At 35.2% G+C, this 118,707-nt stretch overlaps 4 protein-coding genes across 8 annotated transcripts; 2 read left to right on the top strand and 2 right to left on the bottom strand.

Annotated features, from left to right (window-relative positions):
• Positions 1-10,591: 10,591 nt before the first annotated feature.
• LOC128672342 (uncharacterized) lies at positions 10,592-63,606 on the top strand. Its single transcript, XM_053749439.1, has 6 exons — positions 10,592-10,862; positions 48,764-48,972; positions 51,837-51,969; positions 58,743-58,876; positions 60,179-60,380; positions 60,996-63,606. The coding sequence occupies exons 1-6, from the start codon at positions 10,808-10,810 to the stop codon at positions 61,169-61,171; spliced, it is 909 nt and encodes a 302-aa protein (XP_053605414.1). The 5' UTR covers positions 10,592-10,807; the 3' UTR covers positions 61,172-63,606.
• Positions 63,607-64,537: 931 nt separating this feature from the next.
• On the bottom strand, positions 64,538-66,071 carry LOC128672341 (actin-5C). Its single transcript, XM_053749437.2, has one exon. It carries the CDS (start codon positions 65,946-65,948, stop codon positions 64,818-64,820), a length of 1,131 nt encoding a protein of 376 aa, XP_053605412.1. The 5' UTR covers positions 65,949-66,071; the 3' UTR covers positions 64,538-64,817.
• Positions 66,072-72,463: 6,392 nt separating this feature from the next.
• Positions 72,464-76,522, top strand: LOC128672388 (carboxypeptidase inhibitor SmCI-like). Its single transcript, XM_053749513.2, has 4 exons — positions 72,464-72,676; positions 74,044-74,232; positions 74,886-75,040; positions 76,271-76,522. Exons 1-4 carry the CDS (start codon positions 72,529-72,531, stop codon positions 76,478-76,480), a joined length of 702 nt encoding a protein of 233 aa, XP_053605488.1. The 5' UTR covers positions 72,464-72,528; the 3' UTR covers positions 76,481-76,522.
• Positions 76,523-77,378: 856 nt separating this feature from the next.
• LOC128672387 (uncharacterized protein K02A2.6-like) lies at positions 77,379-99,368 on the bottom strand. Of its 5 annotated transcripts, none has more exons than XM_053749512.1 (10): positions 99,261-99,368; positions 85,862-86,030; positions 84,831-84,964; positions 84,338-84,464; positions 82,151-82,302; positions 81,488-81,578; positions 81,038-81,190; positions 80,388-80,528; positions 79,678-79,844; positions 77,379-78,795 (listed from the first exon to the last, which is right to left on the bottom strand). In XM_053749512.1, exons 2-10 carry the CDS (start codon positions 86,018-86,020, stop codon positions 78,738-78,740), a joined length of 1,182 nt encoding a protein of 393 aa, XP_053605487.1. In that variant the 5' UTR covers positions 86,021-86,030; positions 99,261-99,368; the 3' UTR covers positions 77,379-78,737. The 5 variants fall into 5 exon arrangements, with proteins under 5 accessions (XP_053605487.1, XP_053605485.1, XP_053605484.1 ...); XM_053749510.1 differs by lacking the exon at positions 99,261-99,368 and adding an exon at positions 97,529-97,916; XM_053749509.1 differs by lacking the exon at positions 99,261-99,368 and adding an exon at positions 95,522-95,645.
• Between the last annotated feature and the right edge of the window lie 19,339 nt (positions 99,369-118,707).

The following is a 118,707-nucleotide window of genomic DNA, read 5'->3' as shown; positions in this document are numbered from 1 at the left end:
GTATTCTTCTTTACATTTCTTCCATTTATATGGGATCCGACACAGAATGTTAACTCCTTCTGTTTAGTTCTGTCTATTGTTATTTCACTTTATACTACCATTATATTTGTATTAATTATGTATGTGTGTTTATGCAATCCATTCAGATTCTTTTCTGATACCTCTAACTATAATGTAATGGCTTTTTTAAATTTTCAAATTTGATGTCAAAGCCTTAAAAAAAAAAAAGTTGATGTGAGGTAAGCGGTTGTACTTGAAATTGATTACGGTATGTCAAGCAGAAACAAAATATAAATACGTTTTGAATTGAAATATATTTTAGCAGTGTGTTTTTTTCCTATATATTTTCTCGGCCATTGTAAACAGCTTTTGTATCAAACAAGACTTAGAAGTTCATGAGAAAGCTCACCTGTTCAAAGAACCAGTCCATGTAGAAACAAAAGTTGGGAGGTAAAAAGCTTTAACGAGAGAAAAGCTCTATCTCCACACTGCACAAGCTCGGTGCATTGTTTTGTGAATTCTTTTATCCACATAAGAGGCCCCGCAGCTTTTTACGGCTGGAACTTTTCACATTTTTTATGTTAGCAATTCATATTTTAACAAAATTATACTTTTCGCACATAGTGGGCTCAAAACGTCAAAGCAATATGTATAAATTAGACTACATAAATTTATATACTCATTTTCGAAACCGGTGTTCGTTGGATTGGGGCGAAGATCAGTAAATCATCATGGCGTGTTCAGTTTTTCACTGTCAGCTGTTACGTCTCGAAGCTAGCGTAAAAAAACATACCTTATTTTTTTCGGCTGTAATTTTACAACCGGCCTCCTGTCTCATCCACAAGGCTGTGTCCCTCAGTCGCCTCATTAGGTTCATTCACGGTAGGATATGGATTGGTCTTATTCTAGGGCGCAACCACACGCTACTACTTACTTCAATCATGCCTTCAATACATCTAGCGGTGGACATCTTCGAATCTGATGATTCCATTCAGCAGATTGATCCTATTTTAAATTTTGAGGTTAATGGCCACTTTATTATTTTTAGAAAAAAAAAAAGAAATTGCAATTTTCTCGTTATTCGAATAGAGAAGGAAGATATCGTAATTTAACATTCCTTTCTCGCTCGCTGCTCCAATACCACTTTTATTGTAAGAATTCTATCATTTTATTCTAAATACTTTAACTTGTTTTTCACAAAAATGATTTGAACTAAAACTCTCTTGTTCTTTGTACTAAATAAATTATTAATTTTGTGTAAACAACAAGATTAAATTTTAGTAACGTGTTCGTTTGAAAGGTCTTCCATGCAGAAATAACTGTATTCGAATGTTAATGCTGAACTTATATTTTCAGAATTAGATTTTTGGTACAAGCTTTTACTGGAGCGGGTAGTATTTCGCCAAGTACACGATTGTTAAGACAAATTGCGTGTAGATATATTTATAGATATAAATGTGGTTTGAACCTATACATATATATAGGTATATATATATTCCTTTCATCAGCACTTGATCACAATCATAATATGTTTCAGTATACCTTTTGACCATGTACTTTATTTTGTACTTACATTGTTATATTACTGATAAAAAATTGTACATAAATTCATATTTAAAAATTTATGTATAATTTTTTTTCAGTAATTCTGGCATAATAGGGACCAACACTGTTTGAATGAGTTTCTTTCGGCATTTCTTCTCAGCAGTGGTCGTTCCGAAATGCTAGTAGTTTGGAGCTTTGGTAAACATAATTTAATTTAGAATATGACGTGAAAAAGTGCCTGTGAAGGCCTAATTTCTGATTAAATGATTTGATTTTGATTTTGGCGGAGATGATTTTTTTCGCACGTATTTTTATGTATTTTTGCACAAAACACACGCATTTTAGTAACAATATATTCCTTTATGGTGTAATATATTGTTACTAAAAGTTAATTAGTTAAATTTTATAATGTCATTGGGTCATCCATTTGACATTCTCCTGTGGGATTGGGAATTAATTAATTATCGCACCCCGCTGTAATTCTATTGTGACATTATTTCTGCAACTTTCATCGACAACGGTTCAGTTATGAGTAAGTTTTTCTAATAATATTTTTTATTTTTATTCATTTACTAGCTTTTGCCCGCGGCTTCGCCCGCATGAATTTCATAGGCAAAATTTCAGTAATTTTTTTATCGCGTACTCTGTAAGACTGGTAAACATATATGATTCAAATTCGCATTTTTTCTCATCTTTAGTTCAATTTTCTGTTTCCCGCTGCGTGTCTAGTCCCGCAAACTTGTCCAATCCCGCTTCCTGCAATGTAATGTAAAGTAGGTATCCCGTACCGTTACCTACATATTGTGCCATCATGTTTTTTGCAATGTGTCCCGTCCTGTTTCCCACTACGTGTCTCCTTCCCATTTACCGCTCCTACTCCCACTCCCGCTTTCTGCAACTCATTCTGTAGTTGAGAAAATCTTTTGAACTAGTTAATTCAGAATATACTTATCTAGGTAATAATTTGCTCCATATCCATAGATTGATTGTGCATTAGTATTTTTCCCTTTTATTCCCAAAAAGTCAGGTGAAAACCGAACATAAAGGTAAACCTTGGCGACGTTTACAATAGTTGTCATTTTGTGTGTGCACGTTTTTGGGTTTCCATATTGGAATTATTTCGTATAGTGCCGATTACTGTGTATACATTTAGCATTCAATTCGAAACAAATAGTTTCATTGTGTGCATCTGTTCTAAGTCAATTTATCATGAAATAAGTCTATGCGAAAAATGAGATCTCGCTGTGCTGATCATTCAAAATTTGACAAATTGCTTTCCCTCTGCGTCCCCGTGATGGGATGAATTACGTCATAATAAATCAAACACATCACGGATATGAGACAAAGTAAACATGTAATAAATCGTGTATTTTAAGTATGCAAACATTTGTCTCTTTCAATTCCTTATGTACGTTTGAAGCTCTAGACGCTAGAGCTACAGATTCCTTAAAGTGATTGCCACAGGAAGGGAAATTGGTAAGTACCTACCTTTATTGTGGTCCAGGACAAACTTACGAAAAATTCCGTCCTTAGGAGCAGATATTAGCAGGTACTGACACATGCATACGATATGCACGATGAGATAATCGTGTGTTTATATAAAATTTCCAATCAGCTTCAAAATTGCATCGCAGATTCCAACCGAACGTATCTGTATAGTAGTATATATTGCATGTTATGAAACGCTTGTAAAAATCATATTTTTAAGCACGTATGAAGTCGAGAGTAAAAGCTGGTTCTCGAATGAAATAGACAACATCCTGCATCGATTTTAAGTGTAATAAATAACTTTATCAAGCAGATACGACACGAGCATCCATCTAAATGAATGGCCTCTATCTCAGCAAATACATTTCTATCAGTTTTTCCTTATACCTTATTTTTGTAACGCCCGAATGAGGTAATGTGATCTTTTACACGCGTAGAGTGAAAGTAAATATTAGCTTCAGAGTACCCTTTTTTAATATACGTGACGCCAGTTAACTGCCTTTTCTTGTGAACAGGAGCATCGTTATAAATTAATTTATGACAAAACTAATATTTTTCATACAAAATAATTAGGTATATGATCCAATACCGCGTGGTTGTTTATGACTCACATTCGGTATCCATCTATAAGTAAGGGCAGTGCCCCAGCAGTGGGGATAATGTATAAAATAGAGACTGTGGCATGTGGTTCCGCCCTACAATAGGATCACTTCATGTCATAACTTAAGAGGCCAGGGAAAAAGAGCGTAGACAGCTGATTGGCAACTGATATTCCCGACGAGGGTTCACATCATGTAGCGGCCGGTTGTAAAATTACACGGTTCAGAACACAACCAAGAACATGCGGGAATGAGAGAGAGACTCGTGAGGAGAATATTTTATCACAGGATCACATAGGCCCGTGATACAACTAGCATATATTTATATAAATCCAAGACCCATTGGTCTTACCATTGTAAAGCATTTATTATGAAATTAGGCCTTTACAGCCAGCTTTTTCACGTCGAAATGTATTCTAGAAATTGGTACTTATATTTCTCAGAAACCTACAAAACCACCACTGCTTAATAGAAAAAACATCAAAAGGAACATTTTCTATTTGAAGTATCAATTTTGCAATTCACGTGCACGTATCGTTAACTGTGGAGCTTGCTGCCCCCTCGGCATTCAGTCTGTGCCACGATCTCAGACAATTTCAATTAGCCCTCGAAACTTGAACTGAAGTTCGAATTGAAACCAAACGTAGATGTACAGCTGCTGCACTGACCGATTCTCGGTCAATCTGTTTCATGAACGAATATTTTCATTTTTTTTAAACATTGTCTTCAGATTCCATGGGTACGTTTTTGTTAGATATATATATTTTCCTTTCATCAGCACTTGATCACAATCATAATATGTTTCAGTATGCCTTTTGACCATGTACTTTATTGTGTACTTACATGTTATATTACTGATAAAAAATTATACATAAATTTATATTTAAAAAATGGTAAGCCCTTCTGGCATAATAGGGACCAACACTGTTTGAATGAGTTTCTTTCGGCATTTCTTCTCAGCAGTGGTCGTTCCGAAATGCTAGTAGTTTGTAGCTTTGGTAAACATCATTTAATTTAGAATATGACGTGAAAAAGTGCCTGTGAAAGCCTAATTTCTGAATAAATGATTTGATTTTGATTTTGATTAGATTATATTACCCGATTGTTTAGATTAATATAATTTGTGTCTATACAATGTCATTTTGTTATTCTTTTTTTCCGTTATGTATAACTAGATGTGCCCCGGGTGACGTACTTTTTAAAATTGATGAATAAATGAGTAAAATTATGAATGGACTTCGTATTGATTTATTTTCTTGTTTAACAAAGATATGAGGTGGAAGACATAAGGTGGAATCCGTATTACATGTAAAATGAGTCGAATAGCTAATCGAATCGAATCGAAATGATTAAAATTAATTAATGATTAAAATGACACTATCTATATAATTAGAAAAGAGTGCGACTCGCACAATTTCGTTCTGGAGTTCCCTCATTGAGAGCCGATCTTGAGAGCACTATCAATCAGTTTATGTTTATTCATAATATTGTCAACTAGTGATATGGAAAATTTAAACTCTATAAGACAAGCGGAAGGTTTACAAATTACAGACAGACAGGACAGGTGAAACTAAGTAAAAGTTTGTGAAAAAAATTCTGAACCATAATAATTTAGTAACTCAGACGTGCTTGGTAAGTTTTCATTCGTGTATCCAAAACTATTGAGACTGAGGCAAGGCGCACACTAGCGCGACCACCAAATTTTTATTTGAAAGTAGTTTGTAGCTTGTGAGAAATAACTATTTAATATAAAAATAAACGTGAAAAAATGCCTGTAAAGATCTAATTTCAGAATAAATGACTTTAATTTGAATTTATGTACCAAATAATTATTTTTTCTTTTAAATTGTGAGGATGGCGCTAGTGTATGGGCTGCCCGAGTCTTAATGTACTAATGCTTTTGCATGACTGTCCCTCCCTTTCAACATCATGGTGACTGATTTATATGCTCTTCTACTTTCATATTAAAATTACCTACTACTCTAATAGGCGGACACGATATTTTCAGTGACGAAAAAGCTCACAGGATTATGAACCTTAAGTTTAATGACGTGGGATTCAGTTTTACATGCGTTCTATGTGGTTTTGTAAAAATGAACTGGTTTTAGTTTAGGTGTAATTTGTTTTCTATTTGTTATAATTAGATATAAGTGAAACTTGGTAATGCGGTGGTTATTTATAGAAAAATAAAGGATATTAAAGTAAGTTTTTGTTTATGTAAATTACTAGTTTGTTATGTTTTTGCCCGCGGCGTTGATTTGGAATTCCCCACGGGAACATTATTTTTCCGGCATGAAAGGCCAAAATTTCGAGACGATTTGTACGCGATAAACTCTAAAACGATTACTATTTTTGTACCGTTTTCACCAATAGATAGTGTTATTCATGAGGACCGTGTTATGGTTTTACTTGAGCGAAGTCGGGACGGGCCGCTAGTTAATAATAATACAATATACTTTATTTTAGATACGTATATACAGATATGGCATTAAAGTCAGACTAATTACTTGGTCTAGATAGAGTTTCTTATACTGAAAGTAAAAGTGAGTTTCATTTAAAGACAGTCAATTAGTTCAGTTTATTATTGAATTTAATGTAAAACTATCGACCTTAGTAAGTGCCTTTATAAATGAACATGCACATATGCAAATGTTATTCAACGAATACAATTCACTTAATTCTACCAAAAGTTTATCCTAAAACCCGCACTCAGGATAATTTCATTAGGAAAAACGCGGGAAAACGCTTAAAATCTTGGTTATTAAAAAAACCTCGGTTGCCACTAATGATCGTAGAAAAACTGTTTTAACATCTAGCAGACATGCTTTTGTCACACGAATTCCATTCTTTTATATTATAACTTTGAATGTTTCAAAGAATTTTTTCCCTTAAATCGGGAAGGGTAAAGTTTAAAATGGAATTAAAAGTTTTGATAGGGTTTCCTAAATGCAATGATAAATCAGGCAAATAGAGGACCGTTGTGAATTTGTTTTTCATTTGTGACATTAATTTTTTTTGACACTTTGGGTTGCACCGTCAACTGTAACGTGCGCAGAAAAATGCAAAGTACTCCATTTTCAGCACAACGTCAGCGGTGCCCCAGTTATAGCCAACGTCAAATTTGACAGTGCGACTCAACCGTAGTTTTCTTTGTCAATATAATGTTTAAAGCTGAATCGCTGAATTAATAATGAATTGGACATTTAATTTACTCGTTGTAAGTCGTGTCGAGTCTGAAACAGTTCTCCGACAATTGCTTCGTCGACGAACGTTTCGTCGACAGAATGTTTCGACATCGGCCGTTTGAATGACAGAACCCTTCATCTACGAACGACCTCATCTCTATTCTGTCGGCGAATCGTTCGTAGATGAAGCAATTGTCGGAGAACTGTTTCAGACTCGTTGTAACATTATTGTTGTCATTTATCGATATTGTCCTACCTATTCAATTAGGTTTATTTGGGGATTATGGTTCCTGGAAGTTTGCGCCCATGCGCAAACAAAATATATTCTAGGAAATATGAAATACATCCTGTTATTTTGGTTTGTTTTTACTGTGTGGATGTACAATTTAAATAGTTTTATTCATTGTGTGTTTGTTACAACAAATAAACTTCAAGTGAAATTTTAAATTCATTCTCAAAGCTACACACTACTGAAATATCTAAACAACCACTCTACAAAGATTTTTTTACAGTTCTGTCTATGAAGAATAAAAACGAACAATATTTTTTTGCCATTGCAATACCTAATAAAATGGTCGTTCGGTGTCGGCAGCCAAAAGGACACAGCGTCTTAATTTACTCTTTGTATTCAGATTGTAAATTATAGTGATCTAGCTATGTCCGCGGCTTCACCCGCGTATATTTTCCACAAGCACAGTAATTTTTCCCGAGATATAATGTTACCGTACCCTATGTCCTTCTCAATACTTCAAACTATATGTATGCATTTAAGGATGAGTATACAAAGCGTGAAGAGGTAACAAACACTTTCGCATTTATTAGAATTTCAAAACAATCTATTTCTATGTGTGTCAATGTCAAAATGTTTTTCCTTTCAATGAAAATCCAGCATCTTTGTGAGGAACGGTTCATGGGCTTTGCTGATGTCATTTATTCATTGCTGGGTTTGCAGCGGGGGCGCTCGGATATATTGCAGTTATTATAATGCAATTTTTATCATGAGCGTATGTTTTGTTCGAATATGAACCGTGAACCGCTTCAGCTTGATGTTTTACAAGAATGCTAAAATAATATGAAGTATTTTAGGTCCTCACCTAAACTCGTCGTTAAACTTTTTAAGGCCGTTTTATATCGACCGAGTTACGTGAGTGCGCGCGTGATCTTTTTTATATGGACTAGCTGCGCCCCGGGGCTTCGCTCCCGTAGGAATTTCAAGATAAAAAGTACCTTATGTTTGTTCAAGGTTATAATATTATATTCAAAACAGTCTAGTGTACAAAATTTCATAATAATCGGTATAGTAGATTTTGCATGAAAGAGTAACAAACATACGTACATGAGTAGAAATAACCTGGAATAATACATACAGTAATTTTTATCCCCAAATTCCCACGGGAGCAAAGCCCCGGGGCACGGCTAGTTAACAATAAATTTAAAAAAAATCTCGATGATAAGGATGAGTGATATTACAACAGTACGACTTTACGTGATGCACTCGATAATATTGCAGCGATATACGTTTCAATTTATTTTGGGAGTTCGCGGTTATTGTACACATTTATGCTTTAAACTTTCCGTTCGAGAAATGCCGAATTTAATTTTGAGAGTAACCTTTTCAATTGGAATTTATATTTTCCCGTTGAATGACTACGGATTTTTTGTTAAACTCATAAAGGTAAAAAAATGTTGTCGTTTGTGAATAAATAATTGCCGATTGGTATAAATTTTTGAATGCATATCTGCTACAATTATTTTATGTTCAAGGCGAGTTTTTTATTATAAAAATCTGTTAATGCTTTTGAAACGGTTGCAAACTCTGGTTGCGATATATTCTGACTGTTACCTACTTATTTCATTCACATAAACCCAGGAGAGAAACTTTGATATATAATGTGTTTAGTCTATTTTTTAGATTCTTTTGACAGACTAGTGACAAAATCACACTTACCATGATAAAATTTATAAGATGCTCCTTTTTATGATTGATTCGAAATAAGACTTCTAATAGTGTCCGACTGAAAAACTTTAAAATCGTGATTTTTGGCCGAACTCGAATCTTGCAGATATATATATTTTTTTAAAATAAGAATCATGTTTAATACGCTAGTTTAATCTCTACATTCTTCGATTCTCTAATCTTTTTGTTTTAATCGTATCACAATTGGCTTCAAATTATTTTCAAAGACTGAATAAGTAACTTAATTTATTGAAGTAGCATAGGTATATGTTTTATGATAAATTTAATAAAACTTTCATATTGATGAGTACTGCGATTGCGCCTAGATATTTTATTCCGTCTTTAATTGAAGCTATAAAATGCACTAAATAATGAACCTATTGAATGAACCTGGGTGTGAATTCGATAAAAATGAGTTGCGCCCGTCATCGCACACGCGCGCGAAAAGTATTATTAGCTTTGAACTTCGCGACACTACGCGATAGGACAGTCCATACGTAAATGCAAATATACATCTGGTATTATAAGAGCGTGCCGCGTCGCGGTGTTTTGTCGCATTTGTTGCTGAGCTAGGATGCCGGGTCGCTTTCCTAGGATTAGTCTCAACATAGAAGTACAATACTCCGTATAAATTAACGTTTAACGATAAGAAAGAGTAACTGCAGAGTTCCTTGCCAGATCCTCACTTGAATTAGCATTCAAAAGATCTACGTTACTAATGGTACAGCTAAAGCCTTTTTGTTTTGCAGTCTTTGCGACGACCTCGGTGGCGTAGTGTTAAAGTGCTTGTCTCTGGACCGAGAGGTCTCGGGTTCGATCCCCGGTCGGGTCAAGATGGAAAATGTACTTTTTATGATTGGTCCGGGTCTTGGATATTTACCTATGTATGTTATAAAATATAGTATCGTTGAGTTATTAGTATCGCATAATACAAGTCTAGAATTTACTTTGGGGCTAGCTCAATCTGTGTGATTTGTCCTAATATATTGAAAATACTTTGTATTTTAACCTCCGTTACGAAATAGGGGGTTTTATCTAGAATACGACGCAACGGATGGTTCAATTCTGATTTAGTTTGTATTTTGAAATTCGACCTGACAAGATACCAATGGATTAATAAAACTATTTAACTATGTTTTTTTTTTAAATAGCTAAACATGTCCCACTTCTGGGCAAAACCCACTCTCTTTCCAAGTATCCCAGTCTCTGGTCTTTTCCACCCGAGACCTTTCTAAGAGAGACAATCATATGGAACTTGAAATGTACTTACTCTTTTATAAAACCACCTGCTCACTGAAGGACTCATATGATGGCACAGTAACAGTGGCGTCATTTAGGTCCATACAATTTGATAAATTTTTCAGCGTGTCATATTTTTGCACGAATTCTTAAATAACGCTTATGTTATAACAATCGAAACCACAATTTTCCACATCAAGCAGCCATTATTCAAATTCAAATAATGTTTCAGAACAATAACGGAAAGGGTTCTTTTGATAAATTGAGGAATTACACTCAAACGGGACAATGCCCACACGTGCAAGCGGAAAACGGACGATAAAATATAATGGAATTACGTTTCAAACGACTATATGACAGCCGTTGGGGTACAATCGTCATTTAAAGCCGACAAAATGAATCGTTTGGACACCCTAATGACCAGATGCCACAGTCAAAAAAACTTCCATACTGGAAATTCACTTGACCACCAGTACGCCAATTTTCCTCTTTTAATTTTTCTCACAAAGATTACGCAGCGCTGAAATCTGACGCTACGGTCAGGTACTTTCCTTGCCAGTGCTTTACAAACTCTCGGAGATAACGCACGTACGCGCGCTCTCAAATTTCGGCGAATTCACTCCCGTTATTCGAATTCGGAACGTAATTTGAATCGGAGTTGATAATGTTATCAAGGAGCTTTGTGGCCAGTTATAAAAACTGATAATTAAAAATATCGTTATTATTCGAGTAAAGTTTGAAAGTGTTGTGATTATTATTTTATTATTCAGTGATTTTAGTGTGGATTTTTTAAAATGTCGAGGCGTGAGTTCATAGCGCTTTCATCGTTGTTCCTACTGTTTTTCGGTGGTGAGATTTTATTCGAATATTTTCCATTTGCGTATCCACGATAAGGGTTCGCGCCATTCACGAATGATTTCAATATTTAACATCCTTTTAAAACTTAAAAGACATTGGATTTTACCAGTGTTGCCGTCATTAATAAATTCCAGGTAGAGCTTTTAAAATGAAAAAGCTTTTCAGGCGTGTCATTACGAAAATCTATATTGAATAGTTTATTGAATATGGGAGCTCGTTTAAATAATATTTTATTTCAATTACAACTGTTCATACAATATTTGATTTATTTACGAAATGTAATTGTTTGCGTGTTTGCTCACGTAAATAAACTCTTAGGATAATATTCCGCTTACTAATAAATATCTTGTTCAAAAATTTATAATGGCTTTATTCCAAGAAGGGTTTAGGCTATTATAATCTTTATATTGATGTTTAGTATAATATTATCCTTACATATAATAAAACGATGCCGCATCTGTCTATGACTGTTTGTATAGACTCGCGATAAACTCAAAAACGACGGCACGGATTTTCATACGGTTTTCACAAAAAGACAATGTCATTCCAAAGGATGGTTTAGGTTTATAATTTATTATGTTTTTACCCGAGCGAAGCCGGACTGCTAGTAATGTATAATTTTAACAGGTTTCACTAATCTTCTTGATCATTTTTCATTAATGTAGGTTCGGCACATCGTGTTTATTCCTTAAATTTATAATTTTTTTAAATTGGCACTATCACCATTGTTATCACAATAAAATTAATAAAATCTAAATTATTTTATTGTGTGATTTAATATTGTTTAACTTCTAACACACCGGAGCTGTCTCTCGGGATTTAGTGCAAAGAGCGGCGGTGAAATATTAGAAAGCAAATACGAATTGTCAATTTCAATTTTCGTTGTTGATTTGCTCACATCTCACAGATTGGAACAGATATAAATTTATTAATAGCATACAAATATACATCACTGAAAATTAACAAATGAAATAAATAAATAAATGAATATATCAGGACAAATCACACAGATTGAGCTAGCCCCAAAGTAAGTTCGATTATGTGATTATTGTGTTATGGGATACTAACTCAACGATAATATATTTTATAACAAATACATATATAAATAAACATCCAAGACCCGGGCCAATCAGAAAATGATAATTTTCCATCATGACCCGACCGGGGATCGAACAAGCGACCTCTCGGTACAGAGGCAAGCACTTTACCACTGCGCCATCGAGGTCGTCAAAATCTGCCACAAAAGGGTACCACTGGGATACAGGATGTAGGAGAACCCCATAAGAACACAGAAGCCTGCGTTGTGAATAAACAATTTATGTTTTATTCTCATGATACAAATCAGTTAGTACCGTCACCATCAACCTACAAACAATTCAACTGCAAACTGACTGCTATAACCACGACATAGAGGTTCATGCAGGGTAACTTAACGTGCTGTTGACTGTACATACAAACAGGTAATACAAAATAGTTCCTATTTATTTTGATACATTATTCTAACATTAAGTATATATATATGTTACGGCTAAACCCCGGAGTGCGGCTACATCTAGGTTTAACCGGCTCGACTTAGGTGCAGCCGGTCTCACTTGGCTAACTTGGTTTAACTATGTGCGTAGTGCGACTTTGCCATTTACATCTCACCATAGAGTCGATTCGTAGCTAACCAATCACAGTGTGCCATTGCGAGGCAACGACAACCACACCGCAATATAATTGGTTCGCTGCGTTTCACTTCGAATCGATTCGAATTTGAGAAGTGAAATGAAAACTAGCACTTCGCCTCAGAAATTTGTTTCGAAAATTTCCAGTCATGTTACGAATATCGGTCACCGAAATTCTAACTCGGCAGACGCGTGAAATATCTATAATTTTTAAATATAAAAAAATTACCATTAAAATACATAAAATATAGCGAAAAATGTGTCAGCAGACAAGAGGTAGGTAGATAGATAAAATCTTTATTTGTAGCCATAACACAAAATACACAACACATATTATTCTTCTTATTAATAACACACACTATACAAATAAGAGCATGTTGCAGCAATACAAAAAGGACACAACTCAACGGTACTATATTACCCGGAGGGCAATACACTGATTTTCAGTTGTGACCTTAAAGTACCTAGATGCGAGCGCGAGGTACACAGACGATGATAATGGGAAGGAAATAATATATAAAGTTAAAATTTGAACAGCGAATAGAAAAAATATATAAGAACTACGTTAAAGTAACTCAGCGACAGCCACCTTTATTAACAGGCTTAAGAGGTCTTCGAATCCTATGTTGATCCTACTCGTAGTTTGTTGATGGTTAAATATAAAGTATCTACTATTTCTACTTGGCCTATATTGTTCTTAATTCGCAGCACGAATTCCTAGGACCTAAGGAGCTTAGATACAAAATCTAAGTCTTCCTATATAAACGATACCGAACTAATATTCCAAGCGTGAATATTCCATTTTCTGTCATAACAAGACAGTATTGTTTTAGGTTTCTACTGAAACAAAAAATATTATGCGTTTTTCTATTTTGTATTATGAAATTAAATTGAATATAGTTTTTAAGGCGGTAGAAAATTTGGAAAATATGTTTCAATAAAATAAATAATAATAATAAATAAATATATATATTATGACAAATCACACAGATTGAGCTAGCCCCAAAGTAAGTTCGAGACTTGTGTTATGGGATACTAACTCAACGATACTATATTTTATAACAAATACATATATAGATAAACATCCAAGACCCGGGCCAATCAGAAAAAGATCATTTTTCATCTTGACCCGACCGGGGATCGAACCCGGGACCTCTCGGTTTAGTGGCAAGAACTTCACCACTGCGCAATTGAGGTCGTCAATGTTAATACTATCTTAATAAAAACAATAGGATATAAATGTTGAAAAGGTTTGTACGAAAAATCCATGCATAGCCGCCGGCGCCGGCCCTTAAGAGAAAAATGGAATACCTAAGGCCAGAACTTATGAATATTTAAACAAATTCTCCATATAAATCTCCACACACGAATTTTCACTCGGCAAGCAAAATGGGTGGAAAAATGTATTTATTTAAATGATACGTTCACATAAGCGGATCTTACGTGTCTCTTCACAAGATTTTCCTCAAACGAAGTGTTATATTTCTTCATGAACATTTTTAATCATGTTTTTGTTACAATTATAATATTTATTGAGGTTGCAAAGACCAACGTACGTGTTAAGTTTTTTAGTCAGATTAGAGATTTTTTTAAATATTTCAATATTTTAACTTTACCCTCACAATACATAATCAAAATCAAAATCAAATCATTTATTCAGAAATTAGGCCTTCACAGGCACTTTTTCACGTCATATTCTAAATTAAATGATGTTTACCAAAGCTACAAACTACTAGCATTTCGGAACGACCACTGCTGAGAAGAAATGCCGAAAGAAACTCATTCAAACAGTGTTGGTCCCTATTATGCCAGAAGGGCTTACCATTTTTTAAATATAAATATTTGACAACATTATGCATGTCTGGAAAAATTTTAACTTATTTTAAAAAGTTGGTGGTTACACTGATAGAGCCTTACGTAATAAAGATAAATTGTCTGTCCCCGGGTATCGGTTGGCCAAAGTTAGAACGTCTTTTGTTGGGAACTGTATCCGTTTTTATAATAAATTGCCTAAATGAATTCTTGATTTGCCGGACATAAAAATTAGAAATAATATAAAAGAAGTACTTTGTAAAAAGGCATATTACAAGTCTGTTGATTATGTGAACGACAATAATATTATATATATATATATATATTTTTGTGTGACAATTTTATTTTTATTTATTCATTCAAATTTTGTCATTTTTAATAATGATGTAAATTCGTCCTCCTAATTTTTAATATATGTATAAGACTTATATTTGTTAATTGACGTCCTTGGAGAAAAGGCTGCGGTGAAGTTTGTTGCGCCGCTTCTTCTTCACCTGCGCTTTGGAAGCCGGCAGTAGACTTAGTTTAAGTAATTTTTTTGACGTCAATAAGAGATGTATAATCATCCTAAATTGATTAAAGAATTTTGAATTTGAATTTACAAAAATGACATTTTTGACAAAAGCTTTTATTGTCGTGAGAGAGATCTGTGGTCGAAGTGCGGATTCGCATTTCACTTCTCACCATCGAATCGATTCGAAGTGAAAAACAGCGAACCAATCATATTGTGCCGTTGTGACGCAACGACAACCACACTGCAATGTGATTGGTTCGCTGCGTCTCATTTCGAATCGATTCGATGGTGAGAAGTGACATGCAAACCCGCACTAACCGCTTCCTATTCAACACGTGAGGCTGTTTGAGCCATGCACCACCTCACGCAGCATTTTGTGGCTCCGTTGGTTTGATGACGAGCGTTAAAGTACGTCCAAACTTCATGTAATTACCACATTGTTTGGCGTTGATCCGTCGACGGACTGACCAAAAGGGCATGGCTTAGAACAATCTTTCAGGGAAAAAATTAATAAATTAGAATGGACATGCCATGAAGAATCGCCGAAAGCTGAGAGCAAAATTTGTTCCTTTAAAAACTGGTGTCGGGCCCTTGCAGGTTACCCAAAGTGAATTAATATCGAGATCGAAGCGCAAACAAGCCTCAATTTGTGGAATTAAATTAAATTTGGCGCGACTCCAGGTTACTTTGATGATTTTATGTTCCGAAAGGTGATATTAATATTGAGTTTGGAACAAAAATTACGAGAATTCTCTCTCATTATCTCTCTCATGTTTCCGTTGCTTTCAGGGCTGTGAAGCCGTGAAGCCCAATGTGTGCATCACTAAATAGTATAAAACAGTTGTTTTCCGCTGTCTGTCTGTTCTTATGTATGCTTAGATATTTTTAAAACCACGTAATGGATTTCGTTTTTGTAACAGATATTGTGATTCTCGAGAAACGTTTAGGTACCTCTATAACTTATTACGGTTACCCGAACGATGTCGGGACGACCTGCTAGTAATAAACAAACCTTACTTAATTTTGAAGATTCAGCAGTTATTTTACGATCGGCCGCTTGCTTGGCGTCAATCCTCTATGGGAATTATATAGTTGCCTTTGCCTATCGTTTTCTTAGCTGTTCGTCGACGGGTTTATATAGATGGAATTGTAAATGTTACTAGGGCGGGGACAACACGCCTCAATTAATGTAATAACAGTGGGATCATTATCAAAACAAAGGATAACAAAACCTTTCTTGAAAGACAGTACAAATTAAACAATTGTGGTAACAATGTAATGTAAATAGAATTAAATGTAATGCAGAGTACAAGTCATATTTTTATCAATTTTCTAACCTTATCGTCTACCCTATTAATATTTTTGAATAAATAAATATATAAGGACAAATCACACAGATTGAGCTAGCCCCAAAGTAAGTTCGAGACTTGTGTTGTGGGATACTAACTCAACCGGGCCAATCTAAAAAGATCATCATGACCCGACCGGGGATCAAACCCGGGACCTCACGGTTCATAGGCAAGTACTTTACCACTGCGCCACCGAGGTCGTCGTATGAATAATAATAAAAAGTTGCAACATCTTTACAAAAGTATATTTAATTTACATTATATTTAACACACATTACGTTTATATTGCATTTTCATTTGAAATTGAATTGAAATAATTAATTAAAACGCATTGATAAACATAGGGACCGTTATTATCACTTCAAACAAATTAGTGTGGAAAGTGTATGAAAATACATTTTATTAACAAAATCCGTGAGAACAATGCATAATAAAAATTTGCACTTATTTATAATCCATTTGAATATAATCATTTTTTGTACGGGTAACGTTTAGGTACCTAGGTACTTATAATAATTTTATTCAACAAAATTTTAGCAACGGTGTTAGTGGAGTTCTATCCATCTCTCTCTATCTTCAGCTATCGTTTTGACCTCTCTCCCTCATCACCTTACTTTCTCCTTTATTTAGTCCTATAAGAGTCATATAGTACTATTGAAACAGATATACTATATGGCTGTGCCTCTTAGGAGTTAATTTTCAAAGTACATTATCACATAATTCATTTACTTGAAATTTATTGACATCCCAAAAATTATAATAGCTTCGAAGAGAAGCGACGCCTATTTCAATATAAAAAGCTTTCAATATTATCATTTGCAAAATATGTTTACGCAGCCTTGAATATACTTAATGTAACTGGATATTATGAGGATAAAGGTAGGCTCTCCTGGAGTACATTTTGATTAATGTACTCGCGTAGCTGCCAGAATCCCAATGGGAGCAGTCAATTTAAAAAATTGTCTCCTCTTTAGACCTATTATGGGATAAGTAACTTACCCAACGGGTAAATGTATTCCTGGAATTGTGTATTCTCATGAGAATATAGAAAATATGATTGCCAAATCCCTACATGTGATAAGTTTTATCACTGCTCTGGATTTTACTCGCGGCTTCATCAGCGTGAATTCTAAATAAAAGATCAAAGACCTGTAAGTCACTTTATGGCATAATCTTCTGGACTGGTAAAATTTATTTGAATTGTATTCGTATAGTCTCACTTCAAATATTTTATACTATTCTAGTAACAAAGTAATCGTACCGTATCGTTAAAAGGGTGAATTTTCGAGCGTTTTCACCGCCGTCATTACCCTTCAACAAAGACAAGGAACTTTTTACTATACTAAGATTTTAGAATGGTTCTTTATTTTGAAGGCGTTCAAAATGCTCGAAAATTCACCTAAATGCGCGATCTTCTTATAGAGTATTAACGTCGACGATCTTAATTTTTACTCGTCTGTCTGACGTGGCTGCAGTTTATTAGGGTGACCCTTTTACCCTAACAGGGTGAGTATATTAGCTACTCCACTTGAAACTGGCTCATGTGTCGCCATAAAAACAAGAAAATGAAGTTTTTCTACCCACCTTATTTTGCTCTTAACAATCTTAAACTTTTTTTATTTAAATTTAATTGTACAAAATATAATTTGAAAAGTACAAAACGTGGATTTAATGCTAAAAGCATCTATCAAACAGTCAACCATTGGGTCATACAGAGAATGCATGTGTGGTCACTTATAATTTGATATATATATATTGATTGAAATTATTCGTACTGAAGAACTGGAATCATCTTAATAAAAAAAATCACATACAATTTTAACTTCTTTCTCGAAATTCGTACATATTTTTTTCTTCATTTTTCTCAGTACCAGTGTCACCACAGAAATGTTGCCGGCCGGTTACTTTAATATAAACTTTTTAATAGTTTGAATTTTATAATGGTATCCATTTAATTGTACCTAATTAATAATATATATAAAACTGCATGTTTTCGCGCAAAACGTGAAAACTACTGGTTGGAATTTATTGTGGTTTTCACAGACGAACATAACATCTGGTATTGGTTTAATCGCGATACCTTTCTTAAGACCCGATTTTTGATAATAATAAATTATATAGAGTACTAAAAATAGATTAATAGGTATAATAATTGTAATTCTGTAATAATATTTAATTCAGATTATATTTTTAGATACATTTCATCTAGAATATCAGTCAACTTCTGTAAAATGAGTGACAGTATTAATGATTGCCAACACAACGATGCTATAACACTATGCCGTGACAATACATTCGCCGACACTGATTGTCGCGTCAAAATGAGTGCTTGCTTCAGTGATGATGATAATATATTCGATTATTAAGGGTAACTATGAAAAATATTTACAAATTATAGTATTTTTGGCTCGGGCTAAATAATTCTCTATGCATTTTATGTGCTAAATAATATTTTTAAATTATTAATCGAAATCTATCCGATTTTGCGTGATGAACATCCTCACACACATCCAGACTTGACTACTAGTATTAAATTTTGCATATGAATAAATAATTCGCATAAGGTACATAGAGATTTGTTTTACGACTTTTGTCTAAACGTACAAAATTTTTAATTTTTTTAGTTTTAATGTCGTTTCTATAAAACGTTAACTCTATGTCCGATTACGCTACATAACGCTACTCATTGATTTGATATTGATTTATATCAATAGATTATTATTTTCATTAGCAGATTACAAATAGATATATAATATATATGTAGATATGTATACTCGTAACTGTAGAAATTTAAGAAATAACAAGTAAAATTTAAGTTTAAATTGTTTTATTATACAGTTATACATGTATATTATATATGTAGATATGTATACTCGTAACTGTAGAAATTTAAGAAATAACAAGTAAAATCTGCTTTAAGTTTAAATTGTTTTATTATACAGTTAAACATGTCTTACATCCTATCGTGACAATTTTAATATTTTTTTCAAAACCTCATTATTATTTTCAAAATATGCATTAAGTAGCCAACCGTTATGTACCTACCATGTTCGCAATGATAATGATATTCCCCTTAAGTTAATAAAGGAAAATTCGTCGCCTCATTTTGAATTAAATCCAAAATTCGCTAAATCTGAGACTGTTTTTTTAGGTCCGATATTAATAGAACTAATATTTCCATTCCATTTTAGAATTTTCTCTAAGTTCGTTCGACGGTGCGTGGACGAGTGAACAGGTATATAGAGTGTGATTTTAATATAACTGAATATTCCCATCCAGATGGTAAATATTTAAACGATTTTAGGGTTTCGTAGGTATAAACGGATCCTATAAGGTTTATATGATCTTTTCGTTGTCCGTCTGTCCGCTTAAAGAAAGTTGCACTTAATGAGCAAATTTGAGAAATCTTTTTTCAGCTGTATAAAAATATAGTTTGTTAGTTAGTCAACGCGGTCATAAAAATAATAAATATAACTATTTATGTCCTTTGCGATTTCACTTTTAGTTTTAAAATTCACTTGTGATTTTACAACCGGCCGTTTGTCTGACATCAATACACCATGGGAATATAAGATACACGAATCCTTACCGATGCTTAATTTAAAATCGACTCATCTCATCGACTTTGTACAATATTGTGAAAGGTATCTGAAGTATTTGGTACTCCTGTACGAAGCCAAAAATATTTTGAGGAAATTACCGGGAGATTTCATTTACAAAACACGTTCTGGGATAATTAAAGATTTTTTTAAATTAAAACCAATACAATTTACGTTAAATTAAATTAATTAACGTTAAAATTAACGTTCACTGTTTACTTTTAATTTGATTGTGAATTAAAATTTAATGAAAGAAAATTAAAATATAAAAACCAGTTAGGTTTTTATATCCGTGGACGTGATTAAATTCTCTAGTCTACAAGATAGAATTCGGATAAAATTTAAGAAAGATTATGGATTAGTAAACCCAGGAACGGAAGAGTGTTTTGTGTGACAAGGGTGATCCTAAATTTCATGACGTCACATTTTGAAATAAAGAATTTAAAAAATAAACGTAAATCAGAAAAAATCTGTCAGACACAGAGAAAGTTCAAGACTTATGTTATATGGGGTACTAATTCGACGTTAATAGAGACACAAAAGAAAAATTATTTCAATTTAGTTAAAACAAATACTTATTTCTAATATCAAAAACAAATAATTAGAAAAATATCAGATCTGACTAGATGGAAATTACAATTTTGAAAACTAATTTTATTAGAAAAATTGTATAGTAATTAATAAAGTTATATATCAAGTTCAGTGAAATATGTCAATTAATATATATGTATATACATGGAACTGTTTGAGACGATAATAACGATGTGCCGCCGCTAAAACACTTACCATTTAAGACTCAAATATAAATATAAACAAATTCAAATAAAGTTACATTTTAGCAACAAAATTATAGTATACAATTTCATTTGTAAATTTACAGTTCAAGAATACTCTGACGAAATTAAATTGGTTATTACGTACTAACTTACTTTATTGACCAATCGGCCTCAACAATGAAAGTGTTCTTCAAGCAAAAATAAAGCCACAAAGTCGTTCAGGGTTTATGATACGACAATAAAATATAAATCTATGTTTAAAATATACTAAACCTAAGCATACCTATGACTCTCTACTGCTCTTATGAGCAATAAAGCAAAAATATAGTGGGCAGTTTTCTCTGACCTCATGTGTAATATGACTTCTAAAATACGGGCATAAAATAATTAAAATACAGAATTTATGCTTTCTTCATTATGCTCATATATACCGCCATATTCTCTTTGTATAAAGATAAAACTTTCAGTAAAATTAAAAATAAACTTTTCTATGTTGATTCCATTTAAATAAATGTAAATGAAATTACAGAAGTTAAGATATACAATTATATTTATTTTAACGGCCTAGCGCGAATCTTTATTATTGTAGCTGACGTTTTAACGACCTTGCAATCGCCAGAATGGAGTATTTGTGGTTTGAAGTTGTGAGCGTTTCAAACAACAGACGTGGATTGAAATCACAATCACAAAGCCTTTATTGTACTTTGTGTGGAGTGAAGCATGTCAGTCTCCACTTTTCACTCTCTGATGTTAACCTATCAGTTGCTTCCTTTTTATCCATATCCTGTCTAACGCACTCAGTCCATCTCTTCTTCGGCCTTTCCCTGCTTAATTTTTCATTCAATAAAAAATCAGTAAACTTTTTCCATTCAATGTAAATTCTTAATATAAGTGTATCAATCGAATTTAGCCGTTGGAACTTCAGAAACTATTTAAGCCAAAACAGACATTTCATTGACCGAGCGAGCGGTTCGGTTCAGTCGTTTTTGATATATTCTCAATTTTCTAAAAATTTATTGTGCTCGCTAGGCCTAAGTTCGCGGCGAATAACTAGATGTTTGCCGCGAACTTACTACCTATTGTAAGAATTTACTAACTTCTTCCCGCGCTGTACAGTCAACAGCACATAGTTATCCTGCATGCATCTCTATGACGCAGTAATAGCGGCGAGTTTGCAATGAATTTGGGTAGGTTGATGTGCTGTTGACTGTACTAAACTATGGAATAAACTTAACTCAGGTGTTCCTATAATTTCGACATTGGGTCTTTTGAGAAAAGTCTATCGCTTTATTAGTCGCCAAGGCATCAGTGACCCTTATATCGAGTTGCCGGTGTGTCGATTGATGTTTGCTTACTATCAGGCGACCTGCATGCTCATTTATACTATGTCATTATATATTTATTAATTATTATTACATATTTATTTATTATGACAATTTATCATAAAAAATAGTAATTAATTGTCAACTACACATCTGTAAACGTTATATTTTAGAAGCTTTGTTTGACTTGTACTATAGGATTACCTATTGTTGGGATAGACTCCGGTTCTACATGGCTGTAATTTAATTCCCCGGTTATGTATCCCTAGTGCCGCATACTGTAACGTAGTATTTTTCTGTTTCTTGAATTATTATAGAATGCGTTTTACGCTATAGTCTGACCGACCGGAAGCGTGTGGTTCCGCCCTAGGATATCACCATTATATCCTCCACGTGGATGTCATTCGGGGCGACTAAGGGGCACACAGCCTAGGCAGATGACAGGCAATAACAGCATTGCCAAGGAGGGTTGACGCCAGAGGGTCTTTGTAGAACTTCACTGACTAGATATATGATTTTTTATAAATAAACTTGACAATGACAGACTGGAGAAAAAAAAAAGGATTATCGAATAGGGACGGAATGCTGGACGAGACGCGGACCAAGACTGACGACGACTGAGATAATATAAAAAAAATACAGCATTGTCTCTTATTTGGAGTGACGCCCCTTCAAATATATATCCCGGGGACAAGGTCTAAGAATGTGGCCTTCCGAATCATGGACGAGATAGTATGTGATTTTGGTCACCCATCCCACCACTGTGAATATTGCTTAACTAAGATTATCATAAAACTAACTAATCGGGTCGTCTCCAGAAATAACAATATTTTTCATTAACAAAATCTCAATCGAAAGTCTGACGTTAATTAAGTCTTCTTAGAAATTACTCCAATTAAGAGTTAATTAGATACTATTAAGGATTATATAGAAATATCTAAAATCAAGCGCGTGGCCTAGTTCCTTCAACCTTGCCTTGGACAACGAGATGCCCGATCGAGCTTAAGTATGCGAGTCTGTACTACTTTATAACCAAGACACAGCGAACCTCATATTGCTCCATTGTGACGCAACGACAACCATACTGCAATGTGATTGGTTCGCTCCGTCTCACTTCGGATAGATTCGATGGTGAGAAGTAAAATGCAAACCAGCACTAACCACTCTGATGTTAAGCTCATCTAATATGGAAACATTTGTGCGAAATTCCATCCATGACACTCGAAGCATCCTTCGCCAACACCACATTTCCAGCGCGTCTAGCTTTTTCTTTTCGATATCTCGCAGCGGGGCGTTGCAGCAAGTGTAATGGACACTTTTGCGTTAGGTACGATTCGGGGCGGCTTTTTTGACTTGATTAATAATGATCATATTATATTTATTCATATTGTATTGACTTAAAATTTAGTAATTTTATTTTAATTAAATAACATATTTTGATAAAGTTATTTGTTTTTTGTTTTTCAAACCGTTTCTTATAATCAATTTTTGCCCCTTGACGACAGGAGGGGAAATAAGAAGATATTATAAATTGAACGTAGACACGTGTATCTGTTTGTTTATCGGTGATATAATAATAGTTAAACGGCTGAACCAATTTTGATCTAGTTTTTTTTTTTCTGTTTGAAAGAGAATTTAATAGAGAGTCTCATCTAGTCTTATCATTACAAAAGTCTGCCGTTGTAAATATATTATATATTTATTTTATTGATTTATTTATTTTTCATGTAATAAATATCTTTTTTGCAACACAGCAATGCCCCGTGTTTTTTCCTGTAAAGATATTTGGGGCGTAGATGATAAAATGATTTATTCCCAAAGAGTCTTGCGCAATTGTTTTGGGACGAAATGAGAAAAATACAAGGCGATCTTACACATGTCAAAGCTGTGCAAAATAATTACTGATAATGGACAAAAACATGAAAAAGAAACGTAAAATTATTGCCAATTATTCACAACTAGGTTATAAATAGAAATAATAAAGGTAATAAATAGAAATAATAAACCTGCTGCGTCCTGGGGGTTTCTCTCCTAAAAAGTAGCCATGAATAGCATTATATGCATTATATTCCACTGTACTGAATTTGTTAAAAATGTAGTACATTTAAAATGTGATTTAGTAAGGAAAATCACAACCTCACTACACATATCCAAGCATTCGCATTTATATTAGTGGAACTTTTTAAGCGTACCCTGAGCTTCAGGGCATCACAGCCTAAAATGGAACTGAAAGTACACGATGAAAGAAACAAATCTTACAACTACCTCAATAAGAAGGAACACGCGCGATAAATAATGGTTTTGATACACTCTCACTCACGTTTTTTACATGATTGTGTTTCTAAACATGACATCAATAAATTGTGTAGACAACCCTCATTTTTTCCGTCTGTTATGTAAAAATTAATAGAGGATAGAATTAACACTTTGTAAAAAATAATAAACAATAATAAGAAGTAGTTTGTAATCTAAGGTCCATCATTGTTTGATCAAAATAGAGGTATTTAGATACTGTATTATAATATTATGAAGCGTCGGTGGTCGAAAATTGTGTTTGTTTGTCACCTATTCACGCGTTGTGTGCTCAACCAATCTTCTTGTTTGAAATAGCAAAATGTTCATTTATTACCCAAAATATAAGAAAAGAGTTCTATTTTTAAACATCTAGTTTTCGGATAAAATTATTTGAACGTGTAAATGTTATTTTCAATATTGTACAGTTTTAAATCGGTACCTATTTATCATTTTAGTTAATTTCATACAGGTGATCCTTCTATACCAAAAACATTTTGTACGACCGGGAAATAAGTAAGAATATTCTTTGCATGTCACCAGCAGACGCTTTTGAGTGGCCCTATGGCTATATTAAAATGGTATATTGTTTGTCCCTTACCATTATCTTCGAGTGTGTTTGTTGTCTCTTTCGCACCCTCTCTCTTAAATTGAGGGTATTATAATGTCGTTATTTTCTTGACTTATACGCCTGTTAACAGTGAGTTTAATGTTAGATTAAACTTAATCGCTCGTAAAGCAAGAAGGAATTATTTTTGTTTAACAAATTTAAGTATTATTGAAAACGTAATCTATTGTGATTTTATACGATCTGAGCGTAAGCAGCTATATTATAAATCTTGTGTTGTGTTAAGTCACAGAGAACATTACATGGTAATGTCGACTTTAAACTGCTTACCGTCGCAGATTACGTGTGGGTTGCACCGTTAACTGTAACGAATGTACGCCATTTTGTCTAAACAACAGCGGAGTGACGGTTAAAGTCAACGTTAAATTTTACAGTGTAACTCACTTTAAATGAAATTTTATATCACTTCATAACTCTTAAAAAACACAAGTTTTAACTTATATTTTTTATATAACATTGTAGCCCGGCTTCGCTCGGGTAAAACATAATAAATTATGTACACCTAAACCTTGAGGATCTACACTATCTATCGGTGAAAACCGCATGAAAATTGGTGTAATCGTTTTTCAGTTTATCGCGAACAGTCAGACAGACAGACGCGGCAGAGAGCTTCGTTTTATAGTATGTAAGGATGAAATAATTATACTTATTAAAACACGATGGGTAATTTTAATAAATAACCCCTATGTTGCGATTAGAGTATAACATAAAAGTACATACAATATACTTTTATATTATACTAAGTACAGTTTGACGTAATGCGTGAAGTTATGAACTTTCCAACTTCTTCAGTTTTAATTTTAATGTATCTCGGAAACTTTCCGCCATGAGAATAATTGAAATTAATTCAATTTCTTTATGCATTTTGCAACAATAGATTATTGTGTTCGGTGGGTATATGTCTGTACAACATGTCATGTCATGTCTGAGATATTGTAGAAAAACAATTATGGGGAGTTTTTAAAGACTACTAGAAGCCAAAATATTTTTTTAGAACTGATGTCTGACTGTATGTTTGTTCGCGCATCACGCAAAATCTGCTGGATGGAATTTGATGCGGTTTTTACACTTGAATAGCGGAAGGTCTAAATTAAAATCTGTTATAGGTTTCGTCGCAATACGTTGCTCCGGCTCCACCCATTCTAAATTCTATTAAAATCGGCCCAGCTATTAAAGCGTGACACACAGATACATTTTAGCATTTATAATATTAGTATAGAAGTATATACATATTATCAGGCAATAAAAAAAAAAATGTTTACACGCAAAAGTTTGTGTGAAAATGCATTGGATAAATATGGAATTTTCTCGAATGTGTTAAGTGGCAAACATGGTAAACTTTTGCGGGCAAAGCACACTCTTTTCAAGATGATTTTCTGCGACGTTTGAGTTGAATTTAACTTAAAGGTACAATGTAACAACCTGTTACGTGATAACATGGGTTTATCCCCGACAACGTGGACTTAAGATATGCAACTTTAGAATTACGTGTATTGTGTCAACGTGACAAGTTGCAATTGTACCGCAATTATCATAAATGCGAAAGTTAGTTTGATTATTGGTTACCTCTTCACGCTCTATCTTCTAAACCGATCTTCTTGAAATTTTGCATACATGTAGTTTGAAATATGGAGAAGGACAGTGTATCTTTCATCCCGGAAAAATAACTGTTCCCGTGGAAAATTAACGCGGACGAAGCCGCGAGCAAAAGCTAGTAATAGATAAATTAATAATGCGTAATTTTTTCATAGAATAAAACAGAACAAGGGTTACAACCTATTAACAAAGGGTGCTTAAGTACAAATACTTAAATACTTCTATTTGTAAAATAATTCAAATAATATTAATACCGCCAAAAACTTTTTCATGTAAAATAGTTGTCAAGACGAGTATAGTTTGCTTCATAAACTCAACACTTTATTTAAAATGTATGAAAAAGTGGTCAGACCAAGATTCTTGACATATGCGCCCTAACTTTACCATACCTAACTTCACATACTTTACATTCTAGTTAAAACGTGTAGCTTGGCCGTTTCGTTACTCTAGAAATAACTAATGCCTATGAAATCTTTGTAATGGCAGCAAATAATAAAAACTAGTACGAAAGGCTCGTTTTTAGACCTTCGGTCATAAATGATCCAGAAAACTTTGCCAAATAAGTTCCGAAAAATATTCAGTTTGGATGAAAAGCCCACCAATAAAGTTGCAATCAGAATTCGGTATTCGACGGCCATATCACCAATTTATTTAACTTGTAAGTTAGACAACTCGAGGGACAAAAGTTACAAAGTAACTTGAGTAATGAAAAAACTTGACCCGATGACCACTGTTAGTGATGGGGGTATTCCCACATTACTATATCGGGAATATTTCCCGAAATAGAATTGTTCTCTTGGGAATATTCATGGAAACAAACAGGAAAGGAGAACATACGTTATAATGAGGAATGTCCCTTTAACCATTAATAATATATATTTTTTGACAAATATTAGAAAATAGTGCTTACCATTGGGCAAAGCTTTTTTTGCCAGAAACGTAAAATTACTTAAAATATTTCATACTAATATTTGCCAACTAAGTGTACAATAATGGTCTTAAAATTATTACATATTAAAAGCGTTTCTATCAAAATAAGAAACTTTCGTATATTATAACAAAAATCGCATGTTTCTAGCCTTTATATTTTTTCATTCGACGAAACTTTGGGAAATTTCCCATTTATGAATGGGAAATGTTACAACCTTGGCCAATCGATCTACGACTGTCGTAAAATGTTCGCTTTTTTGTTACAAGTCGACCCTGATTGGTAATAAATTCGATTTATTTACAGTGTGTTACGTGACTCATTGAAGAAATATAAAAATGTTTTTCTCAACTTTTTTATGACAAAAATTTAAAAAGCAGTTTGTTAACATTTGTACGGCATGAAGCTAATATAAAATTTAAACACAACAATAAAATTATTTTGATAGTAAATATGTAGTAGTAGATATTACGAAGGGGCGCAGAAAAAGTAGGAGAGCGGAGCCTGTGTTCCAACGTTTAATGGCCAAGGAAGTAACCGGGATACCTGAAACGAGAAAGAGATTTTCTTAAATGGAATGAAGGCAAGTCAAGCATTTTGGCCTTACAATTCTGGAAGTAATCCAAGTTCAATATTTTGATGAATCCCGTTTTATTGGACCAATTTGTTTGCTCAGTAATATAATATTATTTTGTTTTAAAAATAATTATTATTTAGAGGACAGGTCCATAGTCCGGAGATGCTTGCGAAGATGCAGTCGCTAGTACACAATGAGTATGTGTTCGCGCGGCGCCAGCCCGCTCTGTTTGACGTTCCAGTCGCTAGAACCAATTTACTTAAGTTTGCTCCCTTGTCACGAGCTATAAGGATTGTTGACACTGTAGCTAATGAAGCAGATGTTTTTAATGACAGCCTGTCAAAAATCATGGTTGTCGTTCGGTAATACGTGGAATCATATTATATGTATCTTACTTGTTTATATACCTATATATTTTATGTAATACCCATTATATATACCTATTCATGTACTTATAACATTGCTTTAGTGTCATTACTGTTATGATGTTATAAAGTTTTAATAAATAATAAAAAAAATTCCCGCATTTTCCTGTACTGTTGGTAATAGACAGGAAAAAGTAGAGATTCTCAATGACAGGTGTCTGTTATCCCTTACAAATAAAAGGCACTTGCTGTCAATAAAATGTATGCTAATAAAATTATTGATAGATTGTCAACGTCCATATTATGTTAAATCACAAGAATTCTGAATTCTGAAACTCCCACACGAGCGAACTCGCGGGCTAACACTATAATCAACAAACAAAATGATTGTCGAAAATAAATAAATATATTAGGACAAATCACACAGATTGAGCTAGCCCCAAAGTAAGTTTGAGACTTGTGTTATGGGATACTAACTCAACGATACTATATTTTATAACAAATACATATATAGATAAACATCCAAGACCCGGGCCAATCAGAAAAAGATCATTTTCCATCATGACCCGACCGGGGATAGAACCCGGGACCTTTCGGCTCAATAAAAAATGCTTAACTTCCAGAAAAATGTGTAATTTCGCACGTGATAACGACACACAATGAATTCAAGATCGAACCAAGCGTTAATTCGGTTGATGCGAATTCAAATGAATAAAAACAGGTGTTTCCTTTGTGTCTTTCTAGGTGTAAATTAAAAAAAAATAGTAACACGGCTTTAATCCACTATCACATGAGAAATCTACATGAGAAAATTGACAATTATGATTTTATTAGCTTTTGGGCGCGGGTTCGCCCGCGTGAACTTGAAATATACATGATTTTCATACAAACTTTTACCCTCCCGATTTTTGAAAAAAAAAAAGAAGTAGCCTGTATTTGAACGGGGTCTTTAACTACATGCATACTAAATTTCATCTAAATCGATCAAGCGGTTTAGCCGTGAAAGCGGAACAGACAGACTGTCGCATTTATAATGTTAGTATGGGAGTATGGATAATTATATTATAACTATTATCATAAAAAGCACCTAATTATTTGAAGATTTTAAAGAACCATTATTTAACCGGTCAAAGAACTTTTGAGTAATGTATTTCTAGGAAATAATTTAAAAGAAATGGCGCCGCCTGCAGGGACTACTATCAGTTTAAATGCATTTATTTACAGCCATCATTTGCATATTTAGAATAGCATTTTAAATATTTAATTTCAAGATTCGCGTTTCAACAAAAAATATTGTGATTTCTGTAAATAGGCAGGTTAGTGATTACATATTATGAGGCGGGATTATAACCCGACGCGAAACGGAGAGCGATAATAAAGCTAAATGTGATGCGTGTATCAAGATGTTTTTTGATAAGTCTTAGATGACATGTGTTCCTAGAAAATATTATTTCTTTAATGACGTCGATCCAAAAATCATTTCATTTCTATGTTGGGTTTTTGTCGTGTTTCACGTACAAATTTTCACTGTCATTCGTTGACATATCCCTTCATGGGATAAGTCGGTCATTGTATATTTACCTTCTCGTTGTGTAATATACTTTTTAGTTATGCTCTTTTTTATTACAAACAAATATATTGCTGCAAATACTAGCCGGCCGTCCTGGTTCGCGCGGATTTATACATAATCTATACTTTTATTAGAGAGAGTGTGTTTGGGAGTTTGTGAATTTGTATGTTTGACGCGGGTAATCTCCGAAACTACCGAACCGATTTCAAAAATGTTTTCACCATTCATATTTTAATATGCCCACGGAAGCGAAGCCCCGGGCAACATCAAGTAAATAATATTTTAGTGCAGTGCAGTAGTTTTTGAGTTTATTACGAACAGACAGACAGTCGCGGCAGAGAACTTTGTTTTGTGTAATATTTAGGATTTTATAATATGTAAGTAATCTAATATCTCAATAAATCCTTTTTAATTATTAATTAGTTATAAAAGGGCATTAATTGTAAAGCGGCAAATTTCAATATTCAGTAAATCCGAAATCTCAATTCGTAGCTCCTTTTCTGAATAAATTATATCAAGAAGTTCATCCCCATTGTCCCCGTAATGATTTTATACAATTACCAGCGTTTCTTCTGCCCTTGCAAATTACAGCCAATTTGGTCTTTCGTCTTTGTTCATCATTTACGCGAGATTAATATTAACGAAATTTGCGTCTAATGCTGTCCTATTTGTTTTCTACTAGCTCTATCCTCGGACTTCGTTCTCATGGTAATTTGAAGATAAAATGTGCTATTTCAAATCAATAAAAAAAAAAAAAAATAAAACAAAATCTTTTATTTGACACGATTGTAAGTATCGTATTTTGATGACCATTTTATTAGCTTAGATAACTGATGGGCAATAATGCATTCCCAAGAAGGAAATAGCCAGGCGGCCGGTTATAAAATCACAGCCGATTCTTCAGGACGTTGTAATTATTTGCAGAGATGTGGTTATCATCTGATCAAATCTGATCAACAGTAGATCTTGCGTAATAGGATAGTTGCTTGTGTATAGAATTAAATGTAAATAAATGCATTGACATAATTAAATTAAAAAATGTCACTTTCATTAATTCATCACATTTTATTCAAGTCGCCTAAAGGCATCTGACATGACTTTTACGACTACTTACCGCCATCTAGTGGCAGGTAGTTGCATACACACTGGTGACCTAAACTGTCCACCAGTGTGCAGGTTTCCTCATGATGTTTTCATTCACCGCAAGCAATCTATGCATAATACTATATATGAGTCAGATTGGCATAGAAACTCATATGTAGGATACGAACCATTACACCACCACCGCTTCACCTTCATTAATCAGTTTTAGTATAGCAGAAAAAAATGCGCCCACATACAAGTCCTGTATAAGTATTTTTTGTCTTTGACACATGTTAAAAAATATCTGATTTGACGTGTTGGCAATTACTCTATTGAAAAAGTTTAGTTGTATTTATACCTATACCAAATTCTGAACGAAAAATTAAAATTTTCCAAACCAATACCTACAATATTTTTCTGTCTCAGCCGAGCGTTTTCTTTGTTTCTTCCCAGCCGTAGACCGTCCGTCAGAACCCCTTGGTCGGTTTTTAAAATTTTTCTTTTCCACTTGGCACAATCTTTCACATTTTTTTTTTCAGATCAACTATTGGGTTTGAACAACAAATTGGTGAATGGCATAGTCATAACAACATATTACTGATATGAGTTCAGTTTGAAAACTTCGTGTTCTGAAGTAATAAAGACAGATTCTGCTGATGCAGGATGTAGCTGTCTCATTCAAATATTTGCCTCTTAAGGATATTAATTACAAAACTTTAACACTGCTCAGAGATATAGAAAATAAATTACTTAACTGTCAAAGGCTCTCCTTGAGCGAAGAAAGGAGACCGTTCTTCTTCAGTCATATTTAATTATAATCCTATAACTAGGTGCGTCGTAGACCTTCGCTTCCGCGGGAATTTCGGGATAAAAAGTACTCTGCGTGTTATTCCAAGTTATTTTCTACCCGGGTATCATATTTCATAACAATCGGTCCAGTCGACAATGCATGAAGAGGTAACAAACAAACTTACTTTCGCATTTATAATATAACTTGCGATTAAGAAACATAATCCTGTGCTAAACTGGCTTACTTAACGAAGTAAATGCTTGTAAAAAAAAGAATACGCCACGCCAACTGTGATATATAAATAAAGTTGATTCCCAAAGCTGTGTTTATTAGCTAGACTTATTTATTCTGTGATAAAGGATTCTACAGCCTTCCTAACAGAAAAAAAACCTTTGCAATTTGCATTCCTCTTTTTAATACCGTAATGAGTATTCCGTCAACTGGCCCCGCTAAATGCTGATCCGCGGGATCAGTTGATAAAATGTATACCTACGTGAAAATGAAATGGTTCCACTGCAAAAAATCACAGCTGAAAGGAAATTTGTAGTTGTTTTTTATGTCTATACAATTATTATGAGGTAAACGTTTGCGAGTTTGTATGTTTGAGGCGGGTAATCTTTGAAACTACCGAACCGATTTCAAAAATTCTTTTACCATTAGAAAGGTACATTATCCAAGATTGCTATTTTATCTCAAAAATTCCTACGGGATCGAAGCCCCGGGCAACATCTAGTAATAACATAATCATAATCTTTCTGTTTTATCTTATTTTTTTTTACTATTAAAAATACTTTGAAAATTACTACATGATATTAAACATTTTATCAGTTAGGTTTTCCTCGATTAATTTGAGTAAGTGAGATAAGTAAGGAAGTAATCTCGAAAATTATATTTCAATTAACGAAATATTATCCAATATTACTTGAATTTGTGTTGAATGGGATCAATATGTCTGTACATAAACTGGCCCCGTGGGTCGAGCTGAAACGGGATCAGCCGAAGGAATAGTCCTACAAAAAACTAGTTGTATCATCAGAAAATGCTTAATTAAAAACTGAGAAACAATAGTGCAGAGGAAATATGACTACTGCTTGAAAAAAAAAACAAATTAGAATGGTGTTCAGTTTTGGTTTTAAATTCATTAAATTTTGTATTGAAAAGATTTATTTTAGGTTTATTTTTGGAATTGGACAATAAAAAATAGTTTATTCATGAATTAGTATTGGTCTGTTAGTAATAACCATATTATGATGGATTTAACGGATTCGTATGATCTTCGTGGCCTAATGGCCATCATCTGCCGAAATGCTACACTATGGAGTTCCCGGGATCAATCTCCGGTCATGGAAAATCTTTTTCAGATTGACCTGGGTCTTGAAGGTTTATCTAATACCTTGGGCTAACTCAATCTGTGTGATTTCACCATATATATTTATTGATTATTTACTAGATTTTGCCCACAACTTCGTATGTGAGTAAAAATTCGTCTCCCGTAGGAATTTCAGGAAATCTCTTCTTAGTGCTCACATGCACTCCCCAGGGAATCTACATGCCAAATTTCAGCTTCCTATAATTACGATTGTACGTTGTCTGTCAGTCAGTCAGTCACTCAGTAACGGAAGAGTTTTATATATATTGAATTTATATGTGCAACCAAACATTGGAGATTAAGTTTTTGGATTAATATAAAATTATCAAACCTGATTATTAATTCCTATTTTTGATATTGTAAGTGTTTTTCTTCTAAAATCTTGTAGAAAACAATTTATTTCGTAAATTATCTCCGATCGTTTTGTTGTAACTTTTTAAGAATTATTTACAGATTTTATAAACCTTTTAAGTAATCTTTTCCTGATACAAATTAGTTAACTAATTGCTTTTAAGAGGCCAATTTATTTACCCCTACTTCCTTGTTATTCACAGGCGTATGGCATTTACCATAAATTTTCAAAATGTCTTACGTGAAAATGTAGTTGAAAATGGTATTCCTTAATTTCTACCCTGAATAAAGCAAAACAAGTTGAAAGTCGAAATTGAGAACAGTACTCCTCATTACGGCTGTTGAGCAAATTTTACGTGACCTTTGAAGTCTTGAGTAAGTCTGTATATACTTAGGGTGAATTGCACCAGCCAACTTTGACGTTAACTTAACCCTGCGCAGTAAAACGCGAAGTACACCATTTTGCCTAAACATATGGCGCACAAGTTAAAGACAATGCCAAAATCGACTGTTGCAACTCATCCTGACTGTCTGTATTCAGTATTGCTACTTTCCAGTCTTCGAAAAGTTTAAAACAAACTCATAAAGGTATGTAGGTACAAAATACCATAACATTTTGTTGTTCTAAAAATCATGTGACGAAATGTCCGATGTACCTAATTATCGCAAAAACCTTTGATGTTCAATGCATAAAAATAATAGATTTTTTTCATTTCTACAAAATCCGTCCATACTTCAGGTACGTCCATACATCACAAAGTCTGTCAACCTCAGTACACACAGACGCGCATATTGCAGTACTTTGGCCATGTTTCTGGACGTGGACACGACGCAATAGAGCGCCCCTCATGGAGTGAATCAGATCACGCGGACGCTCACCTATGCGCTGGACCGACGAAGTAAACTCCGCAGCGGGAAACCGAGTGTCAGACTGCGCCAGACAGTGTGCAGAGAGATGTCGGGAGATCGTAAAGAAAGCGGTGCCCGTCTTTAACACCAACATGAACACTTCAACGTTACCACATCGCTCTGCCAAAAGCGAAACGACAGAGAAGAGACAAAATCCCTCCACTATCGCAAGCCGATCTACAAGATCTAGATGTTTTAAGAAATAACATTCCATGGGTATTTGTACGCATTATTTATTATCAGAATTATTGCCATTTTAAGGACTCCACTGCTGGGGCACTGGCCTTCCTTATGGTGGTATAAGTGGGACAAAACATGATCCACTATGCAGGGCTAATATAAAATGTATAGCACAATGTTTCATTTTGTTTTTTTTTTCTCTAAAAGCCTTTCGGGGTGTTTGGGCGAACCTAAAATAACAGTTTCATGAATTTATGCCATAAGAAAACGGCTTTTCATTATTTTGCCGGAATAATGCATAATAAACGCGTATTACGCTTTATTTGTGTTGCCTATGAAAATATGCCGTCCGTCAATGTAGGCTAGGGTCGACTGCGCTACATAGACATGAAAACAAAATAAAATATTTGAGAATTATAACGTTTTTTAATTCAGTAGAAAATATAATTGTTATAGCTGAAAATGTGTCTCAAAATCTATTCAAACGACTGACATTTTAAACGTGGGTGACGTGAGCAATAACAGACAATTATACATGGAATTAGTAGATACTCCGATTATAATATATTTTTCCTTGCCTTTGTCCAGTAGTGGGTTAGGTTATATAAAAATATAAATTTGACAAATAATAACAATAAATGAACTTTAAGACTAATTAAGGAACAGACAATAAACAATGAGCACAAAAAACAATTTTTCCTTTCAGTCAATCGTGTAATAATATTTTTATCAATTTTAGCTGACATTATTGTATTAATTAAAAATGATTTTCGCTTGTTTTTGTTGAGGATTAAATTAACACGCTTTACGGAACACAAAGCGATTTAGCCCGAGTTTCGAAACCCTTGGATCACAGTTCAAGTATTTTTCATGCTATATTTAAATTTATAAAATAAAAATGATAAAAGATGAGTGGAAAAATAAGCGGGAAACCTTTGCCCAGCAGTGGGACACAACACTTACTGGCTAGATAAAAAAAAGTGTATAAAAGAATTCGAACTCAAATTCGAACCACTGGGTTCGAATTTGTCTCTCATAATATGAATAGCCGTTGGCCGAGGCTCCGCGGCAAATGTAGACTTTTAATGTCAACTATATTTCTCCCTCTCTTTCTTATGACGGTGACGGTGCAAGAAACCTCGGTTGCTTGCACCGTCACCGTCATTGAGCGTCAGCCAGAATCCGTTTGCCTACTTTTCTCCTCCACAATATCTCGGCATCCATTACAAGTAATATCATTTGATGATATGTGTGCATATCATCTTTGACGACATCAAACCAGCATTTTTTTAGTTTGCCCCTTCTGCCACCAACATAACTAAATATTTGCAAACTTCGTACAAATTTTGCCTTTCCAACAATCTACACATACAAACACATTAAATAGACAATCCTAGCTAACATTATAAATGTAAGTTTGTTTATTACCTCTTCACGCTCTTTCTACTCAACCAATCTTCTTGAAATTTTGCATACATGTAGTTTTGAAGTATGGAGAAGGACATATAGTAGGATGGTACCTTTCATCCCGGAAAATTAAATTTGGAGCTTATATTTGTAGAGTTTCGAAAATTAATTTACTAAAATTGTGTATTGCTTTGCAAAATGTTGATTTTAATTACTGCGTCGCCGGGGCCGGAGTTATTGTCGAGAGAAATTTGCATTAACCTATTTTATTGTTTTAGCTTCAAACATGATGGATTTGTTGCTCTAGATTATAATATTTTCAAATATATTTTTTAATTTAATGATGGTATAAAACTACAGGCTAGAAGAATGCCAAAAAAGTTCGTGTATCTATTTCATCCCTTATATATACTTAACCTCATTAAATGTAGAACCATCACAAGGACGATCCCAAATAGGGCCAAAAGAAATACCAATTTTGTTTTCAAAATGAATGTAAAGTAAAAAAAAAATACTAGATGTGCCCCGGGGCTTCGCTCTTGTATGTATTTCAGGATAAAAAGTACCCTAAGTGTTCTTACAGGTCATTTTCTACTCGTGTACTTCATAATAGTCCGATTTTGCGTGAAAGAGTAACAAACTTACACACATCTTTTGATTTCAATCACCTCAGATAACAGTGATTAAATCCATATATCTATTATTCGCGAGTTCGTTGCACTACTAAAACGCAATCAGAAAGTCATCCAGCTGTTAAATTACTAGTTAAGTTTAAAATACTAAGTTGCTCCTCACGTATCGAAACATGGAACCGACTTGAGCTAACCAAAATTGCTGAAATTAGCGTTAAAAGCATCAGCCGCCTTATGTTGTGGCGTGATGTATAAACGCAAGCGATTAATACTGTAGCCTCCACACCACCTCCACCATACATTTGCATCACCTTACTTCTTATCTTCACATGTTTCTGGGGCTGTGACGCCACCAAGCCCGATGTCAGCGTAAAAAACATTCACACAATTTTGTTGCCTGACGAGATCCTCTCGTCGACAGAGTCTTACACACTCGTTCAGTTAGTTGTTCGAAAGACTCCCGCGATAATGGATGTGGAATTAGCTGCTGCGGTTTACCATTGTGCTGTGAGCTAATAAACGGACAACTGGATCAAATGAGTGTGTACAATATAGCCTTCGCTTATCTCGCAAGATCCAAAGAGATCCTGACTTGTGCGCAGAAACCGACAGATGACCGAAATCGACCGAGGTGATTAGAGCGAGACGAGCACCAGTACATACTCGCTCTCGCTCCGTGTCGTATGTGTACAGCTGGCATGAAAATTGGGCTGTGATTTTGACACCGGCTGATTGCCTTACGTCGATAATCCTTGCTGCTTAGGCTACGTATCTCTTAGTCGCCTCGTATGTCATCCATGGGGAGATAGGAAGTAATTATGTATTCTCGAGCGGAAACACACGTTTGCTACTAATGGTTTTCTTTGTTTAAGAAACAAAGAAACCCGCGCTATGAAACACCTTTCATGTACCCCGATGCTTTCGTATTTAAAATTTAAAGGTGTAAAAATGCGACTTGCTATAATTATTGCTCGGTGAAGATTTGTTTATGAAAGACAGGACAAATCATTACATTCATTTCATTTGACAAACATACATCTTACTTATTTCGAGTGTCTAATGAACTCGTACCATGGATTTAGTAAGTACGTTATACGGAGTACCTACTAATTCCATGACTCGTACTGTGATCATTTTTCTATTTACAGTCTATGACTTGTATCATACAATTCTGCAAGAAGGAACCCTCTAGGGATGTACAGCTAGCGTTTAACTAACGTTTAAACTAGTGCCAACTTCTCAATAGTTTTGAAAACTTAAATTACCCAGTTACGTAGCAGTCGTTTTAAGTTTTAGTTCATACAAAGACCGATTAGTGGATGTCAATTTTTTAAAATATTATCATTAAGCCTGATGAGAAGCAAAGAGGGTGCAAAAAACGCCTCTTCATTTTTGTCTTGAAAATCCCGAAACGCCTACAAAAATAACAAGGAAACGAAATTTTAATGATGATAATAAAACATCTAATTGTTTATTTTTACTACATCACAATTTTTTTTTATGTAAGCTGACAGTAAAAAGAATTTATTTTTATATTCCGGAAAATGCGTAAAAATAACCGGATTTAAAAACACGGAAAATCTCCAATACCCTATTTACATAACACAAATTTATTCACGAGTTTCAACGGGAAATCGTAAAATTCAAAGAAAAAACATTGATAATTCAGTCGGAAAAATCTTATTTTTTATTTTATTTACTGATAATACTTAGATTTTATACTACAGTCGTAGGTATTCAAGGTTGAGGGTTGTGGCCAAAAACAAATAAATATATACGGACAAATCACACAGATTGAGTTGGCTCCAAAGTAAGTTTGACACTTGTGTTATGGGTTACTAACTCAACAATACATATCATATAGATTACTAACTCATACAATTTATAACATATTCATATATAGATAAACATCCCAGGTCAATTTCAGAAAGTTCATTTTCCATGTAGGCCTGAACGGGGATCGAACCCACGCCGGACACATCACGCCGGACCAACTGGGGGTCCCCCTAGTGGGCGTGATGACCATCAAGCGACGGAGGACGTGGAGTGTAACACACAAAACTGGGCAATGGTTTTTCATTGCTTCATTCACTCACTTTAGAATCTCAATCGATTGACTTTGAGAGAGACTAGTTTTTTAATCCTCAATGCAATGTTTAAACATCCATTTATAATTAATATGCACGTTTAATTGTCATATATTAATTTTCAGAACCTTTTAAGGGAAGTTCCTTATTTCTGGAAATTATACCGCTGTGACATACGTCACAGTTTTTATCGTATAATTAGTCTGTATATAGTGTGTATAATGCGTCTATATAGACATGACAAATCAAAGGATAATGTTTTTGCCATTCGACTTCAGATCTAAACATTGCCACTTTAACAAACAAAACGCCTTTAACAAAACAATCGAGAGATGGCAAAATAAGCAACTTATAAACCGATTTAAGTTCTATTTTTTGCTCTCGCCACAAATTGATTTCAACGTAGGGAGATAAAACAATGTAATTACATTTTTCAAGTTCCCCTGTACCGATCGGCCTGTTTAATGTGCTAGAAAATGGAAGGCCCCGTTCGTAAGACGCTTCATGTGTTTGCAGTAAAAATATGTTCGTACCATTTGGACTTTGACAAATTGCTGGATTATTCTTCCTAGGTATTTTTTGAAAGTAACAGAACTTAGTCTGATCCCAATATAAAGGAGTATTCAGATGTAAAGAGAGTTTTTACTCAGGTAGATGCAGGTAGTGGAGGAGGTAGGTGGCGCACGCGAAGGGAGGCCTATTCGTTGCCCAGCAGTGGGCACAAAGAGGCTGAAAGGATGATGATGCGAATTATCTATCTATCTAATATATCTATCTATCTATCTATCTAAGTATATATATTTTCCTTTCATCAGCACTTGATCACAACCATAATATGTTTCAGTATACCTTTTGACCATGTACTTTTTTGTGTACTTACATGTTATATTACTGATAAAAAAATATACATAAATTTATATTTAAAAAATGGTAAGCCCTTCTGGCATAATAGGGACCAACACTGTTTGAATTAGTTTCTTTCGGCATTTCTTCTAAGCAGTGGTCGTTCCGAAATGCTAGTAGTTTGTAGCTTTGGTAAACATCATTTGTGTCGTGATCATGTCGTGAAAAAGTGCCTGTGAAGGCCTAATTTCTGAATAAATTTTGATTTTGATTTTGATCTAGTTATATTATCATAGATAGATAGATAATTCGTTTATTTAATTTGCCACAGACACCAAAGAAATAACAGACTAGTCTTATAATAAAATAAAAAAAAACATAAAATTAAACGAATGTGTGCTGCAGCAAGGCAAAAAGCCCATAAATCAGCGAAACTTTCTGCACCATAGTACAGAAACACTGATTTTCAGTCTGCAACACGGCGTTGCAACGTGCTGCGTTCTCGCAGAGGATAGCAGCAATGAGGCGTAGCTCATCCCCCTTGGTCTACGCGATGAGCTCATTATTTGGCTTGCTATATTTTAACTGAATTAAAGTCCCGCATATCGTAAAGATATATTAGAAAATCTGCTCCCTATTTTGAAACACAAAGATTGGTGGCGCTATAAATGGATTTACGCCTAGTATTTTTCTAGATTATTCCCAAAAAACTTCTCGTCAGGTCTTTAGTTTTTGTAAGGAAGAAGGAAATATTGGGCGTAAACCAATATTTGATTGACTGTACTTTCACCTCCGTCACCAGCCGAACGTGAACCCTTTTTAGGGATGCTTTTAATACTTTTACGGCTTATCAACTGTTAAGGCTCTATCTATTCGTAATAATATCCACATTTGTAGAAATTAATTATCTTTCGGAAATTTGAAGGGTATCACTATTATATTTTCCAGCACTCGTTTAGCAAAAGGTCCAAACTTATAAAAGGCAAAACTGGATCGCAAATAGAACAAGTAAGAAAATTAGTCTCGTAGCGCGGAAGAAAATTCCATTTTCTACTACATTACACAGGTCGATCGCTCCGTGTGGTACGCGAGGTGGGTTGTAAAAATACTTTACCTTACTACTCATATATTAGTTTTTTTTTATCGTGAAAATCGCCTTTACGGCTTTATTAAAGTACCAGTCAATGATTTAAGGTCAAAACATTGAATTTAATCTGCGCGCCGCCGATGTTTACACAAAATGGCTGTAGCTACTTTCTTTGCTACCGTCAAAGTTGATGGTGTAACGCACCCTAAATTAACGTCAATGTTGACTGGAGCAACCCACCCAGTGTATAAAAAAACTAAAAATAAAATCGACTTATCCTACGGGAGAGTTTGCCCATAGCGCATAACTTTTCGTATATAATCGAAGAATCGGCTGTCGTATCATAACCACTTTTATTTTATCGTATCATAATCACAATTGGAAATGCTATTGTTGCTTATAAGCTGCCAAGTAAAATGCCTATCGTCATTTAACTCTCATTTTAAAAGCCGTTCCCCGTAACAAAACATACTTTAGCTTAAAATAAGCTAAAGTTGTTACTATGACACTTTATAAAATTTGGCGTTGACAGAACGAGACAAAACATACTTTAGCTTAAAGTTTGCTTATCTTTTTTTATGAATAACAACGATAGTGTAACAGCTGTAAACGTAGATTTTAAAATAAAATAGACGCTTATCTACGTTTACCCGTGTATGATATAAAGTAAGCTATCTCCGATCAAAGTTTATAGGGCTTCGTGTCCCGAGGGATGCCAACGTATTCCTGTTTAACCGAGGAGCAACGAAATATAAAACAATATCTTATCTAATCTTTCACAGCAGACTTTGTGCTGCTGTGAAACACATTCTAGCATTATACAGATACAGGCACAGCCTCTCTTTCTGGTTGCATTCGGAGCTGTGATGCGGCGAAGATGTAAGCCTTAAATTTTAAAGATTTGCCTGTGATTTTATAACTGCATGCGTTATGATTTTACAACAGGCTGACGTCAACTCTATTGCAATTGCTTTTAGTAGCTTGTCAGGCTGTCAAGGCTATTGGTCTATACATCTACAGGATGTTAGGGAGTGTTCTATTGGTCGAAGAAAACCCCTTAAGGCCCTTAAGGCTTTTCAGACCTATTGAGAGGAGCGTCCTGGTGCAGCCGAGCTGTATCGCCGAGTATACGCTGAAGATGTCATATTTCTATTCGTTGTAAGTGTAGCACTATTAAACAAATACAGTATACATAACATAATACAGCTTTATATATTACGGGGTAAACGGAGCTAAAACATTTTAGCTAAGTAGCGGGCTTAAGAGTGGATTTGAAATTCTGTAGTTAGCCCATCGGTTGTAAGAAAAAATCTACACTGCCTTTGATGGTTTTTATAATCTGCGCGGGAGAAGCTGGTACAGTCAACAGCACATCAAGCTACCCTGCATGAACCTCTATGGCGCGGTAATACCGGCGAGTTTGCAATGAATTTGGGTAGATTGATGTGCTGTCGACTGTACATTCAATTTATATTATTTATCGCTTCCCGAAGTGCATGGAAACGCTATGTGAGTACCGACTATAGACCTCAATTATAAGATACCAATCGATAAGATACCATTGTTATTATCGTTGTAATTTTTAGCTTTCTTCCTAAAAACATAAGCATTTAGCTTCGAGGAGAAATCAAATAATTCACCTGGTATTTAATATATATTTAAAAGGATTTAAATATTTATTAAATACTAGGTGAATTGTTAGTTAAAGTACCGAACTTGTCTCAGATTCAGTGGTGGATTTACAAGCAAGTTTAATACGCTAGGCGCCAAGGGTGGCAGATTTAAGGGGGCGGCACATGCGACAAGAATAGATATTAATCGTAACAGGATAACAGATAGATATTAATCGTGGACGGATTATTGTAACGCGATTCGAACGTCTGAGATAGAAAATAAAGATGAAAAAGAACAAGTTCAGTTGTGTCCTATTTATATTACAAAATCAAAATCAAATCATTTATTCAGAAATTAGGCCTTCACAGGCACTTTTTCACGTCATATTCTAAATTAAATGATGTTTACCAAAGCTACAAACTACTAGCATTTCGGAACGACCACTGCCGAGAAGAAATGCCGAAAGAAACTCATTCAAACAGTGTTGGTCCCTATTATGCTAGAAGGGCTTACCATTTTTTAAATATAAACTTACTGCAACAACCGCGTTTTTTATTATGTATATTGTTTGCTGTCTCTTTTTCATAGTTATGTTATAAAACTTTTTAGTTTTGTATAGCTTTTGACTAATGAAAAAGAATACTAAGACACTTCAAAAATAAACTCTGTCATACAAACATTTTAATTTCTTTTAATATCTTAATATTTCTATACGTTTTGATTCTTTTTCATTAAAGGGGAAATATGTTATAAAACTTTTTAGTTTTGTATAGCTTTTGACTAATGAAAAAGAATACTAAGACACTTCAAAAATAAACTCTGTCATACAAACATTTTAATTTCTTTTAATATCTTAATAAGTTATTAGCTGTAACGCGCAGCCTGTGTTTGACCTCAGATCGTTAACTAAATATATTCCAAATTTGATTATAATCGGAACCTTTTCCGCGTGGATCAATAACAAAAAGGCCCAGCGGTTAAGCCGTGAAAGCGGTCACGCTTTGTCTGTCAAGAGAAACTTTCGCAATTATGATAAAAGTATGAATATTAAAATATTATATGAATTAATATTTTATTTGTTTTGTGGATATAATTTAAGATTTATTCTATGTATCTAGGGGCGGCAAAATTAGTGCTTCCCGGTGACAAACTTGTAAAATTCACCCCTGCTTGGATCGCAGCCTTACCTCCATTTAAGTTGCATCAAACTATACTTATATAAACCACAATGCCTGGCTCAAACTATAGTAAGATTTGCCCGGATTAAATGTTACGCTGTTCTTAACTAATACTCTTATTTAAACTATAAATGCCACGAATTCTCAACAATGTCTTCGCTAAATTAGACATTTGCATTAGACTGTTTTGTTTCGTAATAGCTATTGTCCGTGACTTTATCCGCGCTAAAATGAGACAGAAGCAGACTCCGGATCTTCGCAGTAAAAGTTGGATAAATCTTTCCCATTATAATATAATTACGAATATGGATTGCATAATAAGATAGCAAATTAACGAGAATCCTTAGTAAATAATATACAATGTACGAATTCGATACACAATGAATACAAAGTTTTTTTTTTGTTCAAGAAAGAGGATAATTCCTCCCTCGCTCGTGTATTTACGGACATAATCAAAGGCAAAATAAATATACATTGCGCTAACGTTAATCTGACTGAGTCGTAATCAGGATTGCCCGGTCAATGTAGCATTCAATTCGCTGAATGATCTCAGAAATACTGGTCATTCTTTGATCAAATCTTGCATATACATATATTTTTATGGATTCGTGAGAAGAGAGAGTGGGAAAAGAAGTAGAGGAAAACCGAGATGGAGTGCGATTGGAAGGATATAATAATAGGGAAGACAAGAATTAGTATCAGAAAAACAAAATCAAATCATTTATTCAGAAATTAGGCCTTTACAGGCACTTTTTCACGTATTATTCTAAATTAAATAATATTTACCAAAGCTACAAACTACTAGCACTTCGGAATAACCACTGCTGAGAAGAAATAGTGAAAGAAATACTAATTTAAACAGTATTGGTCCCTAATCTGTACTATGGTAATGGAAATTTTACGAATGATTGATTTTGGAAATGATTCCTTCAGATAATTGACGGATCCTAATGACAGCGCGGCCGCAGCCGTCGAATTGCTCTGAGAACCATCCAATAGTCAGCCAGTGTGCATTGTGCAAGATTTTTTCATTATTTTACTTCATTGGAAGCAAGTGGTGGTCTACGAGAATCCTATAGGTATACTAATCCACGGCACACGAGAAAAATTCCAACCTTACGATTAACGGCGAGACTCTTAACCACTAAACTACCCTCACATCACGATATGGCATGATAAATCAAAGTAATATGCCCTAAATTCGAAAAAAGCTTTGTAAAGTGATTGTGGTGCCATCTATGGCCCGGTTTATGACCTCACATGGCCCAAATGACCCCGAATCACCCAATTTGTGTTCCCATTTTTCGCTCGAAAATTATCGAGATCACGGAAGGGTTTATACAGCCAATAGCACATAAAGCTGTTCAAATTCATTGAAAACTCGCCGCTAATACCGCGGCATAAAGATCCATTTAGGGTAGCTTGACATGATTTTGACTGTACTTATACTATGACTAACTGTTGCCGCGGCTCCTTATGGAGTAGAAAGTAGCCTATGTCCTCCCCCACTGCTGGGGCACTGGCCCGCCTTTGGATAAGTGCAATGGGCCATGACCCACCCCGCGATTCAATTCGGATTGGTGAATATTTGGTGGAAAATAAATACCTACATATTTTTCCATTAATCTTTAATTTATTTAATGCCTTTATTTTTAATTGACATAAAAAACTATAAACATAAATCCTTAATATAAATATAGAATATTCTGTGTAAAAATAAAAACAAAAGTTGGAGAGCGAACCCTGAGCTTCGATGCTTACAGTCTGATGAAAAAACCAGGAATATTCTCAGATGTCTATGTATATCTTTCTCTTTTATTATTTTCAACACAAAATCACGTGTAGCATTGTAGTTCTCCCACAAATGTAACCTAATCCACGTCCCAAGAGAAATGGCAAAATCTTTACATGAAACATACTGCACGCTTTAAGAAAATGCCTTTCGGCTGAATATAAATTACCCACTCACATTTGGATCGAAGATACAGATTCAATTTGAATTTATTTTATACGTTGACCGAATATATTCCTCATATTTGTCCCTAAGGTGGACATGCGCGCGATAGGACATTATACTGGGCCTGTTTTACCACTATCTGATAAAATCATTCTGTAATCTGACAGATAAACTAAGTGATAATTAATTTGGCATTTTTTTTATTTAATAACAAAATATTGTATACAACACTAATTTATTTTAATTTTTTATTATATTACAAATGTAAGTTAAACATACCTATTTAGTTAACAAAAAAAAACCAAATAAATTAAATAAATGTTTGTACAATAAAGTTTTTACAAACAGAATTAAAAATATCAATGAAATCGCTACACATTAACTAGATAAATAACTCCTATGTGATTGGCGAGTTAGCTCTATCCATCACTCCTAAAACACAATTTTTTATCGTTCGATAGATATCTATCAGATGCTTTATCAGCAAGCGAAGGAACGGGCTCTTAGATATGTTGAAGGAATTTTTTGGGCTCTTGTGAAACTCATTTTTCACAACTGGTTGCGAAAAAATCTATTGTTGCAAATTGGTTTACTCGGGAGCAGAAAATTGTTTTTTTTTTTCAAACATGTTATAATATTTCCACAAGTTCTTCTATCGGGGAGTGAAAAAAATATCAAATTTGATTCTATTGTGGCAAAAATTATTTATATGAGAAAAGACATTCAAGATGGTTTCTATCGAATTTAGGCGTAAAAATAAAATACTGTATTCTGACAATTTGATAAATAGCCAATAATATATTTTATTGTGAGCAATAAACTAATCTTGATTCCATTATAAAAAGAATTATAAGTACCTAAAGTCTCACCCAGAACAAAACCTCATCATTTCTCACTTACAAGTGAAAATAATGATTTTTTTTTTCATTAATATCTTTGTAGCAATGAAAAACTGCTTACCTCGGAAGAATTTGCTCGTTATCAAATTGCTGACTCATAATTTTAAGGAGATATGTTCAGTGAAAAACCGACAGCCACTTCTAACCGATTGCCGATGAAAGTCTTTATCTTTCATTCTAAATTATATTTAAACTTTGCTGTACGGAAAGAAAAACAAAACAGTACAAAGTGTTTAAAAACTAGGTTAATTTGTTATACCAACTGTAGGTATGCAAAAATCATTATATAAGAAGCATGCTATCAACTTAATAAAACTTAGTAAAACGCAACATTGGTGAAATTAAACTCAAGAAGTGGGACCTTAGACCATGTCTGATAATTCGTTGTTAGTCTTATTTTCAACAGCCCGTCCCATCTTCGCTCGGGTAAATCATACCTATAGGTAATCAGATTTAATTCAAAATAATTGAAGTTCAAGATTCGTACCATCAACAATAACAACGTGAATTCAATGGAGTTTACCGCTGAGCTAGCTGTCTACTCATATCTTTAGTTGACGAAATTTTGAATAGGATTGTTCGTTATTTCTTTTCACCCTCATTTAACTACCCGTCGAAAGGTCGAACTTTAAGAAATCCTGAAACACGGGTTTCATAATTTTTGTTTCATAGCATTTATGCCAAATTTCAAGTAAATCAGTAAAGATTTCCGTTATTTTTTATACAAACTTAACCCCCGATTTTACCCCTTTATAGGGTAGAATTTTGATAATTCCTTTCTTATCTGAGCACTACGTAGTAAATTAAAGCTACTGTCCAAATTTAGCGTTTATATAACTTCTATGGTTTAGACTGGGCGTAGATTATTAAAAAACGCTTGTTCTTTTACATATATAGATAAGTTCTAGCACGCAAAACAGATTATATTAGCTAAGAATAAATTAAATTTATTAAAGTGTAACTCTAAATTGTAACTAAGAAGGCTTCAAACTTAACATTTGGACAGTTGACAAAAGACAGACGAATGAAAATGAATTAAAGAGCAACGTAAGAAAAATAAAGATAGGCGTTTAGATTTCTTATTGTGGTTTAAGAAAATCCACTCGTGCTCCTATTCTCTTAACAGAATGTTATAGTCATCAGTTTTTCTTATTATATTAGTTTTCGTATCTAGCAAGTCATTCAGGGGTTTCACCACTTTTTTGTGCCAAAATAGAATGTTCATATTTCTTTAGGGATTTATTGCATTAGGTAAAAAACTCGAACTGCTAAGTCGACTTTCAGGAAGTTTAAATTATATATAGTTAATATTTGAAGTTTTGACTTATGACCCGCGGTCAAATATAGGCCGCCGCGAGCGTGCAAAATATTTTGAAGTTTTTGTAAATATAATAATTTACAATACAATACCAGTAGTGTAACTTAGCGAAAAAATGACTGTGAAGATCATATTTTCTAAACATATATTTTGATTTAGGTAAGAAACGTTTATGTACATACAGTAGTCCAAGTTAAAAATGAGGGCGTGTAACTCGTAAAATTGTGCGTTATCCCCTACCACCTCAGCATCTCTAAATAGGGTTCACTATTTTTCACGAGCCAAAAAAGACGTGATAGTCTTGATAGATACACCGGACATTTTTCTTGCGACCTTACGTATTTGTTTTAGTGGAGTGCTCCAAGGAAATCTGGTTTGAATGATTACAGTTGGCTAGGAGGCGATAGGAGAGAATGAAAACTACTCGAAACAGCACATTTAAACTTGTTTTCTCGTTCATCATATGATTGAATCTTTTCTTTCTTTATTATATACAGTAACTGTATATGTTTAACTCTCTCATTATTCTTCGTCCGCCATGTTCCTAGTTGCGTTCAGGGATGTGACGCCCTGAAACCCTGGGTAAGCGTAAAACATTGAAGTTTTGGCTATTATTTTACAAGTGGTTACCGGGCTGACGTCGACTCTTTTTGGGAATGCTATTATATCGGCTACCGAGACAATGTGTCGTACGACACCCATGTGAGGACATGAAGATTCTAGGGCGGAACCACACACCACTATGAATACCTAAATTACATTATTTATTTATATACATTCAGCCGACCACTTACCTATTCTTGTATTATCGTTTCGTTTAAATGGCTTTTGATGATGATGATGAGATGAACATTGTTGTTTAATCGCCAATATTAAAATTGAATATTTATGTCACTAGATGGCGATATTTAGTTTTAGAACGCGCTATCGTGTGTCGCTCAAGAAATTATATAGTGTTTCGAAATATGTGAACTTTTTGATCATTACACGGTTGTCACAATTCTGAAGTTTATGTTTCTGTTGGACCTCACGTGTATTATTTTTGACAATCAGCCGATTGTTCAATTGTAAACAATAGCCCAAAGACATTGTTGTCTTTTCACTAGCGTTTACAATACAATTTCAATAATACTAATACAAAATTATGTTCTCAAGTATTACAATGATATAAATTAATTATGAATGCATTTCAGGTGTCACCAGCCTTCGCGACGTGAAGCTCCTGGTTAAGCCACCAGTGGTGATAAGAAACGGCACAGCTGCATTAATCTGTTCCCGGGACATGCAAGACGCGCCGCTGTACTCCGTCAAGTGGTACCGGGGCAACCACGAGTTCTACAGATACACCCCGCTGGAGACCCCGCAGACCAGGGTGTTCGGGTTACCTGGGATTTTTGTCGATGTAAGTATACTGTGTAGCGTATTTGTGAAGCGGTGATGGTGTAATGGTTAAGACGCCCGCCTGTGGATCAAAAGGTCCCGGGTTCGAATCCTACTCATGTCACATGAGTTTGTATACCAAACTGACTCATGTATAGTAGTTTTCATAGAACACTTGCTTCCGGTGAAGGAAAACGTCGTGAGGAAACATGAACACTGGTTGAACTTGCGTCTGAAATGGAGAAGGCAAAGGCACTCCATTAATAATGCCAAGAAAGTTGACGTGTGCTTCATTCCACGTAATGACCACGACCCTCAGCCATGAGGAATACGACTATGAAGAAAAAGTATACTTCTCATACTGTAGTGATACGCTTTTTGAAGCTTAAATGGTAATAGGCTATCATGTGGCCAGAAAAGCACTATGGTGAAAAGTCCTAGTGATGTGGAGACCTTGGGGCGAAACGCATTATACAAAATGAGCACATATTTGTAATTTATTTTATCGCTAACACTATTAAATTATTTTTACTAACACAATATATGGATGTAGTAATTTCTTTCCGAAATAAAATTATTCGATTTGATTTGAAACACGCTCATTGGGAAGACCGCAAATGCGCTGGTCTGTTGGTGTTAAGAGAACAACAGTAAATTTGGTGTAACCAAATGGTCTTGGGGTTTCAAAAGGACAAATATGTTTTCCGTCGAAGGCCTACTATGTACTGTCAACAGCACATCAACCATAACCCATATTCATTGCAAACTCGCCGCTATTACCGTGCCATAGAGATTCAAGCAGGGTCTTCGTGATGTGCTGTTGATTGTACCTACTACATATAAATATAAAAATAAAATGGAAAACTCCGATTTCAATCGAAACACTTTCAAAACTTTGTTAAGCTTGAGGTCTATGTTGACAAACTTTAAGAGCTTAGGGAATCTTCGAATTACGGCTCGATGGTGTTGGGAAACTGAAAAATAGTTTTCAATCCGGTCTACGTCTTTATCGTTTCAATCTACCAAATTGGGAGCATGTTCGTGATATCCGGAAATATCCGGATATTTCTCGTACAAGCAGCTGCAACGGCTGTTTCTTTTTGCAACTGAGTGTATTGTCGTAACGGTTTTGTCTAACAGAGCGAAAATTCGAAACGCTTCGATCTACATTTTAGAAGATTTCAAAGCCTTTTTTGCTAATTATTTTGAATCTAACGTAATTAAATTGGTATTAAAATCCACAAATAGCAAATTTTGACTATCTTGCGAAAAGAAATTTTGCTTATTTACATTCAAAGAGTGTTAACATTTGCAAAACTTGCGCTCGGAAATCTATACTGTTATTATAAAGAGGTAAGCGTTTCTGAGTTTGTATGTTTGAGGCGGGTAATCTCCGAAACTACTAAACCGATTTCAAAAATTCTTTTACCATTGGAAAGGTACATTATTCAAGATTGCTATATTTTATCTCAAAATTTCCACGGGAGCGAAGCCCCGGGCAACATCTAGTATGTAATTAAATCTTACTAGTGTAAAAAAAAGCCTGAGCTCAGCTATAAAAATAAGTTAAACTCGACTTTGGCTGTCCCTTACAGCTACTTGTTGATTAAATCTTGTTGTAGATTACTAACTATTAAAAAAATAAAAATATGATGATCGTCAAGGTTGATCGTATGGTAGTTTTTAGCTTTGGGAAATATTATTTAACTAGCTTTTGCCCACAACTTCGTATGTGAGTACTTCGTATTTCTTAAAAATTCGTTTCCCGTGGAAATTTCAGGAAATCCCTACTTAGTACTCCCCTACATTGTCCTAGGAACCTACACACCAAATTTCAGCTTTCTACGCCCAGTAGTTTCGACTGTGCGTTGTCTGTCAGTCAGTTAGTCAGTCACTCAGTAACGCAAGAGTTTTATATATTATATAGAAGATTTAGAATACGACGTGAACAAGTTTATGAAGGCCTAATTTCTAAATTAATTATTCGATTTTCATTTGTTTTCATTTTGTTTTGTTTTCCCTATTTTATCACCATTTTGATTCCCCGAAGCCCGAGGTTTGCTTAAAAATAACTTTTTCGGTTATGATTCGAGATCGACCACCGACATCGTTCTTTGGGAATATTATTGTTGTCACAGCTCTTGTCTTTGTTTGTACGTTATCAATGGGAAGACATGGATTATTAGTGATCTGTAGGAATCCACGCATCATATTAATATAAAAAAAAAAATAAACGATGAACTCACTGACGTCATACGCTTACTGTATTATGATGAATGTGAACAAATCGAGAAAACTCGCATTTCGCCCGAATACTCTTTTTCAATGCTCTGAATAGAAATTTTATGTAAATTCCCGAATAAAATTCAGAACTGGCGCATTCTCGAATATTCTGGTTACTAGGCAATATGTAGGGGTCATGAAAAGCTTTTTATCGATGCTGGAGCCGTGCAAATCCGTGACCCTTCGGAAATTTCCATTTTGTTATATATTAAGCAAAGGAAGATATGTACTTAGGTGTTTTACTTAGTGACGTATTATCTTATATACTACCTCTAGTTCCAAGGTTAGGTTTGGTGTTTAAAACCATGCCAAGCGGAAGACAAAACGTAGAAAAGCCAATTGTAATTGAGTAATTGCAATAATAAATTTAAGAACTAATTTCTATCCCGTCTAATTCCCGAAAGGAAGCCAGGAAAAGATTCAGATGAGAGATAATACTCGAAATATACTTTGTTTTTTAAATTTCTTGCATTGTGTACATAACTTGCCGTATGTCCCGCAACATTAGACCAAACAGAGATAGAATGAGTGTGCCAGAAAGAGTCAAAAGATTTAGTACTCGAAATATATTCAAGAAGTAATTTCTTCCTCATCAAATTCCAGATGAACAATTCCACAGGCAGCCAGGTGGTGTTGAAGCATATGGACATTAGTTTAGCAGGCAACTTCAGTTGTGAGGTCACCGCTGACACGTCGTTCGCGACGCAGATCGCGACAAAGTTCGTTGACGTTGTGTGTGAGTACCTTTATTATCGATTACTAGCTATTTACCGGCGGTTTCGCCCTCGGGAACAGTTTTTTCTTCATATTAAAATGGGATTGGGATAGTTGAAATAAAATATCGGCATAGTGCATTTAAAATACGCACAGCGCCACCTAGTGTTTGTATTGCGATGTTTTTTGTGGCGCATTTAGCGCCACCTATAATAGAATTTAGGTTTTTCACAAATTCCATGGGAACAATAGTTTTTTCTGGGATGAAAGATACCCTATGTCCTTCTCCATACTCTTATTAGCGATATGAACCTTAAAATCCGGTTGTGGTTTTACAGATGGCCGCCTTGCTTGACGTTAACACTCATTGGGAATGCTTTTGTTGACTATCAACTTCCTAGTCCCTTAATCGCCGCGTACGATATCCAAGGGATGGGATTCTAGGGTGACACCACACGCCAGAATATATTTGTTAAGGCAACGTAAACAGGTTTATTTCAGCTTATTCGTTTGCCTGAGCTATAAAAAATATGTAATAGTACAAAATGAAAATAAACACAGCATCAAAATTATTGTTGCAAACGTAACCACTCCATAGTTTGGTTAATTATACCTCTGTCTAGTTTAAACTGGAAAACTTTGATACGAAACGCAATTAAATTTTCACTTTTTATTTTATGATACTATATTCAACTGACTTCTAACTGCAATGGAGTACTCGTAAGTGTAACTTTGTTAGTTGTTTGGATTAAAAACATAAATTACTAGCGGCCCGTCCCGGCTTCGCTCAGGTATAAATAACCTATATATAGGTTACTTTTTTAAGTTTTTACTCCTGAACGTTTCGTCTATCTCTATGCTAAATTTCGTCATCGGTCCTGGGAGGCCACCATGCGACATAACACACATAGCACGTTATTGCGTCCACGCGTTCCTTTTTTTTAACAATGCCTTCACGATATGGTAAACTGAGACAGCGTGTGGAATGTGGACGTTAGTAATATGCAACTGTTTGTATGTTTCGTTTGGGAGGCCTTCAGTAATTAGAGTTAATTCATTACAAACAAATAAACCAAAAATACATGATTTTTCTCATTACAATATTAGTACGTAGTATGGATCCTTACTAATATTATAAATGCGAAAATAATAATTGTTTGTTACCTCTTCTACTCAACCAATCTTCTTGAAATTTTGCATACACGTATTTTGAAGTGTGGAGAAGAACATAGGGTGCCTTTCATTCCGGAAAAATAACTGTTCTAACTGAAAGCTAATATATTATGAATAGTATTTTGTAATACCATGCAGATGCAATGTACGCCGCTATAGACATTGCAAACACGTATTAAACATGAATAATTTGCGCATATTAGCCGCTATGATGCTGATACATATTGCTATCAGGTTTAATTTCAAATCAAGGATCCGATTCAAATTCTCATATTCATTAATTTTTTTTTGCCAACTGTTAGTATAAAAGTCTCAAACTAGTCAATTCAATCGGATATTTTTTTGTAATGTCAAAAACAAAATTTTATACGGAGCTTGTATCATAGTAATTTATTGTGATCATTGAATTGGTAGAGTGCTACGGAGTACCTACTAATTCCAAGATTGTGACTTCACGGATTTTGAAGTCAAACAGCATTTCTTATATACTTTAATGATCATCATATCGAGTGTGTTATTACTAACACTGGTATCAGATCTTATTCAAGTGGCCTAAAGGCATCTGACATGACTTTTACGACTATTTACTGCTATCTAGTGGCAGGTAGTCGCATACACAGTAGTAAACTAATAGTAGAAGTGGTGGTCTATGAAAACTACTATATATGAGTCAGATTGGTATACAAACTCGTGTGGCACGAGTAGGATACGAATCTGAGACCTTTCGATCCACAAGCGGGGGCGTCTTAACCATTACACCACCACCGCTTCAAGTATACTTGTATACTTTAATGAGACCGACAAAATAGTAAATCTCGTAATTTAAAACTGATCAAAAAAGTAACGTTTTTAGTTACTTAAATACCGTCATACATTTATTTTTTACCGAGTCGAATAGGCAAGTTGGTTATTAGATTTTCATGCAAACGAAATTGTTTTTTCTTCTTCAAATATCACCAATCTTTGGTGGATTTAAGAAAAATAACAATCGAAAAGTACAATCGATTGATGCGTTCGAATGAACCTTTTCGATTGTGAACGCAAAAATTGGAAAATTTTCAAAAATTGGAAAACAAAATGATGAAATCAAGACGCAATCTCAAGAAATGTATTGATTCGGATGCAACAATAACATTGACTCACAAGAATTGGTAACTTTATTCTTACAATTTAGAACACCCGTAAAACGCACAAGAAAAACCAACCTTTTCTATGTACCTATCTGCCACTGTAGTTACGATTTAGCACTTTAGATAATTGTAATAACATATCATAATCTGTTGACATTTTCTTTCATTCGCAAAGCGGAATTTAAAAAACTTATTTCTTCCATCCTACGTAACAGATAATTTCATTGGCCTAATTGATTGGTATACCTATTACACACATATAATGTGATAGCCTAAACCCATTACACACATAATGTGATGCGTCCCTGTTTGAAATAAAATGAAATGATATTTATTAAATAAATAAAACTTTGCTACATTACTTATACGAGTACAATTGGTCCCACATTAGGCAACATGCATGTTTGTCTATTGTTTTCTTTTCTTTCTGTTCTAAGCTGTTTGTAACTTTTTAATTTACAAAACAAGAATCTGTATTATTGGCATTAAGTTTAACCCTGTAAGATAAAATGATAATTTTTGTTCAAGTGCTGTAGATTCTATGATAAATAAATAAAAAAAATAATAAATAACTTTTTGTGAGACCTCATTGATTGAAACATTTTTTTATTCTTGTATATTATCATTCTTTTGTTTAACATTCCGCGTGGAAAAAATAGCAACTGTTTTTGTTTTACCTTCGCTCCTACACTTTAGATATCCCAAATGGAGCAGTAATTATTCATCTAAGCAATACTCACACGTAATTTGATCAAATTTAGCACAGGGCTGTGTCAAAGGCAATTTGTGTGATTAAAGCGAGCGCCTAACGCGCCATGACTATAACGTTACTTGGGCACTCTTTGATCACATAACATCCCATAGTTATCTTAAGGTGATTTGCACTAGTAAACTTTGACGTTAAATTTAACCTGCGCAGAACAACGCAAAGTATGCCATTTTATGTGTTCACCTTAGAAAGATATTTTTGAAGTATAGTGGTCAAGTGGTTAACCACTTAACCAATACTTCAAATGTACTTAAATGTACCTACTTCCTTACCACTTAAACACTCTATGTCCGCCTGTGACTGAAAATTCCCAGGTTCGAATCATACAATCGAAAAGAAGAAGACCCTAGAAGGATTTTTTTTCATTTCATATCATGACGTAAAGTGTACTTCGACACTATACATACGTCGAATCGCCATAAACTTTCTTTCCATAACCGTCAACGGATGGCACAACAATAGAATAGTTTGTAGCTTCTGAGAAATTACTAGGTATATAATATAAAAAATGACGTGAAAAAGTGCCTGTGAAGGTCAAATTTCTGAATAAATTATTTGATTTGATTTGAAGACGACGAAGAGTATAAACACGTGTGTAGTCTCATGACGAATGCAAATATACTTCTTTGAACTGTTTGAACACATATATAGTCAAGAAGAGAATAACCCGAACTGCGCAGCAAACATTCCAGTCAAGATCATCCATGCACGCTTCGCTCACGATATTGCGGTAACGGCATCGACAATTACCAGAGCAGAATATCCTACAACTGGCTTTTCGGCAAATCAATGTACGGATACTGTACAGTGCATACTGTTGTTTTGGAGCATATACTGGATACATACTATCACCGAACTCCGACAGATGCGGAGGCGAAATGCACGAACATTATGTCTTTTGTATGAGAGCTTTTATTCACTGCTGAGACAAACCATCAATGTATATCGAAGTAAATAGAGAAGATATTACATTCCCACCAAATCAATCACTTCTAATAGCATCCAAAAATACCATTTAAAACTTAATCTAAACAGGTATCTGAGCGACATCAATACTAATAAATGCGAAAGTATGTCTGTCTGTTCCGCTTTCACGTCCAAACGGCTGGACTGATTTTGATAACCTTGGCATTCATATAGTTAAATTATTTTATTTCATAATTTTCTTATAAATGAACTAATCACAAATATGTACAGCGCCATCTATGATAGAAAAACTAAATATTTATTTCAGAATTCCCAAGCGAACAGAGCATTGGAGCGCATATAGTAATCAAGACTGCAGTCGGTTCATTGAATATTATGTTTCGTCACATCAGTCTCGTACTAATTAGCCAATGCAGCGTAGTCGAGGTAGTTCTCGGGCGTACCATGATATGTTTACCTATATTAGCATGTTATTATTTGTACTATGTTCACTTGAAGCCGTTGTGGTGTAATGGTTAAGACCGCCTGTGGATCGAAAGGTCCCAGGTACGAATCCTACTCGTGCCACACGTGTTTCTATACCATGTATAATTTTCATAGATTCTGGTGAAGGAAAACATCGTGGACCTGCACACTGGTTGATTGTTAACTTGTGTGTGAAATGGAGAAGGTAATGGCAAAACACTCCATTAATAATGACAAGAAAGTTGTTTAGTGCGTTTCGTTCCACGTAACTACCACGACCCTCAGCCATGAGGAATCACGACCATAAAGAGAGATGTTCAGTTATATGTGGGAGGGAGGGAAATATAATGTATTATAGAACGTGCCAGTTGTTTCTATCTCATATCATATATGGATATCGTACGTGGCATTTAAGGCATATAAATCTATACTATTATTACAAAGGTGAGCGTTTGTGAGTTTGTATGTTTGAGGCGCGTAATCTCCGAAACTATCAAACCGATTTCAAAAATTATTTCACCACTACAAAGGTACATTATCCAAGATTGCTACAGGCTATATATTATCTCAAAATTCCCACGGGAGCGAAGCCCCGGGCAACATCTAGTCATTGATAAGACGTATAGTCACAGCCAAATGTTTTAATATTTTAAAATTTTGTTTTTATAAGAACCCCTCGCTGCAAATTGTAACAGCTGAAAATTAAAATCTAAAATTTATCAAGACAAGTCAGAATGTATAATTGCAAAGAACTGTGAATAATTATACGGTAAAATGACAATTCATGTGCGCATTAGTGATTTGTGGTCCTGTCCTAGAATAGGACCACTCCATATCCTTTACACAAAGCATTCGATAAACAACAATAGAATTCCCAAAAAAAAAATTGACGTCGTGGATGGTTTTAAAACGAGAGTCGATTTTTCAAAATTGTAAGGTTACTTTTTACGCTGACACTGATTTCAAAGCGCCACAGCCCCGAACGCGGCCAGGAATATGCGGAAATGAGTAAGAGAACCTTATCGGTATTTCAATTATGTAACTGATAATGCCACAGACCAAATTTATCCCATCATTAGACAATGATTACCTAACAATTTACTAACGAAAAGCTAGATACAAATAGAAATTGAATTACAAATAAGGATGTTAGTTACCGAATTGCTGAACTCAATTGAGTAGAAGGCATTTATATTCCGCTGAGAGAAGCCCTCAATCGGATTGGGACAAAACACAAAATTATAAATATTACCACTATAGAAATGCCATTTTATTGACAAACTACGTTCTAAATTCAAGCTCAATAATTAGCATTATGATTGTGTTAGTTCGATGTATAATACTGCCTGGGAGATACTAAATTCTTGCACTAGTAAAGCACAATCGCAAATAAAAATATCTGCCTTTTATACAACATTCATGTGCGTAAAAGTCCGAAGTCAAATCTCTTCAAGAATGCTGTTGTTTCCTATCTGAAGTCAAATCTTCTAATCTCTAGTCGCCTTATATAACAGAGAAGGAGCTATGGTAGCTCGATTAGTAAGATCATTCGGTAGGACTAATGCGAACATGTCACTTCTAAGTAGTTTTAACATTTAGATTTCTATTTTCGACCAAACATGATATTCTGCGATGCAAATGTTCAGTTTAATCGCATTAGAATAACAGACGGTTGGATTCATTGTTTCGTAGACGAATTCATGAAAATTTCACTCAATTCCTGGCAAAATGGAAAAGTTTAAACGTTTTTGGTCTGGTGTTTATTCAATTTGAGTGTTGCTGTTAAATTTGTTCGGTTTGTTGTAGGTACCTTTTTAATATATGGGTGAAATAAATATAAAATACAGAAGCGAGGAGCTCTGGAGTGGTCAGCGAACTGAACCTGCGATTTCGCATTATTTCGGAATGGTCTGTCAATGGATGGGTGACCAAAAATGTAGTTCCTATCTGCTCTTCCCAAGACTTTGTGGCATTCTGTTGAAACCATTTTTTTTAGGTACCTAGTATATAAAATAACTTGATATCATAAAAAATTATGGATAACAGCGTCTTTGCTTGAGTCTAGGCCCAAAATATGAATTCGACAGGTTGGCGCTATTGATAAGTGTAATTAGTTTAATTTATTTTAAACTAGCTACGTCCCGCGCTGCGCGTTTGAATATAATAATCTGTGCTACATACACACATCCTCACAAACTTTCGCATATTTAATATTGGGAGGATAGTAGGATTATATTTTTTATATGAAGTATTTTTACTCAAACCACAAGCAAAAAAAAACGCGAATCTGAGAGAGCCATGTGTTTCACATCATTCGCATCTGGTTTCCAGGCCTCCCTGACTTCGGCCCTGTCCTGAAGGCTGACAAGGACCGGTACCAGCCTGGTGAGATCCTCCGAGCCAACTGCAGCTCATCTCCAGCCAAACCTGCTGCGAATCTCACTATCTATGTCAATGGAGAACCGGTATGTGTTATTCCTGCAAATTTTGACATTACTTATGATTGGTAAGATGTAAAACTCTTATAGGCACTGGTATTATCACCATTACATTATACAGGGTTACTGGTATCTAACGCATAACCTTCCAAAGGCGCATAAGGTACATAGAGGCTAACATCATTTGTTCTACGCCTTTTGTCTAAACGTAATAAATACAAAAAAATTCCTTTTTTTAGTTTTAATGTCGTTTCTATAGAACGTTAACTCTATGTTCGATTCCGCTACAAAACGCTACTGTACTGTCTCGTGTTGCTTGGCTATTACATAGAGTTAAAATGTGTAGAATCGCAAATTAGATTGTTTTTTTTTTATATGAAAAAAAAAACTACGAATCTTGAAAAGAATAAAAGTTGCTTGTTTTGATGTACCCAAATAGTCTTTAGGAGGTTATTCAGGATAATCCTGTTTATTAAGGAACTGGTATTCACCAGATGAAAAGCGATTAATGAAGCCTATGGATAACACGGGGCGTCATGTGTGGGATGCAGGATTGGTGGATTGAGCTTGCTTCAATTTATATTAATTCAAAGATTTTTATATAGAAAAGGCCGCAATAAAGAACGAGGGTATTTGGATATAATCTGAATATAAATTATAAATACTACACGAATATTAATACCTACTTGGGAAGATCTCGGCACGAGAAGATACTCCAATCCTGACACAATTTTAAATATCGACGAAACAAGTTTTTGGTTAAAAATTCTGAAGGGATTTTTTTTTTGTACTATTAATTAGACAAACAACGCATGCTTGTTTGTCTAATTGATAGTACATCATCGAACCTCATAGTCGTCTATAATATCAGATAAATAAGCACATTGTCGGCTTTCTAGTCTAGGTTCTTTTGCCACAATATCCTGTAATTATGCTGTCTCTCTCTCATCCTTCAAATCGAAACACAAAAGTGCGAGCTAAGTAAGTACTACTGTTTCTATTTTAACAAACAGATCACTGTAAGCATTGTAGATAGAAAGCATAATTGACTGTATGAATTTGACGTACTACGTGGCGTAATGGTTACCGTACTGCTACACTAGAGGTCCCAGGTTCGATCCCCGGTCAGGTCAACATAAAAAATTATCTTTTTCAGATTGACCTGGGTCTTGGATGTTGATCTATATAATAATATGTATATGTTATAGAATATAGTATCGTTGAGTTAATATCCTATAACACAAGTTTCGAACTTATTTTGGGGCTTACTCAATCTGAGTGATTTGTCCTTATATATTTATTTATAATATTTCCTTCTTCAAATTCCAGCTATACTCATCAGAGACGAGCCTCCATCCTTCAGAATCGGGTCTGCTGTGGAGTCGCGTGCACGCTGACATAAAGGTCGTACCAGACCTTTTCATCAGCGGCAGACTGCGCGTAGAGTGTGTTGCTACAGTCTACGATGTGTATAAGAAGTCAGCTAAGCTGGACTTCTTCACACCTGAAGCTGATCCCAGGCCTGAGAGAAGTATGTTGTATTTGATATGGTTAATGAATATTTTGGAACCACTGGCGAGTGACAGCCAGTTTTTGTCATCTCTTTTCGAAGGCCGACAGTTTGTCGGACCTTCTAGTCTTTCTTCGTGATTTCTTGCCATCAAGTTCATAAAAAAAAAGACCAAAGTGCCAGTCTCTACCAAGCATGTTGCTTTAGTCTTTTGGACTTTATAGCAGCTTAAAAATGTTTTTTATTATTATTTTTAGCTGCGGAGTTGATATGAAGATATAAGAAGTACTCATAACCAACAAGAATGTGTGATTAGAGTCATAACTATGGATAGATTAATAAAGTTAGATGTGTCACTATCGTAGCAAATGGAAATCCAATGAGAAACAAGCAATATAAAAATATTTCGTATTCAATAGAAGACTAGCGGCCCTTTCCGGCTTTGCTCGGTAAAACCATAATAAATACACTAAACTATACTCTTGAATCACTCTATCTATTAAGAAACCCGCATCAAAATCTGTTGCGTTGGTTTAAATATACATATAGGACAGATAGCAGGAAGCGACTTTCTTTTGTACTACGTAGAAGTATAGATTTATATAAACTAACAAAGAACAATTTTTCAAATTCCAGTAACTCTAAACGGCAGTGCAGCCCGACGTGGTTCCTTCAATCAGTGGATTCTCCTATTTCTGGTCTTCTTCTTGCCAATGCTCGTGTCTGCTGAAGACTACCTCGACGATGGAGCAGATTATTACGACGACAAAGCTGAAATACGAAGAGCAGCTTTGACTCTTATTCACCTTTGAATAGCTTCTAAAATAGCTTAAATCTAGAATTAAGATTTTGTGATTGAACTTGTAAATGTTACGTTTTGTTTATTTTATTTTTTGTTGAAGATCTTTGTTACATTAGTTCGACAAAATGGTGTGACTGAAAGTCTGTTGTGTAAAGGTAATGGAATGTTGAATCGAGGTTTTTAATTGCTCGTTGTGATAAACAAAATGAATTGCGCCATTATGACGCAACGACAACCACACTACAATGTGATGGGTTCGCGGTGTCTCACTTCGAATCGATTCGATGGTGAGAAGTGAAATGCAAACCCGCACTAACCCCTCTGGCGTAGTAAGCGACAAATCGTGTGACGATTGTGGCGTACTATTATTAATTTCGTTATTAAAATAAAATCGAGCCTCATTTTTATTAACTAATGATTATGTAAATTACTGTGTAAAAATAAGTAATTTACGAACTAATTTAGGTTTAAGTCCAATTACAAATGCTCTTACTTTTTGTTGTTAGGTGTTTTGGTATCATTGTCCTAATCCCGCTTTACAATAAGACCATATGCTTATGTGGATGTCGTGGTAGATGACTAAGGGACAAAGCCTTAGCATTCCCAGAGAAAGTTGATGGTAAACAATACAAGGAACTGGTCAGGTGGTTCTCAGCGCGGCCGTAGAGGTAAAAACACACTCTGGTATGAGGTTTATTTTATACAGAATATATAGTAAAACATGCATGTATGATGTACAATACAATTCAATATGCTATTCTAAATAAGCGTACCCTACATAGATCTTAACACCGCGGTAATAAGAGTGAATTTGCAATGAATTTGGTAGGTTAATGTGGCTGCTGATTGGTACACGCCTTAGTTTTAACGTAAGCTTTGCAACAACAAACCAAAAACTACTTAAGTAACGTACGTAGAAATATTTCACGCCACAAAAGAAGTCTTGCAAATGCGGCGCTACTGTCACTGACGTGGTCCTTTTCGTTATTGACTGTTCTACATTACATGCAGTATTCTGCCGTATCTCTCTGGCTAGAGAAGATTTGCCTATCAGCTGTTAAGGCTTTGTGCCCCTTAATCGACTCGTACGACATCCACGGGAGGACATATAGAGTGGTCTTATTCTAGAGCGCAACCACACATTTAGTTAAAACACTCATCAACAAAATTTTTTTACATGTATGGCCAACTGTATAAAAGAATGAATAAGTACCTCATGGCCAAGTTTCTTACGACAACGTTCACGGAAAAATAGAAAAAGCAAATTTTTTTTTTTTAATTCATGACCGTTTGGTTAGCTATCGTATCGCTCTGTGTTTGGAACGCGATCTTGTAAGTGAGCTAATCGAAGTGATGGTGAAGTGAGTTAAGACGCTGACCGAATAGTGGTCTTGGATAGAGGAAAGAAGTGTTGAAAGGCCAGCCAAAAGGCATCAAAGTCGTACAATATGGACTTGATTAGAACAGGATAGAGAATGTTAGCATAAAATATGAAATACCCATTGATATAAAAGTATATTAAATCTGTGGAAATACCTGTTCAACAATGGACAGAAAAGGATTGCGATATTTTTTGCACGTAGCTCCACTTATATAAAGGGTAACATTTTACACTAAGCTAATATTCATAGACGGCGTTATGTTTGCATAAATGTCACTCTGACAGCATGTCATATAAATGTCAATCTGACAGCTCGCCATATAAATGTCACTCTGACAGCACGCCCGTACTTTTTTTTTGACACGCCATATCTAAATCTAAAGTCTCGTCACGACGTTTTTATTTTTTTTCCCAAATATATACGAAGAAATTAGGAGCCCAGACAATATGTTTTTTTAAATTAAACTATAAGCTTCCTGTTTTTTTATAATATTACAGTATAGTTGATCGGTCTCCGAGGTCTGCATGGTTGAGACATCGGGAATTTGCTCAGATAAGCGACATTACACATACATATAGTACCTACATATGAAACTAAGTTGCTTCCTGCTATCTGTCTGTCCCTATTGTATGCTCAGATTTTTAAAACTACAAGTTTTTTAATAGGTAATGTGATTCGTCAGGTAGGTTTGTGTCTATAAATTATTATGGTTTTACCCGAGCGAAGCCGGGACGGGCCGCTAGTAGTACATATAAAACAAAGTCGCTTCCCGCTGTCTGTATGTATAATTTTTTATGGTAATACACGAGCGAAGTCGGGACGAGCTGTAAATACTTTAACTACATATCTAAGTTTGTTTTAAAAATTACAAAAAAAAAACCTTTTGCTCTACACTTTTATTAATTTGGATGTCACGTTTTAAAATCTCATAAAGATAAAAATAATCGTACCTGCTAAGTATAGTTCATAAACACCTTCATTTTAAATGTAAAACACGAATAGTATTTATCTAGTTAGCAATTACAATTATCCAAAGACTTTTGTTATCATCTTGTAAATAATATAAATAAATGATTCTACACATATATTGAAGCGATTGATTTATTTTCATTTATTTGACTGCAAAAGTAAATAAATTTAATACCTCCACATAGCGTGCTCTCCTTAGTTCCATTCTTAGCGCGGGTAAATATTTGTATTTGACATAACAAATGTTTGTCTACGGTTCTTGGTGTATTATGCCCTTTTCTATGTTTGTGTCCATCGGACCCGCAACCAAGCGTGGGCCGTTGAGTGTAATTAATTTTATTTGATCACGTTCGTATTTTAATTTTATATTTCATATTTTTAACTGTGTAGTCATCATAGTAAAACATAAGAAACATGTAGGTATACATAGAAAATGCATATTAAAAAACACATTTCGAATTGGCATTGTGTTTATAAAATTGCAGAATAATTTTAAATCAGAGCTAGCAAACAAGAAAAGGACAAATATCAATATTTGTCCTTTTCTCGTTTGCTAGCGCTTTAAATTTTCTAATTTAATTTTCATAATTCGCTAGAGACAGGCGTGAAATCTGAGCGCTATCTAAAAACAAGCAGTTGAAAAATATAACACAAGCGAATTGTCACGGCGACCTCACGGCGTAAATGAGCAGAAAATTATAAAAGAGCGCAATTAGAATGCACTAGAAAAATCAAATAAACCCTCTAATGAACAAACATTGCACGCCAGAGTAGTGTTGGTACACAGAGTAAACCACTTTTAGCAAACACTGAAATTAAACTGGAAGTTTTTTAAATTTGGAACGCTAAACAGCTGCTGTATTAGAGATAGTAAAAGACTGTATTCAGTATTTTGCTTTTTTATGGCATTATGTGAGAGTGGATGTTTTTTTCTGAAGGTGTTTTTATTGTTAAATATTATTTTGTACTAGTAACCCCTTTTTCTTTCTATAAATCTATACTTACATATTAATTTTCAATTTCAATTATTTTTTATAATTTATAAATGACCTAGTAAGAAAGTAGTCTTATCCGTTTCAGCACATACAATCATCATTCATGAGATTACAAAAAGATCCTTTGGCGAGTGCAGTACCGAGGCCGGCGGCCGGGGCGCGTCCGCGGCGCCGCGCTCCGCCCTGCCGTCACTATTACGATTTAATTACATATAATATCTTACGTACAATTAAATTAACGGAGATTACAAGCCTGAGTTTAGCAGCCGACCGCCCGGCGGCCGGGCCGCGGCTGCAGGTGGCGAGCGGCTTAGAAGCACTTCCTGTGCACAATTGAGGGGCCGGACTCGTCGTATTCCTGTTTCGAGATCCACATCTGCTGGAAGGTAGAGAGGGACGCGAGGATCGATCCTCCGATCCATACGGAGTACTTCCTCTCTGGGGGCGCGATGATCTTGATCTTCATCGTCGAGGGCGCGAGCGCTGTGATTTCCTTCTGCATACGGTCGGCGATTCCTGGGTACATGGTGGTACCACCGGACAATACTGTGTTGGCGTACAAGTCCTTACGGATGTCGACATCGCACTTCATGATGGAGTTGTATGTCGTTTCATGGATGCCGCAAGCTTCCATACCCAAGAATGAGGGCTGGAAGAGAGCCTCTGGACAACGGAACCTCTCGTTTCCGATGGTGATGACTTGACCGTCGGGAAGTTCATAGGACTTCTCGAGCGAGCTGCTGGAGGCGGCGGTGGCCATCTCTTGCTCGAAGTCGAGCGCGACGTAGCAGAGCTTCTCCTTGATGTCGCGCACGATTTCTCTCTCGGCCGTGGTGGTGAACGAGTAGCCACGCTCTGTGAGGATCTTCATCAGGTAGTCTGTGAGGTCGCGGCCGGCCAAGTCCAGACGCAGGATGGCGTGCGGTAGCGCGTAGCCCTCGTAGATGGGCACCGTGTGGGAGACACCGTCGCCGGAGTCCAGCACGATACCGGTGGTACGACCGGACGCGTACAGCGACAGCACGGCCTGGATGGCCACGTACATGGCGGGGGTGTTGAAGGTCTCGAACATGATCTGGGTCATCTTCTCTCTGTTGGCCTTAGGGTTGAGGGGAGCCTCTGTGAGCAGCACGGGGTGCTCCTCGGGGGCGACACGCAGCTCATTGTAGAAGGTGTGGTGCCAGATCTTCTCCATGTCATCCCAGTTGGTGACGATGCCGTGCTCGATGGGGTATTTCAGGGTGAGGATGCCTCTCTTGCTCTGGGCTTCGTCTCCGACGTAGGAGTCTTTCTGGCCCATACCGACCATCACGCCCTGGTGGCGAGGTCTGCCGACGATCGACGGGAACACGGCGCGGGGCGCGTCGTCCCCGGCGAAGCCGGCCTTGCACATACCGGAGCCATTGTCCACTACCAACGCAGCAACTTCCTCGTCGCACATTGTGAATTAGTTTTTAATTAATTAGTCCTATTATAAATAAATAAATTATATCGCTATTGCACAGCCTCGGTATGCTGCACAACACCTCAACTCGAGCTCTCTTGGCGGAATGTTAATAGTGTGTTATATAATAATAATATTAATAGTGTGTTTGTTTATTTGTTACTACAGCAACGGATTTTTTGTGGGAAATAGTCGGAGAATTGGAGAGTGTGTGTGATAGGCTACTTTTTTCTGCGGACGAAGCCAATGGGTAATAGCTTGTAATATATAAATATACAATACGTAACATTTAAGAGAAAATAGCTAATAAATAGTGCTAATTAGGAAAGCCGTAAATCACAAAAAATATGTCTGGAAACAAAAAAAAAAAGCAAATTCCAATACAGTAGATAATAAGTGCCATTGAAATAATATTGGTAATAATATGCTGCTATTATAACTGCGTGTTGATCAAGATATATGTCAACAGTGGAGCGCTATGTACAGTCAACAGCACATTAACCTACCCAAATTAGTTGCAAACTCGCCGCTATTACCGCGCCATGGCGGTTCATCGAGGTTACCTTGATGTGCTTTTGACTGTACGCCCGTTGCCCAACCTGGAGGCCTAACCCAGTTCTTAACTAATCCATAATATCATTGAAGCACCCAAACACAAAACACACCCAAACTTAAAACACAACTTACCTACTCAAATCACGTTGAAACTCCAACAAACTCGCTATATTACTAATGTTTTAAGGATTCGTTCCTAAAGAATGTGACGAAGATTGCAGCACATTTTCATAAGTATTCGAAAAATCTCTGCAATTGCATACTCTGTGCATCCATCGTGCCATCTCAAAGAGTTAAGAATAAAATAGAAATAACATCATGAAAAATCATTGATTTAAAAAAAAACAATAAATGTGGATGTAATTTTTTTAAAGTATGTTTTAGTTTTGATTTTAATTGATCATATTTTAATTAATTTCAAAATATACCTATGATCTTATATGAAGTTATGCAATAAAGTTTAAAACACTTAACACCTATTTTCTATCGTAGTCTTATCACCAACATAGCTAGTAATACAACAGGACATTATGTGTGTCTGATATTTCGCTGTAAGATCCTCGAAAATAAAATAAACAAATATATTATTTGCTAAAATCTCTGGTTTGAAGTTTGAGAACATATGGAAGACAAAAGGGGGCGCTTTTTCCCAGCATTGGGCATATAAATAGGGTATGAAAATAGAAATCTCCACTTAATTCTAAGCTCATGGTGTCAACCCGTCAACGCATAGTTTGCGCGCTGCTTCCGGCCCGACCTACAAAAGCTTAGCTAAGAATTATTGTACGAGAACTGAATCTTGTCTGAATGCGGTGAAAGATTTCTTTTTATTTAATTTCTCTTTTCTTTAAACGTTCTTATCTTCTGTGTTTTTTAAACTACGGTTTCCAGACATGTCGATTTCGTATAGCTAGTCACGTGGACGTTAGAGATAAACACTTAATTCCTGTTTCACCGCACACTGATAAATCTTATAATGCGGATTTGCATTTCACAACTCACTATCGAGTCGATTCGAATTGAAACGCTGCCAACCAATCATATTTCAGTGTGGTTGACGTTGCGTTACAATGACGCACTGTGATTGGTTAACTGGGCCCCACTACTTGATGGTGAGATTTAAATAGCAAAGTCACAATATAAAAGTATAATTATAAATAGCATGATTATATGTCACATATTATATGTAACATACGATGACCTCGGTGGCGCTGTGGTAAAGTGCTTGCCTCTGAACCGAGAGGTCCCGGGTTCGATCCCCGGTCGGGTCATAATGGAAAATAATCTTTTTCTGATTGGTCCGGGTCTTGAATGTTTATTTATATATGTATTTGTTATTAAATATAGTATCGTTGAGTTAGTATCCCGTAACACGAGTCACGAACTTACTTTGGGGCTCAATCTGTGTGCTTTGTCCGAATATATATATATATATATATATATATATTAGGTATCTGATCTTGTAATCTATCCTATTGTTTTGTTATAAACATATTCAATTCACCTCAGCGGTCAACCAACTGAAAGTAATCTAAGCAAATGCAGTATTGAGGGAGCGAACAGGAATCCCGTCGGGTTGATTCCCGGGGAATCCCGGCTCAATCCCGAAGCCCGTAAAACTGGAATTTGTGTTCCGGAAGCGATTTAGTTGAAATAGTTCAGGATATTGCGGAACGAAAGTAAACGGCTTACCTTTATACACGATCATTTATTGTAGTAGTTGAGCTCCCTGAGTCCGCTCCTATGGGAATTGTGGAAAAATCATCCTATATTCCATTTCGGATATCGTCAAAATATGTTTAACTAACTGCGCCCCAGGGCTTCCATCCCGTAGGAATTATTAGTCGGGTTAAAAAGTACCCAATAGAATAATACATAATTCTAGGTTATATTCTACCCATGTACCAAATTTCATAACAATCGGACGAGTAGATTTTTCGTGAAGGGTAACAAACATACATACATAAACACAATATCGTGAAGAAACCTGGATTTCTACTTTGGTGGCGCAGTGGTAAAGTGCTTGCCTCTGAACCGTGAGGTCCCGGGTTCGGTCCCCGATCGGATCATGATGGAAAATGATCTTTTTCTGATTGGCATGGGTCTTGGATGTTTATCTATATATGTATTTATTATAAAATAGAGTATCGTTGAGTTAGTATTCCATAACACAAGTCTCAAACTTACTTTGGGGCTAGTTCGATCTGTGTGATTTGTCATTATATGTATATTTGTATTTAGTGCGACTTCAGATGCCATTAGACTATTTATATTTATTTGTATTTAGTTAGTATGCGACTTCAGATGCCTTTAGTCGACTGGAATGAAAATTTCCAAGAAATTAATAATACTATCACAAACAAATCAACTATACAGAAGCAGTACAAAATATGAATTTAAATTAAATCTAGACTTCCCGTGTGCTTAATACAAAGTACCGTCGAGAAGGATGAAATTTCTAGGTAAAGTCTAGACATGATGCACAACGTCTATTATAAGAGCTGGGACAAAATACTAATGAACGGAAGCCACGCAGAAGAGTGATTGATAACTTATTGTATTAGATAACAATATTTTTGCGTGCGTTTCGTGCTCCCGCTCATAATTTATTATTGTCGATATCTCGGGTTCTTAGCAACGTATCGCGATGAAACCTACACCAGATTTTAAGATAAACCATCCGCTATATAACTGTGAAAGCCGAAGAGTAGTTTTTGCGTGATCCACGAACCAATCTAAAAATATTGTTTTGGCTTCTATTAGTCCCATAAATACCCACATCGTTATTGTTTTTAATATCTTCTATGTAAGTACCGACATTGAATACTTACAGTTTTGTTCTGCATCATAAGACTATACAGTTTAACGTGGTGTGTGGATCCGCCCTAGAATAGGACCACTCCATATTCCATGGATAGTACGAGGCGACTAAGGGACATAGCATATATAGGTAGGTTGTAATAACATTGATTGATGTCAGGCAGGCGATCGGTTGTAAAATCACAGCGAAATTTCCTACACAAAGAAAATATGTTTACAGAACTTCAAACATGAAACAGAAAGCTAACAAAAAAATCTCAAACACATGCAAAATAAAAATAAGAAATATCCAAATGAATTGATACATAAACTGAAACTTAAATCTCTGTCTTTGTAATCTACAAAAGCTAAGTTACGCGGCCACCACAACACACTAAACTCTCGCCTCAAAGTTAAGCGCGGCAAATCTTAACGAGTAGCTCGGAGCTGCTAAATCCTATCCAATGGGGTTTTTCTTGTGCTAAACTTGATTACCATATGTATCCGCTATGAAATTCAGAGCAGCCAGTTTGGATACATTTGCATTGTTAATTGTGGTTTTCGCGGCTTCCAAACTGAAATCGCACCCACTTGGCATTTGCAGCTCATAACTTCTACATGTGACATCCCACGGGTAAAGGTAAGGTCGATTTTAAATGCATGTTTCTATAATTTGCTACTAGACAACTTTTCAGATCTAAAATAAAAACATATAAACATACACACACCGTCGAACGTCACATATGCATATTATTTTTATTAATGTCTTTATTTCAGGCACTCCTATGAATGAATACATCGTGAATTGTTACTATTTTTTAAGAATTTGAAATAAAAATAATGGATTTATTTATTTAAGTAATGTACAGACTTTGAAAATACCGCAACTAACAAAAAAAAATATACATACAAGTAGCGCGTCTGATCGAGGCAGAGTTTCGAGAATACTGGCAGCATATGCTCACTGTTGTTGTATTAAATTTACACAAATGAGTGAAGTAATCGTTACGTTAAATTTACGCAGCTGTACTATTAAACGAAAGTGTGATCAAATGGTTAATGTAACTTTTTCGAATTTATCAATTTACCACGTATGCGTGTTCAGCTACGTGTATTGGTCTCACTCACGAGTTATTATTAAGTCAATTATAATGTGAAAGTTTTTTTGTCCTGGTTTCGAGAATATCGATGTTGAGTGGGTGCGAGACCCCAAACTTTGCCGTGCAGTTAGTGTTAGCGCGGGTAGTTAACGAAAAAGCTGGAAATGTGCTATGTTTATGTTTGTGTTGTATATTTTAGGTAGAACGGTTAGGGGACTTGTATTATTTATACAGTAACGTCAGCAACAGTTTGTTAGCTTTTTGGTACCTCTGTTAATTATATCATTTGTTTTATGTATCATTTAAGTTTGAATTATTATTACGAAAAGTATATAAACATACTGTTTCTGTTATTCATTACAATAACAAATATTAAAGTACATTCTTCCCTTTTACGTCTAAACGGAAAAAATGGCCTGTGGTGTTTTTCTACGGATGGACAAATCAAATTAGCAATGCTTGTATTGAAGGGTAAAAGATTTTCAATATTAGGGCTATAAACTACCGGCAAACACTGACTATAAATTACTGCTCTGCTACTATAATAACTGATGCAAATAAATGTGAATTGCGTACTTATAACCTGATAGTATTGACGCTCCTTTCACTGATCATACGAGTGAAGCCACGGGTAATAACTAGTATATTAACCGTCATCATTGACTCATGTGACTTAAAAATATTATCATTGCATCAGAAACTAGAGAGCACTATCATCCATTCCACGGATGCGAACCTGGTTATTCAAATAAAATCCGTCTTGATTATCTCAGAGAGACATATGTCTATCTAGATAAAGGTGATTAAGGGATTATCTTGCATACTAAACCTGCCTACAGTAATCACCTGTCATTATTATCAGCATAATCCACCTTAAAGCTTGTCCAAGTAACTATGTGCATTATTATATGTATATACTCGCCTATATTTAGCATACAACCACAATATATAAGTAGGTATAAAAAACTTATAGTTGCATGGCTTATTATTCGAATTTCAAATTCAATTTTTTTGGTTCTTTCAGGACTTCGCATGCGTAAAAATTTCCACTTTTCCATTTTGGGAATTTCGGAAAATACTTTTCATAAATAATTTTCATTGTTCCACGCCTAATTGTGACAAAATAACATTATTATGTTTAGCTGATGGCTTTGTACGGTTATCACCAATAGATAGTGTGGTTTCTGAAGAAGGTTTAAATGTATGATATTGCCGATCAGGTTCAGGTTCAGGACAAATTCATCATGAGACCTGTCTTTCTGTATGGCAGTGAAGCGTGATCGGCGCTCGATCGGCACAATAGAGAGTTGCAAGTCACGGAGACGACAATATTCCGTTGGATGTGTGGTGTCACGCGGCTCGACCGCTTGAGGGACCCGCGCATTCGCGACAGTCTTCATGTTAATGACATAGCAGACAAAGTCTAGGAGTGTTGCCTGCGCTGGTACGGCCACATCTTGCTTAGACCGGAAAATTACGTAGGGAACAAATGTCTGGCTGTGTCACTCCCGCCTGACCCTGGCAGAAGGGGCATACCAAAGAAGTTCTGGCGTCGTCGAGGATGATATGCGTGCCAATAGTCTTAACAACCTGGGATGTCGACGCTGGGATGCGAAGTAGACGAAAAAGTAGGAAAGCAGACCCTGGGCTACGACGCTCAACGACTGAGGAAGAAACCGAGAACACGATAATATGGGAGAGAATTATTATGTTCCGAAACGCGTTCATAATCGTTACATATTATAAAATAAAATCCTCTGCCGTGTCTGTGTCTCTTGTTTGTTCGCGATAAACTTTAAAACGACAGATTTTCATACGATTTTCACCAAAAGAAAGTGTGATTCCTGAGGGTGGTTAAGGTGTATAATTTATTACGTTTTTACCCGAGCGAAGCCGGGACGGGCCGCTAGTATAAATATAAATAGAAATTAATATAAAGTAAAAAGTCGCCCTGAACAGTACGTTTCATTATTATGAAACCGGCGACTCGGAAGTCAAATCCTTATTTCTGTGAATTCTATTTATTACAATTTCATGTAATCTATACGAATTCAATAAAAACACGATTTTATATTTAGTCAATTTTGTTTACGGCCGCGTCGCGGGTTTTATTGTGAGAGGGAATGTTTTGTTCACGAGAAATGAAATTGATTTTTCTGAGATTGTGTTTTGTTTTTGTTATAGCACTAAATGTGGGATTGGCTAGAATATTCTCGAATGTGGATAGATCTTTTACACAAGTAATTCGAAGCACTAGGTTCCAACCGAAAGGTAAATTTATTGAACCTTTATACATTTTTGACGATCTCGGTGGCGCAGTGGATAATAATAATATATAATAATATAATATATTAGGACAAATCACACAGATTGAGCTAGCCCCAAAGTAAGTTCGAGACTTGTGTTATGGGATACTAACTCAACGATACTATATTTTATAACAAATACATATATAGATAAACATCCAAGACCCGGGCCAATCAGAAAAAGATCATTTTCCATCATAAGTTAATAAGTTCTTGCCACTGAACCGAGAGGTCCCGGGTTCGATACCCAGTCGGGTCATGATGGAAAATGATCTTTCTGATTGGTCCGGGTCTTGGATGTTTATCTACAATATATGTATTTGTTATAAAATATTAGTATCGTTGAGTTAGCATCCCATAACACACTTACTTTGGGGCTAGCTCAATCTGTGTAATTTGCCCTAATATATTTATTCATATTATGAAATGCTTGTACAATGAGTCGTGCCTATAAACTGAAAGGTCCCAAGTTGAAAACCACATCAGTTGGTGTGCCAATTTGACTCATGTATACATGATTTGTGGATCAAGTCATGTTTTAAATGACCACCACTTTTTTGGGTGATAGAAAACAACGTTAGGAAACGAGTCGAGAAATTGACATTGCAATCACAAACTACTCCATTAATATTGCCAAGAAAATCGTGTGTGTTTCATTCTACGAAATGACCACGATCCTCAGTTATGAGGGATCGAGGAATACGACTAACAGAAGGATTCTAATATCACATTTATGGATCGACTAGACTTTTTTCTACACGAATTATTGTGTGTATACATGTGGAGAGTTACCCTCACGCTATATTAAATAAATAATAAATAAATAAATATATTAGGACAAATCACACAGATTGAGCTAGCCCCAAAGTAAGTTCGAGACTTGTGTTATGGTATACTAATTCAACGATACTATATTTTATAACAAATACATATATAGATAAACATCTAAGACCCGGGCCAATCAGAAAAAGATCATTTTCCATCATGACCCGACCGGGTATCGAACCCGGGACCTCTCGGTTCAGTGGCAAGAACTTTACCACTGCGACATCGACTTATCAAAATATAGTTTTTAGAATCGCCAGATACATATATAGATTCATATAAGGTAACTTTAAGTACGGTTTATTGTACCTACCAACTGTTTTAGTTTTATTTTATAATTTAATAATTGGCTTTTGTAAAATGATTCGAAGAGTGATTGAGGATTTTTGAAATCAATCGTTTCATTTACAAATGTTTGTGTCTAGACTAGACTTAGGTTCAGACGATCCTGCATCATCACTCTGTTACGTGGTTTTTGATGATATAACATATTTATATTAATTTCAGTTTCAAAGAAACTGTGCCTTCTGAAGCCACAGAAAGGGCCATGTCGCGCCAACCTGAATATGTTCTACTTCGATCCTTTAACTCTGAACTGTTCTATATTTACATGGGGGGGTTGTCAGGGAAACGGCAACCGGTTCGACACGGAGGAAGACTGTCTGGACTACTGCAGAACTAAACGAGACTACAAAGGTGAGTTTTTTTTAATGAAAAATCATCAACAGCCATTTAAACGACTCCACTGCTTGGGCTCTGGTCTTCCTTATGGATGGATAAGCAGTTTGGGCCATGACCCACCTCGCGGGCCCATTGCGGGTTGGCGGGTTTTAACAACTGCAAATACAACTGGGACTAACCGCCTTACGTGCCTTCGGAAGCACGGAGGAGCTCAAGATAATTTTGGTCACCAATCCAATAACCGACCATTGCGACAATGTCTTAACCGCCACTATCACAGGCCGAGAGCGCTAACCACTCCGCCATTGAGCTCCTCCTTAATCTTTAATCAATGTCACGCAACATTTATTTGGAAATTAGACCTGTTTTGTCTACAGTAGCGCCATCTACTTTACAAAGAAAACGTAACACAAGAGAAAATAACACAAATTTATGCAACCTATATGGATAGGGTTCATAAATGGAAATCTATTATCATTTTTATTATTTATTGTCCTGGGTAAAAATATAATAAATTAAACCTCTAGATTTTCATCAGGAATCACACTATCTATTGATGAAGACCGCATGAAAATCGGTGCAGTAGTATTTGAGTTTTTCGCGAACAAACAGACATACACGGTAGGGGCACTTTGTTTTATGATATGTAAGGACTTCTTTGTTTACAGTACCTAGGCCGAATTGGTGTTCGTTGTCTTTCGACTATGGCTATTGTTTTGGTGATGTCACGAGGTACTACTACGACCCCTTGTACCAAGTCTGCAAAGCGACCATATATTCTGGCTGTGGTGGCAACAAGAATAATTTCTATACCAAGAGTCAGGTGAGAGCTCATTTTTCATTCTTCTTTTCGAGTCGAAATAGCGAGCAAGTGTGGGTCACTAACGAATCAATTCGAAGTGAGACGCAGCGAACCAATCAGATTGCGGTGTGGTTGTCGTTGCGTCAGAAAAGCGTGCTGTGATTGGTTAGCTACGTCTCACTGCGAATCGACTCAAAGGTGAGATGTAAATAGCAAAGTCGCAATACGCACACAGATGATATTTAGACCAGTACAGTCAACAGCACATCAAGTCACCCCGCATGAACATCTATAGAGCGGTAATAGTTGCGATATTGCAATGAGTTTGAGTAGGTTGATGTGCATGACTGTGTGTGTGTATACAGAGAAATTACCTTATGAGTATTCTATGGAGCAGGAGGAACCAGTTTGGCCAAACAACAGATGATTTATGAATTGAACCTCTCCACATTTATTTTTATCTTTCACTAGCTGCGCCCTGGGGCTTTGCTTTCGTGAAAATTTCGGGATAAAAACGTATCATACGTGTTATTCTAGGTCATTTTCTACTTGTGTACCAAATTTCATAACAATCGGTCTAGTAGATAATGCGTGAAGAGGTAACAAACAAACTTACTTTCGCATTTATAACATTAGTTAACGTTCACAACCTTAGCTTCGATCGTATGACACTTTGGATCCCAAAAACTTGATATATACCAGAAAAATAATCAAGGCTTATTTCTTTTTTCATTAAAAAAATAATTATATTATTTGTAAAAAAAAGACGTGCGTTTTTTTGAATTTTCGCTTCAATACATTTTACGAAACAAAGTAGCTTCTCGCTGTCTATATGTCTATAGGGGGAGACATATCGACAACGGGAAACGACTTTGATTTATAATAATAATAAATTTATTTATTTCAGATTTTCATCCATTTCGTTAGTTAGTAACAAATGTTCTGCCTAGTTTTAGTAATAAAGCATATAATGAAAATAAAATAGTACAAGTGTAAGTGTCAATCACTATTGCTCAATCCCATGTGAGATTGAGCAGCAGTGACCGAGATATGCACAGTTCAGCCTGCTTGCAATCATGCTCAGGACGCCGTTGGCGCTCGCACGCTCTCGGCGCACCAGGGGTTAAAGACGTCATGTCTTTAACGCATTGTGGCATAAAAACAGTCAACGTGGTTTTCAGCGAATATTCCTGAGCATTATTGCACTAGTGATTTGTATTGATTTATTATGATCTCTGGTTTTTGTTACAGTGTGAGTCGGTATGTATATTCGGATTAGGTTTTACAACCAAGTTGGGGGGCAACTTACAGCCAGAGTACAAGACAATTGTCATTATCGATCCGCCGAACACGACGCCCCCTCGCGGGAGAGACCAGGGCGGCAACAATTATACAAGAGGCACTTTTACACGGAGAATTGTCAACGCATCTGGTGTTTTTACGGTTGTTATACAAGGTTAATTCGTTCGCTATGTTTTTATAATTACATTTTAAATTAACTCACGTGCATTTTTTTTTATTAAGAGTAAGTTGTCACCAGTCAACTTTGACGTTGATTTTAACAAAATGGCGTAAGTGCGTTCTGGTGCAACTCACTCTAATACTCTCCGCTGATACACTATATATCTCTCGTCTGCGCATGTATCCGTTACATTCGGGGCTGTGACTGTACAATGTAATGATTTGGCTGTGATTTTAAATCTGCATGACTACAATCCTCTTTGGGAAAGCAACTGTTGCTTATCAGCTGCCTAGGCGGTGTATCCCTTGATCGCTTTTTACTATGACATCTACTGGTGCATACGGAGTGTTCCGATATGGCGGAACCACACGGCGTGTGTAGTTCTCTGCTGATAAACTATATATATCTATATATTAAGAAGATATACGAGAGGTAGGCAAAGCGACAGAAAGAACAATAGAAGGAGAAACAAAAAATAGTCAATTTCACCTTTTTATCATAATTTTTAATTTCTATTCCAACAAAGAAGAGCATTTTAAACGTACCTACTTTTGTTAGAATATGTCTTCATGTGTCTTTGTTTTTTCAACTTTTCTTCTTCAGCCGTTTTCCTCATGACTGAGGGTCGTGGAGTGGTTTGCCATTGCCTTCTCCGTTTCACACACAAGTTAATAATCAACCAGTGTGTAGGTTTCCTCACGATGTTTTCCTTCACCGGAAGCAAGTGGTCGATGAAAACTACTATACATAGTAGTAGGATTCGAACCTGAGACCTTTCGATCCACAGGCGGGTGTCTTAACCATTACACCACCACCGCTTCTTCATCTTTTACTGATAATTTATATTTTGTGGGGGGACTTACGTGCCGCTCACTATAGACAATAAAATAAAGAAAATTTTCAACAAAACCATGATTTTATTTACAAATATACATTTTATTTATAATACTGCAAATATATAGAATAATGCAGATATACGGTGTGTTTTAACTACTTTTTGCCATCCATCAATATTATGTGTTCGTAAAATGTTTTTGACTTTGGTTTACTAGTTTTGTGGACAAGACACATGGAGTTTTTGCGTTACACATCGTAAAAAAAATACTAGTCACATTAACCCTAGACCTGTGTCTAACTTTCCTATTTACATCTTACAACCGAGTCGATTCGCAGTGAGCCAACCAATCACAGCGCGCTATTCTGACGCAATGACAACCACACCACAATGTGATTATTTCGCTGCATACTACGTTTACACAACTAAAATTTGCAAGTTGTATCTTTGTCCCATATTACAATAGACTTAAAGGTTATAACCAGATGTTAACAGTAACTGCGGACATAATAATTTAAATAACAAAATTCCACGTTTTCGTAACTTAATTAAAATTGATTAATTATTATAAAATAACTAACATCCACTGTTATTACGACCATGTTCTCAGCGATGTTATCAAGTTTTTTGTCAGTTTTATATTTTAAATTTTATTGCACACAACAAAACATATAGAAATACAGAAATTGAAGGGAAAATTGGCAACAACGAATCTAGCTCATGTAACAACTCAACTCTTTCTGTAAGCGAAAAGTAATCAGTTTTCTGTACACTTTAGCGAGACGCAGCCAACCAATCACATTGCGGTGTAGTTGTCGTCACAGCATAATGCCACACTGTGATTGGTTGACTATGTCTCACTTCGAGCGGTCGCTATATTTCAAATTTCTTCGAGGTCCAGGGTTAATTATGGCCGTGTTACACCTACACTAAAGTATCATTCTCACCTTTCACCTGATGTATCATTATCCTTCACCAAAAACTGTTTTTTTTTTCTATGAAATATTGTATACTTTGCATACGTCCCTACAGATTTTAAATTTATTTTTGTTGTTCATTGCGTCTTTTCGAATCGACTCAATAGTGATGTGAAATGTAAACCCGCTTAACCCCCTGAACAGAAAACCAACGTTTTCGTTTTCAAAACTATAAGTTTGTTAAAAAATGGATAACGGTAAAAAAATCCCGGAACTTTTTGTTGAGTGTATGTGAAGCTACCAGATTGTGAATAGCTCTCAGATTGACCTGGGATCACTATAAATGTAGGTACGCAGAATTCGCAATTTAAAATACAACTCAATCATCTATGAATGAATAATTTTAGTTATACTTCAGTTTTCTTCAAGGGCTATTACCTATAAAATTACAAAATATGGAAATATTACTACCTAAATTACGATAATTTTTTCTAACTAAAAGTGTTATACACCGGCTGTTTTCTTTATTGCCTCCATCATGTGTTTGTCTACCACCTCGGAACTGAAAACAATAAAAAACAAAATGTAGGTACAAAAGAAAATATTTTGTATCGAGGTATATAACGATGTAATATTGTGAGTGACCGCTTACGTGTGGTCTCATAGGCGAAAAAAGTCAGAGCGATTCGTTTTGATAACCAACCATTTTTTGATCGGATTTGTTCACCATTCATTCTATTACGTCGTTAGTCGTTGACGCGGGGTACTTGTGTGGATGTGACAAAAGAAAGTAAAAGATTATTGTACCTATATTGAGTATTGTATCCTGCTTATTTTAAAATTATTTTGACAGAATGATTTCACTTCGCTTTCAAATTTATTTGACCTGTAACAAACTATGGTATCAAAGGGATAAGATCTTATATCTCAGAAGAATAACATTAATATCTACAATTCCACATTTTTGACGTCAGTTATGTCAATATGACTACCACTCGAGTAAGGACATTCCTGTAAAGGCTGGATTTTCTATGTAAATATCCGGACGACAATTTAATAACGCTAATAAAATGGGGACAAGTTTGTTGTGTCAAGGTTTATGTTATGAAATGTTTGCTCCTTGTCTATATTTTCTGAAGAAAAGATTTTGACTGCTTTGTCGTTTGCGTGAGTGATTTTAGTGAAAAAAGAGTCAAGATGTATTTCAAAAGTAGATATAAGAAAAGTAGAGAAACCTGAGCTACGGGAATTATCTGGTTCAAAGAATCAGTATTGCCATACAGCACCCTTTTTTATTTATTAAATAAGTTGAAGATTTTTTTTTGTAATGTGATCAAAATCAGGCCTAATGAGAAAAAAATAATTGAAATTTTGTAGAAAATGTCAATCTGAGACCTTCGAGAGGAATAAAATTAAATGTATAGAAAAATACATGATTTCTTACCATCCGTTGCTGACGCTCCTCATTAGGTTGAAGATATATCCGGGGCAGATGTCCGGGTCCATGTACCTGGCGTTGAACAGTGTCCCCTGGCAGAAACAGTACAGCATCTCTGGCAGGGGAATGTTCTCCGGCAAGATCTTCTTCTCATACAGTATAGTCGAGTATAGCTGGAAAAATTATAATAAAATAATCAGATGACGAAATCAGGTCTTCTCTCTAATGATAAATAATACACATTGTACGTAAGAAGATGAAATCATTCGGCTATACTGTTATGATTTCAATAGCTCAGTGGTTAATATAAGATCTTTGTCTCGGATAAAGAAGGGCATGGATTAAAAAAAGAATGTGTGTCATGCCAATATAAAAATATAAAAAATCTTGCAAAACCTGCCGAAAACTTGCGACAACGATTGGATCTTGAAGAAGTTGAACTTGAAGGTTGGGTAAAAATAAACGTGCTTATTTTGCTAGCTCCATTTGCAGCAGCTAAAAACAACCTATAGGTTAAAGAGTATCGATCATGTCCGAACTAGTAGCCAGCAGTAACGAGCAATTGTCGAAGATTGGTAAAACAAAATCGTTTACTTTCATAGCTCCCGTCGCAGCTGCTATGGAAATCACATTATCGATGCTCTTTAATCCAGATTATTTAGTAGATATCGACTAATCCATACTCGTGGGAGATTGGAAAAAATAAAAGTGCTTACTTTCATAGCTCCCGTCGCAGCAGCTATGGACATCCCTAGGGATGGATTGAAGAGGATCGACAGTCCAGATAAGTAGCCAGCAGGTAGCGCGTATTCAGCGGAGTCGTATCCTCGCTTACGGCATAAGTAGCAGATCACAGCCTGGGAAATACGAAATCAAATTGAAAAAAAAAAAGCTTTAATACCTAAATCGATATTGAAATTGATATCGTAATTTCAATTCCTACTTTTATAGTTACAATAACTGAAAATTGAGTGAGTTTTACACAGGTATCATAGAATCTAGCTCTTCTTATCCCAAAATTTTCTCTCTTTCATTTTCGTTTCTGCCAAAAATTCATTCGTTTGCTCCATTAACGGTAAGACATTGGAGACCAGATACTGTTTTCTTATTTTTCTTTTCTATGTTGCATGATCTCCAGTATCCTTACCATGGAGTCTTGACAACATCAAGCGTTCCGGCTTTTCTTAGGTCCCTTCTGCCAGGACCAGGCAAAAGCAGCTGCATATATCTTTCCTAAGTATTTAACAGATCTATGTGAGACGTAACTGTAGCAGCTCAGGCGATACCCATATTACTCAGAGCTTATCTGCATCGTAAGACGTACCCAACCACCATATCCCACAAACTAAATCATACAAATTCGTACTCTGTAAATACCGATATAACTGCCGAAGAATAACGCCATTTTGAAGTTCTTTCTATTGATGGTGGACAGTGCCTTCAGTGGTGTTCTGATTTTCGGCAACAATAGTCGAGCCAGGCTGATGGCAAAACCGATACCGAAGTAAGTACCAATGCCCTGGAAAAAAACAAACTTTATAACAACCTTGGCTATGGGTATTATGGGAATGGACAAGAACAACAAGCGCAGTTGAGCTGCCAAGTAAAAGTACATTGGAAGCTAATCCTTAATCTTTAATAGTTGCAGAGAAATAAATATCAACATCATTTGATTTAGCGTTGGTTTATGTTTCTTCTGTTCTAGCATTTTGTTTTGGTTTTGTTGGGTTTAGCCGTAACCATTATATTTCTATTATGTATGGCCGTAACATATAAAACATCGCGATCACAACTAGCACAAATAAAAATATCTAACCTTCAATATGTGCCTTTCACATGATCCTTCATGAGGGCAGACATTATTTGACCCGTCAGACTTTCTTCTCACTTTTTCCGGTGTAAATAACCTGAAACAAATAATAAAAAAAATAATGAGCTAATAAATTTACGTCACATCATGAATTCACCAACTCGTGGTATGGTGTGCTGTGGTCGTCGTCGTATTTCCTCATGGCGTGGTCTTCTTCATAGTCGTATTTCCTCATGGCTGAGGGTCGTGGTCATTACGTGGAATGAAACACACACAACAACTTTCTTGGTACTATTATTAATGGAGTGAGTTTGCCAGTTCCTCCTCCATTCCACATACAACTTAATAAACACCAGTGTGCAGGTTTCCTCACGATGTTTATAAAGTATCTATGTGTAACTTTTTGAACAGATAACTTAAAAAATGGTGTTACGAGTTGAATAGCTAACTAGTAGATAACCTCCGGAAAATTTACCATGCAGTTAATTTATGTGTTCGAATAAAATATGATCAAAAAATGTCATCATAGAGTTGTGAAACAGAGTGTTAATATTTCTTGTGAACTCAGTCTCTGTACAGTAGAATATTACTTCCTATGTTTTTAGTGACAACATTTGTTTGTTATTTGTGAGCTGTAGAATCTGCGTTCAAAAAATTAAATAAACTTACCAGAAGAGTGGAGTTCTTTTTTCTTTCTCTCCCTCTAACCTCATGAGGTAGAAAAGTAAGGAGCTACCAATCATGAACAACAGAGTTTGTTTCGATTTCGTCAGCTTTAGGTATCCAGCTCTTTGTAACTTGCGAAGATAATATTCTACCAACTGTAAACAAAAGGATTTTTATAATTAGTATCTTAAAAGGGATCGCCAAAGGGAGACAACTTTAGGCAACAATAGCATTGCCAAGGAGGGTTTACCCACCACTACTAGTTTTAAATTAACAGGCGAATCTTCAAAATCACAGCCCGGCACCATAATGAAAGAGAGAAGAGGTTCGCTTAATTCTAGCACGCTAAATGAGTACTACCCTGTTTACTACAGGGCAGTACTAATTGACCTTATGCTTGAAATTTAATACGAGGTTTCGACCGGTGACAGTGAATTGATAAATAAGTTTGACCTAATCATGTTTCCAACGTCCTGGCTCATAACGATGAAACTCTTCAACGATTTATAGCAGACATACATAAACCTAAATTTTAAACGTGAATTAAGTTTTGATGGTCGAGTCATACCAAAATATACACCCAAATCAGTGAAAGTTGACACCATGACATATCCAAGCCGAAAATCTTACTTTAAAAGACTTTGTCACTGGACATAATAGTGGTCGTTGATAAAAATAGAATCAATTTGATCATTTCAATATTGATCTATCACTTTATCGACAATGATAAAAAACATCATACGAGTATTTAATTATTAAGATAAGAGTCTACCGATCCGATTTTTGCGAAATAGGTATTTAGGAAAACACCAAAAACACATGCTTTCGCGACACTAACGGCGAAGAGCGATAAAGAGCGCAGGAGTTTAAGCTTGATTGATAGGTTTTTTTTTTTGGTCAAATTAGCGTTTCAGGCGGAAACGTCTTTCACTTATTAAATCAACACAAATCTCTGTAATGTTGGTGTCAATCGTTCAATATGAAATCGTAAAACTGGAGTTTTTTTTTTTTTTAATATTTATAAAATAAAAGTTTTCTTTTTATGATACAAACGGCGGTTAACTTCGACGAAGTTTTAATCACAAAAAATCAATTTTCTGGTGGAAATAATATAACCAAAAAAAAAATATTAATATTGGATAATATTTTTTTTGTACGGGCCAGTAGACGTTCCTCTTAAATGTTCCAATTTATTATGATCTTTGGCATTAGTGATCAATATCAGTGAAGGTTATCTCGTGTATTTTTATCGTAGGCACTTGTTTATTGTATATCATCATTAATGAGACATTCACAAATCTAGTAACTTCGCATTGTCTCTAACATGTGATAGATATATATTTTTATAGTGAACACTTGTTGATATCTTTGTAGACCTTCGACGACTTCGGTGGCGCAGTGGTTAAAGTTCTTGCCACTGAACCGAGAGGTCCCGGGTTCGATCACCGGTCGGGTCACGATGGAAAATGATATTTTTCTGATTGGCCCGGGTCTTGGATGTTTATTTATATAATTATTATATTCTGATAAGGCATGTCTAGAATATTATATCATGTACACATTTCGACAAAATGTATATTGTTTGGAAATAAAATAAAATGAAAATTAGTCGTTGTTGAGTATATAAAATGCCTCTGAGATATCTCTTGGCAAACATCTACTCTTTCTCTCTCTACAGCTGTCTGTCGTTCGCGATTCTCCATTTAATTATACATAATATACTTATGTACTATTCAATTTACTGCAGTTTTCATATTTAATGTTAATGTATCTTCATCTACAGACAACCAGGAGTATGGCTAGTAAATTATAAATAAGAATTCTATCAGACGTGTGTTTATGGGCGTCATACATACATAATATATTTGCCTCGAGGTATTTCACGATTGCACGCCAAGTGAGAAGATATATGAGGTCATTTGGAAGATGCATTCGACCGTGGTTCCTGTCCTTGAAATATGTCGTACGGGGTGACTAAGGGCTAAAAAGTTTTCACGTCTGAGACGCCACAGTAGCATACCCAAAGAGAGTTGACGTTAAGCAACCGATCGTTCGCTGAATAGCTAACATTTTAAAGTTTATCTTCTAGACGTGTCCCCGACTTTCTAGCCTCACAACCTGTTCAAAGTTAACGTCTAAATTGACTGATGATACTCACTCTTACAATTCGAATTAAAAAAAAAAACTTACCAAATTGAAGAACAAATTTATGACCAGTGTGCGCCGCCCCGGTGGTTCCAGATATATGAATAGTCCGTTCAGTGTGAACGGCAGAAGCATAAAAGTAGAATACCGAATCTTGTCACCCTGTAGCTTCCTGAAATAAATAGGAGACACTATTACTTCATAGAATTACATTGTTGTGTACCTTCATTATTATGTTACTGAAAAAAAAATACATAAATTTATATAATATTTAAAAAATGGTAATAAGGTTCGCATGATAGGGACTAACACTGTTTGAATGAGTTTCTATCGGCATTTCTTCTCAGCAGTGTTCGTTCCGAAATGCTAGTAGTTTGTAGCGATAATAGTAAAGCCTCAACAATACAAGATCTCTGAAGTTATTATACATTTAAGTGCACATATCCAATACATATATATATATATATATACATCTCTCAACTTTAACCAGTTATCCTAGAAGGAAAATATAGCCTATTGAGCGACTCACATACCTTACCTAAGAACACATCCAATAGTGATGAGAGTGCCGGCCACACCAGCACCAAGTAAAGTCGAACGTATATAATACTCTCCCATTTTCATCCACGTATATTTTTTGTGCAACTTCTTCATGTGCATTAATAGTTGCGCCTGTAACAAGTTAGAGATATTCATAACTAGCTTCGCTCCGGGGTTTCGCTCCCGTGGGAATTTCGAGATAAAAAGTACCCTATGTATCATTCCATATTATATTCTACATGTGTACTAAATTTCATAACAATCCGTTCAATAGATATATAAAAATGCACCACAAAATCCTCGCAGGGTTTATCTGGGCATCGGCGAGTCGCTGTTATTATAAGTTTTCAACTCATTCTTAAATAATTAAATAATAAATAAATATATTAGGACAAATGACACAGATTGAGCTAGTCCCAAAGGAAATTCGAGACTCGACTCGAGTTTGTGTTATGGGATACTAACTCAACGATACTATATTTTACAACATATACATATATAGATAAACATCTAAGACCCGGGCCAATCAGAAAAAGATCATTTTCCATCATGACCCGACTGGGGTTCGAACCCGGGACCTCTTGGATCAGAGGCAAGCACTTTACCACTGCGCCACCGAGGTCGTCAAATTACATTCTTAAATATTTTTTCAGTTTATACAGAGTCTGTAGTTCGACAGGTAGTTTATTTAACAACTTTGGTATTAAGTAATTATTAGTACAAGCTAGCTTGTAAGCAATGTTCTAGCTGTATATATTTGACGACCTCGGTGGCGCAGTGGTAAAGTTCTTGCCACTGAAGCGAGAGGTCCCGGGTTCGATCCCCGGTCAGGTCATGATGGAAAATAATCTTTTTCTGATTGGCCCGGGTTTTGGATGTTTATCTATATATGTATTTGTTATAAAATATAGTATCGTTGAGTTAGTATCCCATAACACAAGTCTCGAACTTACTTTGCGGCTACCACAATCTGTGTAATTTGTCCTAATATATTTATTTATTTATTTTATATACAAATAAAATCCTTACCATGTATACTATTGCATAAAATTTGCTACTCCCAACTATAGCGTGCCTGTAAGTTTCAGGGAGGGACCATATGCAACTCTCGTTCCATGGGTGCAGCATGTGTGAACAGGTCTGGTCTGCACATGCCGACTCGAAAACATGTTTGCTTATCGTCGCCATCTTGAAAATTCTGAAATAATATAACATTAATTCGTTAGAACAATGAATGCGATTACATTAAATACTTATCTATGCTATGCTACGCTATGCCAAATACTAGATGTTTTTAAGAAATCTTGTTGATGAGATGTTAGAATTTTAAGATAAAACATACCCTATAGCAATCTTTGATAATGTACCTTTCTAATGGTGAAATAATTTTTGAAATCGGTTCAGTAGTTTCGGAGATTACCCGACTCAAACATACTTAACTTGTAACTCACAACCGCTGAGAAAGTCGTGATTTATTTGATGTTTAAAATACTTTGTCTTATAATATTTATGAGATATAATGTGCAATGGTTGTTGCAAATGATTTATACAACATCTCATTATATTTTATTCAACAGTGAAAGAAAACAATGTATAGTACACCTGTCTATATTAAATGTCTATCTGTCTGTTACTGTTAAACTGTTGGGCTAATTTTAATGAAATTTGGATTTGTTAATTTAATGAATTGAGGTAAAAATAGGCGTTTGCAGGCGGACTTGCTGACAAAAGCTAATTCTTACATATTATTAAAAGTATTATCCCTGACACGTCTGTATGAACGCGATAAACTCAAAAAGTATTAGACAGTTTTGTCTACGGTTTCCACCAATAAATAGTTATGATATTACCCGAGCGAAGCCGGGGCAGACCGCTTGTTATCTATAAATACATAATTGTTTTTATCTATTAATAGAATATTTACTAGGCATAGTAATGAAAATACGAGTCACTCATATGAAATTTATCGACGGTGAAAAATCGAAAAACTATAAGCTTGGATTTCCTTCGAAGATCATTCTCAAGATATGACTTTCCGCACAAATTTGCTCATTAATCTTATAAGCAATTTGTATGCACAAATTTTGTGCAGTGGGATAAAAAATTAATTTGTAAACAACTTTTATGGATAATCTCCTATGGGTTATTAACATTATTAAAAAATAACCATAACAACAATTTTCTAAACTAGTCATTTATTTTATTGTTTTGAGAAATAGAAGCATAATTACACTATTATGGTAAGTATATATAGTTACATTGCGAAGGTCGTCCAAATGCATATAGTATTGTGTAGAAATTTTCACAATGTCATGTCAAGGTCGTATAGTATTGTGTAGAAATTTTCAAAATACATGTATATAAAAAAACATGTTGACACACCGTGTAAGGTTAATTTTTTTAGGTCAATTTCGAGAATGTGAAAAAACTTTTTACAAATGTGAAAAAAATCTGTTCTTGTGTGTACGTCACAGAATTTATTTTCATACCATTGATATAGGGTATTATATCGACGTGTCATACATATAATTGAATGCGAAACCCTTTTTTTTCTATTGTGTTTTCGCAATGGAATTAGGGGGTACTCGAGTATCTACTAATTCATTGGTTTTCACGGACAAACCAGCTGAAACGGTTTTGATGAAATTTGCTATGAATATTGTCGAAAACCCGAATACAAACAAAGGCTGTTTTTTTTTTCATAAATTTACCCCCACGGACCAGAAATGGGGGGTCAATAGGTAAGGCTCTAATGGCTTTCTTCTTCGTGTGAAGGTGAATGACCAAGGGCCTGCTAGTGGGTCACAGAAGTTTTTTGTATACAGACATTTATACAGTGATTTCACTGCACGCACACTCGCTCTTTTCCGAACATTACCTAGAACTAGGTAGCTGTTGTCTGCACTCCATTCGTATACAATCAGCCTAGCAGATTATCCGTGACAGATAGACTTTCGCATTCATAATATTGATATAGATATAATATTTATTCATTTAACTTGCTTACGTTAACATGTAATTAGTTACATAAACGCGAACTAACAGCAAATACATTTGCCAATAATACAATTCGCTGCCATAGAAAATAGAAGAAATAATAGTTTTTTTTTTTGCTAGCCTGTCGATGTGTCCCACTGCTGGGCAAAGGCCTCCCCTTCCTGTATGTAACTGCGCGGTTTATTGTTTCAATGCTTACGTTTTTAATTTTATACACAGTAGCGCCATCTATTTTGTAAAGCGCCATTGACCATCATGCTTTTTAATCAAATTCTACGGGAATCACGTACCTTCGGTATAAAAGTGTCGGTATGTGTTAACTCAAGTTATCAGCTACCTCAAATTCATAAAAATTTGACCAGCCGTTTGAGCGTGAAGAAGTAACAAACATGCTCACAAAGTTTCGCTTTTATAATTTTCTCGAGATGTTTCTTCAACTTCTATTGTCGATATTCTATTGCTATCGATATGCTATTCAATAGTGGATTATCGATTGACAAAACTAATTATAATAAACAAATTGGAACAGAAATAGCTTGACGCGGAAAGGCCCATGGAGTGAATATAATTAAAAGCAATCGCTTCGTTTTATGGTCTGATTGGTGTGATGCAACCGGTGCACGCAAGTGCATAATAACGGGTTGTATAAGTACACATGCACTTAGCGACTAGTTGCGCAGTGCATTGTTGGTTCGACGGTGTAATGGACATCATGACTTCAAAGAAAGTCGGCAGTAGACTTAGTTTTAAATATTTTTTTGACGTCAATAAGCGATGTATATCATCCCAAGCTGCATAAAGATTTGGATTTGATTAAGATTAGGATTTGGATGCCAGTTTGCTATACTAGAGGTCTTGGGTTCGATCCACGGTGAGATCAAGATGGAAAATGATACTTTTCAGATTGGGGGCTTCAGATTGGGGACACGCGTGGATGAGAGAGACAATTTCATTCCTTGTGAGTTTTGTAAACGAAGTGTCTTGTAAAATACTCCTACACTCCACACTCCATACAAATATTATAAATGCAAAAGTCTGTCTCTCTGTTGTCTGTTCCATTTTCATGGCTAAACCGCTGAACCGATCTTGATGAAATTTCGTATGCATGTAGTTAAAGACTCCCTTTCAAATATAGGCTTCTTAATACTGCCTTTGAACCCGTCTCTTTCTTTGTTTCACTGCTTTCTCTGTATGAGTTATCTTCGTGCAATAAAGAGTTTACAAACAAACAGGCAAACTACTTTTATTTTTCAAAAATCAACCATCAATCTACTAACGATATAAGGGGGTGAAAGTTTACATAAAAATAATGTCTGTTGCGCTTTCGTAGAAAAATTCACGCGGACAAACCCGCGGGCTAAATCTAGTTTAAAATAAATCATAAATCTTAATAACATAAATAACGTATATATAGCCGTCACAAAAATAACAGATAACCTTCTAGTTCAACTAATCGTGAAATGACAATGTATTATTTATCTATAATACTTATTATTAATCTATAATATTATTATGAAGAGGTAAGCGTTTGTGAGTTTGTATGTTTGAGGCGGATAATCTCCGAAACTATCGAACCGATTTCAAAAATTATTTCACCATTGGAAAGTTACATTATCCAAGATTGCTATAGGTTATAATTTATCTCAAAATTCCTTCGGGAGCGAAGCCCCGAGCAACATCTAGTATACGTATAAGATAATACATAGTTTTAAAGATCTAAGCATACATAGCGACAGAAAACGGGAAGCGACTTTGTTTTATCTTATGTAGTGATGGGCGTTTAAGTTTTAGACGATTTTTTTTAACATGAAGTACTTAAATGCGTTGCTAATGCTCTTTAAATGTAACACAATGTTTGCGCTATTACAGGACGTTATAAACTAGTAAGACCACAGAATAAACATCGTGCTGTATTTACCAAACAACTAGTGATTATTACTGACTGATAAGTTGCTCTATAAATAGCGATAAGTTGGTTATGACACAAATTAAAGACAAAATGGAAGTGTCACATAAGATTTTCAAGTATTTTCCAGTCATATACCAAGGAGTTTTTTTTATGCTAGCTTTACAACTTTATTTAAAACACTTTCACGTCATATTCTAAATTAAATATTCATCATCTATCTTCTTCACTAAGAAAATGGTTTTGAAGACCTCGGTGGCGCAGTGGTAAAGTGCTTGCTTCTGAACCGAGAGGTCCCGGGTTCGATCCCCGGTCGGGTCATGATGGAAAATGATCTTTTTCTGATTGGCCCGGCTCTTGGATATTTTTCTATATATGTATTTGTTATAAAATATAGTACCTGTAACTCCTACGAATTTCTCGTCTGTATCGTCACTGGCTCGGCAATGTCCTAGTGATAACTGTCTCCTACATCCACACTCGCCTACGGCTCTCGTGACACTGATGTAGTGACATTATCTACTAGACACACGAGACAGTGTATGTAGGTTCACATACACTACATCCCTCCCTTGTTAAATTAATTAAACTACAGATGTATTTAAAGAATTTATATTGCTTTTTGAACTCGTTCTAGAAATGGTACTAATTTATGACTGACACTATTATAATCAGAATCGCTCTTGAGCATTATACCTACTGAACCTATCTAATCAATGGACAAATCATCACTTCCTGAACTGTCAAGGTTTTTGTCTGGAACTGTGGTCCATTTACCTTCTACTCTTTTAAGGTGGACCACATTTCTTCTCAATTCCTTTCCAGTCTCGTCATTCCTGACAGTGACATCTCCGTGCTTGGCAGACTCAACTGTATAGGGTGTAGGGTCGTAATCCGAGCTGAGTTTGTTTGTCTTTTCCATATTCTTAATATAAACCTTGTCACCATCATTCAGATTTGATTCCGTAGCTCTCCTCTTCTTATCTCCATATTCCTTTCCTTTCTCCTTTTGAATTTTGTCCCGCTCTCTAACATCCGTATCAATATCAAGGCTATCTAAACCATGTAAAGAAGGAATTTTATCTTTATTTTGACGTCTGAAAAATAGTTCCGATGGAGTCTTTCCGGTTGTGGAATGTGGTGTACTATTGTACATTGTGAGATACTCCCACAGACTTTCTTGTAAATTTTTCTTTTCTATAACGCTAATCTTGAGCCGTTTCAAAATGTCCCGATTCTGCCTTTCAACTTCCCCGTTTTGTTGAGGCCAATATGGAACCGTATTGAATAATGTGATATTACATTCCTTGCAGTATGTTCGGAATTCATTGCTGACAAACTGTTTACCATTATCTACTGTAATTGAAACTGGATATCCAAGTCTACTGAAAATTTCTTTAAGCAGCGTGATAATCTGTAAGCTAGTGATAGATTTAGTAATCTTAACTTCTTTATAACGGCTATAATAGTCCACAAGTACCAGTAAGTATTCATGATTGGGCAGAGGGCCCAACAGATCCATTGCCACGTCAATCCAAGGAGCTACAGGAAGCTCGCGTCGCTTCATAGGAACGGGGGGATTAGGAATCCCAACTAACGTGCAACTTTTACACGATTTCACTAAATTTTCTGCGTCCTTGTCGATTCTCGGCCACCACACTTTTGATCTCAGTCGACCTTTCATTGCAACCACTCCTGGATGTCCTTCATGTGCCGCATCAAGAACGTTCTTCCGCAATATCTGAGGTATTACAATTCGATGTCCTTTGAGCAGTATATCGCCATAAAAACATAGTACATTTTCAAAAATTTTATAGTTTTTCACAGACTCAACCCACTCTTGTGCGTATATTGCCTTCTTCACGCCAATTATTTCCTTGTCATTTAAAGAAGCCTGAGTTATATCTTTCAACGAAATAGCTTTAGGCCTAGCCAGTTCAACTATCTGATGTACATATTCATCACCTCCAGATTTGCCTGTAGAGCCCAAAACACATAGACGTGATAGAGGATCCGCTATATTCATCTTCCCTGGTTTATAGATCACAGTGAATTTATAGGACTGTAATCTCAGTACCCATCGTTCAATCCTTGCACAGGGTTTAGATTTTGGCGCAAACAATATCTCCAAAGGTTTATGATCCGTAACAAGATCGAACTGTTTCCCGAAAAGAAAGATGTTAAAGTGTTCTACGGACCAAACAAGTGCCAAAGCTTCTTTTTCAGTTTGGCTGTATTTCCGTTCACAATCAGTAAGCGTTCTATTACCATATGCAATTATTCTTGGACCTTTCGAGTCGACCTGGACTAACACAGCTCCTAGCCCTACTGGACTAGCGTCAGCGATGACCTGTGTTCGGTCTCGAACATCGTAGTATCCTAGAGATTTTATGTGAGATAGGGCTGCTCTAAGATCTTTAAAAGCTTTATCTTGTGCACTCAACCAATAGGGACTGATGTCAGAAGTTTTCCCTAGTTTTTTCCTCAAAATCTCTTTTAATGGCTCAGTTTTAGTTGCAAAATTAGGTATCCATTTATTAACATAATTTGTCAAACCAAGAAAACTCTGTAGTTCCTCAATAGTGGCTGGAACTCTGAAGTTAGTTATACTGTCTATGTATTTGGACAAGGGTCGCACTCCATCGGGGGTCAATTCGTGTCCTAAAAAGTTTACGGTTTGTACTTTGTATATACACTTCTCATCATTCAACAACACCCCACTATTCCTAAGTGTGTCCAATACTTTCCTCAGTCTCATATCATGTTGAGCTTCGTTATCACCAAAAACCAATATGTCATCGATGAAATTTATGACGCCATCACACTTCATCAAAAGGTTTTCCAAGGTTTTCTGAAAAATTTCTGGAGCACAGCTAATACCAAACATCAGTCTTTTATATCGATATAATCCTTTAGATGTGATGAAGGTGGTTATGTACCTACTATCTGGGTGAAGTTCCAATTGATGGAATGCATCCTTTATGTCTAATTTGCTAAAGTATCTAGCTTTACCAACCTTAGGCAGGAAATGATCCATGCATGGCAAAGGATGATTTTCTCGCATTATAGCTGCATTAGCACGTCGCATATCTACACATAATCTTATATCACCACTTCCTTTAAGTATAGGAACCATTGGAGATATCCATTTTGAAGGTCCTTGGACTTCTTCGATTATATCTCGCGTAAGTAATTCTTGAATTTTCTTTTCCACTTTCTCTTCTAAAGGAATTGGTATCCGTCTATATGGTTGCGATACGGGCTTAATTGTATCATCAATGGGGATTTCAATGAGCACATCTTTAATTTTGGCAAATGGCAATATTTTATCGTTGTCAATAATATTTACTTCAACGCCAATTCTAAGAACGCCTAACTTTTTAGCTGTGTCCTTTCCTAAAAGATCTCTAGTACCGCCAGAAATAACATAAACTGTAGCTTCTTCTTTCCGATTATTTATGGCAATTTCAGTTTCAAACGATCCTGTGATATTAAGTGGAATATCACTTCCGTAAGCAAATAAGATTTTGTTAGGGTTAGGGACTTGATTTCCAACTTTCGCTCCTTGACTTTTCAAATTTTCCCAGCTTTCTTTTGTAATCAGATTAACTTTGCAGCCAGAATCTACTAACATGTTAATTTTTATACCACCAATCGAGCAGTCCACTGTTGCATCATCTTCAACATTAAAAACATAGTCTACTTCTATTTTCCTTTTCTTATTATCTCTTATATTTCGAGCTTGTCCTTTATTATCTTTTGAGGTTCCTTGTTCCTCGTTTTTCCTTTTCACATATCCTTTTGGTGTTTTACAATACTGTCGGAAGTGTCCAATTCTCCCACAATGATGGCATTTTTTCCCTTTTGCTGGACATGAATCATCCTCTGATTGATGACGAGTACTGCCACACCTACCACAGCTTTTCCTCTTGAAACTCGTTTGTTTTTCCTGTAAACTCTCTTCTTTTTTGTTTTTATACAGTATAGCATTTATTTCCTTATCTCCTTCCTTTTTGCTCCCATAGTTTTCCAACTGATTGTTTACTATTTCCAATGTATTAGCTTCACGTATAATTTTTTCCAGAGTAATGCTGTCACCGATGGTTAAAATTTTCTTACGTAGCTCAGAAGAGGCACATTTCTCTGTGATCTGGTCAATGAGGTGATCATCTTTTTTGTCAAAATTACATTTATCCGCCTGTTTCCTAAGCCTAACTAAAAACCGTTCGAATTTTTCACCATCGTCTTGTTTAAGGAGTCTGAACATATGGCGTTCATACACACGGTTTTGTTTAGGAAGAAAGAATTCATCCAGTTTCTCTAATGCCGCCTGAAAGACATCAACTCCGTCCTGCACTTCAACATGAGCACCGGGTAAATTATAATAAATTTCCTGGAGACCAATTCCTCCAAAATGTAATAATGTCGCTCTTTTCTTTTGAGGTGTTGTAATTTCGGCGGCATCAAGATATATCAGCAGTGCTCGCTTCCATTTTTCCCATCTACCTCCAACAGAAACAGTATCTCCCTCAACGTCTATCGCTTCCAATGGCGGTAGTGTATTAGCCATGGTTTTCAAATTGTTTGGGATATTCTGAAATAAACATAATTATAGTCTTTCAGTTGCTTCCATCTTACTCGTGGTAAGCATGAAAGTCAATATTTTAAACGAGGGGCTCCTGCTTTTAATTGACTGTTATATGACAGAACTATCAAAAAGTGTTAACTACAAACACATTACCGTGTAAGGTAATTTCTGTTAAGTTTCCAATTTAATGGAGGTAACTTCTGCCTATGCTTAAATCGCACGCAGCATTACCAGTAAGTTTCCAATTTAATGGAGGTTTTGCAACCATTTCCAATTTAATGGAGGTAACTTCTGTCTATGCTTAAATCGCACACAGAATTACCAATAAATTTCCAATTTAATGGAGGTTTTGCAACCATTCCCAATTTAATGGAGGTAACTTCTGTCTATGCTTCAGTCGCACACAGAATTACCAGTAATTTTCCAATTTAATGGAGGTTTTACAACCATTTCCAATTTAATGGAGGTTACTACCTATACCTACAAGGCAAACACTACAATAAAACAAATAATTTCTGTGTGTATTAATTATTAACTTTACCAATTTAGGTATAATATTTGCAGCTACTTTGCGTAGGTACCTAATAAGGTTTTCATTTCAACCAAAATTAAAATTATTTTGAAAACGTTCGCAATAAAAACTCAACTTTTTTTTTTTTTATTATGTCGTAACATCAATTGACGTGATATGAATGTTTGTACTATGAGAAAAAAAAAAAAATTTTTGCTGTGTAGATAACTTTGGCTGTATAGGTTTATTATCTTCACTTTATTTTTTTTTTAACATTGGCTTTATTTTCCCGATAATTTATTTTTCTATTTGTAAAAATTGTATAATGCGGCTAAATAAGAATGCCTTGCAGATATACATCATAATGTTTAGTCACAGTACGTATATAATTTCATTGGGTTATAAAATAAAACACTAATGAATGCGTACCTAAGAAATTAATTTGAATTTACGGATTATGATTTTTGTATGCAAACATAAAATATTATCAAAGATGCATATAATTTTATATTATGATCAAATTCACACACATCTACGTACTTATCATCGTATTATCGGTGTGAAAAATTGTACACACAATCTCATATTTTTGTTTTAAACCTAACGGATTTTGATGTGACCGGATTATGAAATTCCCTATAAAATGGTTATTATCTTTTCCCTTTTAAGATAAATTTATAATAATACCTTTTTCCTCGTCGCCACATGTAACTCCTACTAATTTCTCGTCTGTATCGTCACTGGCTCGGCAATGTCCTAGTGATAACTGTCTCCTACATCCACACTCGCCTACGGCTCTCGTGACACTGATGTAGTGACATTATCTACTAGACACACGAGACAGTGTATGTAGGTTCACATACACTACAGTACCGTTGTGTTAGTATCCCATAACACAAGTCTCGAACTTACTTTGGGGCTAGCTCAATCTGTGTGATTTGTCCTGATATATTTATTTATTTATTTTAGTTTGTGGCTTGCGGCGAAATTTCAAAACAAGTTTCATAGTTTCTATGACTGTAATTAAAAAAAAAAAAACGTACCGCTTGGTGTCTATATTCGTTCTTGTAACACAAGCGGCCTTTGGTTTCTCTAGCCAAAACTCAGTTAGTACTGCTTGGTTTGGATGTGATAGTACATTTGCCCAACTCTGATTCTGTTCAACTAGAGCGTGGAGATACCTAATTGGACATAACCAAAGATGCGTTGACGTCCGTCGACGGATTGATAAAGCAGAATTTGTATACACGACAATATTTTAATATCATATCCTCCTACAATTAAAAAAAAAAAAGAAAAACATAAACGAACAACAAAATGTTTGAACTGAAAAAAAATTCTATTGATTTTCGACGTATGTCAATATCAAAATCTATGCAATATACCTATGCGGCTTGCGTCATCACAACGAAGCAATGGGGCCAGAGGAATACCTAGCTGATTCCCTGGGAATTATGGGAATACCTCGATTGTGAGGAATAGGAAAAAAACTTGTACAAGTCTAAGAAATATCAGTTCTATATTTTCATTATTTTCTAAAGATGACGCATTATTAGCGCATGCACTGTAAAAATATTTTCTAAATTTATTTATTCATAAATGAAATCCCTGAGGTTTTATTTGTTTCGATTTTACCCGAGCGAAGCCGGGACCGGAATTTCCATGTTCACGACGCTTTAAAAATCTTGTGTGATTTTCATTTTAAAAAATGCACCAATATTTATATTAACAACGTCTAACTGTGTTTAAATATAAGTAATTTTAATTATTGATTCAAGTACATAGTTGATGAAAATAACGTTAACGTTATAACAATTAGGTGTGGTGTTAATTATATATCTGCCGTACTTTGAACGGTCAGAGGTCGATACGTACACTCGGTCGCATATCAAGTTACACTGCAAAGATCTTTATGACAAGGAAATAGGGGTGAGTTTGTAATAAATTTAGGTAGGTCAATGTGTTGTTTACTATACGTTATCTCCCAATATCTGTCTCTATGTATATATCGACACTGATTTTACTTGTAAAAGTCAATATTTTTTTCACATTATATTTTAATTAAGCTTAAAATTACAGCTAAAATCAAATCGGTGAATACAATTTCGTTTAGTATACCCGTATACTATTACTATATTCTAAACTTACTATATTCTATACTATTTTCTAAATTTAATTTAAAAAATCTTAAAAAAAAACTCAGTTTTATATTTCAATTACTTTATCAATAATCTAACCATGTCTTATTATGATAAAAATAAATTTGAAATCAAAATACAATTCCGCTGTGAGTTTTACAGGTTGTTTAAAACAATTATATATTATCTGATATTAATTAGATATAGGTTATAGTAACTCTGTATAGATAGTCTGATAAGTAGGGACGCCGACGACCAAGCGAAATGAAGACAAAAAAGTAGAAAAGTGGACCCTGGGCCCTGACGATCAACGGCTGAGGAAGAAACCGGGAAAACGCTCAGAGAGAGAGAGAGAGAGGGATAGACAGAGGGGGAGAGAGAATAAGCGTTATTGCTGTAATTAGTATATGTGTAGTATTAGTAGTGATGGAATTATAAATTTATTTTTATTTATTATATGCTTTGATGGCGAACCATTAATATATAAATGTAGTTAATGTAGGTTTTTTTTAATTCCACAACCATTACATCAATTACAACAACGACTGCAACTCACCTTTTGTACTACCAATATTTTTAGAAATCAATGACTTTATCACTACACAAGATAAGATTGTTCAAATTGTCACTCACATATCACCTTTAAAACTATGGCAACACAGTTCTAATTCCTGTAACACAAACCGCGGAACGTTCATAAAAGGAAAAGAAGCGTAAAACCGTTTCGTTTCACTTGTGGCCGAGTAAACATTTAAATTTTAAAAAACAATGTACCGGAGTCTAGAGTGCGTACTGGCTAGTAACACAATATAAAAAAGAACACGGCGGCGTCAGGAATTCTGTTTCATTTGAATCATGCCGGAGTAAATTATTGTAAAAAAAATATATATATATATATAGAGTGCGTGCGCACTGGCCGGCTACGCTAAACGCATTGAAGTTTGAACTATCATTGTATGAAGTTCATTGATGTTACATTGCAAAACAATGACGTGCCACTCAGACTGTAATGAAAATTAATGATAATCGCGATAATGACTGAAGTTATGTACGGAAATGTTTGTTATGTACCTCGTGTTGATATTGATTCGTTATAATTTGCATTTGTCTTTTTGAAAAATCTTACTTTATTTTAATTAATCAAACAACTGTTCTTCATAGTCGTATTCCTCATGGCTGAGGGTCGTAACGTAGACTTAACACACATAATACACACTTTCTTGGCATTAGTAATGGAGTGGTTTGCCATTGCCTTCTCCATTTCACACACAAGTTAATAATAAACCAGTGTGCAGGTTTCCTCATGATGTTTTCCTTCACCGGAAGCAAGTGGTGGTCGATGAAAACTACTATACATGAGTTAGATTGGTATACAAACTCACTCACGAGTAGGATTCGAACCTGGGACATTTCGATCAAAAGCGGGCGTTTTAACCATTACACCACCACCGTTTCAAAAAAACTAATTTTATAGGTTTTATATTTTTTGATAAATTAAAATATAGTTTTTTTTTTTGTTTATTTTATACAAAATGTAATAAAATAAAAATAAAATTGAATAAATTACTTTTTTTTTAATGATAGTAATTGCATTATTCATTAGGTAGGTATAGTAGGTAGTTTAAATCTTAAGTTAATGTTATATTTAAAAAATATATACTGTATTTTGTTTATTTATACGATACTCACAGCACTTAAAGTTAACAAGTAAGAACAAATTCAATCTAACCAACTTCCTAGTATAAAACATGACACGTGCATTAACTAACCTTTAAAATTATTATAAAATACATCAAAACTTAGAGAATCGAACTAACCAGGCGTATGTAGTGAAAATAAAGATTTGGAATTATTAAAGAAAAAAAAAACTTTTTTTTAAACAATTTGATTTCACGTCGGTTATCTAAATAATCTTTCAAAAACGTATATTTGTGATTAAAGAATTGTATGATTCAAACATGTAGTTACCTATTCTGTGGTACAAAAGTACAAAATATAAAAATGATACTTAAAGCTAATTTCGGGATAAAAAGTTATGTTATTCCAGGTTATATTCTACCCGTGTACCAAATTTCATAACAATCCGTCCAGTGGATTTTTCGAGGAGTTCGTATACACACATACATCCTCATAAACATTCGCATTTCTAATAGGTATTAGTAGGAATTAGGATATTTTTTTTATATCGGTAGTGAAAGTTTGTATGAAAATCGTCGAAATTCACACGGGCGAATCCGCGGTCAAAAGCTAGTCAAGATTAAGTTAAAATTATATAAAAATAAACTTACATAGCAGTTCAGTCAGTGTGATAACTATCCACAAAATGCTTTCACTTGATGTATCCATAGACTAATATTGCATTACGAAACGACCTGTCCTCTTCCGCATCAACTGAACTGTAGATAATTAATCAATACTGGTAACTAAAGATTATTTTATTAAAAATTATTATCACATATATAGTCTTGAATTATTGTTATCGGCTTATCTTGTTTTCGATCGACCATTGTGGTTTATCACGCGTGTCAAGAGTTCAAATTGCGGGGTTAAAGTTCGGTATTTTTAAACGCTGAAGCAAAAATCTATGTATATATATATATATATATATATATATATATATATATATATATATATATATATATATAATAAACTGTAAGTATAATAATAACTGTAATATTATAGAAAAATAATTATAGGGGTCTTTAGAGGACTAATAAAAGCCAATATATTTTTTAATAATTTTTAATTTTTGTCCGTCTATCTGTATGTTTGTTCGAAAGAAAAACGTAAATTAATATACCTAGCTAGTTAAATAGTATATTTTTCATATTTTTAATAAAAACATAATATCTAAATTTTATTGAAAACTAGCTTTTGCCCCTAATTTTCCTATAGAACCCTCCTCATTTTCCGGGATGAAATGTCTATAAGTTGTTAACCCGGGATTTCCGAGGCTTTTTTGATTCATAATTAGTTTTTCAATTACCCTACGGGAACCTGACCATTTACCGGGATGAAATGTATCTAAGATGTTAGCCCGGTATATAAGATACGTACATACCAAATTTCAAGCAAATCGGTCCAGTAGATTTTGAGTGATTTTGTCCTTTGTTCAATTTTATTATATGTATTGATTTAATATTGAAAATTTAAATTACCTATTTTATAGATTTACTCCTCGTGCAAAAGTATATCGAAGTCGTGTTTTTTTTTTTTGCCTCTTTTTTCCCGCCAAAATCGGGACGTCTGGCAATGCTGGCCACATGTTTGTTTACTCAGTTATATTATATAATATATATGTCAAAAGTTACTTACAATTAAATAGCCAAACGTTAGTCTCAAAAGACATGGAATTGCTCAGACGCGTTTGGACGTTTTGAAGTCCGTCAGACAGACAAAGCAGGACAACGCACAAACTGTACAAAGTTTCGATGTAAGTAACGCACGTCAGTGTCAAAATCTACAAAGCAACGGAGCACAACGAAGCCAAAGCGCAGCAAGACTGAGCAATCGAGTATATCTCTAGAATGTTATATTTTTTTACCGCAAACTGTCAACCGATAACGCCAACGGTTGATAACTAATTAACAAATCGATATGTTGCTAGGGTGCTTACCGTTGCTAAGCAACAACTTGTTTTATTTTTTCTAATAACTTTATCAAGTAACGTCTCAAACACAAAGATTCATACTATTTTATTAATACTCCATTTAAAGATGTGCTTCGTTTTGACGTGAGAGAAGGACAAACAAACATACCTACATACTTAAACATACTTTTTCATTCACATATTAATATGAAATGGATGGGTGGCTACCAATATTGGGTGGTCTACATAATTAAGTTAAATTTGGTCTAGTTTTGGAATCATAATTACAGAGTTTTTCAACGTTTTTCATATTCTATCTTTTTCTCATTTTATCTGAGCGTTATCTAAGTTTCATTCTAACTCATTTAAGCATTGGATCTTAAGGTTCATTTTTCGAATTTTTATCTGATACTATAATAAATCATATATTAATTATAATTATTAATTAATTATTTTTCAACCTGCCGCTGCCTGCCTGATGTCAATCCTCTTCGGTGGTGCTGTTGTCTGCCGGATAGCTGTCAAGGATTTTGCCCTTACGATATAGATTGATCCAATTCTAGTACGGGAACCAAACGCCGATTAACTGCTTGTCCTAGTTAAAGTAACACCACAGTCGCGATAAATATGGGCTCAGAGAGATTATATTGGAGTGAGGCCAATTTTAATTCCGAATAGAGTGTGCCACATATTACCGGACACAAAATGAATGTAGAAGTGGTACAACTGCAGATAATTTTGTATTTGTACGGAAAATACAGCCACAGATTATGATGTATGCACACGCAGTACTAATTTTGATGTTTGGAAGTAAAATAACTGAACGACGGCAGGTATGACCAATTATCACAACGTGAATATTCCTGTTTTCACTTCACTTCTTCAAGTTTTTTTTTTTATATTTATTTCACATATAAAGAACAAATATATATAGTACATAATATAAGACAGTGTAAACAGGAACATCTATGTTCTAATGAACGTTTGGCGTATTTAAATCAATTCAAAAAGATATATATATATATACACTTCTGGGCACTCATTCTGTTGTACATAACGTAGAGATACGAGCAAGAGCAGTTGTAAATATGAGCGGACTCCTCAATTCTGTGTTTGTTTAGTAGATTATAACGCTAAAAGCAATGCAGATGCGGAATATTTTGACTCTACAATGTTAGTTTGGCTAGCTACAGTTTTATGTATTACTTTACAGTAACTAAACTTGATATAATAGATTATAGAGAGGACGTACCTAAATTATTATTTTTTAAATGCAGAATTCTTTTGAATATTTAAAATAACTTAAGTACGTAATAGTCATTCTTTTTTTTTCAAATAGGTGACTATAGTAGTTATTTAAGGATATAATTGTAGTAGTAGATAGGTTTTTGGCCATAAAGAAACCAGTCTTCTCTTTATAGTCGTATACGTCATGGCTAAGGGTCGTGGTCATTACGTGGAATAAAACACACACAACAACTTTCTTGGCACTATTAATGGAATGGTTTGCCATTGCCTTCTCAAACACAAGTTTATAATCAACCAGTGTGCAGGTTTCCTCACAATGTTTTCCTTCACGGGAAGCAAGTGGTGGTCGATGCAAACTACTATATATTAGATTACTATATATTAGATACACACTCATCGACCACCACTTGTTTCTGGTGAAGGAAAAACATCGTCAGGAAACATGCACACTGGTTACAGTTTAAGTTCACTAGTGTATATGCGATTACTTGCCTCTTCTCGAGGTAGGTAATCGTGTTTTGGCGACTTGAATGAACTGACACTCTGACACTAATGTTAGCAATTACACACACGAAAATAAACAAGAATGGGAAATACAGAAAACAGTAATGAATTTAAAAGCAAGTCCTCGAATCGATATAAAACGGTAAGAGGCAGTATACGAGGAAATCCCATACTCAATCTTGTAAGCTATTTATCAAACTGCAGACGTCACCTGCACCGGTTCTTAGAAGTGCATAAAATCAAGTGCGATCTTTGGAAAGAAAATTAATTGGATGAACGTCGTTAATGAATTTACATTGGTGTAACTTGACTATTTTATAGTGGAATTTGTTTATATCAGTAAGTTAACAGGACGATTTAGTGATGCTTCTTAAAAATATTAAAATATTATATTCAAGTAATTTGTCATTTAATTGAAATTCAATTATTTTGATTACGCTTAGGATGATAGAAGTATACGTAACTTATTGACGTCAAAAAATGTACTTAAGTCTACTGCCGACTTCCAAAGCGCAGGTGAAGGAGAAGCGGCGCAACAAACTTCACCGCAGCCTTTTCTTCGAAGACATCAATTAATATTAGATCGTATGTTTTAAATTATTTATTTTACAATTGCGTAGTAAAAGATTTACTTAATTTTGACGAGGATTCGCTCACGTTAATTTCCAGCACTGTTTTTGGTCGTACTTATTATTGTGATAGGGTAAAAATTCTGATTCATTCCCGTTCGTGTGAAAGTCGGTGAATTCCCGAATGATGAAAGATTATAGGGTACGACTGTACGCGTGAAATCTCAAATCGATAGCAGTGGTGTTTTGGAAAGGTCCAGAAGTGGACTGCTATAGGTTCATAATGATTACGATGTTGATGATATTGGTACCGGCTATAAAATAAAAATACATTAATAACATGGAATGTTCGATTTTAAAGTCCAACATTAGGTATTCTTCTTGATAGTCGCATTTCTCATGGCTGAGTTTCGTGGTCAATACGTGGAATTAAACACACATAACAACTTTCGTGGCATTAGTAATGGAGTGGTTTGCCATTGCCTTCTCCATTCCACACACAAGTTAATAATCAACCAGTTTGCAGGTTTCCTCACGATGTTTTCCTTCACCGGAAACATGAAAACTATACATGAGTCAGATTGGTATACAAACTCATGTGGCACGAGTAGGATTCGAACCTGGGACCTTTTGATCCACAGGCGGGCGTCTTAACCATTACGCCACCACCGCTTCCACCAACATTATTAATATCATAATATTTTTTTTGTACAATAATTATTTAACTAATTTTCATAAGCATTGTCAGTCAAACATGCCACCCTGGACAGGTACCGGGTCCAAAATTTCTCATCACACTCACACTTCATTCCCTCTCTCTCTAAAAGTGATGGATATATTCTAGACCAATCGAAGCGGTTAACTATTTCATACATAAAATTTATGTATCATATTAATTCTGTTTTAGTTATAATAAGGACTGACTAATAATCAATGTAAAAGCGGTATGCAAGTATGATGCCAAAATACAAAAAGAAAGGCTAAGTGGACCTCGGGCTGTGATGGCTGAGGAAGAAACCGAAAATTTGGTAAGATAATAGATGTATGTTGATTTATAAAATCATAAACAATCTGGTTTAAACTAGTATAGACGACAAAACACATTTCAATACCAAATTGGGTCGAATTCATAAACACAATAAAATGGTGCGCTATGTTCAAATTGTTACGAGATTTCGTGAATTGATGTATTCGATTTTCACCTTTATTTTAACTTACTTGGGTTGATTTTCATGTGGTTTAAATAGATATATTTTAATTAATTTAACTGATGCAATAAACTTGCTATTAGATAGACAACTGAGGCCGTAGTGCGAGTTTGCCAGCTTTCCGATTAGCCCCTACGCATTGCACAGTCGCACTTCGTCATGTTGACATCGGTCGAACAACCGAAGACGTACAAGTTAATCGTAGAAAATTGTATGAAGTCTCGATAGCGACGCACGTCAAAATTAAAGCAAAATTACGGTGCACGTCACAGCTGCAACGTACTGCATCGTCGTCGCAACGGACCACGACTGAGCAATGAGGGCGGCCACTTATTATAAGCGACAGGTGTTTATCCACGCCAATCTAATTAAAACAGTTAGTTGGGCCACAAATTCAAAATAATCTGTCAAGAAAAAAAAATGTTATTTTTTCAAACTTTATGTTAGCGACTCATTAAAAAAGGGCTTATTGTATTTCTGCGCTTTTGACATTCATTTGGTTGAACCCCGCACCCTGGCTTTGTCTGCGTATCTACCCCAGTTTTACAACCCTCACAAACGCCTTCATTTCCCGTAATATATATATATATATATTTTGTAATATTTTCACTTGAAACATAATACCTTTCTTTACAATTTTCAACAGCAAAATGTTAATACAGCACTCTTGGATATTAAAGTCGAGATTATGTTTATGACGTCGGTTTAATCCATTAGGGGCGTATATTTATGCTTCTGTGATGTCGTATGGTTGTCGTATCGTAGAATAAACCACCTCATATCATCCTATGAAGGTCATACAAGTTGACCAAAGAACACAGACGGTTTCTATTTTAACGCTGATTTCAAACTTCGTGGCGTCACAGCACACATGCAACTGAGAACACGCAAAGATGAGTGTTACTCTCATAAAAGCTATACAATAACCAATTAACAAAGCAATAACAACTCTATAAATTCGAACAATTTGCAGTAAACAACAATAAACGAGAATCAACAACATCAGGAGCGGCTAAATCCTAATCCATTAGCAATTAACAACAAAATGGCACAATAAACATAAATCATAACAATTTGATGGCTCGAATCGAAACATAAACAGAACAGTAGAAGATTAGGGAAATAAGGAGATACACTTGTTACAGATAAATAAAAACTATATATTTTTTATATTATATCAATGTACAAAATTAACTAATTATATAAATTAAACATTATTTTGGATAATTAGCCTTTTTGAATACCCATTATTTTAATTTATATACACATATTTAGAACTTATAATTATTTAGGCAATTTTATTTAGAGCGCTAAATAAAATTATCTAGCCTACTAGAGAACTGAGCCATAACCTTTCTAACAAATATAAAGTAACAGTTACAGTTAGACGCAATTAAGGTTTGTTATTGTTTGATAATAAAAGTAAGTATTATGAATAAAGTGGAAGCAGGAGTGGAAGAAGGGGTCTTTATCTATAAACATAAAATTTAAACCATAATGTAATATAGCATCCTGCAATATGGTTTAAAGATTTTTAAGCATAACGTTCCTACTAATGGTTTACGCATAATTATTAATCTAACCTAAAAGTTAATTATGCCACATTTTTCCGTATGCCAGAGAACAATAGTACAAAATAAATTATGCGAAAAGAAAAGACAAAGAGGAATAAAAGTTTATATTTGAAGGAGAAAACAGGATCTTACACTCATATTACCACATCTCATTATTCACATCCTCTTAAGTAAACGTAAATACGTCCTTTTTTTATTAATGCTTATATTTGCCACATTTCCCAATTCACATGATCTACGTAATATATAAATGCTGCGTTTAATCGCCGTATTTCTGAAGCGTTCCGACCGCTCATAATTCAGAGGCATATTTTATGAGTTGCGGTTCTGGTAGGTCATAATGCTATCCTGAAGGAGGGCCCGACAGCCAAATATTTATAAGGAACGCCAGGGCGGAATCCTAAAATGTATTCTACAAGGAAAATGAAGTCGCGAACTTAAAGCGCGGCCGTATTGCTCAGATTATTTTGACGTCCGTCGACGGATCAACACAGAAATCGCAAGGAGTTTCGACGTACGTCGAGAAACGTTGAAATAGTATGGAGTTTCGACGTCGAGACGTATGTAATTTTATATTGGTATGAACGTACTCATATGTTTAAGTTTACTAAAAATGTTAGGTTATCAAATAATAAAAAAACAAAATATATAAATTTACCATGGTATGGATCTTTTAACGCCTAAAATACAGTACTTAAGCACAAGTAGAAGGCTATTTAAAATTCTGATTACAAAAATACCGCCCTGTAATTTATTTCACCGATAACTAGCTAGTTTGAACAACCGACTCGCCTCATACTTCAAACTATTGTTCCTGTTTCATGCAAATACTGCAATTTAAAAAATTATTCGACCCTCGAACAAATATAGCTACTCCTTACTTACAACCTGCTTTACATAAAATCAACAATTTTTTTTAACCCGTAAATAATAATAATAATAATTCTAAAAATTGTTCGCAAGTACATCTCCGTGGTGTGCTTGCGAGCATGCTTTGGATCGTGCCCCACACCATTTTAGATCAAACATCTCACAAGGCCTCTACATGTTGGACCCATGTCCCCATGCAAGCCTCAAAGGACCGGGCTACGGCCCGTGAAACTTTTGAGAGATACAAATAATAATAAAAACGACCTACACAACATCAAAACTCTCCAAAGGGCCTCTACGTGTTGGATCCATATCCCCACGCAAGCCTCTCAAAGGACCGGACTATTTGCCGTGAATCCCAAAAGGAGATACAAATAATGAAAAAAGATAAGTTAACTATGTTTTAATTCTAGATATTGTTCAAATCTAATCAAGATCTTTTTAAAAAGATAATAAAATCGTGTAAGAAAATTACTAATCAGATTGGTAAAAATACTTTACTTGTCACGAGCACAAACAAGTTTAAAAAAATATTTATTCGTCACAAGTTTTCGGTGGGATTTTAATGCATTCTATGCGTGAAAAAAAAAAAAACGTTGAAGTTGACAGATGTCGAATGAGTGTGCAATTTTCAAGTCATACTTATCATAATAATACATTGTCATGGAAACTGAAGCGACGACGTGGAAAATTTCCTTCTTTATTTAGGCGTTTTGGTTTATACCTCTTGATAGTTAAACGTTTTGCTACATGTGCGATTATCTAGCTAGGCAGATTGTTCATTAGACGTATCGCTTTGTTGGATGTTTTGCTTCGTAGACTTTCTGATTGGGAGGACTAACAAACATCAGGACAGGTGAAACTAAACAGCTTATAAAAAGATTTCTTTATGATTTCACTAGCTGTTTACCCGCGACGTCGTCCGCTTAAACGCCCTCGGGAACAGTTTTCTCTTAAAACCTGATTTCATGATTTAATTTTTAGCCATTATAATAAACTACGAAGTGCACAAAAGCTGAATTCAAAACATTTACTTACTTTCGAGTTTAATAACCATTTGGCAAAATCAAATCAATGGTCAGTTTACCGTACCACGAGCGAATTAGATATAAACTTGAACAGCGATCCGAAATAATGGGTTTTATCTACAAAATAGACTACAACAAAGTGGTCCCATTAAGTGCCTAAAAGTAAAATGGAGACAGCAAATGTTGTTCATAACCTTTTCCACCGAAAATTGCATCGGAATTGGAAAATACGGTAGGCTACTCACGTCACAGAGACCTGTTAATGGTACTGGACTGCACAATCTGCGCGTCGAAATAAAGCCGGGAGGCAAGACACAAATTCTGTTTTTCATTGACCGTTACGCCAAAATTAAAACGTAGTCATTATAAAACTACCAAAAATAAAAAATACTAAATCATTAACGCCTATTATATATTATGGCCATAATTACCATTTTGGTTACCTAGTTTGGTTACCTATAAGCTTTTCAAAATCTGTTGACGTGAAAAACTAATCATTTCACCCAATGGCACATATAGATAGGTACTTTCTTGACGCAAGAATGTAATAGGTGGCAAAAAAATCAATAGCTTTCCTCTGAATTTTATTCTTGCCTTGGTAACATCGGAATAATAAGAAATTTTAATTTTATTCCAAATTTAATTTCGTCTGTTTACCAAAAAAATATGAAGACTAATTGAAATCCACCCACATATTCTCACAAACTTTTACGCGTAAAATATTAGTCGGAAGCAGTGTTTTGCACATAATTTTACAAATTTTATGTAAAACACATATATACCCGTTTTGATATGCAATATATCAAAACGAGTATATATACGTATAAACATACATATACACAGTCCAGTATATTAATAACGTTGAAGTCATGGGGTAACTGCATAGGTTGAAAGTATTGGCAAGCTTCCACCGATTTAGCAACTCTTTTATGTTTTTAGACCATGGTTTTAGAATTACCTATTCATTAACTTTTATTCTGTTTACACACGCATTATGAGATACCCTAGCTGCCTCATAATTCCTGTCCTCTTTAAAAAATTTTTTTTAAATTAGGTTTTGAAATAGGTCCTCAGTTTCAAGTGTCAATCTCTCATTACTTTTAAAATGTCACTCATAGAAATTGTATCCTTTCTGTGGTAATATTATTTCCAAACAAAAGTTACAATGACCAAATTTGGTACTAATTGTACCTTTGGTAATATTCAGTCGTAGTCTTCATTTCTGAAGGTCGTGCCCGTTCAGGAAAGCTTTGCTTGTGGAATTGACGAGCCGTCTCCACGCCTTCCTGTCGTCAGCTTGTCGGAGCGCTTCGGTGACTGAGAACCCCATCACCTCCCGCACAGAGTCAGACCAGCGGGTTGGGAATTTACATCACCCGCGATTCGGACCAAACGACACACTACTTGATTTTCTCTCCACTCTTAATTCTTAGGAGTTAAGAGTAGAGAGCAACTCAAGCAAAACACATAGGACGCCATCGCAACCAAGAGTTAGCTTTTGGTTGCAATGACGCGCTATATGTTTTATCTTTATATAATGCATATAGATAGATAATGTATTTATTTTAATAAATAAAATGAATATGAAATACTCTCATATTAACAGATGATGATGTCTTTTTGGACATTTAGTTTCCATAATCACTTGCCCTATCCCGCCTACCAGCGCAGGAGCATCTCGGAGAGATTATCTTCGATACGGATAACTTTGAAGCTACTTCGAATGAGCTTGTTTTGGACTTCGAAACTGACACCTGCTACGTATCTCAGAAACTTCTCTGTCGTGTGCCTTATGGTACCACGGACAATAAATTGAAACATTGCATAAATAAAACAACTTTTCGAGTAAGAGAAATGAAAATAAATAAATATTTACTGAATTAATCGTTGCTGATTATGTTTTCCGAACCTTTAATACATGCAAATCGAAATTTCGGCGCTCGCCATCTCAAGATCTCATATGTGCAGATACTGGAGCTCAACTATACAAATATCTATTCCAATCTTCGGTATTTGTCAAGGAAATAAACGTTTTGTACGGGAATCGTGGAATTGCATGTCTATATACATTCATTCACACGAAATACTTCGAGCCCTCCCGGGCGGATGGAACCAAACCGTTGCGACATTTCCAAGATGTAAATAGATCTAGAGATAAGACTCGATATATGGCGCCAATTTCCTTCACAGAAGGGTGAACGGAAAGAAGGATATTTCGCGTGAGTCGTTCCGTTTTACGGAGGTATACCGTCCTGTGCAATAATTCGAATGACACCGATTCGAATATTACCGAATTGTCTGCACCAGAATGGGAATCAATATCTAACTGGCTGTTGAAAATTTACGAATATTAAACAAAAGCGATGTGGGCAACAACATCAGTCCCAAGAAGGACGGTGTAAATCCCGAAGGCATCCTGCAATGAAAATGGCAAAACTTCAAAATTTATTTACCTATTTCCACGCAAATCCTTGGCATCACAGTCGACAATATAGTCGGGAACATGTTAAACCAGCTCCACACTGTCGTCGAACAATTTGCCAAACTTTGGCGAATTCGGTATACATTGCTGGTTGTTCATTGCGGTAAATAAAAGCACTCACACGAACTACGTAACTACGTACGTGTTCACGCATTCGCGACGGCATGTGTCTGAGTTCGGCGACAGTGTGGAGTTGGCATTAGGATGTTGAGGGAGAGTTTAGTTTAGCACCGATCAAATATTTTTCAGGTGCATACCGAGGAATACATTAATAAAATGTGTTCCTCTTGGGTATGGGTGACATGGACGTGAGGTCTACGTATATAATAAATATATTAGGACAAATCACATAGATTGAGCTAGCCCCAAAGTAAGTTCGAGACTTGTGTTATGGGATACTAACTCAACGATACTATATTTTATAACAAATACATATATAGATAAACATCCAAGACCCGGGCCAATCAGAAAAAGATCATTTTCCATCTTGACCCGACCGGGGTTCGAACCCGGGACCTCTCGGTTCAGTGGCAAGAACTTTACCACTGCGCCGCTGAGGTCGTCGTATAATAACATTTTTTTTTATATATTTCTTAAACAAACCTTGTAACTAGTAAGATTTAGAGCCAATTCGAATCGATGCCATTTGAATTGGTGCACAAAACGGCATTACTCGTTTTATGTTCCCAAATATTCTATAAGCCCTACTAGTTGTATGGTGACTAATAACTGTTGGAACTATTTATTTTATATGTCAATTGCACTATTACGAGCAAACGTATCAGAGTAACAACTGTGATACGTTTGCTCGTGTATATGTTGTTTGATAGTGTATATCCTTAGTATCTGTATACCCGATCACCACTCCTGTAGGAATTCCTGGATAAACAGTGCCTTTATCATATATTTATGGTGATAGTAAGTACCTAGTCTCCACCCACAGTTTCCCAACGCCTGCAACAACAGTAATCAGACTGCCTCTCTCACCCTTCAAACCAGAACACAACAAAACAAGCACCGCTGATTGTGAAAAATAGATAGGAGCGAGGTACTCATGCAAATATTTTGTAAAATTTGATACAATAAGAATGTGTAAAGTGTTCCACCGACAAGAACAAATTCATTAAATTAATTGATGATAATTGATGACGATACAATATTATGGTTTTCAGGATAATATGTATATATAAATCTATATATAGGCTGGCTGTTGAAACATGGTCGTAATTATAACGGGCTGTAATCATTTTATAATTATCCAATTTCAATTAAGTTACGAAAACCTAATTTGGAATTTTGTTATTCAAATTATTATGTCCGCAGTTACTGTTAACATCTGGTTATATAAGCTCTATTAAAATTGCAATTTGCAGATGCCCAAAAATGAACTTAAAACAAAATTGAATATTTTCTCTAAGTTTTTATCAAATAGTTTTTTATTTATCTTTGAAATTGTTGAAGTTGTCATGACCGAAATCGCCCATAAAATGGGATGTCTACAATTAACAGAAACACTCATCGCCGAAAAAATATTTTTGGTAGATTTTGAGTGCAAAATCTATATTAAGTTTGAATTAAACTAATTGGTAAATTGAATTTGGTATTTTTGCACGAAAGACACTTGCGGAGAAAGACACTCGCGTCTTTCGCGCGTTCAGTCCTGGTTGCCACAATTTGTTTAAGTTAAAATTAATTGTTAAGTAAAAATGTGTTTAAAAATCTTAAGTATCTAGAGATTAAAAAAAAATCGGCGAATTGTGCTTTCGTTCACCGTGTCTGAGGTTCCATCTTCCATCATCATCAGTCTTTCTTCTCATTTTCCCGATGGTATCTCGCTTCTTCACCACTACGCGCTTAACCCAATGCTACTGCCGGCATAGATGTGGGCAAAATAGTACCTGCAGCCCGTACTAACAATTTTACTAATAGTAGCGCCATCTACTTTTTAAAACGCCATTGAAAATCTGACTTTTTGAAAAAATGCTACGGGAATCGCATACTTTCGGGACAAAAAATATGTATTGTGTTAATTTAAATAGCAAATTTAATAAAACTTGGCCCATCCGTTCAGTAATAAACATACAAACTTTCTCCTACAATATATTACTGGGAATTTGTAAGGTGCGGTGTCTAGTAAAATGTATGGTACCTATCTATAGCTTTCCTACCTTCTTTGAATTTTGCGTGCAACATCCGCAGATCTTCACTTAGACAAATTAAATACATACATTTAAGGCGGTTAACCAACAATCACCCCTAATGAGAGGGCTGATTAAATTTCAACCCCTAATTATTTTGTCGTTGGTGTTTATGCTTTTTCTTACTCAGCGTAACTGGATATACAGATGGGTTGTAGCCGTTTATAAATGCAATTTTAGTTTTTTTTTTTAATCATGCAAATAAAAAAGATAAACATTTCGGATCAAACGCAGGGTTTAACAACCCTGCGTTCATTTGTGCAGTAAGATATAAATATTTTACTGCACAAATGAATAACATAGATAAAAAAAAGAGAAAAAAAAAACGGATTTTGGGCATTGACATATTTTTTATTCAAATCTTTTTCCATTTTTTTTACACGCATTCGAGAGGAGCGATACTATTATCGCTCCTCTCGAATGCGTAAATACATCACAAATCATAGACAAATATTCATATTAATTAGCATGTTTCCTAACAAAATTCACACTGGTCCAGTCCAGGTTACACTGTGTTGTTATGTATGACTGAAAGAACGCTGTGTAATAAATAAGTGTGTATGCACAGCTTTGAATGAAAAGCTTTGTGAGCTTTTGTTTTTGGTGTACTGACGTGACTTTAGACACAAAGGTGAAAGTTTTGACTATTTTTTAGATCTGCAGTTATTATTTGTGCTCTTGCTGTCTGAGCGATATATTGGTAGATGGTTAAATACATGGAGACCCATGTAATATGGGCTATTTTTGTATAATGCGAGGTAAACTATTCAAAGTGACGGGTAATTCAGGTGACGGGCAGGGCCTGTTAAATTCAAATTATGCTACATAAACTGCTCCGAGAAATATGATCTAATTTAGCTTCTAATCCGATGTTGTAAACTCAATTCGTTACCGTATCTTAGACCTTTGTGTAAGTCATAAGATAATCTGAGACTATTCCTGTAAGAAATAAACTGTAAACACAAAATCTACTAGGTCGATTTTGATGAAATTTGGCACAAACATAGACGAAACCTTCAGGAGTGATATACAGCTACTTTTTATGACGATTTTAGGCGAAGTCGGGGAGAAGCCATGTTATATATAAAAACGGTTTATCACATTTGTTGTATAAATTAAAATATTTTATTATATTATATTTTTCGATAAGACGATCGATTTCTATATCCTGCATGTTGCATCCTGAAGGTAGATCTGACCCAGGTATATTCCCCAACATATTGTAATTCTTACCCATTGAATTTGATCTTTGTTTTGATTTTTGACCTATTCATCTCGTGTAGTCTCAAGGCTTGCCGAACTTAGATCTCGAAGCACACAGGGAAAAGGACAATATCGTCGACATAACGGAGGTCCCGTCGTGCAGCATACTAAGTGTTCCAATCGTACAGAATTAACACGGTTAGAAACACAGACTTGTGCCAAAACGCGGACGCACAGACTGCAAGGCTGGAACATGACATGACAATATGGAGATCTCTAATCTCCTATTGGCTGACTGTTAATTTGAAAATTGAATTAATGTTATTTAGGCTTATTTTATTTTAGTTTATTCGCAAATAAATATTTAATATTAAATTTGTGAATAACATAAAAAACGCTATCTCTTTTATTTTAAAACATTGTCTTCCGCGCACCGTCTTAGGAGTCGTGACCCTCATCAACAATGCCAGTTTAGTTGGAGTCATAGATATACCTACACATACATCTTGCTAGATACCGTATTGCTATGGTCTGGAACAGCTGAGGGCGTTTATATACTAAACTTTTTATTTTTTATTTTTTACTAGCTTTTACCCACAATTTCGTATGTGAGTAAAAATCCGTTTCCCTTGGGAATTTCAGGAAATCCCTTCTTAGTGCTCCCCTACACTGTCCTAGGAACCTACACACCAAATTTCAGCTTTGCGCCCAGTTTTTATATATTATTAGGAAAAAAAAACATTGTAAGAAACAATAATGGTAAGCCGATCTGGCATGATAGGGACCAACACTGTTCAAATGAGTTTCTTTCGGCATTTCTTCTCAGCAGTGGTCGTTCCGAAATGCACTGGCATTTCACAAGCTACTGAGCTTGTGAGAAATAACTATAAATATAAAAATTGACGAGAAAAAGTGCCTGTGAAGGTCTAATTTCTGAATAAATGATTTGAATTTGAATTTGAGTAGTTTCGGCTGTGCGTTGTCTGTCAGTCAGTCGCTCAGTAACGCAAGAGTTTTATATACATAGAATAAATATTTGATTTATTTTGTTTTTACAGTTTTATTTTAAACTTTTATATTTTGGGATTCCGTGGAAGATCAGCTTTGTGGCTCACACTACGACATATGCTGAGCGGAGACCATTTCCAAATATCTTTGTACTGTTTTGTCCAAATATAGGTACGTTTTCTCTCTCTTTCTTTCTATTATAAGGAACTGAATGGCCGAACGTACATTATTTACAGTAAAAACAAACTGTAACCAAGAAAATGAGCCGTGGTTGGTTGCCAGTCACAGTTGGCACACCAGAAACTAACTTCGGTGATATATTTCTTTAGTGTCCGCAACGTGTTTATGTTAACAGAGTTATGTTTAAGTTACAACGAATATGTATAACTTTTATTTCTTTTGTTTTGTGCTAATGTATTGTTTTCGTTGGCATGTTGTCGATAGTTACTTTTTTGTAAGCACAAAACATATATTTCTTTGAATCACTCTTTTTACTGTACTATCGTAAGTATATTTTTGAACTGATTTGATTATAAAACTATATTTTATAATATAAGTACAGAATAGATATTTCACCACAATTTTCATCTTTACTTGATCAGTCATAAAGTTATATAACAATAAATTATTTATACAAAGTAGATATACAAATGAATCCGCAGGTAAACATCTACCTATATACTAATATTATAAATGCAAAAGTCTGTCTGTCGATCTGTCTGTCTGTTCTACTTTCACAGCTAAACCGCCGGATCCATTTTGATGAAATTTGATACCTCAAAAATAGGCTACGTACTTTTATCTTTCAAAAATCAACCCCCAAATGATTATATTGGGGGGTGAAAGTTTGTATGAAAATAGTGTCTGTTCAGAGAAATTCACGCGGGAGAAGCTGCGGGTAAAAGTTAGTGTATCATATAATTTTCCAGACATTTTGTAATACAATTTCAGTTACTTTCACGATATATTAAGGCATGAAATATGTGAAAATACGCACCAAGGTATTTTGTTACCCACGTCACACCGAAGGGTTCAGTTTTAGGATTTTAGTTACTTGGAATTGGAATTAATTTAAGCAGCGCCGGTTGCAACGCTATATAGGCCTGGGACCAATTTCGACGAAATTTTTACGGCGCGCGCAAAAAATAAAGATTTATTAATAAATCCCACTACTTTTTAGCTTTTTTTATATATATACTACCTAATTTGAAATTTTAGACTGATCATATTCTTGAACGTATAAAAACTTCGAACATGCTTCGAACAATATGTACCTGTGTGGTATAAATAAAAATAAATATATTAGGACAAATCACACAGATTGAGCTAGCCACAAAAGTAAGTTCTAGACTTGTGTTATGGGATACTAACTCAACGATGGTATATTTTATAACAAATACATATACAGATAAACATCCAAGACCCGGGCCAATCAGAAAAAGACCATTTTCCATCATGACCCGACCGGGGATCGAACCCGGGACCTCTCGGTTCAGAGGCAAGCACTTTACCACTGCGCCACCGAGGTCGTCAATATGGTATGGTACGATCGCAATGAATCATAACACGTCAGTAGTGACAGGTTTGATTTCCGTATGATTAATGTTTGGGGCTAATTACTTACTTGGGTAACTAAAAGGTCCCAGATTCGAGTCCTACTAGTGCCACGTGAGTTTGTAGGTATTTGACACATGTATAGTAAATTTTTTCGACCACCACTTGCTTCCGATGAAGGGAAACATCTTGAGGAAACCTGCACTCTGTTTGATTATCAACTTGTGCTTGAAATGGAGAAGGCTTTGGCCTACCACTTCATTCATACTGACAAGAAAGTTGTTATGTGTATTTCATTCCATGTAATGACAACGAACACCAGTCATGAGGAATACCTCTATGAATAAGATCTTCAAAATACCTCTATTAAAGCGTCCGTCATCAACTTCCCAACTATAATATTAAAAATGGACCGATTATTGTGAAATTTACGTAGTACACGGGTAGAAAATGAGCTGGAACAACACATAAGGTACTTTTTATCCCGAAATTCCTACGGGAGCGGAGCCCCGGGGCGCAGCTAGTTTTGAATAAAACTAAATAAAATAAAATTTAGGCAATAAATAGACGACCTCGGTGGCGCAGTGGTAAGGTTCTAGCCACTGAACCGAGAGGTCCCGGGTTCGATCCACGGTCGGGTCATGATGGAAAATGATCTTTTTCTGATTGGCCCGGGTCTTGGATGTTTATCTATATATGTATTTGTTATAAAATATAATAGTATCGTTGAGTTAGTATCCCATAACACAAGTCTCGAACTTACTTTGGGGCTAGCTCAATCTGTGTGATTTGTCCTAATATAAGTATTGTATTATATTAATAAATATCTAGTGTCCGAAACAAACATAATCGAAGGCAATCTAAGAAGATGGCGGCAAAAAACGATAACAAATTGAAGGCAAACAACACGAAAGGGAAAATAGAGTGGGAATGGGCAAAAAGCTAGCAAAATGGCGTCGCCAGTGAATCTTGACTTATTTAGCAAAACACAAACGAGACGATCTATCACATTCTGTTAAGTAGGGTTGTCGCTGTTTTTCACAAAATATTAAATAATCTTATCATGCCGAAGACTTAGTTGCACTTTGACAGTGACTTTAACCGGCGTGCCGCCGCAGTTTAAAGTTAAATATTGACTGTTGCAACCCGCTCTAAATATTCGAATTGTACGTAATTTTATGACAAATTTTTGAGATAGTTTATTTATTTAATTCATTTCTTACTATTAGCTTTCGCCTGCGGCTTTCATCAAAAAGTCTTAGATGTTAGGTCCCCCTCTCATCTTTTTCTAGTCTCTTACGGCAGGTATTTTTTGTAGTATGATGACAATAAGGCTTCCCTATTTTTATGCATACATATTTATGTCATAATTTAACATGGCATACTTTTACTTATCATTATAATAGTTACGCACAATGTTAATTTTGCATAATGTTTTAGGCACAATTTTTTTACGCATACCTACCGTAAAAGCATAACAAATTTTAAGCATAATATTCTAAAGCTTATTGGCGGCTTATGGGTGGCCCAAGGGCCACCCCGCCGCACCTACTAAATTAGGATAAAAAAATTATACGAAAAAAGGGATGTAAAATGTGTGCAATAAGTGGGTAAACGAGCATGCAGGTCGCCTGATGGTAAGCAAACACCGCAGGTACGGGTCACCGGTGCATTTCCGAATTTAAAAATATATTTATTTTATAAGTCGGCAACGGTATATATATTTTTTAGATTTTTCTATCATCTGAGCGTTTTCCCGATTCCTTTCTCAGCCCGTGAGCGTCTGGACCCTATTTTATATTTTCCTCTCTCTATAATCTGAGTATTTTTCCGATTACTTTCTCATTGTCAGAGTTCAAAGTCTGCAAAATTAAATAATTTTATTGTACATTTAAATAAATAAAAATTTATTTGCCTATTTAAATGTACATTTTATTTATCAGAAATTTTAGTGCGTTTGACCTCCATATAGCCTGATGGGAAGCAGATATGTAGTCTATAGTGTTACATGCGAGCAAAAACTATTGCTAGTCACTTTTACGTAAGGCACTTTTCTTCCAGTTAAACAGTATAATATCAGTTTTAACTTACTTTTTCATATTCATTTAATTATCTATTAAAATAATTACTTTGTGATAGCCCTATCGGCTGGCATTGAGGGCAAGATAAATACTTTTTTGGCGTGATAACCCTCAACCTGTAAACATTGGTCACAATGGCCAAGGTCTCATTCGGCCATTGATTAATGGAAGGTTGAAATGGAAGCGTTTTTATTGTGAACCACTGCACCGCGCGACTCGTCTCCTGCCTAGATTTCTAGATATAAAATAGCCTAGCTTTACTTCAGATATATCACCTAATATAGTTATTAATTTTACTATATTTCCTTCCATATTTATCACAGGAAAGACAACACCAGTGTTTCACTAGTAATTTTAAATATAAACTTATTCATATATTTCTTGAACGTTGGCACCGACGACGCTCGAAAGTTGAAATCAAATCAAAATTATTTATATAAAAAAAAAAGAAAAACCAATTTCATTGAAATAACCAAACATCCGAATACGTTAACAGTTCGACTTAATAATGTTTAGTTAATATTACCGCGAGTCACTCGCTAAACTATTTGATAGCACCAACCACAATCTAACTCGAGAATGAGAGGAGTGTGCGCCGTTAAACTTTGAAACCACTGCT

Source organism: Plodia interpunctella, chromosome 9, assembly GCF_027563975.2.
Source record: "Plodia interpunctella isolate USDA-ARS_2022_Savannah chromosome 9, ilPloInte3.2, whole genome shotgun sequence".
Lineage (NCBI taxonomy): Eukaryota > Metazoa > Arthropoda > Insecta > Lepidoptera > Pyralidae > Plodia > Plodia interpunctella.
Note: the sequence above shows the minus strand (reverse complement) of the source record. Positions and strands in the feature narration are given on the sequence as shown.

What these genes read in the sequence shown, in the direction of transcription:
- LOC128672342 (XM_053749439.1), top strand. Translation starts at nt 10,808, where the DNA reads ATGTCGAGGCGTGAGTTCATAGCGCTTTCATCGTTGTTCCTACTGTTT. An exon ending in TCTATGTCAATGGAGAACCG is followed by an intron (nt 58,877 to 60,178) that starts GTATGTGTTATT and finishes TTCAAATTCCAG; the next exon opens with CTATACTCATCAGAGACGAG. An exon ending in TGATCCCAGGCCTGAGAGAA is followed by an intron (nt 60,381 to 60,995) that starts GTATGTTGTATT and finishes TTCAAATTCCAG; the next exon opens with TAACTCTAAACGGCAGTGCA.
- LOC128672341 (XM_053749437.2), bottom strand. Translation starts at nt 65,948, where the DNA reads ATGTGCGACGAGGAAGTTGCTGCGTTGGTAGTGGACAATGGCTCCGGT.
- LOC128672388 (XM_053749513.2), top strand. Translation starts at nt 72,529, where the DNA reads ATGTTTTGTTCACGAGAAATGAAATTGATTTTTCTGAGATTGTGTTTT. An exon ending in CACTAGGTTCCAACCGAAAG is followed by an intron (nt 72,677 to 74,043) that starts GTAAATTTATTG and finishes TATTAATTTCAG; the next exon opens with TTTCAAAGAAACTGTGCCTT. An exon ending in ATTTCTATACCAAGAGTCAG is followed by an intron (nt 75,041 to 76,270) that starts GTGAGAGCTCAT and finishes TTTTTGTTACAG; the next exon opens with TGTGAGTCGGTATGTATATT.
- LOC128672387 (XM_064436144.1), bottom strand. Translation starts at nt 94,305, where the DNA reads ATGGCTAATACACTACCGCCATTGGAAGCGATAGACGTTGAGGGAGAT.